Raw genomic sequence first — 140146 nt, 5'->3', positions numbered from 1 at the left:
TTCTTCGGTTTAGTGCAAAAAGTAGTAGTCCTTCATTGCATAATTTTGTTAGTCATGAAATGGGTGGAATGCAAACACATTACCACAATTGCAGCATTGCTGATTACTATCATATTTGTGGCTGGCACTGAGCTTACTGATGTCCTCTTGTGGAAAAATGATTTTTTATTTTCATTCCACCGTTGGTGGCCATGCATTCAGCTTCCCAGTGCTAAACTCTAGAATTTGCTTCCTTTAACCTCTCTTCCTCTCCATATTGTAGATGTTTCTTAAAAGCCTACCCCTGACCTAGCTTTTGATCACCACCCCTTCTGATATCTCCTTGGGTGATGGTGTCAAATTTTGCTTGATAATTCTCCTGTGAAGTGATTTGGGATGTTGAAGGTGCTGTACAAATGCAAGCCATTGGTTGCTATATCCAGATTTTTGCTGGACAGAGCCCAATTTTTCAGCTGTGAGCTGGCCTACTAAGCCCCCACTATGCAGGCAGGAGGCATATTTCAAGCAGGAACTGCATTTCCATTGTATTGCTGAAGGAGAAAACGGGCAACCCATGGCCTTGCTTGCATATAAGCAGTCTCATGGCTGTTGAGACTCCCACTACAAGATTTACTTGCCCCAAGGCAGTTGATGCCTTAACCAAAAATGGTATGTGAAGGCAGGGGGGTAGCAAACCATCTCCTGATTCCACATTTGAGCAATATGTTATTGCTTCCGGAGCCCAAGCTCTGATTCTTCCCCAACTCAACGCTCTTGCACATTTCTACTGGGACCTTCCAAGCCCAGATTTCCCAGAAATTAGCTTCACCCCTCTGGGAACATCGAAGCTCGATAGAGTCTGGGAAAGACGAGACATTACTTTTCTTTTTTATGGCACTAGCTGTCATATGGTGACTATGAATGTTACTGAATGGGTGAATGTTTGCTAGTGGGTGGGGAGGGAGGTGTGCTAAGAAATGTGGAGGAAGGGTCAGTTGCATTGTTACCCAAATGTTAGACTAAGTTTTAATCTGTCTAACAATCCATGGGTAACTATTCAAGTAAGTCAGAGCTGCCTAAGGTCTCCAACTCTAGCTCAGTGTTGGAAACATTCACAAAGGGTCTCAGTAAGTGGATGGAATTGCCTATTGGAAGTTCAATCTTCCCAGACAATTCCCACCTTGGTCTGGTCTTCGACAATCCGTGGACCGGAAGATTTGGGCCATTATCTTTAATGATCTTTGACATTTGTTATTCCAGGTAAGTAGGTTGTTTGCTGCTTGAGCATTATTATGATTATTTCAGACCAATTTATCTAATGTCATCTGTGGATTGGCTTCTTCTCATTCCCTTCATACAAATGCCATTGTCAGGAATGTCTATAAACCACAGATTCCTGCAACATCTTGAGTGAATTCATAATTTTGGTTTAAAATTTACACTTCACCTGTATATAAGCACTAAAATATTTACACAACTTAATGCTTAGTTAATTGAATAACTTGTACATTGACATCAGAAAATTAGAAGTTTACTGTTTAACTATCAAGGCTACCATTTTTCAACGTGGCCATTTTATATACTTTGCTGCAACAACTTTCTAAAATGAAGCAAGCAGTTAGCATGACCATGACTATGAAAAGTCATTCCTAAATCTCAGCTGTTTTTATGGCATTGCATGGCAGAGCCCAAGGCTTCCCACAGCTGGTGACATTTAAGACACTTTCATGTTACTGCTCAACAGATTTGCCTTTATCTTTGTGATATTTAACAAAAAGCTTAAGCTATAGGACATGTAGACAGACTCTCTTGTCAATGTTAAACCAAAATGAAATGCAAAGCTACAGGCATAAAGAGAGGATAGTGATGAGAACCCCCCTCCTTTTTAAAATTGAAAATTGTACAATGGGACTGATCAGTAGGCAAAATCCCTCCCCTGCCCCCGTCACAATGGGAGAGAAAGGTAAATTGGTCTATTGATAACCATTTTGTCATCTGTGGACAGTTAAATTTCATCAATTTGAGATAGAATTAGTAAGCATTTAGTCATTCTTATCTTACTGCAAGCTGGTAAGCATAAAGATGATGAACAGGAATAAAACCGAAAATGCTGGAAATAGCGAGTCTGGCAGCATCTGTGGAGAGTGAAACATTAGCCCGATCTTCCGGCCTCCAGATCGTTGGAGATTGGACATACTCCCCAAGATATGTGACAGGACCCCTCCAGCCCCAACACAATAACTCTGTGCGAATTGCCAAGGAAGTTTGAACTTCTGACCAGCAATTCCTCTGCTCCCCAGGACCCTCCAAACAGTCTCCAGTTTGGGGATAAAGTTGGAGACATTAGAGGATTCCAACATACTTACCTGGGCAGGAACTGTTGGACAGAAAATCCTAGTCTAACACCTAGGTAAGTATACAACGGACCCCCACTGACTCCCCCCTTGAACCCCCCCCCACCGCCACTCAGACCTGGCCTCACCACCCAACCACACCCCCGATGCCCTGACTCCCTGACCTTGTCACCCTACCTCTTACCCATTTATCTTACCCCACCCTAGCCCAGCTGTCACCCTACCCCCTTATACAGCCACCTTCTCTCTCTAGCTTTTCAAAGAAGCTTTGGGAGATTTATAAACTTACTATAATACAGCAGCTAGTGCTGTAAAAGGGGGATGCAGCTTGTCCCCTCCCCTGACGATCCAAAAGCAGTTTCATTTTGGGTAGGCTTTGTATTTCTGGAGAAACCAGGATTGGAAATCCTGGCCAGAAATTCTGAGGTCCAATGTGACGCAGGAAAGTAGGAGCTGAGTGGCCATCTAATGGTGACTGCTACTCATCGTAAGATTCAGGCCATTATGTTTCAGGTCTATGACCCTTCTTAACTTGATTTCTCTCTCCACAGATGCTGCCAGACCTGCGGAGTATTTCCAACATTTTTTTAATTTCAGACTTCCAGCATCTTCGGTATATTGCTTTTATAAGCAGATGCAGCATGTACCAGAATGAAGAGATAATGATGATTATATCCAAAACATTCAAGTCACTGTTAGAATACTATATGCAATTTTAAGTGCCTTATAGAATGAACATTGCCGGGGATGGAAAACGATAATTGGGAGATTTGAGATTCTCAGGATGAAACTCATGGACAGAAATGCAAAACAAGCAATGGGAAATCAAAGCCCGCGAAAGGAAATGGCGCTGCAGCTTCACTATTGCCCATATGGCACTGCCACTCGAGAATAATTTCAGTCTCCTTGTAGGACTATAACCATTGGAGCATAGAGAGCTCAGGACAAATTTAAGAGGTGTTCAAAATTTGACACCAATAATGAAAAGGGAATGACTATTTCCTGTGGTTGGATGTTTGTAATATTAAACTGAAACTTAGACAGTATGAGAGTGGGGACAGAGGTTAGAAGAAACATCTTTACAAAGTTGTTGGAGCATGGAATATGTTTCACAGGGATTAGCAGAGGCAAAGAAAATTGCTTCCTTTAATAGAAACTTAAAAAGGGAAACATATGATTGTTGGGAGAGAGCAGAACTGGGATTACTGCCTCTGGCAAGAAAAGCTGACAGTGGCCCAAAGGGCATCTCTCTGTTCTGTAATCATCTATAGTCTGTTTTCTGTGGAGATCCTTTGTGCAAAACGTAAGAGGGCAAATGCATGTCACAGTCCACTTTCAAAGATGTGACTTGCGCATGTGATATTAATCTTTGTTTGATCAGTTGATGGAATTAAAGCTGCTAAAAGAACTTAAATCAGTGTCTTTGTTTGTTTTTTAAGATCAAGGCAAAATACTGCAGATGCTGGAGATCTGAAACAAAAACAAAAATGCTGGAAAAACTCAGCAGATCTGACAATCTGTGGAGAGAAAGACAGAGTTAACATTTCAAACCCATATGACTTCTTCAGAGCTGAAGAGTCATACAGATTCAATGTTAACTCTGTCTTTCTCTCCACAGATGCTGTCAGGCCTGCAGAGTTTTTCCACTCATTTAAGATGGCTGCCTCAAGTCACCTGCCAACTGGTATTACAAGTTGGCCAGTTTTCTTGAAGGTTCCAATGTGGAATACAATTAAGACATGCTCAGATATCTTTCTATGGAGCTTCACACCTGCTAATGTCAAAAATTACTTCAAAAGACATACTGGACCTCACATTTTCATTTCTATAGAGCTACCTCAAGTGGAGACAAAGTCTACTAGACAATAGCTACATGGAATGTGTTCTTCCTATCTCATCAAGATAGATAATGGATCGTTCAGGAGTTAATGGATGGGACATTACAAAATCTAACCACCTTGGCCATAAAACAATAGCCACAGTGTGTCCAGACATGTAAACAAATCCCTTCTGAAATCATTATGAGGAGAGAGATCATGTGACTAAAATAACCATTTTTGAAATCTCTTTTACAATGCGCAAGCTGCTCAATATCTCCCTCTCAATGTAAAATCTAACACAGGAATTGTTCCAGATTTGCACTACTTGTGGTAGCGGGTGAGTTTAAAAAAAACCTTTATAACCGCTGGTCACAATGCCGCTTTTTGTGCCGTATCATCCCAATCCTGCTGCATTAAATTATGCATTCCTGAGAAATGTGCTGTTTCCATGGTGGGCAGGCTCTCGTTCACCTGCCATGTCATCACTTCGCTGCTTCAGCACACCAGGTGCCATATATAAAGTCCAGCTGTGCGCACACCTCTGTGCTTCCAGCCCACGACTGCTGCAAAGAAGACATGGTCCTGAAAGGCAAGAAGACTGCAGACCCCAGGATCAATGACGCATCCGTTGAGCACCTTTTGGACGCAGTGGAGGCCCACTGCTATGTCCTCTACTCCCACTCTGGCCACAGGACTAGAGGCGGTGGCAGTTCAGCGCCAATACCCTTCAAAAGAGGACAGCCACCCAGTGCCGCAAGAAGATGAATGATGATCTCCGTTCCACCAGGGTAAGTCACTCTTCTCATTACTCACCTCACACACTCTAAGCCCATCGCACATCCACAGGGCCCTCACTCATGACCAGTTCAAGGGACATCACCATTCACTCTCTCACACCTTCATTGACCTCAAGCCTGATCAGGGATCACTCACCACCCACACATGCCAGGTATACTTATCATCTGGCCTGGCAGGTGTCCTGCTTACACTTTCTCCATCTCTAGTCATGCAGGACAAGCTGGCACACAACAAGAGAGAGAGGTCGCAGACCGGTGGAGGAATGCCTGAAATCAAGCTCCTCACGGACTTTGAAAACAGAGCCATCCAGCTGGCTGGACGCGACCTGGACAGGTCCTGTGCTGACAGTGAGGTTGGCGCTGCTCTACTAAGTGAGGATTCAGCAGTGCAACATCCATCAGACAACCATGCTGTGAGTGATGTGCCCTCTTTCAGAGGCCACTGCCAGGCACTAATTATCTCCCCTTGCTTTTGCAGGCACATCTGGGAAAGAGCCGACAAAGTCCATGACCCAGGACCTCCAAGCCCTGAAGAAATGTTTGAAGGGGAAACTGGAGGCATCCTCCTTGAAGTCTCGTCAGTGTTCACCCTCACCCTCCACTAGCGCAGAGACACCCACCTCGGTGGGACCGAACTTTATAGTAACCTTGGGCTTACAATCTGGTGAGCAAATCGCACTCTCTGATCTGCAGCAGCAGGGACCCCCCAGGTCCCCGGCACTCTGAAGACTGCTGGGGGTCAGAAATTTGCTGAGTCCGAGTCAAATGATGAGCCTCTGGACTCGGTCATGTCACAGTTGCTGGAGCTGCAAAGGCAACCTTGGGAACATCAGGAAGTGATGTCCACTGCACTCGGATTGCAAGGCATGATGGAGTCTGTCCACCTTCAGGCTGAGAAGATACCGCCAGCATGCCAACGCGTTGAGGTCAACACTGGTAGGATGGTGGCTGCCGTGGAGACCTTCATTCAGGACATTGGTTCTGCACTGCTGTGTGAGCTCAACTCCATTGCTGATGCCATAGTTGGCCTCCAATACAGTGTATGCGAGATCTCACTCCAGCTACCCCTTCTCCTGGAAGAGTCAGCCAGGGGCCCTTGGTCACCCATAGGGAGTAGGATCAGCAGGTGTACCCCCAACTCCGGCCATCCATCTGGTAACTCTGGGAGTGTCTGGACCATCTGAATCCCCTCTTCCTATGACCTCAGCAGCTCCAGCTCCACAGGTCGAGGAGGGTGCCACTGCCACACAGCAGGACCCCAAAAGCAGGCTGTGGCCCTTCAGATCTTGGCTCCCCAGAGGGCGCCCGTCAGGATCATCACAGGGCGTAGCAGGCTGCCTCCACCTCTGCTGTAGATGACTGGGGAGCACCAAGATGTAGCGGCAGGATTAGGAAAAGTAAAATGTTTTGTTGTTAAAGATAGCATCTCCAATAATGCAGCACTGAGTATTGCACTGGAGTATCAGCCTTGATTTTTGTGCTCAAGCCCTGGTATGGACTTGAACTCAGAACCTTGTGATTTTGAGGCAAGTGTGCAACCAACTGAGCCACAGTTGACACCAAGATGATGTGGTTGCACAGCTTGGGCACTGGTGTTGATCACTTGTACATAATGTTCACTATTGTCAGTAAACTCCCAAGAATGTGTCTCTGCCTTTGACTCTTTGTTCCATTGAGCAGTGTTCATGTCACTCACATGTGAAACTTTTCTGCACAAGGCAGCTGTCTCAGTGCAGGTTCTCTTCCCTGTGCTTTGTGCAGCCTTCGGATCAAAGTGATGGTCTGGCCTCACACTCCCTGGATACATTACTGATGCCTGCACCTTGACGGTGCTTGTCATTCCTGCCAGAATATCATGGGCAGGTGTCAGAATACTGTCATCCTTTGTGTGTTCTCCGCACATTTAAGGTGGGGCTGGCACCCATTTCTTCAGTATCTGTGACCAGTGACGCTCCTGAAGGGGTCAGGTGCATTTAAACTTTCATGGCTGCGTTTCTATGATATGAACCTGGTCATAAAGTGCAAGCAAGCTGCCTTTGGCCAGACAGAGCCTTTGAGAATGTCTGACTCTATGGAGTGTCCTCACTGCATGTCATCATCGTCATCATCCTGCAATTGAGCGACTGTTAGGTCCTCCACTCCATCTGCATGACAGGAGCATTACCACAAGAGGGTATGTGCTCTGCTATAAGCCAGACTGGAGTCAAACGTTCACAGATGCAATGTGAGGCTGTATGGTGTCTCCTCACTGCATGTAACTCTGTTAGTACATTAATATGCCCAGCAACATTTATGACCTGAATTTTTCCCTCGGTGTGATTGGGCCCGGGACCGGTTGGGAAACAGGCCCCTGGCCCCTGACCGCAATCGGCCCACAACCATGATTTCACACTGGCAGGCGAATTGAGGCTCACCTAGCGTGAAACGCACCTTCCCAATGGTTGAAGGGCCGGGCAGTGGCCTGTCGAGCGCCAGGTCCAATAGCGACCCGGCTGCCGGTTTAAAAATGACACAGGCAGTTCCTGGAAGGCTGCCAGCAAGGAATCATATATTTTGTGTTCTGGAGAGTGAAGCTATGGTGGGAGGGCAGGTCAGGTGGGCACTTGGCCCCTCCCGTTTTTCGGATGAGTGCCTCGCGGTGCTCTTGGAGGAGGTGGCTGCTAAGAGGGACTCCCTCGTTTCCAAGGCTGGAAGGAGGAGGCCACTGCACTAGACCAAAAAAATAGCTTGGGAGGCGGTGGCAGCCGAGGTCAGCAGACACATAACGTGCGGTGCACATGGGTGCAGTGTCGCAAAAATTTCAATGACCTGCTGCGCTCGAAGGGGGAGTACCATGTTGGCGTGGAGAACTGTTAAGTGCTGACTGGGGTGTTAAAAGTCCGAGTGCCAACTGTCAATGACACTGGAGCTGGCCATTGGGGTGAACCCTGGCCACTTGGTCCGAGTGACTTGCGGCTCGAGGGCCATGACTCGGATATGCCCTGCAAGGTGTTCCTCAGATACCTTTGGCCAGACTGCAATGGCGCTGCAGGTAAAGAGTGGACTAATCGATGCTCCTCTTTCCTTTCAGGAGAAGACAAGCCATCACCATGTTGAGAGGCCCCCAAACCGCAAAGTATTGATCAGAATTGAGCAAGACGCTTTGGAGCTGGAGAGCACCTCATTCAGCCAGTCGTGGAGAAGCCGGGGTGTCAGATAAAGGCAAAAGTGCAGTGCACAGAGACGACAGTTTCGGATGGTGCAAACATTCTTGTGTAGTCTCTTTGTTGATGGGAGCCTCAAAACTGGAGTCGCCATTGAATGGCGATGGCACCAAGTTGCAGATCTCCATTGTCTCACCAGGGTGCCTGGCATGCACAATGACAGGGTGATGACTTAATGACATGTCGTTGTTCTCCCTTAGATTCACCAGCAGGCACTCATTCGCAGGACCCTGAAGAGCCACCCCTGATGCCAGAGGACCGCCAGGCTTCAGCTGCACCTGTGTCACATCTGCTGTCTGAACTGGGCAACAGCACAGATATCAGCTCCTCAGTGGACGTTAGATCTTTGGCTAGAATGTGAATGAACAGCAGTGAGGGCACTTCACACTCGCTTGAGGTGAAGGCGGAGACAGAGAGTGCCCAGGGTGACGGCACTCGGAGGACTGCTGGAGACCAGGACAATGCTGGGTTGAAGGCAGATGATGAGCCTCTGAAGTGGTCCATTAGGTGGCAGATGCTCGATGTCCAGTGGGATGTGAGAGATCTGGCGGAGATCCGTGAGGGTCTGTGTGCCATGGTCTCCGTTTTGGAGGAGTCCATGTACAGCATGACCACTGTGTTGACCCTCATGGCTGAGCACACTGCCTCCTCCATTTGAGAGAGTTGGTGACTCTCATGGAGGGGCAGCTCCAGGAACAGAATCAGGGATTCCTGGGGTTACACTTGGACCTGCAAGCCCTCACACAGGCACTGACCTCCAGGTGGTCAGTGCCGGTGTAAGAGATGGATGAGGCACCCAGTATCCAAGCTAGGTGCCTTTCCATCAATGGCAAGCAGGCAGGTCCCTGGAGAGACCTCAACATTGGCACATGAGCTGCCTGTAATCTTTGTGGTCTCCTCTCAGGATGCTCTGGAAGATGGCAGCAACTCCTCTGCCAGTGACCATGGTGTCTGATGAGGCAGCGATGACTGACTGGGGAGATGCCAGCCGTGGCACTGGCCACTCGCTCCCAGGCAGGGCCAACACAGGCTCCACTGACCAGACGACGACCACCAAGGTCAACTAGACTGCAGAGTCAGCAGGCTGTCTCCAATGCAACAGCCAGTGAGAGGGAGGTTGGGCGGGCACCAAGGCCTTGCTCTCATAGGTTTAAGGCCCCATGAGCACAAGGGACTGTTCATGAGTGACCTTCTGTTCAGTTATCTTTGGTTTATGTTTACTGTTGTGGAATTTAACACTGGAGATGGTAGTGTTAATTTGTTTTGAGTGTGAAAATTACATAAATTTTTTGTTATCATAATGGCCTGAGTATGCTTCACCTTTTTCCTTTTGGTGCATTAGTATGTAATGCTGGACGTGAGTGGCTCTATACTTCATTGCACAGGCACTGAGTGGACTCTGGGTTCAAATGAAAGGATCATTTCAGACACCCTGGACCATGAAGTGAAAGCAGATTCTTTGATAGCCTAGCTGAAGGAGCGTGGATCAAGGCGTCCCTGGTGTCCCTACCTCCCTGGAGGTTACCGAGGTCTGCCTCCATGCCCTCAGCATTCTCCTCACCGTGCTCCTCTTCTGATTCACTACTGGATTCATCCTCTGTGGCCTGTGGAGCTGCTGCAAAATCCTCTCCCTCCAGTGGGTCCCCCCTTTTCAGTTCCAGATTGTGGAGAGTGGAGCACGCAACCATGATAAATGACACCTGCTCTGGGGGGTATTGTAGTGCTCCCTCTGGTCCAGGCAATGGAAGCGCATCTTCAGAAGACCTATGGTCCTCTCTATCACCACCTTTGTCGAGGAATGACTCCTATTTTAATGCTGCTGTGTGTGTCTGTACTTGGGTGGGGGAGAGGTGTCATAAACCACCTTTTCAACAGCTAGCTCTTGTCATCCAGCAGCCAGCCATGCAGTCAAGCTGGAGCACTGAATAGTCTTGGTGCCTGGGAATATCTCAGGATGTAAGCATCATGGGCGCTGCCAGGGTACCTTGCACAGATTTGCAGAGTTTGAGTATTGTGGTCACACACTATCTGCACATTCGAGTGGAATCTGTTCCTGTTGTCGTAGGCACCAGGCTTACCAGCTGGCACCTTGATGGCCACGTGTGCAGTTGATTGCACCCTGAATATTGGGGAACCCAGCAATCACTGTAAACCTTCTAGATCACTCAGCCTAGCTGGCCTCTTCTGTACAGTTCAAATACCTGAACAGAGCTTCTGCCACCAGCTTGACGCAACTGTGGACAGCTGATTGGGATACTCCACACAGATCCCCCACTGACCCCTGGAACGTGCCGGAGGCATAGAAGTTGAGGGCCGCTGTGACCTTCGGAGCCACTGGCATTGAGTTTCCACCCGCACAGTTGGAGGTGATCTCGGGCCCAATCATCTCTCAAATTGAGGTCACAGTGTCCCTGGAGAGGCGGAGATCGTTTGGCATTGCACCTTGGACATATTGAGGTAGCTGCATCGCTGCCTGTAAACCCTGGCAGCAGGATAGTGGCGTCTTCTGTGGCCCCTTCTGCCTTGGACTACCTGCTGGCCCTGCACCCCTTGTGCCTGCGCCTCTCCTCCCACAGGTCCCTCCCCTGGAAGCTGCATTAGGACACCTGGCCTCCTCTTCCTTCTGCCCCACTCCCTCGGAGGAGGAGTCGCCTCCAGAGAGCACAATCCCCATTACCAGGGTAACAGAAGGCTGTCTGATACCGGGAAGGGAGGGGCCACACGGTCAAAATCCTGCAGGACCTTGGAGACACCAAAGAGTCCTGAAATGAAGTCTAGAAATGCTAAGAATAAAGCTTAGAACAGAGATGAAGCTGTCAAGTTCAACTAAGCAACCAGCAGCAAACTATCTCCTAAACTCCTCACTACTCTCACTGGCAATGCTGCTAACCCTTTTTATCCCACCCTTGGATGAGGTTTTGCAAAATGTGGGCTGCCTGTTTTGCCCGTGCGACGAGCGCAAAATCGCACAGGCAACGTAAAATCTGGATCAATTGGGTTTCTAATGGCCTTAAGTGACCTTTAAATTGATGGCGGGCATGGCTCCAACACCCGCACGCGCCCGCTGACCTGAAGATCCCGCAGGCACGCAATGACGGGACACTCACTTGACATCGTCTTGCACGATTTTACACCCAATCGGGTGAGGCGCGCGCCCGCCCACCAGGCATAAAATCCTGCCCTATGTCTACAAACAGAACTCGCAACATTGATTGTGTCCTACTTAAAGGGAATGGTTTAAAACAAATAAATTATATTTTAAAATCTTAAAATTCAGTTGATAAACATATTAAGGTGCCATGTTCCTTCTCTTCTGCTGAAAAGGTGATGGTAGAACATGCTAGAATTCAGGGTAATTAAAATTCCTGCTGAGCAGCTAATTTTTGCAGTTGATTAGGACTTGATTTTAGTACAGTGACATGTTATTTGACTGAAACATTTGGCCTATAATTTTCCCTTTTTATAGGAAGCAGGTTCTACATTAATTGGCTAAGCAAGGTAAAAATACTTAACTATATTTAAAAAGCCACCATTTTTCCAATACATTTAAGCTCAGCCAGCAACTGCTTTTGTTAAAGAATGATTATACATGCAGAGAGTGCTTACTTTTCATGATCTATCTGAACGTATGACAAAATGTGAATTTGAAAGAGGGATCTCAATCGCCCCATAGCAGATAGTCTTGGAATGGTCCATGAGACGGCTTCATTTTGGCGACTTTTGTGATTCTTCTGTAAAGTGATTTTCATTTCATAGTAGCATTAAAAATATTACCTCAGATATGCAATGACTCCACAACCTCTGGGTGGATGACCCCCTCAGGCAAGCTAGCTCACGCTCTTCAGTTTAACACTGGAGCGTTACTACAAGAATTCCAATATATGTTTTTTATTCTAAGCCATAGTCTTGAAAGCAAATACTGTCACTCTTGTGCAAAAGCATCAAACTGGAGGAGTTTTCATTTCGTCCTGACAGTTGTTTCTTTTTCAGAAATCATTGTTTGTGAGTTCTTTATGACAGAGCCTGTCTCTGCTGAAGTCTGTGATTTTAGTGACTCTACAGATGGTTCTATTCTAGTTTGAACTACTTTTAAGACCCACCAGAATCCCAAGCGCTAATAGCTTGCGATTTTCATGTCTAACCTTATTTACATAATGATTCACAATTCCAGCTGCAAACTTCACCAATTCTGCACTTTTTAGGAAGCAAAAGTTACAAGCAGAATTTAAAGAATGATGATAATTAAGGGGAATGTCATCAGGGAGGAACACAAATTTAGAAAGCTTCGAGTGAAAGTTTAAACAAAAGGAGCAAGAGTTGCAGGCCAGAATGAGGAGGAGACTTGTAGGTGCAAGCATAAGTCTGTGTCTGTGAACAAGTGATGCTAAAGTGTTTTTTACAACCAATGAACTGTTTAAGTCTAGTTAATGTGAGGAAACACAGAAGCCAATTTGCACACAAGATTCCATAGGCAGCGGTGACATAATGACCAGATAATCTGAATTTGATAGGGTTGGTTGAGGGATAAACATTGGCTAGGAAACCTGTAGAACTGGCAACTGAATGGTAAGATAAAAGCAAAATATTGTGGATGATGGAAATCAAACAAAAACAGAAAATGCTGGAAAAACTCAGCAGGTCTAGCAGCATCTGTGGAGAGAGAAACAGTTAATATTTTGAGTCCGTATGGCCCTTCTTTTTCCACAGATGCTACTAGACCTGCTGAGTTTTTCCAGCATCTGCAGTGTTTTGCTTTTATCTTTAGTGTTCAATTCACTGCCACTTCCAGGAATGCCTAACTTGAAGTACTGCTCTTCTCTCTGACAGGATTTCCATTCGTCTCTTTTGCCCTGTTCACCTTCATTGATTCCCATTTCCCTCCAGGTGTTTGTCAAAGTGTTTACCAAAACTCACTTTCATAGCCATATATCCTTCCTCAGTGGCTGTCTTCATCTCTGACTTACCCCATGTGGAAACTGAATGGTAACCTCTGATGTCACACAACATATGGCAGATCTCTACATTCTCCCCCTCATCTGACACAGATTCTTAAGATAGATTGCCAGAGTTGCTCTCAGGAAGGTTGGCCAGGACTGCAGAAATAGCTAGTGGCTTTCTTTTGGGCAATTTCATATAAACCATGCTGAGCTGTGAGTGGGATACGTCTGAAGGACCTTCTAGCATAAGAATTAGACAGACATTTAGATTCTCACTGTGATATCGCCAGGAGATCTGGTGCAGCTGTCATCAGGAAGATGGGTCTCTGCCAGCAATAGATGCCAAATTGAGAGCTAATTCCTCTCACTGCTGCAGATGTTCAAGTGCAGATGTAGGCAAGAAGGCCCAGAGCACCACGTGACCTGCCTACCATTCTTTTTGCTGGTTCCCTTTTCTCAGGAGTCTTGTTTGGCAAACCTGGTGCAAATTAAGGGAGTTTAGAATTAATAATGGTCATTAATAATCATCAAAGCCTAAGTCCCAGCTGGAAATCAAACAAAATATAAGTAGGTTGCCAACTCTCCAGGATTGGCCTGGAGTCTCTGGGAATTGACATGTTGGCCAACAAATTGCTGGAGCATAGGGAAAGTCATGTGATGAAACCTCCAGGAATGCATTTAATCACAGTTGGCAACTCTAAATACAAGAAGGGTTTAAAAGGTGTAATGGACTTTCCTTGAAAGTGGATAGGACTTTTAGAAACTCTCTGACCTGCAAATCAGCCTGAGACCTTGCCCTCTGCTGAGTTTCACTGGTATAATAGTGACTTGGCACTCGTGTTTCAGGAAACAAAAAAGGGTATGGAACCCTCTATGCCCACTTTTTGATACTTTAATGAGCCTCCCACCTGCTCTGGGCCTGACTGGAATATTGATAGGATTCACAACTTTGTTTCTTTTCCCTCTTGATACTATGCCAAGATCTGTCAAGGAGATAGTTAAAATTGGCCCCATTGTAAAAGGCTGCACTACATCAGATCCCAAATACTATAGCACAAACTATTGTGTGACCTTGTGTTAGATCTCGAGTTAGCCTGCTTGAAAACTTGCTGTTGGTGTTGCCGTTTTAGTTGAACTGGGATAAGAGGGACCATGGATGTTTATTAGGCACTTGAAATAAGTGCAACCTGTCAGTGATAGTAATGATGGGTGAAATTCTCAGTAATAATCCCTTGGTGAAAAACAAATAACAATAGGCATCAGCTCAAAGTGCTCTACTGCAACAGTTGAATAAATATATTGTCTCTTGGGGAAAATTGATAAGGAATATGGAAAGAACTGGCATCATAGTGTTCTACTGAGACTGTAACAATGTCTGTAGTTTCTTTTTCTTCCAAACATTGTCAAATTGTGATGCAGTCACTCATCTGAATGTTTTACTGTGATTATATTAGACAAAGAAGCTGTTGCATGACCATTTTCATGCACCATCACATTTGTGTGGAATGCCAGCTCACTGAAGTATGTCTTTTTATGATAGGCATAATGTTTAAGTAGTAATTCGTATTTTAAATCTGTATCTCCCAAAAGAATTAAAGCACCAGTAAAGTAATTAAAGTATAATTGTTTATGTACTAACTTATTCAGAAACATTTCCACTGAATCTCATCAATTTAAAAAATGTAACTGATTAATTTTGTCTGACCTCACATTTTGTGCATAAATGCATCCATAATTTCTATCATTGAATCTTCTGAGATTCTTGGCTTCAAAATTCTAATTACATAAGCATCAGACACTGCTCCATCATAAAGCAACCCTTGAACAGACAGAACCATTACTGAGTCAACTTCACAGATTTATGGTAAGATTTCATCATAAGAATTTAATGGTTCACTCTGGGAGTGTACCTCCAGTCAGCTGAGCTCAGGAGTCTTTGGTCGGCGGGTTCTCAGTAGGGTTGCTAACACTCCAGTTCTCCTGGAGTCTGAGAAACTCGGGAAAAATCATAGGGGCATAAGAATTCAACTGCAGTGGTTCTCCTACAGGTTCCGGTCCCATTTAACTCCTGAGCGTTCTGTGCCTGCCTGTGTGGCTCTCTGGAGCCACCCTGCCGCTGGCTCTCTGGCCACCTACCCCCTCCTCTGCACTCCCACGCTGTCACTAAATTCTTTAGCCCTGGCTATCCTGTCTATACTCAATCCATTGATCGCTAATACTGGGTTCCTATGGCAACCCCTCAGCCCTGTGACAAATATTTGTTGACTGGCAATGTCCTTTGCAAATGCTAACTTCTTAGCAAGTGCACGACTCTTAACTCTCCTGACAAATGACTCCCACCCCTGGCAAGTGTCCTGCGACAAATGCTAAACCTAGACAAGTGCAAAGACCTCAGAGGTGCACCCCTATTTTTATCACATTTTTGTAGGTAGGTTTGCAACATTTAGTCCAAGTGTGCGCATGATCAACACAACTAGCAACTTCTAACACAATAATTGCAACTCTTCACCAATGGAATGAGTGTTCCTCATGTGCCCAGAGCAACCTTATCTGAAGGAATTGGGAAAAAAAAACATTATTTATAGAAAATACAAATTGTCAGTAGTGAAGAGTAGATTGCCCTTGATGCCTTAAACTCAAGTTATACATAAATCAAAGACATCTAATTCCTTGGATTAAAATTATCATAGTCAAATGGTAAAAAATGAAGCATTCTTAATAATGACAATAAGTAATCTCAGCCTGTAGCTCTTACTGTAGAATACAAGATTCAATGTCAGACCCTATGTTATCTGAAAACAGTTCATGGGGATATCTGACACCCTGATCATTAACTCTTCTTAAATTCTGGTGTTCAAAGTCTTAAGGGAATGAACTAAACTCCAGTTATAGGCCCATAAACTAATATCCCACACTGCTACTCTAACTATGGTGCCCCACTGGTGACTGAAGTGTCTGACCATTGGGTATCTGGGGTTGGGCTTGTTGCATAATGCCACTTGACATGCAGGCTGGTAACACCACATCTTGGATGCCTGCTAGCTAAGGGGTTGAGGGAACAGCTAACCACTGGTCTGGCTGAACAACTTGAGAAAAGGTCAAACCATTCCCTTGAAGGCCAACTTATCTGGACCAGAAAATCTCTTGGCCATAAATCCACCCTGGGACTGTCATTCATTTCCAACTTCAAACTGGCAAACTTGTCTCTGCGCTGAAGAAATATACACCACTATACCATCTGCATACACAATCACCAGTCATCTTCACAAGGCATCCTATTGTCCATTTCTTCAGTGCAGTGTTACCAGGTCCTACTTCACTTTGTTTCCATTAATCCCCAGCCACGTTGATTGACCTAACAGTCCATCCTGGCTCTCAAGGAAATTCAAGACCAATAATTTTGAACATTGTCCCACCAGAAGACGCCACCTGAAATTTGAAAGGGGAAGGTCATGTTGACAGTGAAAACTTTCAACATGTGGGGCAGTGCAAAACTAGGAGTCATAAATAAATTGAGACATATAAGATCCTGGGGGGTCTTGACCGGGTTGATATGGAGAGGATGTTCCTTTTTGTGCTTGAATCTAGTACCATGGGCCACTGTTTAAAAATAAAGGGTCACCCATTAAGGACAGAGAAGAGAATTTTTTTCTCTGGGAGTCGAGAGTCTTTGAAATTCTCTTCCTCAAGTTTGTGGAAGCAGAGTCTTTGAATATTTTTTAAGGCAGATGTAGATAGATTCTTGATAAGCAAGGGGGTGAAAGGTTATCAGGAATAGGCAGGAATGTGGGGTTGAGGCTGCAATCAGATCAGCCATGATCTTATTGAATAGCAGAGCAGGCTCGAGGGGCCAAGTGGCTTACTCCTGCTCCTAACTCATATGTTTGTCTGTTCGTATGTAAGAATAAATTAAGTCGGGAATTCCGTAGAAACCTTGTTACCTAGTGAGTAGTTAGAATGTACAACTTACTATCAGAAAGCACTAAAAGCGCAACACAATAAACACCTGAGGGAGTAAGGGATAAAAGGATATGTTGTTAGGATTAGATGAAGCAAAATGGGAGGAGATTCATGTGGAATATGCACAGATATGCATATTTGGTCGAATGTTGTTTCTGTGCTGTAAATTGTTTTATCTATGCAGAGGATGGTGGCCTTGTAGAACAGACTGTGTGGAGAGGCAGTGAGGACAGAAATTATTGGAAGTATTTAAGGGAAATTTGGACAGATGTTTGAATGAGCGAGCAGTAGATGCACAAGGATTTTGAGACCTGCTAGATGAACTGCAGAATCTTTCTCAGCCTCAATCTTTTATGTTCCTCTATCCTTATATCTTAAGCACATTATCATGCTAGCCAATTTCTAGCATTGATTCTGTTGCTTGCTTGTGCCCATTTGCAGCAAGATTTATTAAGTCATATGCTTCGGGCCCGAACCATTAGATGTTTTGACAAAAACAGAATTACCTGGAAAAACTCAGCAGGTCTGGCAGCATCGGCGGAGAAGAACAGAGTTGACGTTTCGAGTCCTCATGACCCTTCAGCAGAACTGAGTGAAGTTAGGAGAGGGGTGAAATATAAGCTGGTTTAAGGTGGGGGGTGACTTAGTCTACTGCATTCATTGCTCCCAATGCGGTCTCCTCTACACTGGAGAGACCAAACGCAAACTGGGTGACCGCTTTGCAGAACACCTGCAGTCTGTCCACAAGAAAGACCCAAACCTCCCTGTCGCTTGCCATTTTAACACTCCACCCTGCTCTCTTGCCCACATGTCTGTCCTTGGCTTGCTGCATTGTTCCAGTGAAGCCCAATGCAAACTGGAGGAACAGCACCTCATCTTCCGACTAGGCACTTTACAGCCTTCTGGGCTGAATATTGAATTCAACAACTTTAGATCTTAAACTCACTCCCCCATCCCCACCTCTGTTTCTTCCCCTTCCCTTTTGTTTTTTCCAATAATTTATATAGATTTTTCTTTTCCCACCTATTTCCATTATTTTTAAATCTATAACTATAATACCCTGTCAGTCTTTCCACCCCACCCCCACTAAAGCTGTACTTTGAGTGTCCTGCCATCCATTCTTAATTAGCACATTCTCTTAGATAATATCACCACCTTTAACACCTCTCTGTTCCTCTGTAACATCTTTTGATTATCTGCTCCTATCACTGCTTGCTTGTCCCTACAACCACCTCCCCCCCACCCCCCCCAACTTCTCTCCCCCGCCCCCCGACCTTAAACCAGCTTATATTTCACCCCTCTCCTAACTTCACTCAGTTCTGCTGAAGGGTCATGAGGACTCGAAATGTCAACTCTTTTCTTCTCCGCCGATGCTGCCAGACCTGCTGAGTTTTTCCAGGTAATTCTGTTTTTTTGTTTTTGATTTCCAGCATCCGCAGTAGTTTTTTGTTTTTACCTCAGATGTTTTGACTTGCTGGGGGAATAAAATCAAACTTGGAGTGTCGTAATGTACGAAGCAAAGGCCTGACTGCAATAAAATCAGCTGGTGCCCCAGGGATCTGTACTCTTATCACATTCTCAGCACAGTTACATAACTGGGCGGTGATGCGGCCGGGGGCTGTCCATGGTAAGCGAGTTGGCCGTGGGACTGCGCGCATTCACACATTTTGGCAGAAGCATTCCCCATTCTGCTGTCACTCTGGGAGAGGGGCGTGACTGGTGTGGTCACACTGAAAGGACTGTGCTGGTCAGGTTATGAGCCAGCAACTTCGAAAATGCAGAAAAGCCAGACCGAGCATCTCTATAAAATCTTAGTCATCGGCGATCTGGGGGTAGGAAAGACCAGTATTATCAAACGTTACGTGCACCAAAACTTTTCCCAACATTACCGAGCTACGATTGGCGTGGATTTCGCTCTTAAAGTTCTCAATTGGGACTCGGAGACGGTGGTTCGACTGCAGTTATGGGATATAGCCGGTAAGATTTTGTTAGTTTTTCTCAACCCGCTGTTGTTTCAAGTAAAGAAACTAGAGAGAGCAACAGTTTGCTAAGAAGCAGCGTATTGCTCTGTATGCCTGCAGAATACTTTTGCAGCTGGACAAACATTATTTTGAATTTTAAGACGTGCAGATAAAGTAGCATCAGCCCATTCTACACTGTGTTGTCGCTTAACCGACATTTATGCATTGGCAGTAACCTCATCTGTATATTGTGACTTTATAAACTAACAGCAATTACATTGCAGTCATTATTTGATTAAAAGTGAATATATCAAGTGTTGGAGAGATATCCATAGTGACAATCATTCTTCCAGGGGAAAACACCAACTAGATAAGCCTGCCCCTCCAGCATATATTGTGGATAATAAGGGATGGACAGGAACAAGAATTTTATGGTGGATTTAAAATGAGGTAATAAAGCACTATGAGATCATCTGAACGCCTCACTAAAATTATTGGCAGGTATTCTGCACATCTGAAATTAGAGGAGGTGTATCATTTAGATTTGAAGATCTATACTTTTTTCCAATGTATGAAAGAGACTTGAGTTCCACCAACATGATGAAATGATGTTTCCGAGGCCTTTTTAGTTACATGTTCTATGATGTAAAGCGGGCGCAATCGATTCTACCATGTTAACAGTCTGTTCGTTGTCTCAAACTGCAGAAGGCAGCAGTTAGCCTGCCGGCGAGCAATGATCTGCATAAGTCATGTGTCGCTGTATCATATGATCCAAATCTGGAGTCCGACTTTCGAGTTACTTTGTTTGAATTACGTACGGCTCTAATTACAGATAAATTAGCTTGAAGAAATGTGACTTTGCTGTAAACATTCAGGAAAATGCAATCCTTTCTACATTTCCACAATTTAAGGACATGGTTTAAAGTTGTGTGAATTTCATCTCACGGTGTCACCCAATTATTTTCAGGGCGGTGAATTGTTTGAATGCTTTCCTTCCCAGGAAGCAGGAGATCTTTAACCATTTAACCATGAGGGGAATATATTAGTTTTTGTCTGCTTCTCAGGTACGATACTTGGGGAAAAGATTTGAAGCCTATGTCCCAGACCCCCAGAGTGCCTGAAATTCATCCAACAGCATATTTGTTCATGTGGTTTGTAAGTATTTCTGTGCTGCTGTAACACAGCATTAAGCCCCTTGCAGACACTAATGAGGGGGCTAAAACCAATTTAAACTTCCTGTATGAAATTGCACAGAAACTAGGTGAAGCAGGGACCAGGTATGCTCTGCTCAGTAGAAACATAGAAAATAGGAGCAGGAGTAGGCCATTCAGCCCTTCGAGCCTGCTCCGCCATTCATTATGATCATGGCTGATCATCCAACTCAATAGCCTGCTCCCGTGTTCTCCCCATACCCTTTGATCCCTTTCACCCCAAGAGATATATCTAACTCCCTCTTGAAAGCACACAATGTTTTGGTCTCAACTACTTTCTGTGGTAACGAATTCCACAGGCTCAACACTCTCTAGGTGAAGATATTTCTCCTCATCTCAGTCCTAAATGGTCTACCCCATATTCTCAGACTGTGACCCCTGGTCCTGGACTCCCCCACCATCGGGAACATCCTTCCTGCATCTACCCTGTCTAATCCTGTTAGAATTTTATAGGTTTCTATAAGATCCCCCCTCATTCTTCTGAACTCCAGCGAATATAATCCTAATTAACTCAATCTCTCCTCGTATGTCAGTCCCGCCATCCCAGGAATCAGTTGGGTAGACCTTTGCTGCACTCCTTCTATAGCAAGTACATCCTTCTTCAGATAAGGAGACCAAAACTGCACACAATATTCCAGGTGTGGTATAACCAAGGTCCTGTACAATTGCAGCAAGACATCCCTGTTCCTGTACTCGAATCCTCTGGCTATGAAGGCCAACATACCATTTGCCTACTTTACCGCCTGCTGCACCTGCATGCTTACCCTCAGTGACTGGTGTACAAGGACACCCAAGTCTCGTTGCACATTCCCCTCTCTCAATTTATTCAGATAATAATCTGCCTTCCTGTTTTTGCTACCAAAATGGATAACTTCACATTTATCCACATTATACTGCATCTGCCATGCATTTGCCCACTTGCTCATCAGCTTGTCCAAATCACACTGAAGCATCTCTGCATCCTCCTCACAGCTCACCCTCCCACCCAGCTTTGTGTCATCTGCAAATTTGGAGATATTACATTTAATTCCCTCATCTAAATCAATAATATATATTGTGTATAACTGGGGTCCCAGCACTGATCCCTGCAGTACCCCACTAGTCACTGCCTGCCATTTGGAAAAAGATCCGTTTATTCCTACTCTTTGTTTCCTGTCTACCAACCAGTTTTCTATCCATCTCAATACACTACCCCTAATCCCATGCGCTTTAATTTTACACGCCTGTCTCTTATGTGGGACTTTGTCGAAAGCCTTCTGAAAGTCCAAATAAACCACATCCACTGGCTCCCTCTCATCAACTCTACTAGTTACATCCTTGAAAAATTCCAGTAGACTTGTCAAGCATGATTTCCCTTTCATAAATCCATGCTGACTCTGTCCGATTCTGCCACTGTTTTCCGCGTGCTCAGCTATTAAATCTTTTATAATGGACTCTAGAATTTTCCCCACTATCGACGTCAGGCTGACTGGTCTATAATTCCCTGTTTTCTCTCTACCTCCCTTTTTAAATAGTGGGGTTACATTAGCCACCCTCCAATCTGTAGGAACTGTTCCAGAGTCCATTGAGCCTCAGAAGATGACCACCAATGCATCCACTATTTCTAGGGCCGCTTCCTTAAGTACTCTGGGATGTACCTGGGGACTTATCGGTCTTCAATCCCATCAATTTCCCTAACACCTTTTCTCTACTAATACTGATTTCTTTCAGTTCCTCCCTCTCACTAAACCCTGTGTTCCCCAACATCTCTAGTATGTTATTAGTGTCCTCCTTTGTGAAGACAGAACCAAAGTATGTATTTAGTTGATCAGCCATTTGTTCCCCATTATAAATTCCCCTGTTTCTGACTGTAAGGGACCTACATTTGTCTTCACCAATCTTTTTCCTCTTCACATATCTATAGGAACTTTTACAGTCAGTTTTTACGTTCCCTGCAAGCTTACTCATGTACTCTATTTTCCCCTTCTTAATCAATCCCTCGGTCCTCCTTTGCTGAATTCTAAATTGCTCCCAATCCTCAGGTCTATTGTTTTTTTCTGGCCAATTTGTATGCCTCTTCCTTGCATCTAATACTATCTCTAATTTCCTTTGTAAGCCATGGTTTGGCCACCTTTCCTGTTTTACTTTTGCGCCAGACAGGAATAAACAATTGTTGCAGTTCACCCATGCACTCTTTGAATGTTTGCCATTGCCAATCCACCGTCATCCCTTTAAGTAACGTTTCCCAATCCATCATAGCCAACTCGTGCCTCATACCATCGTAGTTTCCTTTACTAAGATTCAGGACCCAAGTCTCAGAATCAACTACTTCGCTTTCCATCTTGATGAAGAATTCTATCATATTATGGTTGCTCATCCCCAAGGGGCCTCGCACAACTGGATTGCCAATTATTCCTTTCTCATTACACAATACCCAGTCGAGGATGGCCTGTTCTCTCGTTGGTTCCTCAATGTATTGGTCCAGAAAAATATCCCGTATACACTCCAGGAATTCCTACTCTACGGTATTGTTACTAATTTGATTTGCCCAATCTATATGCACATTAAAGTCAACTATAATTACAGATGTTCCTTTATTAAATGCGTCTCTAATTTCCTGTTTAATGCCATTCCCAACATCACCAATACAGTTTGGGGGTCTATATACAACCCCCACTAACGTTTTTTGCCCCTTAATGTTTCTCAGCTCTACCCATACAAATTTCACATCATCGGAGCTAATATCTTTCCTCACTATTGTGTTAATTTCCTCTTTAACCAGCAATGCAACTCCACCGCCTTTTCCTTTTTGTCTGTCCTTCCTAAATTCTGAATACGCCTGGATTTTCAGTTCCCATCCCTGGTCACCCTGCAGCCATGTCTCCGTAATCCCAACTATATCATACCTGTTTACATCTAATTGTGCGGTTAATTCATCCACTTTATTGCGAGTGATCCTCGCATTAAGGCACAAAGCCTTAAGGCTTGTCTTTTTAACATTAATTGTCCCATTCCCACTATTTTTCACTGAGACCCTGTTTGATTCTTGCCCTTGATTTCTCTGACTATCACTTTTCTTATTCTGCTTTCTGTCTTTTGTTCTTGTCTTTGATTCCCCCTCCTCTGACTCCTTGCATAGGTTCCCATCCCCCTGCCATTTTAGTTTAAACCCTCCCCAACCACTCTAGCAAATGTTCCCCCTAGGACATCAGTCCTGGTCCTGCCCAGTAGTTACAGTTCCATCCACAGTTTAGTCAATAGCTGTTAAAGGTACTGCTGGAGGCCACATACATGAAGGTAAATTATTTCTTTTTAGCTTAACTCAGAGCCCAGAGAAGCAGGAGTTTTCCTTGATCTCCTTGAGCTCACTGCAAAACTTTTGCTGTGGCCATTCTATACTTACACCTGTCGCCTCCCCCCACTCCATCCTTCCCTCTCCCCCCTCACCACACCCACCTCCCCCCTCCCCACCCTCCCCTCTCCCCCATTCACCTCCCCCGTTCACCTCCCATTTACCTAAGACCTGCTGAGGGCCATTGCCACAGAATCACAGAATTGTTACGTTGCAGAAGGAGGCCATTCAGTCCATTGTGTCTGCACCGGCCCTCTGAGCATTTTAACTTAGTGCCAATCTCCTGCCTCTTTCCCATAACCCTGAACATTGTTTCTATTTAAATATTCATCTAATGCCCTCTTGAATGCCTCAATTGAACCTGCCTCCACCACACTTCCAGGCAGTGCATTCCAAACCCTAACTACTAGCTGTGTGAAAAAGTTTTTTCTTCCCTCACATTTGCTTCTTTTGCAAAACACTTTAAAACTGTACCCTCTGGTTCTCGATCTGTTCATGAGCGGGAACGGTTTCTTCCTATCTCTCTGCCCAGACTCCTCATGATTTTGAAAACTTCTATCAAATTTCCTCTTAGCCTTCTCCTCTCCGAGGAAATCAGTCCCAACTTCTCCAATCTTTCCTCATAACTGAAGTGTTTCATCCCTGGAACCATTCTTGTAAACCTCTTCTGCACTCTCTCCATGCGTTCACATCATTCCTATAGTGTGGCGCCCAGAACTGTACACAATCCTCCAGCTGAAGTCTAACTAGTGTCTTATATAAGTTCACCAAAACCTCCCTGCGCTTATACTTTATGCCCCTATTAATGAAGCCTAGAATACTGTACACTTTAGAAACAATTCTCTGTACCTGTCCTGCCACCTTTAATGACTCATGTACATATACACCCAGGTCTATCTGCTCCTGCATACCCTTTAGAACCACCCTTTATTTTATTACTGTCTCTTCATGTTCTTTGTACCAAAGTTTATCACCTCACACTTCTCCGCATTGAACTTCACCTGCCACCTATCTGCCCACTCCACCAATGTGTCAATGTCTTTTTGAAGTTCTACACTGTCTGCCTCATAGTTTATAATTCTCCCAAGTTTTGTGTCATCCGCAAACTTTGAAATTGTCCCCTACATACCAAGATCTAGATCATTTATTTATTCGCAACAGGCTCAGATTGGCCCCATGAAAACCAGCAAGTTTCCTCAGGGGTCACGACAGGGGCCTGCAATGCTCTCAAATTCAGATGAGCTCTCAGTTTCAGATGAACCTCATGCTTTTAGCTTCTGGCATACACTGTAAACTTGCTGCCCAACATGCTTGGCATAACAACAAATTTCCCTCAAAACTCATTCACAGTTTCTAAAGCACATTGACACGTACAACAGCCATTAACTGGCAACAAATGTTTTAGTTCTTGTAAATGGCCCACCCAAAACTTTGGCCAATTTTTTTGTCTTTCAGTTGTTGCTTGCCTTGCTATGTACTTTTAGCATTACCTATTTTTGTTTTAGACTTACAGCGGTTTTTATTTGTGGATTTTTTTAATGCTGAATATTGCAAAGCAGATGTGCAAAATATAAATCCATATTTGTAGTATTTTAGAAAATTTTTATATTCAGATTCGTTTGACAGGAAGTGCTTTAAATGTTACAGAATATTCCATCCTACGTCAATGTCTATTACTTCACTGCAAAACAGAATGGGGCTAGTTTTCACCCTTTTTTGGTGGTGCAAGAGAAATTGGAGCACAGAGCTTACCATGAGAGGCATGAACTAATTGAAAAATGTCAACATGGTTTTAGGAGTGGGATATCTTGCCTGATACATTTATTGGTTTGCATTGAGGGGATGACAAACTGCCTGTTGGTACTTGGCATTGAGTGGCTCTGGACTGCTTGCTCCTCAGTGGACAGGAAGTCCCACACTCGAGAGCTGCCGGCCGAGCTGATTAGCCAGCAGCTCTGGCAGTCCCGGCAGTAATGAGTGCTCCTAAGACTGCAGGGAGGAGCAGGAAAAAGACCGATGGCTGCTGGAGACAGGTAAGTCTTGGGCTTTTGGGGCAGGAGAGATCCGAGAGCCCAGAGAAAGGAGTGGGGAGGGGGGGAAGAGGGGGTATTGAGGGCAGGGTGGTGAGGTGGGGGTAGGAGGGGTGATGCATGCCCTCAATCCATACTTGACTTCCTCCTGAGTGAGGGATAGAAGCCCCAACTCCAGCCAATTAATGCTTGTTGGAGGGTTAAATGATTTCAGGGCAGGCAGTATTGGTGAGGATGTGTTCTCTGCCGACTCCTCGGACGATGGGAAGGGAAACACTGCCATCCTAAAACTCCTGGCCATAGAATCTTACAACACGGAAGGAGGCTAAAATATAGATCCATACTTGGAGTAAATTTCATGTGCTGCATTATTGAGAGAGATACTGCAGTTGCAATTGCCATTGCCCCTTGGTCAGTAGCAGACAACCATCCTTCCATCTCTTGTCCTGTGTGGACATACTTTTGTAACTCCATCTGTTGAAAAGCAAACACACTAAGATGAGTATCCCATTCACAAAAGACCTCCAGCATACTGGACCTTGCCCCAGGATTGCTCTATCTTCCATACCCAGTTCTTCTGATACCATCACCTCAAGTTCATCCCCTAGCTCTTCTTTCACTTTAGTAAACAAGTGAAGATGGCATTCAGTAGAGTGCATACCTCCGCCGCACTGTGTTAACTCAATGTTATTACAATTGTCAGTCGTCTTTGAGAATTTTCCATGCCTGGCTGATGACCTGTAATTACAAAGCTGAAAAAGGGAATTGTTTTATTAAGAGTTTCCATCTCACTGAGGTGCCTTCCAGCTAATCCATACCCAACAACCTGCTCTGAAAACTCTGCTCATATTGGGACAGCTGTGACAAATTCCACCACAGGAGCTGAGACAATCCACAGCATTGTTTTACTTAGAGCATTGCTGCTTGTTTTACAATCTACAACATTATAAAGAACTATAAAAGAAGCATAAAATTCTGATAGGGATGGACAAGACTGGATGCAGAGATGATGTTTCCTCTGGCTGGGGTGCTAGAGCAAGGTATCACCATCTCAGGATACGGGGTAAGCCATTTAGGACTGAGATGAGGAGAAACTTCTTCACTCAGAGGGCAGTGAACCTGTGGAATTCTCTACCACAGAAGGCTGAGGAGGCCAAGTCATTGAATATATTTAAGAAGGAAATAGATAGATTTCTGGACTCTAAAGGCATCAAGGGGTATGGGGAGAGTGCAAGGGTACCGTGTTGAGTTAGAGGATCAGCCATGATTATATTGAATGGTACAGTAGGCTTGAAAGGCCAAATGACCCACTCCTACTCCAATTTTCTATGTTTCTAAAAGTCAATTACCCCTATCTCCCAATGTTAACGGATGAATCCTTTAAAAAAAATTCCAGGATCCGGATCTGCACCTTTGCCAAAAATTATCCAGTTCATTCTTGGGCCATATCTTATCTGTCAAGTTTTGTTGAAATTGTCCATTAGTTTTTGAGATATATTCTTTATAAGCAAACCTTCAGTGGTGGAGGTAATCATTGATGTGAGGGGTCGGTTTGTGCGCTGCTTAATACTAGTGTAGGTGATGTCATCACTCTAGTTAGTTGTTACTTAGTTGTCTACAAACTGTGGAAAGAGTAAACAGGGCACTATTAGTTTATGGCACATTTATCTGATTGCCTGTTGGTATTTTTGTGTACAGATTGTGAAGTACTTACACCCAATTGAAGTATATGAACATGTTGATATAAGATGCAGTACATAGTTTGGAATATATCTGAAATCTGATACAAAGCAGGAAGTCTTTTACATCCCACTTCTGATGACGGTTGTCTTCTGGTAGATTTATGCCTATGAATTCAACATCCTTGTGCAACCTTAAGGCTTTTCACAGTGTTGTAAACTATCTGTTCATTCTTTCTCTGTTCTTCCACGTAAGTTTGTCCCTAAACTCCAAGGGTAGTGTGCATTAATAAGAAAAACTGATTTCACTATATTGGATCAATTTGCCGACCTCTTCTGAGTCTCCAGGGTCGTATATGCTGAGTTCAACATATCAGAAGTTTCCTGTCTGGTAACTGGCTCCTCGAGATATTTGCTAGATTATCTAAAGAGTGCTTCAAGGATTTAAATTATGCTGTCAATGAAGACATACAATTATTTTATCACTAAACTCAATTTGCAGAATCTCTACTCAGCTATTCCCTTGAATATTTATTCATTGAACAGTTGAATGAAAGTGCATAAAGGTGTTGAAGCTTACCAGCGAAGGCTGTGACTCTGGTGTGATGCTTGATTTACAAAGGTTTATAATGAAGCTTCCATACATTATCCCATGTCCTTCAGCATGAATATGGTGTGGAAGCACTGTGTAACCACAGGGGACATCAAGGGGTCAGACTTGTAATTTTCATTTTGTACAATTGACACTTTTTTTGTCAATACAAAAGGCATGCAGACCACAAGACAAAAACATATTGTTTTGTTGTTTCCATGTGATTGGTACATGTGGTCAGTGTATTTGCTTCTTTCTCAACACCATTATGATCTTATTACTCAGGTGTTTGCATTTATGCTGGCACTTGTTTCAAATGTGGATTGTGACAGTTGGTGATATGGTGCGATTTGCCTGTGTCATTTAGATCTCCTGGGTTCCTTAAGTTCTCTGAAGATAGCAAACATTATGATTACATAATGAATATTGTTATTACATACAATATTATCCACTTGCACACATATTGTTATGAGGTTATTATCCTTTATTTTTGAAAATATGATTTTTCAACTTTTAATTGACTGGAAATTTTGCAATTTGAGCTAAGACAGTGCAAGCTGCTTAAAAATGCAAGGCCACATTCCAGAGTGAAGGTGAGAATTCAACAAATCACCCTCATGGGAGTGTGAAGAGAGAGATATTTTCTACCATTGAGGCACCCATCGAAATTCAACTGTCTAAGGAAGAGACATTAAAATTGCAAAGTACTGAATATTGAAACAATGGCTGCCACAGACAGCCCCATCCAAAACCTCTTGAAATAAACAATGGATGAAGTATTTCAAGGCAAGGCTGCCAGCCACGAGAGAGCGATTGCAAGTGACACAGGTGGTGTCAAGAAAGTCTTCAGCAAAGGAAACAAATTGAGGGCTGCTCTCTCTCTCCCTTTTTCTTTTGGAATAAGAGTGTTGCCCAGTTCGAGAAGTCAATTCTATATGCTTGACGTTTTTATTATTTCTTTCTGATTTAATGGTTAAAAAATTTACTCTTTCGTTGACTCAAGAAAACCTAGTTTGATTGGCTCCTTATTGCTTGCAGCTTAAGTAGTTAATTACATTCTGATCTGGAAAGGGAATATCCTTGTAAAAAAAGAAACTGAAGCCTTTGCGACCAACTGAGGAGGTTGAATGGAGGGGAGCCAATTCACCCCTTCTCATCTGGTCAGAACAAAATTGATGTAAAAATCAAAGATGACCTGCTTCATTTAACAGACAGTTTTGAGACTTGGTATCCCCATAATGATCTGATTGTCACCTTTCTTCCTGATGAATACTGTGGCCACAAGAACAGGTCAGAGGCTGGATATTCAGTAGCGTGTCACAACATTCGCGGTTTGACACCATTGTTATGACCAGGTGAAGAGGGGTTAAATGGTTCCCCTCTTTACCCTCTCCTCATTTGACCACAACAGGTGTTTTGTTTAAAAAAATATACTTGCCAATTCAGTGATTACTTAACTGTTTACGCGCTATAATTATAAAAGAACCAGTCAAACAGGTTTTCTTGAGTTTAAGGGAAAGAGGTTAGATCAATTTAAGTATAATAAAGCTAAGTAAAATAATATGTGCTCTGACTTTTGCGCACACATACACTTGAAGTTCACACATTCACCTAAATATAGCTTGGTCAAATTAGGGTCCATAAAAAGTAAAAGGAATGTACAGTCTCTAATTTGGTGACTGAGCTGGGTTCAGGCTGAATTTGGTGGACTCGCAGCTTTCTTTTGGTGGTTCTGTGCTTCTGATTTTAAAATGTGGATGGCTGATTTGATTGGTCTTCTGGAGATGGTAGTGCTCAGTTAAATTCTTTTAAGAAGTCTCTGTCTGCAGCAAGGGTGTCCCTGGATGACCACAGTCAGCAAACAGTGTTCAAAACTTGCAAGGTGGATTGGTGAGAGAGGGAGGCAGGAGGGACCCCACTTGGGGCTCCTCTCTGTATCTCAGATGCTTATGCTCAGTTATGCAGAGATCCTCGTGCTTAAACATACAAAGGGTTGGCTTGTCACATGACTGCCTCTCACCAACTGCACCAGGGGATCCAAATAAGGTTAGTGCCAGTGTATTCCAAAGGTAACTTGATTAGATTATGTCTAGGAAGCTCTCCTAGCCAGGGTCCCATTGTCCAAGTGATTAAGCTTAATGATTTGTCTCCAATAGTTGAATACCTCAGGTATTACCTTAATTATACTTTAATGCCGTGGTAATGGGGCAGGAGATGTGGGTCCTTCACATTTCCCTAAGATAATTGTCTTTAATGGGTTTTTCAGATGTGCTGATTCCATTCCAATGGATTAGAATGTGGACAGTAATGCAAATTAGGGTAGCCATCTTGGCTGAGAGCTCAAGTCAGCTTTAGTCTGTGTTTAAAAAAAGTCTCTGTTTTTAAAAGTTCAATTCAGGTTTTCAGTCGGTGGATTAAAAATCATTATTTCATATAAAGCACATTTTCACGATGCCATCCATTACGAAGCAGTCCACTTGATTGGCAGCCCAATCATCACCTTAAACATTCTTGACATCCACTATCAGTGCAACATAGCAGCAGTATGTACTATGTATAAAATGCACAGTAGCATCCTGTCAAGACTTCTTGGACAACACCTCCTAAATCCGCAACTCTATCGCTTAGAAGGACAAGGATGCCAAGGGAACAGCACAACCTCCAAGCTCCCATCCAAGTCACACACCATCCTGACTTGGAAATATATCAGTGTACCTCTGTTGTTGGTCTGTCAACACCTTGGAATTCTTTACCTCACAGCACTGTGGGACTATGCTCACCATATGGGCTGCAGTGGTTCAAGGTGAGCCACCATCACCTCGAGGGAATTCAGGGAGGGCAATAAATACTGGTCTCACCAGTGATGCTCACGTCACATCAGAACCAATATATTTATTTTGAGAAATCAATGAGGGTTTGGTCGTTGTCAGCCTTGTGCATTGAATAGCTTTTTCTCTAGTCAGTGCCACAATGTATTGCTCCAAAGAACTGTCCCAAAAACATTCTACAAACTCACCTTTCAGACCACCCTTGCCAATTTGATTGTCCTAGTCTATATGAAGATTATAGTCCCCCACAATTATTACATTTCCTTTGTTCAACCTCCAAACATTTTTTGTTTAATGCTATGTCCAGTGGTATAACCATTGTTAGGATGCCTATAAACTATTCCCACCAGTGTTTTCCGACTCTTGCTATTACTAATCTGCACCCATACTGATTCTACTTCATGATCTTCTGAGGCCAGATCTTTTCTCATTAATGTCCTTATGCCATCATTTACTATTGGGGTTACCCCTCCTCCTTTGGCATCCTTTATGACTTTCTGAAATATTGCGTACCCTAGAATATTTATTTTCCAACCTTGGTCACCTTGTAACCATGTCTCCATGATGGCAATTAATTCTAAACAATTTACCTCTATTTGTGCCACTAATTTATTGTGGATATTTTGTACATTCAGATAAAGAACCTTTAATTTCAATTTTTTACTACTCTTCACTTCATGGACTTTACTCGATGATGCCAAATTACTGTTAATTCTCTGTCCCTTCCTGTTCCACTTTGCTTGCCTTTATCCACAGCACTACATTGTTCTGTGACTTCTTTTTGGATTTCTAAATCCCCCTTCACCCAAACCCTCTTCCCCTCTATCAGTTTAAAGTCCTATCCACCCCCACCATTAATTTAAAGCCCTTTCCACAGCACTAGTTATACAATTGACCAGGACACTGGTCCCAGCCTGGTTTAAATGGAACCTATTCCAACGGAATAGCTCCCTCGTCGCTGAGAACTGATGCTAGTGTCCCAGGAATAAAAATCTCTCCCTCCCATTGAGCCATGTGTTTACTTCTTACCCTGCTTGTCCCTATGCCAATTGGCACGTGGAGCAGGTAACAAGCCAGAGATGATTTACCTTTGATGTTCTTTGTTTTGATTTGGACTCTAACTCCTCAAACTCTCTCAGCAGACATCATTCCTGGTTCTGCCTATATTGCTGGTTCCCATGTGGACCATGACAACTGGATCTTCCCCCTACCACTCCAATTTCCTCTCCAGCCCTGAGGAGATGTCCTTAATCTTGGTACTGGGCAGGCAACACAACCTTCGGAGCTGCCAGTTGCAGCTGCAGAAAGCAGTATCTCCCCTGACTATACTGTCCCTATCACTACTATTTTCCTTTTTGCTTATCCACTTGAATCCTTCAGCATGGTCAATTCACTCATCCATTCTGCAGTTCTTTTCCTCATTCACACAGATAGCAAGCATCTCGTACCAGTTGGTCAAAGTAAGGGGCTGAGATTCCTCCATTACTATATTTTAGTTCCTCATACCTGTCTGATGCGCAGTCACACCCTCCTGTCCCTAACCACTGACATAAAGTTCTGCCTATCCTAAGGGGTTTGACTGCCTATTGGGGATGTGGAGATTCCCACATGTTGCAGTCCTGGCACACCCCCAGACCTGCCGTGTCTGTCTAACCTTATTTATTTTATTTAATTAGCCAATTAATATTCATTTACACAGCTAAGGTAATAGAAAGTTACAGTCTTCTGGCTTGGAGATGGAAGAAGACTCACCAGTTGCTGGAAGCTGAAAAAAGGTAGGAATAGGAGCAGAAACAAAAATAACTGGAAAAACTCAGCAGGTCTGACAGCATCTGCGGAGAGGAATACAGTTAACGTTTCGAGTCCGTATGACTCTTCATCAGAACTAAGAAACATAGCAATGAGAGCCCTCTATCCAGCTCTACCTGTCCCACTCCCCTCAACCTGCTTATATTTCACCTCATTTCTATATTTCTTAGTTCTGATGAAGAGTCATACGGACTTGAAACGTTAACTGTATTCCTCTCCGCAGATGCTGTCAGACTTGCTGAGTTTTTCCAGCTATTTTTGTTTCAGATTTCCAGCATCCACGGTATTTTGCTTTTATATGGGAATGGGAGCACCTCTTTCCTCCTCTGCACTGAATTCCCATGTGAACCAAATTCCTGACTTAGCACTCAGTCTACATCATAGTCCAGTGTCATCTCCACTTCGCGCAATTCCTTACTCCCTAAGCATAGGGATGACTCAGGCACAACTGATTAATACCCTTGAGAAAAAAAATAGAGGAACATTGCAGGAGAAAGTAATCAAATCATGTGCAGAAAGTGATGTATGGGCATGGAAGGAAAGATTGCATGAAGAGGGAGAAAAATTCAGAAGGGAAAAGTAAAAAAAACATTATTACTTTTAAAAACTTCGAGGAACAATTTACTACCTGCAGCAGGAGTGGGGAACTGGATCCGGTACATTGCTCAAATTCATCTAGCCCCCAGCAAGATTTCTAAAAATATAGAACTGACAGTAGCGCCTTCAAAATAGCATTTATCATCATCGTTATGAATTTGGCTTTGAGTAAAGCAAAAATTAAATTACTATAATAATATTTAACAAATAGTTGTTTGGTAGCACAGAACTTGAGTATTGCTGAAAAAAAAAGACGTCTAAGCTTTTCATCTTGCACTCATCAGGGCACTCGCAAGAATACCAATATAATGGGGAAGGCAACAATTTATACTGTATGTGAAGAGAATGCTGATTGGTTGGCAAGTGCTGTTGCCATGGAGAATGCACCACTGATGGTGACTGACAGTTAACTGCCAAGCATTGTTTAAAATTTAAACCAGCTGACTTCACACACAGTATAAATTGTTGTTTTCCCCCTTATATTGGTATTCCTGTGAGTGTCTTGATGAGTGCAAGACGAAAAGCTTAGACATGTCTCTTTTTCTCAGCAATATTTAACAACATAATATTCAAATTCAGCCATCACATTAAAACAGTGGGTGAGTTGAATGTTTCTGTTTTCTCGCTAATGAAAAACCAAACAAAGTTTATTTTTGTGTGTGTGGGGCCTGAGACTGATTTTTCCTGTGTGAATGGCCTGTGTAGTAACTGAGTGTATAGCCCCTCCTGCTATCAAGGATCACGTGATGTTTTGTTAAGTCTCCAACCAATGAGCCCTAAGCGGGGGCAATCTGGGGGGTAGGGCTTCCTGACGAGAGTCCTGATCGAGCATGTAGCACCTGAAAAGCTCTCTGTAATAAAGTTTAGTGGTTTCTCGTTGAAACCTGTCGGCTCTGTCGGGTCATTACATTTGATGATGAGTGTGAAATAGCTCCGACTCTGCACCTCGTCTTGTTACTGTGAGTACATCGAATCTTAAGGAAAAAAAGACTACTCGTGCCACTCTTTGGCAGACTTGATCCCTATGATGCAACTATGGAAGACTGGAGCCAGCATTTAGAGCGCCTCGGATTTTATTTCGTAGCGAGTGAGATTACCACGGAGGTAAAGCTTAAAGCTTATGTGGCAGTAAGTTGACAGAACACTGCGACTTCGGGGACACGTTAAATGAGATGCTGCGGGATCGATTAGTTTGTGGAGTTAAGGACAATGCCATGCAGCGCACTTACTCTCTGAGGTCGACATTGACTTTAAGCGAGCCTTAGAAATCTCCTTCGCCATGTAAAATGCTGCGAGAGACTCGCAGGCTTTGCAACACCTACAACCATGAGGTCGTTCTTCATGTTGGGTGGGAACCGATCGCCGAGCATGGTGCAAAAACCAGACCCACTGCATCAAAGTGAGATGCAATTTCCACTGTTAGAAACATGAAAAAGCCGAATGGAAATGCATCAGCAGCGATGAAATTGTTATAGATGTGGAGGTGACCATGGAGTGGACACCTGTAAATTCAAGGAGGCAGAATGTCATTACTGCCGTAAGAAAGGTAACGTGGTAACGCAATGCCGGGCAATGTCAAAGCAGCCCATAAAACAGCAAACTAACATGATCGAATTAAAGAATACAGCAGAGACTGAAGCTGCCAACAGCCATTTGACCTCTGTATAACGTAACCGCTGTAAAAACTGAACCTATCACTGTCACAATCCAAGTCAATGGTCAGAATATTACACTTGGGCGGGCGCGCGCCTGACCTGAACGAGTGTAAAATGATGTGTGATGATGTCGGGCGAGCGTCCCGAAGTCATCATGCACTCGCGCGATATTTCAGTCGGTGGAATGTGTGAGAGTCGGCAGTGCACCCACCAATGATTAAAAGGCCTATTAGGGCATTTAAAGTCCCAATTAAATGTTATTTTTTGTTGCCCATCCAACCTTATGGTTGCAGACTGTCTTTGCATTTTTTAGGAAATGTCATCCACAGGTTGGATGAGGTTTCCAACAGCAATTAAAGGTAAAATAAAAATTTTAACACTTCATTAGGAACGTGTCCCTGCTCATGTGACAGCACTTAGCCTCAGGGAGATGAGTGCTCTCTTTCGTGCACATGTGTGAAATAGCGCACTTTTGGCCGAGGGAATCCCCCCCCCCCCCCCCCCCCCCCCCCACCCGCCCGCACAGGGAGCACATAGCGCATCCTGGCGGACGTCATGCTGGGTGGGCCTTAATTGGCCCACCCATGTAAAATGGTGGCGCGCCACCAATTGGTGCCGATTGGAGGCACGCCCGCACATGCCCGCTCCTGAACTTCCCCCCTCCGCCGGGGGGCAAATTCTGCTCATGGTGTTATTACATAGAATGGAAAATTGATCAGCAGGGCCCGTTGGCTATGTCTCGAGAACCCTTTCCACAGCCGAGAAGGATTATTCGCAGCTAGAAAAGGAAGGTTTATCAGTGACTTTCGGAGTGAAGAGAAACCACCAGTACCTGTATGGACAGCATTTCACCATTGTATCGGACCATAAACCATTAATTCAGTGACGATAAGGCCATTCCACCAATAGCATCAGCAAGCATACAACATTGGTTTCTGATACTATCTGTGTATGAGTATACTTTTATGTAGCGCCCTGGCTTACACATTGCAAATGCAGATACACTCAGTTGTCTCCTGTTACCAACTAGGATTGTACATGCTCTTATTCCACAAGAAGTAGTGTTATTACTGAATTTTTTGGATTCTTCACTTGTGTATGCAAACCAAATTAGAAATTGGATGAACAGAGATCCAATATTGTCAAAAGTTAGAGACTTAGTTTTGCAGGGTTAATCAAATTTGCCTGTCTCTGAAGATTTGAGACCATTCCACTCCAGAAACAGAGTTAAGCTGTCAAAATGGAATTTTCTTGTGGGGATCAAGAGTTGTCCTCCCATCACAAGTCAGAGAGCCACTCTTGACAGAGCTTCACAGTGCACATCCAGGCATATCAAAGATGGAAATGCTTGCGTGAAGCTATGTCCGGTGGCCTGACATTAACAGTGACATTGAACGCATGGTCAAGCACTGTGTCCACTATCAGCAACAGCAGAAGCTTCCTGTTTGAGCTCTCTTACATCCGTGGGAGTGGCCTGGTCAACCCTGGGTTAGACTACGTATCGATTATGCAGGACCATTCTTAGGTACCACGTTTTTGTTGATTATAGATATACATCCATCCATTTAGAATGTACACAAAGTCAAATCGCCAACATCAAGCGCAACTATCGAGAAGCTGGGTCGTTGTTTTAGCATACATGGCCTACCTGAAATTGTCATTTCTGATAATGGTCCAGCCTTTACCAGCACAGAGTTTCAGAAATTCATGGATCTGAATGGAATCTGCCATATAAAGGCAGCCCCTTGGCATCCCTCATCGAATGGTTTAGCCGAGAGAGGTGTACAAACTTTCAAGCCTGGTATGAAACAGTTATCAGAAGGTACTCTAGAATCTCAACTTTCCTGCTTAAGTTTCAACTATCGTAAAACACCACATTCTACTATGGGTTCAACACTGAATTATTGATGAAACGCTGTCTACATACACGGTTAAAGTCTGGTGTTCCCAAATTTAGAGGGGAAGGTAGAGCAGAATCAGAGTAATCAAAAATTGAACCACGATACACACAGCAAAGCTCGCACATTCAGTGCAGGTGATACGGTATTCATGCAAAATTTCAGAAGTGGACCTTGTTGGGCTCCTGGAAACATTGTTTCAGAGACTGGTCCATTATCTTTCCAAGCACAAGTGGAAGATAGAATCATCTGTAAGCACGTAGATCATATTCATGCTAGAGACATTCCAATGACCAACTATTCCGCCTCTGATTAACATCGAACCGTGAATTCCTGAGGTGACTGGTTGACCTAGAATAGACATGCCCGATCTCTCTGTAGAGTTGCCAAACCCTGAATTGCTACTTTCTGATGACTTGTCTCATACTGCAGTTCCAGATCCTGTCGATGCTGCTGAGGACCCTCAAGTGGTAGAGCTACGCTGCTCTAGCCGTATAAGCAGAGCAACTCAGAGACTGATCTTTAATCACCTGAGTTGTATATGTATATGTTGTTGGATATTCAAATGTTTCCCTGTAAATAGAAATTGTAAAAAACTAAAGGGGGAGGAAATGTAGTAACTGAGGGTATGGCCCCTCCTGTTGTCTATCAAGGGTCACGTGATGTTTTGTTAAGGCTGTGCCCAGTGAGCCCTACGTGCAGGCAATCTTGGGGGTGGGGCTTCCTGATGAGAATGCTGATCGAGCATGTAGCACCTGAAATGCTCTCCGTAATAAAGTTTAGCTGTTTCTCTGTTCTCTTAGCTGTTTAGCCTGTCCTCTCCATCAAGTCATTGCAGCCCGTGATAAGGAAAAGGTTCTTTCTCCACCCCCACCTCAACGACCTACGGGGATGAGATTCAACAGATTCAACTGCTTCCTTTCTGGAGCAGAGAGGTTGTGTGGCATTGCAGAAACAAAAAAGATGCTTACACTGTTAAGTTACCAACCCTAACTTTCTGTGACAAGTTTAGTTGGCAGTTATGGTGCAAAGGCAGCAATTTCTTTAAACTGGAGGTGTTGAGGGTGAGCTGCCAATTACAATAGAGGTGCAGTGGTGCAAACTGTCCAAGTTGCTGCATGTTTGCAAGCTGATAGTAGTGTGCGCACTAAACTTGCCATTATTTTGGTAGCAAATTCTGGCCCCGAGTTTTCTCTCTGGAAATGGCTTATTTCAAAAAGCGCTACAGTTAAAGGAAACATTTTGTGTAACAGTTTAAGTGACACGTATCAACTATTGTACTCAGGAATTATTAACACAGCAAATTACTTGATTAAAATATATATTGAATTACTATTTAAATTCAATAACCCATAACTCGCTCCAAAATAATCTTGGCTTGTTTAGATATTTCATCAATATAGACAGGTCTGCTGCTTCATTTAAAACTGGTGTATCAATATAAATCAATGGAACTGACAAGTCACTGCATAGTGCTTAAAGAATAAATAATGTGATATTAATAACAAACATCCCTAGGGAGCAGGACATTACCAACCAAATAGTGAATAATAATTAGCGCCTGGGAATGTTCCAGTGGGAAGGTTCAATCAATGTTTCGACCATCCATAGTTCTGTGTCGGTGGCTTGAAATTGGCTTGGGACGTGCGCTGTGCAATGGCGGAAAATTAATGGAGCTGAGTTGCTGCAGTTACATATGGTAAAGTCCAGTCTTCTTGCTCTTTACCATTGTTCTAAATCAGATTAATCTAATCGGCCATTTCCATACTTTTTACAGGCAGGTTTCCAAAGTGGAATGCGCTGTTAAGGCTGATTTTTAGCTGTAAATTTGGAAGGGAGAAATGTAAATAAAATGCAACACAAGAAATGGTTATGAATTTAAGTGGAAGGTGTTGAATATTTCACAGGGCTACTGATAGTAATTAGTCCTAATCTTGATAGCCGGAAATGGAAACCTTGAATGGCCTGTTTTAGACATGAGTTTCAATAATGGAAGTCAGTGCATCCCAAACTGTGGACTTTAAGTCACTTAATTCGAAAATAGATTTCTTTACATTGTTAATACTTTGCATTTCAATACCAAAATATTCAAGATTTCTCCTCTTCCTGAGGTTATACGACACGTGCTGAACCCTCGGGCTCCATTCTGTAATGATCTGGGAGGCTATGTGGATCATAGTTATGAGAATTCAGCAAACAAACATCTATCTCAACATTGATTTTATTGCAGAAATGGGGCTATGATCATTAATTATTCAACATTTTCTGCAAGGGTCTTTATGGTGGAGAACAAAATTCCCAGCAAATTATGGAGCGATATATATAATGGCATAAGTCTCTCACCATTTGTTCTTGCACTGCACTGTAACAATGGTGTTCACCATAGCTGTCTCAATATTGTGATGCAAATTTTCAGCAAATTCAGGCCATGATGTGGCGTTGCAAAATTTTGATTTACAGATGATGATACTGTGATGTAAAATTATGTATCTCTATTGGCTTATTACCTTCCTAAAACAAAATTATAACTTTAAGAGGACTTGTTCTCTGTTTGTCTACTTCTGGAACCTACAAAGACTCAGGTTGTGTGGTCAGGGATTGCTGTATCTTGGAACATAATAGTTTAGTGTTAGTAAAAGGCTAAGCTCATGGATGATTAACAATTTGCTCTCGGCCAGATTGCTAGCATCTCTGAGCAGACACTGCTATAGATGAAGGATCAGCACATCACAAACATTATGGTGGATCTCAAAACAAGAACCTGAGCATCGTTGTCACTATGCTGCAGCAGCTCCACTTGAATGCTGAGGATGTTTACACCCATACATCTATGACACTGGTATTTGTTCAACAATGAAGAAGATTGCCCAGATATATCCATCCACAAAAACACATGATAAGTCTAACCGAATCAATACTTATCAGCTTCTTCCAAATCATCAGTTGAGTGACGGAAGTAGTCATCAGTAGTCTCATTAACCAGTATCTACTTAGCTTGCTTGCTAACGCTAAGCTAAGGGCCAGACAGAACTACTACAAGACTGCATCACAGCCTCGATCCAGACAAGAGCTGAATGCCACAGAAGTGCAAGGATTTGAAAGCACCTTAGCAAAATTTGGGTCAGTTGAGGTTGAAGGGAAAACCCTCCAGTTGCTGAAGTCATATCTAACACTAAGGAAAATGATTGTGATTGTTAGAGGATAATTATACTAGGATATCACTGCAGAAATTTCTCAGGGCAGTGTGCTTGGCCCAACTATCTCCTACTGCTTAAACAACGCTTCCACAATGTTCAACTCTGATAATGGAATAGCTTTTTCATGGAAATATCTTGGCTTGATTGACAAGTGTTGGGTAACATTCACTCCACATAACTGCCAGGTAACAACCACCTCAAAAAAGGAAGTTCCTCGCCAATTGCCCCTGACCTTCAACTGCAGTATCAGTACCAACTCCCTCCCATTAATATCTTGGCAGCATGAGTGACCAGAAACTTAACTGGACTAACTATTTCAACACTGACTTACAACAAAAGGCAGAGGCTGAGTACTCTGTGACAAGTGACTCACTGCATGACTCCTCAAAGTCCCTTCACCATCTGCAAGGCTTAGTTCTGGAGTGTGATTAGATTTTCACCACCCTGATTTGGACATATACTGTCATTCCTTCATCAGTCCTGGGTCAGTATACTGAAATTCCCTGCCTAATAACATTGAGGGAGCATATCAACAAAAGGACCATTGCAGTTCAAGAAGGCCTATCATCACCTTCTCAAGATGACTAGGGATGGACAATAAATGTGATCATAGCAACAATTTCCAAATCCTAAGATGAAACACAAAATGCTGGAAATACTCAGGTCAGGCAGCATCTGTGGACAACAGAGTTAACTGGGGGAATTTTAACTTACCTCATCCACTGGGAGCTGGAGGGCTGTGGGGGTGGGTGGGTGGGCCTGTGGCAGGGAGTGGGGTTGCTGCTATTAGAGGCCACACAATGTGGAAGTTGGGGCTCCCCCACAAATGGGAATTTTAACTCCACAGAGGCGAACCCATTTGACAGACTTGGCTACCAGTCGGGCGGGGAGTAGTCCAGAAGAGGTCACAAGACCAGGTAGGCCCATGCTTCAGGCTGGGGGTTCTGGTGCAGTGGGTCCAATTTTGGGGCAGGGGTCAGAGGCCTCGAGTGGGGCAGGAAGGGTCTGGGTCCGATTTGCAGGGGATTGGCCAGGTAGACATGATGGACCCGGCAGGTAAGTGGAAAGGCACTTGCCTCCTAATCCAGCAGCTCCTTGCCTGGGTTAGCTAGCGAGTTTCTGGAGGCTTGGGAAACCCAGCCATTCAGGATTAAATTCCCGATGGTGATCTATGCACATGGAACTCTAAGTCTCTTTGGACCTCCAATATTTCTAGCTTTTCCCCATTTAAGAAGTACTCTGATCTATTCTTTTTAAGGTACGAATGGATGATTTCTTACTTGCCTAGATTGAAATCCATTTGCCACAGGTTTTTCTGTTCACTTAATCTATTCATATCTGTAGATTTATGCTTCTATCTATGCCACATACAATGTCACCTATCTTTGTGTCATGGGTAAACGTGGGGCATTGTATTTGTAACCTTACAGAGCACATAAAGAACTGTATGTGCAACCTTGCAGACAGATGCAGTATTTGCCTTACAGGTGTCTCTGCATTTTACTGGGCACTGATACTGAATACCATTCACTTCATCTGGTAGTAAATTCAATCACAGATGATTGTGCAAAGACATGTTTGGTGCATGTGATATAAAACAGTTGACAAGATGATCAGGGGTCAGTTAATACCATTGAATTTAGTTAGGGTCCTGTGCATAGAATGTGCTCTGTATAGGGGATTTCAAAGTCAACACCAAGGGCAGAAGTTAATGCCCTCCCCCTGATGGGTTTGATTGGGGGTGGGGGGGGGGTTGTATTTAATTATTTGGGAGGGTGGCACTTGAGGACCCCATTGCCTTCCTGCTGCTGATGCGATTAAGTCTGTGGCAGGAAGGTCCGTGGATAGCCTACCTGTCCCGTCGCTAATTAATGCCCACTCAAGGGCCTCACCCTGCAACTGCTAGTGTTCACCCAATGACGGGGGCAGAGGAGTATCGCCAGGCAGGAAGCCAAAAAAGCAAACCCTGTTGGGATAGCTTGTGGGCTCCTGGGGTTGTGGGGGGTTGGGAGGGGTTGGTGGGGGTGGGGGGAGGGGAGGGGAGCGGAGCGTGGGTGGGAGTCCCTTATTCAAAGGGACTCAATGCCTGATTGAGGGACCCAGCATCAGGAAGGGGGGGCCCACTGAGCTCGACCCCCGGGTCCTTGCTGCTGAGCCCCCCCTCCCCCCACAAACCTCCCACCCACCATCACTCACCAGTGCCTGGTCCATCATTGATCCAATACCTCAGGTGGATGTAGTATCGGCAGCAGCCACCACCCCACCTCCCATGGCGCTTCTGAGCATTAAAGAGCAACTGGCCTCTGGCAGGCAGCTCTCAGTGGTGGGGCTTCTGTCCCCAGGGTCCTTGATTCCAGGAAAAGCTCACCACTGCCCAGTTCAGTGCCTGGGAACTTAGTTCAGCTGGCCTTGCTGAAAAGATGCGATGTGGGGCTCTCACCGGCTCTCCAGTCGGCGGGTGAGGCTCCTGTTGCCCCCAATAAATACCGCCCGATGTGTGCGCAGCCTTGGGGATAATGATCTCAAAGGAGCAAAAAAAAAATCAAATTTTCTCGGTGTCTGCAAATGTTTATTCAGCTATTTTTGAATAGTAATAACACTGCAAGTAGAAACAAACAGAGATAAATAATACTTTTTAGCTAATGAAGTCTTGCGTGCACAGCCCCGAGCATATGTGGAGTGTTGTGTGCAGCCTTGCAAAGTACTTGGTATGCTCTGTATTTAATCATACGGAGAACGCAAAGAATTGATTGTCTCTCCTCTTAATTACAGTCAGCTGGCATGACCATGACTTTAGAATGTCTAACAGTGATAACTTTGTTGTCTAATTTTCTGTCCTTGAAATGTAATAGTATTAAAACTTTACTTTTTAATAGTTGCCTGATATCAAATTAAGATTTTAGTCCCAGTTTTGGTTGGAAACAAAGGGATTATTGAATAGCATGTGATCAAGCCACTCAGCTGATAAATCCCAGTAAATCATGGGGCCTGAAGTAATACAAGGAACGACTGAGAGCCTAGGGATGTTAATTTTTCTTCTCAGTCAGAAAGATTCAAGGTAACTTCAGGGTTACATTGACGTTACGGTACGTTTATGAAAGTGGATTAATTCAGAAACGCAGCTGTTTGCTTTTAATTTTTGTGAAAGATAATAACCTTGTGAACTTTGGGATTTGGTGATTGAGGCAAACATTTCTGACCACAATTCTTTGCGAACAAGGTAGGAATTAGCTAAAAAGTATTATTTATCCCTGTTTGCTGCCACTTGGAGTGTTATTACTATTCAAAAATAGATAAATTAGCATTTGCAGAAAGTGAGAGAATTTATGATTTTTTTTTTGCTCCTTTGGGGTCATTATTAATGAATTCATGCAGCATTTTACAGCAGTGCAGTAAAACTGACTTGTAGAGTAATAGAATCATACAGCAGAGAAGGAAACCATGTGGCCTATCGTGCCTCTAACAACTCTTTGAAAGAGTTATGCAATTAATCCCAGTTGCCTGCTCTTTCCTGGTAGCCCTCCAATGTTTTCCTTTTTAAGTATACATCTACTTTCAATTTGAAGATTACTGTTCTGCCATCCTTTCCAAATCATAAATCACAAAGTGAAAAGAATTCTACTCATCTCCCAACCTGCTTTTTTGCCAAATTATCTTTCTGGTTACCAACCCTCTTGCTAGTGGAAACAGGTTTCTTCCCACTTACTCTTTCAAAATCTTCATAATTAAATCTACCCTTAATTGTATTTGCTTTAAGGAAAACAATCCGAACTTTTTTAGTCTTTCCACATAACTGAAGTGCCTCAACTGTGTTACCGTTTCAGTAAATTTCCTCTGCACCATGTGCAAGGCCTTTGACATCCTTCCTAAAGTCAATAATCAAAAGTTTACTTTAGGTCAGACCAGAGTTAGTGAGCTTAACAAAAGCAAAAATTTTGAAGTTTCATCACATCAATGACAGAGTGAACAGTACACAATAGTATTTTTTTGTCAGACCGTCGGTATAGGTGTCATTGGTAGGCACATAACTTGCAGAAGGAGAGAGAGAACAACTCAAGTACAGATGACATAAGTTTCGCAGTGGAGAAGCCTTTGGTAGTGGGTGTACCAAAGTAGAGTTTGTTACCCCAGTCATGGCAAAGCAGCAGTGCATGAAAAAGCTGAGGATCATCAGACAGGCTGTAGCTAGAGTGTGTCGGCTGTGATGATGTGCAGGGCCAGTTAACCATCTAGCATGCACCACTGATGCAGTGAAACATGATTTCTGCCCTTAGCTTTAATGTCACAGGGACCATCCTGGCATCTAAATGCGAGAACAAACCTTTGATATTTTTGTACACCTGTGCTTTCTTTCCTGTACACACAAGAATCAGACTGCAATATCATTTTTTATTCTTTCACGGGGTGTGGACATCGCTGGCTAGGGCAGTATTTATTGCCCATCCCTAATTGCCCTTGAAAAGATGGTGGTGGGTTGCCATCTTGAAGCCCAGTCCTTGTGGTGATGGCTTTCCCATGATAATGTCAAGTGAAGAATTCCAAGATTTTAATCTGGTGATGATGAAGTGATGGTAATATCTGTTCAGTTCAGCAGGGTGGGATCCCTGACAGATGGTATACCTCTTGCGCATCTTGGCAGTAGAAGTTGCAGGGCAGGGAGATGCTAGCAAAGTAAATTTGATGAGTTGCTGCAAAATATTCTGTCGATTGTACATATTACAACCAAAGCTGTCAGCAGTGGAGGGGTGGATATTGAGACCCCTGGAAGGGATGCTGATCAAAGGGATTGCTCTATCCTGGATGGTCTCGAACTTTATCAATGCTGTTGTGGCCTTAATCATCCGTGTAGGCATTCCATTATACTGATAGCTTGACTCTTCTGTATGCTGGAAGGGCTTTTTAAGAGACCACAACCAGATCAGCCATGATCTTATTAAATAGTGGAGCAGGTTTGAAGGGCCGAATGACCTACTCCTGCTCCTAAGCCCTGTGTCCCTAGTCCTAAATCCCAATGAGTCAGGAGATAAGCCAGTCATTGCAGAGTGGCCACCTGTGTTTGTGTTGGCTCCAATTGAAGTTGACTATGAGTTTATTTGGAGTACATTTCCCCAAACCTCCAGAGGAGGAGGGAAAGCATTGATATTGTATATGCGTCCTGCATAGGCAAGGAATCCAGTGTTGGCTGAGATGAAATAAAATAAAATTCTAAGTATCTATTTGTTACGGACAGGAGAGAGAGGCAAGACTGAACTACTTATTCTTTTACTGTCTGCCATAAGCAGAGGTGTTTTTGTTCTAAAAATAGGCTGTGGCACTTATTCCAAAAACTCTTTGTGTAGTCAATTTTTAAAGTGACTCGCAGTAAACTCTCTCAGGATTAAATCGGAAGCTTAGTTTGTTCGAATAATCAAACCTGGGGGCGGGGAGGGGGGTGGGGGTTGTTGCCAGCGGAGTGGGATGATTGCAATGTCTCTCTCATATGCGGGCGCGCGCGCACACAGGCACACACACACAGGCACACACACACACACACAGGTATACAGGTAAGGGGATAAAAAAGAGGGGTTTTACAACTATGTATAACTTAACAGTAAAAAGAACTACAGAAATGGATATGGTTCACGTGATTCCCAGAGTCCAGAAAGTCCAAATCCAGAGGTGGGGTTTTCCCTCATGGAGAAGTCCCAGTTCAGGCAGGCTCCTGACTAAAGGCAAAAGAGCAGAATTCCTCTAAAGACGATAGTGATGCAGTGAGATTAGGTTGATGTTCAAAGACTTGATCTGCTACACAGGCAATGACTGAAAACCAGCAGAGAATCAGGCTTCGAGGAGGCTCAGATTTGTAGCAGGCTGCTTTGCCAGCCTGGAGTCCTGCTTTCTGATATTTGCAGCTTGGAGTTAAATCAGCAGGCTGCACTGCTTCCGAGCTCTCAACTCTATAGAGATTTTAAAATGGTCACTCGAGCCATGTGATTTCCCCTCTCTGCAATGATGTTGTAAAGGGATGTTTATCTGGTGTCTGAATTTGGCTTTTGTTTTATGGCTTATAATGTCCCAGTCATTAACCTTTGAAAGTGTCATTATCCATTCCGATGACCCTGTTCCGGGTAGCTAATTCTTGGTTGACCCCCAGATTCCACTAGAGGGGTAAGCTTATAAAGATGTAAATGATGTCTATTTCCTTTCAATAATTCCTTTTTGAAATGGACATTGACAGTTCCAGGTGTGAGATTCCATGAGCAACATGTCAGGGCATGTCTCCAGTGCAATCCATATAATGCCTTAGTGGTCACTTTACAATTCCAGACATCAGGTGACATGTGGCAGCCATCATTTGGTTCAGCAAAGTTCATTCTTAAATAAGCAAAAAAGAATAAAGTTTGATTTATATAGTTTATGATTTTTTCCATGTCTTACTGACATGTCACTATTACAGATATTATACAATATAAATATAATTCGCTATATAAACAAACACATTCACAAAAGCCCATTCAATACATTTAAATCGCCTCAAGTACTTAATCCCTTATAAAAATAAACATTTGTATTCATAACCCCATGTCACAGACAACTAATTCTTTAATAACCTCTTTGAGCTGTCAATCAAACTGTGAACATATAGCACCCCCAACACCCCCCTGGAAAACAATCAAGCAATAATAATGCTATAGTGATAGCGCTTAAGAGTTATGTCAACAGTTATTGAAACTACAGGAACAGATTATTTCAACTCTCGCAGATACAGCAGGCAGTATTTCTTTTAAATTTTAAAAGACTGGCCATAAATAACTTGACTGCTTGACAATTCCACCGACCTTATCTGCCCTTCATGAAAATTTATGACTTCTGTAAAGATTCATAACTCCCACACTGCAGGATAAGGCCCTTGCTGCAGTGAAAATGGGGTCTGGTTGAACTCAGCAGTGAGTTCAAATGGTCCTGCTGAGGTCACATTTCCCACACATGGGAATCACGTCTGCCCCTGTTTCCCTCCAGCGAAAATGGCTTCTGCGGGATATGGGGAGAAATTCTGGATCTGGGGTCCATCTGCCATTTTGGATATGACATGGAGCCTCCACAAAAATCCAGGCCCCTATATCACTGTCATGTGCAAAGAAGAAAATGACTCCTTAATGAAGGACTGGTGTATTACCAGCTTCCATGTGAAAGCAGACCCACCAATTTTGAACCCAATTCAGGAGTGTGCTGTATGTTGTGTTTGGATATGTTCATGCAACTCATTGTGCAATTCATTGTAATTCGGACGAATAGCATAAATTCAAACTGGTTCTCATCCAGTCTCCATTCCAATGTAGGTATCCCTTAGAATTACAGTAGCTTGTGCATATGTCATTAGTTGATTATGTTTTGGGGGGGGTTCCACCATGGGTTCCTCACTGCCCCTTTAATCAAGAACAAGTGGGACTGAATCTTAAGGCTGCAAATTGGGCACTATTGCCCGCCTGCCCCCACCCCCCTCCCCTAACCACCCACCGCCCCCAACCACCCCCCACGTGAGTATGTAAAAGACGGCATGATGATGTCCGGTCAGTATTCCAACATCATCACACCAGCCCCCATATTAGGAACGCATAGAAATTGGGCGCATGTGTGCCATTTTGAAATAAGCAGTTAACAAGCTATTGAGTTTGTTAAAGACCTAATTGTAAGTGATGTGTTGTTGCCCTCTTCATTTTTCGGGCATTGGGCAGGAAAATGTTTGAGAGTGCTTTACGTCAGGTATGAGGAGGTGGCACAAGGGCAGAAGAAAAAGTCTGCCAACTAGACCATACTGCAAGTAGCAGCAGAGTCTGCTGGTGAATGTGGCAGCATCTGTATTATTTTTACTTTATTTATTCACTCTTTTGAGCCTGCCATAAAAAAAAGGATAGAATGAGAGGGCAGGGGGCTCTTTAACTGACTTCCTGTTCACAGCATAATCCCTTCCCTGCATGGCATCCCGGTCTAGGTGCCCAAACGGGCACAGAGCCCCTTTATATCACTAATTGACTGCCTTCCTGCCAGGCTGCTGCTAATTGGCCATATGACACTTGATTCCTTGTGCTAAGACAGCAGGGGCGGGAGCGAGTGGGTCACTCACTTTCCGTTCCACCTCCCTTCCCAAAATCAGAAAATCCAGCCTGTTTTGTTTACAAGTAAACAGTGGGCATTGAAACATTTGGCCCGTGGAAATTCCTTCCTCAGTCCAATATTTGTCTGTTATTCACAATGCGGTTTTGTAGTTAAGTGGAGTCTTATGCACCTTTAAGAGAATGTAGTTAATTGACCATGTGACTGTGTTGACCAATCGCTGCACAGCACGGGCAACTTGGGTAACTGGAAGTCTAGAGCTGGAGATGATTGAAGAAGCAAGCATACATGGTGTTAGAGCTCTGTTCTTAGTTCCAATAAACTGCCAATGTTTGTTCAGTTAATCAGTCCCTCGTTTCAAGCACCAGCTAATGTGTTAATATCAAAGGCGCAGCTAGCATTCGCCGGGCAAAGCAAACCTAATAACCAAAAGCATAAAATTGGCGATAAGGATAAACCAGATCCATTGACGGTAATCAAGAAAGCCACGGTAAGCCAGCTACGTTGCTTTGCCACTACCTTGAAAGCTGTTTGAAAGCGCAGTCTCCTTAGTCAACGAATATGCCACGGTTTGAGCATCTTGAACTATTCGACCCCGTTTCCGATGACTGATCTCATTACATCGAATGCCTAGCATTCTTCTTTACTGCTAACAACATTGTGGGGGAGGACCAGAAGAGGGCGATTCTGTTGTCCACATGCAGGAACAAAATGTACAGGCTTATCTGCAGCCTCATGTCACCGAGCACCCTGATACGAAGACTTTTGACGAGTTAGTAAATATTGTCAAAAACCACCTGAAGCCAAAGCCTTCAGTCACTATGCAGCGTTTTAAATTCAATTTGAGGAATAGGCTTCCAGGAGTGTCAATCGCTGGCTATGTAGCTGCTTTAAAGGAATTAACAGAATATTGAGAGTTCAGAACTTCATTTAATGATATATTGAGAGACCGATTGATATACGGAATCGGGGACGATGCTTTTCAAAAGCAATTGCTATTTGAAACTAATCTAGACTTCAGTAAGACATTAGAATTGGCAACAGCCATGGAGAGCACTGTTAGAGATTCGGGGGCAATAAAAGATACACAAAAATGGCGCCATCCATCTTGTAGGGTGGGAAGGGCCGGTAACAAAAGGCGCGAAAATGTCGGACTTCGCAGAAAGGCAGGGAACACCCTCTATGTACAGACCATTGAAGAACAACAATATTTCAATGAAAACCCACGACATTAATGAGAGAAATGCACCCAGGCAGCCGGCAGGCGATTGACAGTTCAGAAATATCGAATGCCTTTTCTGCCACTGCAATGGTCACATAATGCGGCACTGTCAAGATAGGCTGAGACAGCATTTTAAAAACAAAGGTAGAAATCGCGACATCTGTCTCATTGAAGAACCAGAGGAAACAGAATCTGACATCTATTCATTACACAACAATCCAGGTAGTCATTAGAGTCAGTGAACAACCCATCAAAATGGAGGTCGATACTGGGGCATCAGCATCTGTCATAGGAGAGAACACATTCAGACACTTGAATAAAGGAGTCCATCCTTTAAATTTGGAAGAATCAGACACTAAATTAAAAACATATATAGGGTGAAGAAATAAGTGTGAAAGGGATATTTCAAGTCCTGGTGCAGTATGGGGATCAGTCAGTGAATTTACCCCTTTATAGTAGTAGCTGGGGCAGGCCCCAGTTTAATTGGTTGCAACCGGTTTAAGATTAAATTGCAATGGGCCAAGATTTTTCAAATCAGAACAAGAAACTTACAGGAATTGTCCATTTTCAGTGACGAGCTAGGAAGGATTGTGGGCTACAAGCCAAAATCAGCGTTTACCCTAACACAACCCCCAGATTTATCAGGGCCAGGCCAGGCCAGTCGCTTATGCTCTACGGGAAAGGTTGAGACCGAGATAAACAGGCTGGAAAAGTTGGGTATCTTACAACCGGTGCAATTTTACGAGTCGGCGGCACCTATAGTACTCGTACTGAAGCCAGACCAAACTGTTAGCTAATGCAGTGGCCTATAAGTTAACTGTAAACAGAGTGGCCAAACTTGATAGACACCTGACACCGAAGATTGACAAATTATATTTGAAATTAGCAGGGGGCATCACATATTCAAAACTCGACATGAGCCATGCCTACAAGCAGGTAGAGTTGGAAGAAGGCTCTAGGGAACTCATGACTATTAATGCACATCGAGGATTGTATCAATATACTCGACTACCCTTTGGAGTCTCATCAGCGTGTGCTATTTTCCAGTGTACCATGGAAAACCTGCTTCAGGGACTGCCCCATGTCATTGTTTATCTGGATGATGACTAGGATATGCAAAGCCTAATGAGTGAAATATGACTTTAATTGCTAGTGGCTAGTTTCCACTAGAATTAACAGTTCCTTAGTCTGGGGGAAAACAGCAAGTATTTCATTCAATTTTGGAAAAAGAAGTGATGGTTGGTTCCGTTAAGCCATCTTTCTTTTTGACTTAAAAGTAGCTGAGTATTATAAGAGGCAACAAAATTGAAGCATATTTAAGTCATGGGTGGTTCTTCTGTTCAAAGAAGAACATTTTGTTTGACCCCCACCCAAAATTGGGCAACATCCTGATGGAAACAGCTGAAAAATGGACTCACCACTACCCTACAGGCCACTACACTGGATGAGAACACCACTATTGGTTGGGAAGGACCAGGGTTGGTCACAGGCAGATTTCCCTTCTTTCTACTCATGCAATGCCACTTCTTGTGGCCAGCATTTAGAGGGACAACAGGCTCAGGGAAACTGTGGTAATAGCCCTGAAGGTGCCCCCATGACAGAGAGGGCCTCATTGTATCCCTCCAGTTTTCCCCCAAACACTTACCTGATTAAAGGCTGTCAAAGGAACATCAATTTTTATCTTCAGGTTGCCTTTTCTCATTTAAGGTACCTTACCAGATCTGGTGCTTGCAGTGATGGGATTCCCTTCCTTTACTTTGGCAGGCTGTGCCTTGATGGTGTGGATCCTACTAGGAACCTGCCTTGTATATTTGATGAGTCCCTGACCAGGAGAATAGGTCAGAGCAGAAGTGGATATGAAGGGATTGATGACAGTCTCACCCTACTGGAACTCAAATATAGATATCAGAGTTTTTGCTCTTCCAAACCCTCTTTCCAGGTGTGTGAACCATAGAAACTATAGAAAAGTTACAGCACAGAAAGAGGCCATTCAGCCCATTGTCCCTGTGCTGGCTGAAAAAGAAAAACTAAAAGAAAACAAAACTAGCTGCCCATTTTAATCCCACCTTCCAGCACCTGGTCCATTGCTTTGCAGGTTACAGCACTTTAGGTGCAGATCCAGGTCCCTTTTAATGAGCTGAGGGTTTCTGCCTCCACCACCAAACCAGGCAGCGAATTCCAAACACCCACCCCCCTCTGGGTGAAGAAGTTTTTCCTCATGTCCCCTCTAATCCTTCTATCAATCATCATAAATCTGTGCCCTCTGGTGATTGACCCCTCTGCTAGGGGAAACAGAACATCCCTGTCTACTCTCTCTAGGCCTCTCATAATCCTGTAGACCTCAATCAGGTCACCCCTCAGCCTCCTCAGTTCCATGGAAAACAACCCCAGACTATTCAGTCTTTCCTCATAGCTACAATTTTCAAGCCCTGGCAACATTCTTGTAAATCTCCTCTGTACTCTCTCCAGAGCAATTATGTCCTTCCTGAAATGTGGCGACCGGAACTGTACACAAAATTCCAGCTGTGGCCTAACCAGCGTTTTATACAGTTTCAACATTACATCCCTACTTTTGTATTCTATACTTTGTCCAATAAAGGAAGGTATTCCATATGCCTTCTTTACCACCTGTCCTGCCACTTTCAGGGACATGTGGACATGCACACCAAGGTCTCTCACCTCCACTACCCCTTCCAATATCCTCCTATTTATTGCGTATTCCCTATTTTGTTTGCCTCCTCAAATGCATTACCTCACATTTCTCTAAATTGAGTATCGTCTGCCAGTTTTCCGCGCACACAACCAAGCCATTGATATCATTCTGGAGACAACAGCTACCCTCTTCACTATTAACTACACGGCCAATTTTTGTGTCATCTGCAAATTTCCCAATCATGCCACTCACATTTTAGTCCAAGTCATTAATATATACAACAAACTGCAAGGGATCCAACATCGAGCCCTGTGGATGGCCTCTAGGAACCATTTTCCATTCGCAAAAGCATCCATCAATCATTACCCTTTGTTTCCTGTCGCTGAGCCAATTTTGCCCACTAAAAGAAAACATTCTATCTGCTTTCTTTACCACCTGATCCACCTGTCCTGCTACCTTCAGGGACCTTATTACAGGAGATGGTGACAAAAGATTGCCTTTGATTCATACAAGAGACTGAGCAACTGTGTCCATTTGATGTATGTGTGAACCAACCAACTTCTATTGCATTATTCCTTAGAAGCATTTTGTGACACCTTGTTATTTACATTTTGTACTATTCAATGTGCTTAAGTTTGCCACATTTACAGATCATTAGGCTACAAGATGTAGCCATAGTTTACTAAGAGAAACATTTAGTTCCAACTATCACAAATCAAATTAGGGCAAACAACCCTGTCTTTCTTAAAGGTTGGTGATCCATTTACTATTGATGATAAAAATATAACCATTTGTGAAATTTAATATAATTGTGAAATGTGCAGTTGCCTAGTATCTTTGTGTTTCGCATTAATTCAAGTTTCTTTTACCAGAGGGAATTAGTTTCTCCTTTCCAGATAGAAGCAAAACTTTTTGTTTTAATGTTGTACCATCCAACAATCGAGCTGGAATACTTTACAAATTGGAACTATTGCACCTTAAATTCAATAAGATGAAAATCTTGGCTTCTGTTAAAGATGGCCAATCTGCTCTTGCAGATTACTGCCCAGCTGGTGTGGATGAAAATCTATTGCAATCTATGGGAACAAAGTGAGTCATTTGAACATTGAAATTATTCACTGGTTCATTGCTTTATATTGTTTACTGCTTGTTTGCCTGTCCTATTTAAATAAAAGCTTTTGTTAATTTAGAATTGAAGTCTTGTCCTGGTAAGGGTGTACGTTCATTCAAGAGTGGTAGGCTCCGACTACCCGTAACCCTGAATTGGATAAAGCGGTTCTGGAAAAGTGAGTGAGTGTTGGTCCATTGGGGGACTTTATTGGAATCTAAAATTCAGGATAGTCTGACTGAGCACTTAAGGGAAATTTGAGCTGATTAGAGAGAACTGGCAAGGATTTGTAAAGCGTAGATCATATCTAATTTTCTGAGGAAGTACCTAAAGTAGCAGACAGGAGAATGTCTGTCTATGCATGTAGTGTATATGGACTTCCAGAAGGCATTTAATAAGGTCCCAGACAGGTTAGCTGGTAGAAGACAGAATAGAGATGATGGGTATGTACTCAAATTGGAAGGAAGTGACAAGTGGTGCCCCACAAGGAACTATACTGGAGCCTCAATCATTTGCTATATTTATTAATAGCTTAGATTATCCATGACACAAAGATTGGTGGCATAGTGTGTGAACAGGGACTTTAAACTCCAAAGAGACATTTTAAGACTAAGAGAGTGGATGAAACTGTGGCAGCTGGATTTCAACACCAGTAAGTGTGAGGTCATCCATTTTGGGCCAAAAACATATACATCCAAGTATTATTTGAATGGTGAAAGGCTAGGAACAGTGGTAGTCCAAAGAGATTTAGGGTCTCTGTATACAGATTATTCAAATGCAGTAGTCACATGCAAAAATAAATTAAAAAGGATATTGGAATGTTAGCCTTTGCAACTAGAGGATCAGAATATAAAAAGGATGGTTTGCTACATTTGGGGTGCTGTATACAGTTCTGGGCGCCACACCTTAAACAGGATATATGGGCCTTGGAAGGAGTGCAGGGCAGATTCACCAGAATGTTACCAGGGCCCTAAGGATTGGATTATGAAGAGAGGCTACATAAACTATATATGTATTCCCTAAAATATAGATGGTTAAGAGTGATTTGTTTGAGATTTTTAAGATTTTAAAAAGAATTGACAGGATAGAGAGATGAAGGGGGAGAAATTTGTTTGTTTAGCACCACTTCTAGCAGTAGAATGCAGAGTTATGTAGATTCACCAGGGGCAGACAGCACCATCAGTAAGTAACTGCACAGCCCACACAGCATCCTTCAATTATTTTACTAGAGAGTCAAGGGATTAGCAAGAATGAGGAATGGAAAGAATTTAGTACTAGTAAAAAAGTAGTACTGGAAAAATTAATGGGACTGAATGTTGATAAATCCCCTGGGCCTGATGGTCTAGACCCCAGAGTGTTGAAAGAAGTATCTGTAGATTTATGGGATGCGTTGGTGATTATCTTCTAAAATTTTATAGGTTCTGGAATGGTTCTTGCAGATTGGAAGGTAGCAAATGTAATCCCACTATTTAAGAAAGGGGAGAGGGAGAAAATGGAGAACTAAGGACCTGTTAGCCTGACATCAGTGGTAGGGAAAATACTAGAATCTATTATAAGGGACGTGATAACTGGACACTTAGAAAATAATTGTAGGATTGGGCAGAGTCAACATGGATTTATGAACGGGAAATCATGTTTGACAAACCTGTTAGAGTTTTTTTGACGATATAAATAAGCTTTCGATAAGGTCCCACACAGGAGGTTAAATAAGCAAAATTAGGGCACACAGGATTGGGAGTGATATATTGCCATGGATTGAGAATTGGTTAATTGACAGAAAACAAAGTAGGAATAAATGGGTCATTCTCAGGTTGGCAGGCTGTGATTAGTGGGGTACAGCAAGAATCAGTGCTTATGCCCAGCTATTCACAATCTATATCTTATATATTATCTTTTCTATATCTTATATTCTTGGTCGGCAAGGGAATCAAAGGTTATCAGGGTTAGATGGGAATGTGGAAATCGAAACGCAAGAAGACCAGCCATGATCTTTTTGAATGGTGGAGCGGGCTTGAGGGGCTGAATGGTCTACTCTTGCTCCTATTTCTTATGTTCTTATGTTCAATATTTTGGATGTGTGGACCAAGGCCTGGATTTTCGTTAAGTCAGGTTTACTGAAGAGCCCTTGAAAAATGGCAGGCAGGTCCCAATTCCTGGATTCCCGACTCTATCCCGGACTGTCTGATTTTTGGGAGTGGCTTTAAAGGGTATGGTTTGGCTCCTGTCAAAAGCCCACTACTGGCAATCCCAACCTGGCCAGCTCCATTGTGGAGGTATGCATGTCCTACTCCTCCGCAATTTCCATGGAGATGGGCAGGTTTTTAAAGAATTGTGTTTCACTGCCCCTTGGAGGAGTCATAAACACAAGTGTGCATGAGGAGACATTTTAAAAACTCACCCCTATGTCCCTGATGCCCAGCTCTGCCCTTCCACCCACCCCCAATGTTCCCTCATGCCTCCTATGCCAAACTCTGTCTTTCCACCCACCCCCTCAGATCCCTCATGCCCCCTATGACAAGTTCTGCCCTTCTACCAACCCTCATGCACTCTATGTCCCTTTACCCACCCCTTTGCCCCTTCATACCCCCAGGTCAAGCTGTGCCCTTCCACCCAATCTGTATGGCACCTCATGCCCCCATGCCAAGCTCTGCCCTTCCACCCACCCCCTCATGCCCCCTATGCCAAGCTCTGTTGTTCCACCCACTCCCTCAGACCCCACATGCTGTGTATGTAGCCCTGCCCTTCCGCCCACTCCCTCAGGTGCCTCATGTACTCTATGCCGAGCTCTGCCCTTCCACCCACCCTCATGCCCCCTATGTTCCTCTGCACACCCCCTATGGCACTTCATGCCTTCATGCCAAGCTATTCCACTTCCATGCCCATTGGCCCACTATATACTTTCTAGAATGAGTGACCAGCATAGTGTATAAGTGGGATGTGTAAGGAAAAGCTTTGTAAAAAAAAGTAACCCATTGATAACTTTCTCCTATGCTTGCGGGGAGAAAAAAGTCTGCACTGCAAGTTAATAGAAGTGTCAATCACCCAGGCTCTTTGAAGTTTCAAAAACCACAAACCCTTGAAACCACTTAACTTGTGGCAACAAACATCGTGAACTTGACAGCAAGGATCAGACAACCTGAACTATCAATCAAGCAATGTTTCCTCTGGGGCACAGGTGTTCTCTAGCTGTCTGGGCTCTCAGCCAAGAAGACATAATGAGGCTTGGGAATTCTCTACCCAGTGGGCTCTGGAGTCTCAGTCATTGAGTATATTCAAGTCAGAGATCAATAGATTTCTAGAAACTAAAGATATCAAGGAATATGGGGCTAGTGCATGAAAATGGCTTTGAGATAGAAGACCAGTTATCTAGTTGAATGGCGGAACAAGCATGAGGGGCTGAATGGCCTAAGCCTGCTCTTATTTTCTATCTTCCATGCTCTAAGAAAAGTGTGCAGTCCTGCTTCTACTTACGTGAACACATTTCTGCTCTGAAACTTTTTCCATTGTTTGGGCAAGCCTAGGATAAAGGCTTTTAACCTTTAAATTAGGACCATTCAAAAGAGAATTTAGGAAACACCTCTTCATGCAAGTTGCAGTAGAAGTGTGGAACTCTCTCCCAACAAACAGTAGATGTTAACAAAATTAATAAGTTTAATTATGAGCTGGTTAGATTTTTCTAGACAAAGGTACAGAAGGATGTGGAGCCAAAGCAGATGGATGGAGTTATAATACAGAATAGCCACAACCTTTCTGTATGGCGGGACAGGCTCAAGGTGTTGAATGACCTAATCCTATTACAATGTTTCATTCAACTTTTCAGAGTGGAGAAGCACATGGTGACACAAGGCACTCCAATAATTGGTGTATAGTGTAAAGGTCCTGTACTATACTGTCTGTGTCTTGCTATTGTTAACTGTGACATTACATTGATAAAACCTTGTAATAAATTATTGCTACTCTCTTATTCAAATAGTTGATTCATTTTATGTAATGCCTATAGATTATACATCATTTATTCAGTAATTTAGTGTTCAGACTATGAACTGACCTTTAATTTGTTGGTGTCTGTTACAAAGTATACAACACCGTGCTTTGTGTAGTTATTAATTTGCAAATATAAAATTAGTAAAGTTTTTTTCTGACTGTTTACGGGAGGGTCATATGTCAGAAATTTGGATACACATTGGCCATGATTTACACTTAATTAAATGAAGAGGCTATGGAGCTGAATATTCATGACCTACCAGAATTGCTCTAAAGTTTCATCATTACAATAATATAATAACATAGTATCATTATGACATACTTTGATTATCCTTTATATACTGAGTTAAAATGATCTTGTGTAATCGTGATTTTCAAACCTTCCTGTGGTGAATTCTTTGCAGCCATTGGCCAACTCCTGTACACTTCTTGTTCTAACTTCCGAAAGACAAATATCCACAGGAACTGGTGTATAAAATATTGTTTTAGTATGATACAGCAACAGAAATAATGTACGAGTAAGATACTTTGTAATATATATTTAGTATGTACAGTGACATGTAAATGCATATGATAAAGATAATATCAGAAGCACAACATTGTTTAGTATGGAATAATAGTAATCATTTGAAAGAAATTGCAAAGCAAGTTTCAGAGGGTATTATGCATTAATTTTATAAATCTTTGCACCTGGTCAAATAATTTTTGCTCTTATGTTCTCTTTGCTCCAACCAAAAAAAGTGTCATGAAGAGTGTACACTGCAAATCTGACAAACGTGGGTGTTGTTTTATATGCATTGTAGATATTTTCTATGTAGCATTGCATAGTGATGTCTCTTATCTGTATTACAAGGCTCATCAGAAAGTGCAGGAAAAGGAGCAGAAACAATGCTCGTATGCAAATCTGGGATATCTCTGAATGTAAAAGCAAAAAAATGCGGATGCTGGAAATCCAAAACAAAAATAAAAATACCTGGAAAAACTCAGCAGGTCTGGCAGCATCTGCGGAGAGGAACACAGTTAACGTTTCGAGTCCGTATGACTCTTCAACAGAACTAAGTAAAAATAGAAAAGAGGTGAAATATAAGCTGGTTTAAGGAGGGGGGTGGGGTGGGACAGGTAGAGCTGGATAGAGGGCCAGTTATAGGTGGAGATAGCCAAAAGATGTCATAGACAAAGGGACAAAGAGGTGTTGAGGGTGGTGATATTATCTAAGGAATGTGCTAGTTAAGGGTAGAAAGCAGGACAAGCAAGGTACAGATAGCCCTAGTAGGGGTGGGGTGGGGTGAAGGGAAGGGATCGAAATAGGCTATAAGGTAGAGATTTTAAAAAACGGGTGCGCGGGAGATGGGTCGGACACAGTTGACACAGTTTTCCACCCACGGTGGTTGACAGGGCCCTCAACCGTGTCCGGCCCATCTCCCGCGCATCCGCCCTCACACCTTCCTCTCCCTCCCGGAACCATGATAGAGTCCCCCTTGTCCTCACTTATCACCCCACCAGCCTCCACGTTCAAAGGATCATCCTCCGCCATTTCCGCCAACTCCAGCATGATGCCACCACCAAACACATCTTTCCTTCACCCCCCCGGCGGCATTCCGCAGGGATCGTTCCCTCCGGGACACCCTGGTCCACTCCTCCATCACCCCCTACACGTCAACCCCCTCCCACGGCACCTTCCCATGCAACCGCAGAAGGTGCAACACCTGCCCCTTTACTTCCCTTCTCCTCACTGTCCCAGGGCCCAAACACTCCTTTCAAGTAAAGCAGCATTTCACTTGCACTTCCCTCAATTTAGTCTATTGCATTCGTTGCTCCCAATGCGGTTTCCTCTATATTGGACAGACCAAATGCAGACTGGGTGACCGCTTTGCAGAACAAGAACTGCAAGCATGACTCAGACCTCCCTGTCGCTTGCCATTTCAACACTCCACCCTGCTGTCATGCCCACATGTCCATCCTTGGTCTGCTGCATTGTTCCAGTGAAGCTCAACGCAAACTGGAGGAACAGCACCTCATCTTCCGACTAGGCACTTTACAGCCTTCTGGACTGAATATTGAGTTCAACAATTTTAGATCATGAACTCTCTCCTCCATCCCCACCCCCTTTCCAATCCCCCCTTTTTTTTCCAATAATTTATATAGATTTTTCTTTTAAAAATAATGGAGATAGGTGGGAAATGTGCTCCCCTGTTAAGATCCATTGTTTTATCTCTACCTTTTAGCCTATTTCATTCTCTTCCCTTCACCCCACCCACCCCCACTAGAGCTATCTGTACCTTGCTTGTCCTGCTTTCTACCCTTAATTATCACATTCCTTAGATAATATCACCACCTTCAACACGTCTTTGTTCTTATGTCTATGACATCTTTTGGCTATCTCCACCTATCACTGGCCCTCTATTCTGCTTTACCTGTCTCTCTCCCCCCCCCCCCACCCTCTTAAACCAACTTATATTTCACCTCTTTTCTATTTTTCCTTAGTTCTGTTGAAGAGTCATACGGACTCGAAACGTTAACTGTGTTCCTCTCCGCAGATGCTGTCAGACCTGCTGAGTTTTTCCAAGTATTTTTATTTTTATCTCTGAATGTAGTCTGATCTTAACAGGGGAGCATATTGAAAGACCTGTCAAAGGTTTCTTTTCTTCTCCTCCCCCCCCCCCACCCCCCCCCCCTCCCATCCTGCTCATATAAATCCTGGTATCCTTTATTTCTCTAGGTCAAGAACGGTTTGGGAACATGACAAGAGTATACTACAGAGAGGCCTTTGGAGCATTTATTGTCTTCGATGTTACACGAGTCGCAACATTTGAAGCGGTGTCCAAATGGAAAGATGACTTAGACTCAAAACTGACTCTACCTAATGGCAAACCTGTCTCAGTTGTCCTACTGGCAAACAAATGTGATCAAGGGAGCGAGTTCTTAGCTGCCAATCCTGGAATAATGGAACAGTTCTGCAAGGATCATGGATTTATTAGCTGCTTTGAAACTTCAGCAAAGGTAAAATTCACTCTCAGCCTGCCAGATGGCAATTGCAACAAATGAAGAAAATGGTAATTCTAACAAAGTACATGGAAATGCAAAGCCTCAGTCATCAGGATAACTTTATTATTCATTAAACTTTACAATTCTCCTTTGAGCACTGTTATTACCCAGATTGTTTCATAATTCTAAATGATATTGATGGTGAAGAAGGGAATCTGGTTTACTCCCCTTGATGTGAGTCTCAGTTGGGAAGAGACCTCATGAAAGACTAGAGCTGAATGGTGGGACAGGATAGGGGAGGACTAGAATGAAGTTATGACTATAGAAGTACAGATATGGTAGAGAGGAGTTCACATTATAAAGCTAGACCTAGAGCCAACCTGATCCTATTGGCAAACCTTAGATTAATGGGGCCGGTGGGCTGACAAAGTACCCCCCATTGATTTCACTGGAGCAAAGTTTTGTCATGTCAGAACAAAGGGAATTTTGGCACAAGATTGGCACAATCAAATCGTTTCTCAGCCATAGTGGGACGCATGAAACACTGTGACAAGGGTCAGCTAAGAAGCCCCGATAAATGTGCAGAATGTTTCTACCCATGCGACAACATTATATCATAATTCGGTAGAGTGGTTCCCAATTAATTCTGCATTCAGCAGTCCATTTTGACAGAAATGATTCGTAAACAGTTGAAAAACACACGAGCAAAGCAGAATTACAAATGATTGAGTTAAAAATTGAGGATAACCCTTATGTTTAACAGTGAAACACTGTATTTAAACTAACAGCAGAACAGCAGGGTGTAACCATTGTGTGAGATTCCACAGTAAGGATGCCACAGTACTATTTGTTAAAGTAATAATGGCAAAGAGGTTCAAAACCAAACAACACTGGATGGCAAGCAGATGCATCAGGCTGTAGCCCATATTTGTAGATTTTTGCAAACACGCTTGTGTAAATTTCATTCCCAACAATGATGGAGTCAGACACATTCCTGCACATCTACTGATGTATACAATAGGCTTGCTTCTAAGTGTCTTTTTATGCCAACATAATGTTAGTGGGTTGAATGTCACTGGGAATAGTTATCCCCCAAGCTTTTGCTTAAATTCAAACCAGGCAAGTCGATTTTAACTGGTCAAGGTGTTGTCATGGGGAATGCACCAGAGAACAGTTGTTCCCCCAAGCTTTTGTTTAGTTGAAAAAGATGCAATGTCTAGACAGGTTCTTTCTGTTGCAGAGGGCACAGTGTTGCGCATGAATATATGTAGCTTCTAGCAAGCATAATAGAGTCACATTGCGAGCCTGACTTAGTATTAAATTGGTTGTTATTCTTAGCACAAGCAGGATTGTTTATATGTGTCCAACATTAGATGTGATTCCACACCATGTTCTTAGTTTTACAAGCTCAGGCTGGTTGAGTGCAGTCAATACTCTGCCTGTTGTAAACAGCTGAAGGACGTTCTATTTGATATGATCCACCAGTCATTGGGAGGTACAGCCTACGTACCTGGCATCACCCGAGCACTGAAATTCATACAGCATACCACTCATTTGTCTGGTAGGCAGAACGTCTTTTTGGCTTGTTGGTAGCATCCTGTTAGTGGAGAATATCACTTGTGTTGCTACTGCATAGTAGCAGCAGAAAACAGTTGCTCAAATTTTTGAGACACCTTACTCCGCCAGGGTAATCACAGAATTTTAACGGCACAGAAGGAGGCCATTCGGCCTATCACGTCTGCACCAGCTCTCCAAATGAGCATTATGACCTAGTGCCATTGCCCTGACTTTTCCCCGTACCCTTGCACATTGTTTCTATTCAAATGATCATCTAATGCCCTCTTGAATGCATTGATTGAACCTGCCTCCACCACACTTGCAGGCAGTACATTCCAGACCCGAACCATTCATTCGTGAAAAAGTTTGTTCTCACATCACATTTGCTTATTTTGCAAATCATTTTAAATCTGTGCCCTCTCATTTGTTTTTTTTTAAATGCATTCATGTGACGTGGGCTTCGCTGGCTGAGCCAGCATTTATTGCCCATCCCTAATTGCCCTTGAGAAGGTGGTGGTGAGCTGTCTTCTTGAACTGCTGCAGTCCATATGGTGCAGGTACATCCACAGTGCTGTTAGGAAGGGAGTTCCAGGATTTTGACCCAGCGACAGTGAAGGAATGGCGATATATTTCCAAGTCAGGATGGTGAGTGACTCGGAGGGGAACTTCCAGATGGTGATGTTCCCATCTATCTGCTGCCCTTGTCCTTCTAGATGGTATTGGTCGTGGGTTTGGAGGTGCTGTCTAAGGAGCCTTGGTGAATTCCTGAAGTGCGTCTTGTAGTGCGCTACTGTGCGTCAGTGGTGGAGGGAGTGAATGGCACCACATCCACAAACAATCAAGTGGGTTGCTTTGTTCTGGACGGTGTCAAGCTTCTTGAGTGTTGTGGGAGCTGCATTCATCCAGGCAAGTGGGGAGTATTCCATCACACTCCCAACTTGTACCTTGTAGATGGTGGACAGATTTTGGGGAGTCAGGTAACCCCCAGGATGTTGATAGTGGGGGATTGAGTGATGGTAATGCCATTGAACGTCAAGAGGTGATGGTTGGATTTTCTCTTGTTGGAGGTGGTCATTGCCTGACACTTGTGTGGCATGAATGTTACTTGCCACTTGTCAGCCCAAGCCTGGATGTTGTCCAGGTCTTGCTGCATTTGGACATGGACTGCTTCAGTATCTGAAGAGTCGTGAATGGTGCTGAACATTGTGCAATCATCAGCGAACATCCTCACTTCTGACCTTATGATGGGAGGAAGATCATTGATGAAGCAGCAGAAGATGATTGAGCCAAGGACACTACCCTGAGGAATTCCTGCAGTGATGTCCTGGAGCTGAGATGACTGACCTTGAACAACTACAACCATCTTCCTTTGTGCTAGGTATAACTCCAACCAGCAGAGAGTTTTCCCCCTGATTTCCATTGACTCAAGTTTTGCTAGGGCTCCTTGATGCCACACTCTGTCAAATGCGTCCTTGATGTCAAGGGCAGTCACTCTCAGCTCACCTCGGGAGTTCAGCTCTTTTGTCCATGTTTGAACCAAGGCTGTAATGAGGTCAGGAGCTGAGTGGCCCAGGCAGAACCCAAACTAGGCGTCAGCGAGCAGGTTATTACTAAGCAAGTGCCACTTGATAGCACTGTTGATGACCACTTCCATCACTTTACTGATGATTGAGAGTAGACTGATGGGTTAGTAATTGGCCAGGTTGAATTTGCCCTGCTTTTTGTGTACAGGACATAACTGGGCAATTTTCCACATAGCCGGGTAGATGCCAGTGTTGTGGCTGTACTGGAACAGCTTGGCTAGGGACGCGGCAAGTTCTGGAACACAAGTCTTTGTACTATTGCCGAAATATTGTCAGGGCCCTTATCGCTTGTATCCAGTGCCTTCAACCGTTTCTTGATATCACATGGAGTGAATCGAATTGGCTGAAGACTGGCATCTGTGATGCTGAGGACCTCTGGAGTAGGCCGAGATGGATCATTCACTCGGCACTTCTGGCTGAAGATTGTAGCAAATGCTTCAGCCTTATCTTTTGCACTGATATACTGGGCTCCTCCATCATTGAGGATGGGGATATTTGTGGAGCCTCCTCCTCCAGTAATGATCCACTACCATTCATGACTGGATGTAGCAGAACTGCAGCACTTAGATCTGATATGTTGGTTGTGGGATTGCTTAGCTCTGTCTATCACTTGCTGCTTATGCTGTTTGGCACGCAAGTAGTCCTGTGTTATAGCTTCATCAAGTTGACACCTCATTTGTAGGTTATTCCTGGTGCTGCTCCTGGCATGCCCTCCTGCACTGTTCACTAAACCAGGGTTGATCCCCTAGCTTGATGGTAATGGTAGAGTGGGGGATATGCTGGGCCATGAGGTTACAGATTGTCTTTGAGTACAATTCTGCCGCTGATGGCCCACAGCCCCTCATGGATGCCCAGTCTTGATCTTGCTTGATCAGTCTTGCTAGATCTGTTCAAAATCTTTCCCATTTAGCATCGTGGTGGTGCCACACAACACAATGGAGGGTATCCTCAATGTGAAGACAGGACTTCAACTCCACAACGACTATCGGTAGAAGTGACCACCGCACACTGTCATGGACAGATGCATCTGCAGCAGGCAGATTGGTGAGGATGAGCTTCCCTCACCACCTGCCGCAGACCCAGTCTAGCAGCTATGTCATCTAGGACTTGGCCAGCTCGGTCAGTAGTGATACTACTGAGCCAGTCTTGGTGATGGACATTGAAGTCCCCCGCCCAGAGTACGTTCTGCGCTCTTGGCACCTTCAGTGCTTCCTCCATATGGTATTCAACATGGAGGAGCACTGATTCATCAGCTGAGAGAGGATGGTAAGTGAGGGTGTGTGGTAAGTGGTAATCAGCAGGAGGTTTCCTTGCCCATGTTTGACCTGATGCCATGAGACTTCATGGGATCCGGAGTCGATGTTGAGGACTCCCAGGGCAACTCCCTTCCAACTGTATACCACTGTGCCGCCACTTCTGCTGAGCCTGTCCTGTCGGTGGGACAGGACATACCCAGGGATGGTGATGGTGGTATCTGGGATATTATCTGTAAGGTATGATTCCGTGAGAATAACTATGTCAGGCTGTTGCTTGACTAGTCTGTGAGACAGCTCTCCTAAATTTGGCACTCTCCCCCAGATGTTAATAAGGAGGACTTTGCAGGGTCGACAGGGCCGAGATTGCTGTTGTCGTTTCCGGTGCCTGGGTCGATGCCAAGTGCTCCATCCGGTTTGATTCCTTTTTTGTGACTTTATAGAGGTTTGTTACAACTGAGTGCCTTGCTAGGCCATTTCAGAGGGCATTTTAAGAGTCAACCACATTGCTGTGGGTCTGGAGTCACTTGGAGGCAAAACCAGGTAAGGACAACTGATTTCCTTCCCTAAAGGACATTAGTGAACCAGATGGGTTTTTACAACAATCGACAATGGTTTCATGGTCATCATCCGACTTTTAATTCCAGATTTTTATTGAATTCAAACTCCACCATCTGCCGTGGTGGGATTTGAATCGGGGTCCCCGGAGCATTACCCTGGGCCTCTGGATTACTAGGCCTTGACCTTTTTATAAGCAGGAACAGGTTCTCTCTATCTTCTCTGTCCAGTTTCTTCATGATTTTGAACATCTCTATCAAATCTCCTCTTAGCCTTCTCCTCTCCAAGGAAAACAGTCCCAACCTCTCCAATCTATCCTCATAACTGAAGTTTCTCACCCCAGAACCATTCTCGTAAACCTTTTCTGCACTTTCTCCAATGTGTTCACATCCTTCCTATAATGTGGTGCTCAGAGCTGTACACAATATTCCAACTGAGGTCTAACGAGTGTCTTATATAAATTCAGCATAACCTCCATGCTCTTGTATTCTATGCCCCTATTAATAAAGCCTGGGATACTATACACTTTGGAGATTAACTGCTCTCTCCAATTGTCCTGCCACCTTCAATGATCTATGCACATATACACCCAAGCCTTTCTGCTCCTGCGCACCCATCAAAATTTCAACCCTTACTTTATATTGTCTGTCCATGTTCTTCCGACCAAAATGCATCATCTCACACTTCTCCACATTGAATTTCATCTGCCACCCATCTGCCCACTCCACCAACTTGTCTTGAAGTTCCACATCATCCTCCTCGCAGCTCATGACACTCTCAAGCTTTGTATCATCCGCAAACTTTGAAATTGTCTCCTGCACACCAAGATCTAGATCATTAATATATATCAGGAAAAGCAAGGGTCCCAATACCAACCCCTGGGGAACTCCACTACAAACCTTCCTCCAGCCTGAAAAATATCCATTGACCATTACTCTCTGCTTCCTATTTTTCAGCTAGTTTTGCATCCATGTTGCTACTGTCCCTTTTATTCCATGAGCAATAACTTTTCTCACAAGTCAGTTGTGTGGCACTGTATCAAATGCCTTTTGGAATTCCATCAACAGTATTACCTTCATTAACCTTTTCTGTTGCCTCTTCAAAAAACTTCAGCAAGTTAGTTAAACACACTTTCTCCTTTGGAAACCCACTCTGGCTCTTCCTGAATAACACACATTTTTCCATGTGACTACTAATTCTATCCCATATAATTGTTTCTAGAATCTTGCCCACCACTGAAGTTAAATCAGAGGTAGACTGGGCAATTTCCAGGGCAGGTCAGTGGAACTATTGATGCATGCATCTTATTTTCAGCCTTTTTTGGTTTGGACACCCAGGCCCAGATTTTCACTACCAAGGTGGGTAGTATGAGTTTGGAAGTTCCCGCGATCACTGGACCGGCTCGGGAGAAGCTCCCCAGAGTGGTGGGATCTTCATTTCGGAGGCGCTGGTGCACGATGGAGTTGGGCCTGCCGCCCCTAGACGCAGATTGTAGGTGGCCACAGGAATGACCAAGTTTCACTGTGCGTTTGTTTAAAAGGCCTGTCTCAGTTTTTTGATCCTTAGTCCCAGTTGTTAATATTTTAGGCCATTTAGCCCTCACCCCTTGCACGGTCTCAACTGCCCACCCATTCTCCATGCCCTAACCATGCCAAATCATGCCAACTCTGTCCCCCAGACACTGCCAATGGGCCCTCATACCCTACATGTGAACTCGTTACCCCCCCCAGCCACACCTATGGCTTCCACGTCAACCCCCCACCCACCCCATGGCCACGAATAGCCCCCCATTGCCAACTCATGCCAATCCACCCAATACCATTTGCCCTTACATCCTCCATGCCAACTCACTCTGGGAAGACCTCAGGAGGCATGTTGTGATCAAATCAAATGAAGTTATAAATATCTATTGCAGCCTTCACTATATTTAAAAACACTCTCATTGATGAAAGCCCATTCAAAATTTTGAAATCCCCTCAAGTAAAACTGAAATGTGTCTGTAGATCAATCTAGGCATCCGAAACATATCTTCAGTGCTTCAATGGCTTGTTCAATGACAGACCTGGTGGTCATGTGGCTCTCCATTGTGGTGCTCCTGCTGCTCAGTGGTGGATTCCTCACAGGTATCCTGCATTTGTGGGAAGCCAGCCAGTGAGTTATTCTGGGTATTGACTGCTTTCTCTTTACTTTCCTCTGAGGGTGGCACTTCCTCACAAGCTTCCCACATGTCCCTCCTGCTTCATGCTTCATTATTCACCTGGTGCCAGATCCTCACAAACATAATCCAAACCAGCGGATGTAATTCTCTCCGTTGGTGCTTGTAAGAAAGGAAGGAAGTACCATATGTGCTAACTTAAAGGGAATTGTGCAGACAAAGTCAGGGCAGGCTGAAACATCTGTACTTGGTCAGTGTGCTGGACCTCATCCCCTCTTTGGCATTACAATTGCTATATATGATGGGATAGAGAAAATGTACCCAGTTCCTGTTTCTCTTGGTCCTTCTGATCATCCATCATCTTCATTCTCCTGTACTGACCGCCCCTTCCCCCCTCCACCCCCACCCCAGCCCCGTGCTTCCATTCCACATCTCATTGCTTTGGTAGAGATGCACGAAAGGAAGGTAGAATGGATGAACATCACTCCTTTGAAATAAAAGGGACGGAACTGGAGGTGGAAACTCTTGAATGTGTGATACTTGACAGGGATGACTGGACAATAGTGCAAATGCTCAGTTATTAAACTTAGTGCTAGCAAGATGCCACCAATTTCACCCTTGCCTATGCCAAGAACTGCATGGGTTCCTACAAGGTGCATGACCTGTTCCTTGAAAGGGGTGAATGGTTTTAAAGTGGGGTGCCCCTTTGGCAAGCATTATGTGTTGGTTGAGTGAATGAAGGTCCAGTGGCCTGTTCAAGTGGCATGGGCAAGATGAAGTGAGGGATTTGGAGAAAGAGGCTGTTAAAGTTGAGGAAGGGATTTTAAGGTTGTGCATAATTGTATAGCAGTAAGGGGCATGCAAGGAGACAGGCGACTTCGCTGGAGTAGTGAATTAGACTCACATGGTAAGTTCTGGTAAGTCCTTTTCAGGTTTAACTATAGATTAATAATCAAGATCTGACATAAGTAAGTAAGATTAGCTTATAAAGTAGAGAATTGCCTGGAGTGGCAGTTATCTGCCGATCACCTGAAAGCAGTTGGTTCAAATGGTGTTAATTACTGTAGCAGGAAGCTAAACTAGCTGGTGACCTATCTGAGGGTCTATAAGAGACGGGCTTTTCAAACTGCATGGTCAGTAAGAGGCACCCAAGGAGACAGGCAACTACGTGTGAGTGAGATGGAGACCGAGTGAGTAGCGAATTAGGCTCACATGGGAATTCGGGGGAAAGGGGTGTGGTATGCATATAAATTATTCTATGTTGGGAACAGGAGCAGCTGAGCAGAAACAGACCTGGGTGTAAACCTCACCTTTGGAGCAGAGTTTGAAAAAAAAATCAAATAATGATGTCACAGGAAAACCCTAAGTTCATTGGTTGCTAAGAAACTGCTATTAGGGAGTGTCTTTAAATAGCTGTAAACTAGAAAAGTATTATTTTAAAAGAAGCAGCTACTTGGATTTAAGTTATAAACACTGGGAATTAGGGGAAGTCAGGGCCAGTAACATAAAATAATATAAGTAAACCAAAGTAAAATAAAGTCAATGTAAGGGATGCAAAGTTAAGACATGGCAAGGGAGCTTGGTCATGTGGAATGTGTGTCCTATAATATGTGGGAAGTCATGGGCACTGCCAGTGACCTAGATGACCACATGTGCAGGAAGTGCTGCCAGCTGCAGAAAGTTGAGCTCTAGGTTTCGGAGCTCGAGCGGTGGCTGGACTCACTATGGTATATCCGCAAGGCTGAGAGCTATGTGGTTAACACATTCAGAGAGGTGATCACACTGCAGCTTTGGAGCATGGAGGCAGAAAGGGAATGGACAAGTGCCAGGCAGTCCAAGCAGGTAGTGCAGAAGTCCCCTGGGGTTACTAATTGGTTTTCCTTTTTGGATACAGTGAAGGCATTGGTTCCTCAGAGGAGTGCAGTCAGAGCCAAGTTTGTGGCACCACGAGTGGCTCGGCCGTACAGGAGTGGAGGAAGAAGAAGGGAAGAGCAATACTGATAGTGGGTTTGTTAGGGGAACAGACAGGTGTTTCTGCGGCCGTAGATGTGGCTCCAGAGTGGTATGTTGCCTTCCCAGGGTCAAGGATGTCACTGAGTGGCTGCAAGACATTCTTCTGTGGGAGGGTGAACAGCCAGAGGTCATGGTCCATGTTGGTATCAATGGCTTAGGTAGGAAGGGAGATGTGGTCCTGCAGACAGAATTTAGGGAGCTAGATAAGAAAATTAGCAAGCAGGACCAGGATCACTCGCAGTGTCACGTTCAAACGAGTACAGAAATAGGAGGACGAGGCAGATGACTGTGTGGCTGGAAAGATGGTGCAGGAGGGAGGGCTTTAGCTTCCTGGGACACTGTGAGTGGCTCTAGGGGAAATGGCATCTGTACAAGCTGGGCGGGTTGCACTTAACAGAGCTGGGACTGAGTTCCTTGCGGGGCGTTTTGCTAGCACTGTTGGCTGGGGGGTGCTTTAAATTAACTTAGCAGGGGTGTGGAAACCAGGAGAGAATATTAGAGAATAATACCAAGATACACAAAATGTTGGGAGAGACAAATGACACTAGAATAGAGATTAGCAAGTTAATAGGCGGGGGTCAGAGTAAGGGAGGAAGTAGTGAAGTCTAAATCAGGTTTATACTGCATGTATGTGGATGTACCGGGTACAGTAAATATGATTGGTGAGTCACAGGCGCAGATTGCCATGTGGAATTATGATGTTGTGGCGATAAGAGAGACCTGGCTCAAGGAAGGGTAGGATGTTAAATATTCCTGGGTACAAGGTGTTCAGGAAAGATAGGGTAGGAAGAAAAGGGGGAGGGGTGGCTGTATTGGTTAAGGAGAGCATTGCAATGCTGGAGGAAGAGGATGTCCCAGAGGGTTCAAGGACAGAATCAATTTGGCTCGAGCTGAGGAACAAAAAGGGTGCAATTACCTTGCTCAGTGTAACCTATAGACCACCAATTAGTGGGAAAGATGTAGAGGAACAAATCTGCAGGGAAATTACAGAGAGGTGCAAATATTATAGAGTACTTATAATGGGGGACTTTAATTACCTGAATATAGACTGGGATAGTAGTAGTGTAAAGGGCAGAGAGAAGCAATAATTCCTAGAGTTTGTTCAAGAAAATTTTCAACAACAGTATGTGTCCAGTCCAACAAGAAAGGAGGCACTGCTAGACCTGGTTCATGGGAATGAGGTGGGCCAAGTAGATGAAGTGCAGTGGGAGAACATTCAGGAGACAGTGACCATTTATCATAAGATTTAGGATGACGGTAGAAAAGGGCAAAATGGGCAACCCAGAGTAAGAATAATTAACTGGGGGAGAGCCGACTTCAATGGGGCAAGAATGGAGCTCAGCCGAATTGACTGGAACCAAAGGCTGGTGGGAAAAACTGTAGCTGAACAATGGGCTACCTTCAAAGAAGAAATGGTTTGGGCACAATCAAGGTATATTCTCTCAAAAGGGAAAGGTAGGGCAAACAAATCCAGAGCTGCCTGGATGAAAAAGGAGACAGAAATTAAGATTAAGAAGAAAAAATGTGTTTAAGACAGGTGTCAGGTAGAAAATACAACTGAGAAACAAGTGGAATACGGAAGATACAGAGGAGAAGTGAAGAAGCAAATAAGAGAAGCAAAGAGGGATTATGAGAAAAGTCTGGCAACCAACATAAAGGAGAATTCCAAAGTCTTCTATAGGCACATAAATAGTAAAAAGGTGGTGAAAAGAGGAGTAGAGCCGATTAGGGACCAAAGAGGGGATTTACACATGGAAGCAGGGGGCATGGTTGAGGTGTTAAATAAATACTTTGCATCTGTCTTTACCAAGGAAGCAGATGCCACCCAGGCCATGGTGACAGAGGAGGAAACTCTGTCACTAGAAATTAATATGGAGGACATATTTAATAAACTGTCAGTATTTAAAGTTGACAAGGTATCCGGACCGGATGAGATGCATCCAAGTATACTGAAGGAAGTGAGAGTGGAAATTACAGGGGCACTGGCCATAATCTCTGTCTTCCCTAGACACAGGGGAGGTGCCAGAGGACTGGAGAATTGCAAACATTACGCCCTTGTTCAAAAAAGGGTGCAAGGATAAGCCCAGCAATTACAGACCAGTCAGTTTAACTTTGGTAATGGGGAAGCTTCTAGAAACATTTATTTGGGGTAGAATTAATATCACATAGAAAAATTTGGGTTGATTAGGAAGACCCAGCATGGATTTCTAATGGGGGAATAGTGTTTGTTGAAGAGGTAACAGAGAGGGTTGATGAGGGTAATGCTGTTGATGTGGTATACATGGTCTTTCAAAAGGCACAACAGACTTGTGAAAAAAGTTATAGCTCATGGAATAAAAGGGACAGTAGCTACGTGGATACAAATTTGGTGGAGTAATAGAAAACATTGAATAATGGTTAATGGATATTTTTTGGGCTGGAGGAAGGTTTGTAGTGGAGTTCTGCAGTGGTTGGTATTGGGACCCTTGCTTTTCCTGATATATATTAATGATCTAGATCTTGGTGTGCAGGGGACAATTTCAAAGTTTGTGGTTGAAACGAAACTTGGAAGCATTGTAAACTGTGAGGAGGACAGTGTAGAACTTCAAAAAGACATAGACAAGTTGGTGGAGTGGACAGATGGGTGTCGATGAAGTTCAATGCAGAGAAGTGTGAGATGATTCATTTGGTAGGAAGAACATGGAGAAACAATATAAAATATGTGGTACAACTCTAAAGGATGTGCGAAAGCAGAGGGATCTGGGTGTATATGTGCATAGTTATTAAAAGTGAGAGGACAGGTGGAGAGAGCAGTTAATAAAGCATACACTATCCTAGGTTTTATTAATAGAGGCATGGAGTATAAGAGCAAGGAGGTTAAGCTGAACTTGTATTGACGCTAGTTAGACCTCAGCTGGAGTATTGAGTACAGCTTTGGACACCACACTTTAGGAAGGATGTCAGCGCATTGGAGAGAGTGCAGAAGAGGTTTACGTGAATGATTCCAGGGAGAGAAACTTCAGTTATGAAGAGAGATTGGAGAAGTTGGGACTGTTCTCCTTGGAGAGAAGAAGGATAAGGGGAGATTTGATAGCGGTGTTCATAATCATGAGGGGGCTGGACAGAGTAGATAGGGAGAAACTGTTCCCACTTGTAAAAGGATCGAGAACGAGAGGGCACAGATTTAAAGTTATTTTGAAAAAGAAACAAATGTGATGTAAGAAAAACTTTTTCACACAGCGAGTGGTTCAAGTCTGGAATGCACTGCCTGGAAGTGCGGTGGAGGCAGGTTCAAGCAAGGCATTCAAGAGCACATTAAATGATTACTTAAATAGAAACAATGTGCAGGGTTACAGGGAAAAGGCAGAAGAATGGCACTGAGTCGTAATGCTCATTCGGAGGGCTGGTGCAGACACGACGGGCTGAATGGCCACCTTCTGCACCGTAACAATTCTGTGATTCTGTGAATTGCTGTGAGGCGAGCTGGATAGCAAAGTGCAAGATACGGAGTTAAATGCTGCCTTTAACCAGAATACATTGTAAAGGGTTAGTGTGGATGTGTCAGTTTAAAAGGGTGAAGGTTGTGTGAGTGCCCAGGTGGTTAAGAAAGAATAGGAGAGACTGTCCAGTGTGTTAACTTGGCAGCTCAGCCTGCCTTGGGTGAAGGAATTGGCACTCCATGCCAGTACCAGAAGTTTCCAGAGAGTTAGATCTGTTTTCCATGGGTTTAAACCAGGGACTGCATCAATGGGGATGCAAATGAACAGATCTGGGAAAGCTGCATGTAGCTACCTCTCCAGGCAAAGGGTAAAAGTGGTATTACTCAACCCAAGAAAATTCTAGGCCTTACAGTCAATGAGGAAAGGGAGATTCCCAGGTTCGAGGATACCTACTTTTCAGCTCCCTCTCATTAGGAGAGCAGATATTGAACAATGTGTGGTGGAGGCCCATCGTTTTTAATCAAGTGAAGCATGAATTTCTATGTGGTTTGCGTCTCTTGTTCATGAGGTCAGGTTTGTGAAGCATACACTCTGCCCAGCCTGCACTGACCTCTTCACTGCTCCTCCATTGTCTTCAATGTTAAAGATAGAAACGCTAAGTATTACACTCAAAAACTGAGTATGAGAATAGGGTAAGCTGTACAGTCAGAATGCACAGGACATCTGTCTCGCAACTGAAAATTAATGTAGAATTAGATGAGATTTTTGTATTAATTTTTGAACACCTCAATACTGTCATTTAACATGTTTGATGTGACGGTTTATGAAGTTAATTAATAATTGGAATTGAAGGGTTGTTGGAGATTACATTTGTAATATTGCACTGAAACCCCCATCCCTGCTTTTCTTACCTATAGACTTGACTATTCCAAAGCATTCCAGGCCAGCATTCCATGTTCTACCCCCTGCAAACTTAAGGTCATCCAAAACTCTGCCCCGTGTTTTAAATCACACCAACTCCTGTTCATCTAACCCCATTGTACTCACTGACCTACATTGGCTCCTGGTTAATTGCTCCACCAATGGTGCCTTCAGCTGCCTGGGTCCTAAGCTCTGGAATTCCCTCTCTGAACCTCTCCTCTCTTCCTTGCTTTCCTCCTTTAAGACTCCCATTAAAACCTAGCTCTTTGACCAAGCTTTTGACCATCTGCCCTAATATCACCTCATGTGGCTCAGTGTCACAGCTTTTTTTTTAATATAATGGCCCCATGAAGTGCCTTGGGACGTTTTATTATGTTAAAAGTGCTATACAAATTGTTATTGTTGTATTTCTGCTACCATGGTTTCACACCACTAGAATTTTTTTTGAGTGGCAGTAAGGTGATACATGTGGAAAAACCCAAGTTTGCATTCCTTCATTCTTCAGATGTGATTGATATCTTTTAACACTTTCATTAAAAACAGGAAAACTTTAGAAATGAGTACAGCACTAATGATGATATTTGCATTTCAAATTGATCAGTAGCTTTTTTTCATCAGTTAATTACATATAACAATTCATCTTTTGCAATCAAAATCTTCAGCACAATTCTTAAGGTACCTTTTACTTTGGAGGAGTCAGCCACTGTGTGGAATTCTGATGGTGGTATTAATATTGAGTATCGACATTTGCTACCATCAGTTCTGGGGAAATGAATATTAGGCAAAAACATAATTAATTTTGCTCCCTATTCTTCATCTATCACTTTCAGTACCATGTCTTATGAGATCTCACAGGCATCCTAGTTAAATGACATTTTGTTCTGTTGGGTTCCCATTGGTTTATTTCAAACACCTATTAAACTGTTATAGTGTCCTGTATAATCTTTGATAGGGTATCCAACACACCTGAAGGAAGAAATTCTTTGGCTAATTCAGATTATGTACCATTAGTTCAAATCAAAGAGTTACCGTTTGTCTTAGCTAACAGTGATCTTGTACTTTTCCATTATAGAACAGACTGCAAGCACTAGTAACAACAAAAGATCAATGGTGTCTTATTTAGTACTCTGATATCCAGTATTGACAAAACACAGTTTATAGTTGCTTTTAAAAGTGATGTATACCCTGATGTACAGGGAGAAACAGTACCCCATGTTTGCAGGGGCACTAACATATGTCCAAAGTCAAAGGTGCTGCCAATACTAGTGCTGTAATGTAAATGCAGCATTCCAATGCTACCCTGCTTCTGCTGCTATTTTAATTACATTTTAAAGTAACTTCAAAATGACTTCACAAGTGCATGCAGAATTTCTCAGGAGCACAAAAACAAATCATGTGATGTGGAAACCTAAAGGTCACCATTACTTTCGACTGATGAATGGTTCTACTCTGCTTGCTTTCCTGCATACTGTGGTTCTTTATTTATTTGCTGTTTCATGCCCATGTTGTTTCCATTAAGATGACAATAATCCATTGATCTCTTGTAAATAGATTGAGGTTATTCAATCTCACATACCTCATGTCCTCCACAGTTTCAGAGATGTATGGTCATCTTTAACACTCTGATTGTATGACAGCCTATTCCACCTTTGGCTGTTTCATATTAGAGCCTGTTCTACCTTTCTGGTGCTGCTATTGCTTTAGAATCCATCCCATTTGTATTACGGGATAGACATTTTAGAAAACAGATGGATTTTAGGGCACTAGTGGGAGTGTGAGAAACAACAGTACCTGCAGAACTTAGTGGCATCATTGTTGAAAAGTCATGATTGTGGCTTAAATTTTCTGGCCACAAACATTACATGGCATCAAGGATCCTCAGAGACTAGCAATATAAAACCCACAATGAAACTCAATGCAGTTAGTGTCTCCAAAAGCATTAACACAGCATTCATCCTGTAGCTTTAGTGAAAAGTTCCAGTGTGATTTAGTCTACAGGATCCCTGCCAGTTTACAAAATGGTCTGCTGTGTTTAGATTGCAGCAGGTTTTTGTTAATTTGAAGTCTAATCCCATAGGCTGAGATTGAGTGGGGCTTTGCAGTGACAGTTTCTGTTACTGGTAGACACGCAAGGATAATGTAAGATGCATCTTGGAACAATATAATAAATTTCTTTTTGAGAGAAAGGAGTTTAAAAAGCTAAGTAAAAGGTCAGACAAAATAATGTGATTACTCCACAATGAGCAACAGAGTGGATTTTGCTCAAATATATTGATATTTTATAATTCTACAACAGCACAAACAAGAGAATGATCATATCCAAGGGTGGCATCCACATTAGTCAATGGGGAGATGTCATCTCCCATATTAGATCAGATAAGGACTTTGTCCATTACAACAAAAAATGCCTTAAAGAAACCAAAACTTTATTTTACAAAACTACTACTGCTTTTTGAAGCAGTCTCTAAAGCATCTTGAAAATAGGGATAAGCAGATGGGAGGCAGTGACTCTAATCTAGTCCTGATTGCAGAGTATTGAATGGCTGATGGCACTGATTCCTTATGTCAGGTCAGTGCTATTTAGTATACTTTGATGTTGGTTTAAGGTACCAATTTTACCAGTGCCATTAGTGGAAAAATTATGCAAAATACCCATCGGGAACATGCACTCTTTTATAACTTTCCATCCATGTGGTTGAAAGAGACTGTGGGCGGAATTTTCCGAGCCCGCTGGTGGTGGGCATGATAGGTGGGGTGCGTGGAAAATATGGCGGGACCCACTTCACAATGGCGTGAAGGCAGGTTGCGATCTTCCACTCAGCCTGCCGATGGCAGGCCATTTTTCCCGCCATCAGTCGATGGGGAGCTATTAGTAATACATTAGCATATTATTAAAAGGCCATCCTGCCAGGCCCTTGGAACCCCACTGTATCGGCCATCCAAGTTGGCGGGAAAGCACAGCGACGTGTTTCACAACAACACGCAGGTGACATGCATTTGGTGGCCTTCACTTTGGGGGAACTGAGGTGAGTGAGCAGCAGCGTTCTCCACAGCTCACCTGTTGTTTACAGGCCTCAGGGGTGCCGGGGGTATGGGGCAAACTGATGCCTGGCCCCACAGGTCCATCAATGGTGAGCAAGGAAGTCCAGAGCGACTTCACATTGGTGCACAAGCTGTTTGTCGTCTCTGCGGGCTCCTCAGGGCGCTCTAGATGATGGCAGCAGCTCCTCCGCCCCTCTACGTGACTATGGCATCTGATGAGGCTACGATGACTGGGGAGGTGCCAGCCGTGGCGCTGGCCCCTCCCTCCCAGTTGGGACCAGCACAGGCTCCACTGGCCAGAGGATGACCGCTAAGGTCATCAAGGCCAACAGGACAGCAGAGTCAGCAGGCTGCCTCCAATGCCACTGCCAGCGATGTGGGGGTGATGCGGGGGCCACCAAGATGTATCACTCAGTAACGTATGTTAAAGGCATCATGAGCACAAGAGGGATGGTTCATGGGTGATTTTCTGTTCATTTATGTTTGGTTTATATGTCTGCTGATGTGGACATCAACACCAGTAATGGTAATGTCATTATGCATTCAATGTGACAATAACATTAAATTTGCTTTGGTTCTGATGGCATGAGTATGCTTCACCTTTTATCTTTCTGGTGCAGGATACGTTAGTATGTGTGTGAGTTGCTCAATACTTTATTGCACAGGCATTGAGTGGACTTTGGGTGCAAATGAAAGGGTCATTTGAGACGTCTGGGATGGAGGCAGCATCACTGGCATGAGGTGGAAGCAGACCTTTAGCAGCCTGGCTGAAGGAGCATTGTCTCCCTAGAGGTTACCGAGGTCTGGCTCCACACCCTCACCGCTCCTCTTACTGTGCCCATCTTCTGACTCACTGCTGATTCTCATCTGTTGCCTGTGCAGCTGCATCAAGATCTTCTTCCTCCACTGGGTCCCCCCCTTTCCAGCGCCAGATTGTGGAGAGTGCAGCATGCAACCACTATCAGTGACACCTGTTCTGGGGGGTATTGTAGTGCACCTCCTAAACGGTCCAGGCATCGGAAGTGCATCTTGAGAAGACCTATGGTCCTCTCTTTCACTGCCTTTGTGGAGACATGACTCGTATTGTAATGCTGCTCTGCCTCTGTTCTTGGGTGGTGGAGAGGCGTGATAACCCACCTTTTCAACGGATAGCCCTTGTCACCCAGCAGCCATCCATCCATTCGGGCTGGAGCACTGAAGAGCCCCGGCACCTGGGAGTGTCTGAGGATGTAAATGTCATGGGATCTGCCAGGGTACCTTGCACAGACTTGCAGAATATGTATCCTGTGGTCACACAGTATCTGCATGTTCATGGAATGAAATCCCTTCCTGTTGACGAAGGCACTGGGTTCACCCGCTGGCGCCTTGATGGCCACAGGTGCAGTCGATGGCACCCTGGACACGGGAACCCAGCAATCACTGCAAAGCTCAGTCTGGCTGACCTCGACCGTACAGTCAGTACCCGCCTGAACAGAGCTTCTGTCAGCATCTTAACGTAACTGTGAACAGCTGATTGGGAGATGCCACACTGATCCCTATGCCAGAGGCATAGAAGTTGAGGGCTACTGTCACCTTCAGAGCCGCTGGCATGGGGTGTCCACCCACACAGTCGGAGCTGATCACAGGCCCAATCATCTGACAAATGGAGGTCATGGTCTCACTTGAGAGGCGGAGCCTCCTTTGGCATTGCACCTCAGATATATTGAGGTAGCTGCATCACTGCCTGTAAACCCTGGCAGCAGGACAGTGGCATCTTCTGTGGCCCCTTCCACCTTGGACTACCTGCTGGCCCTGCACCCCTTGTGCCTGCGCCTCTCCTCCTACGGGTCACTCCCCTGGAAGCTGCACTGGGACATCTGGCTTTCTCTTCCTTCTGGCCCTCCCCTTCCTCCTCAGAGGCGGTGCCACCAGTAGAGATCACAATCCCCATTACCAGGGTAATGGAAGGCTGTCTGATACCAAGAAGGGCCCACACGGTCTGAATCCTCCAGGGGCCTTGGAGACACCTATAAGTCCTGAAATGAAGCCTGGAAATGCTAACAATGAAGCCCTGAACAGAGATGAAACTGCCAAGTACCAATAAGCAACCAGCAGCAAACTAGCTGCTGACCCTTTTTATCCTGCCCTTAGATGAGGTTTAGCAAATTGTCGGCTGCCCGTTTTGCCCGAGCAACGAGCACGAATCACAGGGCAATGTAAAATCTAGCTTGATTGCCTTTTTAATGGCCTTAAATGGCCTTGTAATTCATGGCAGGTGCGGCTCAGATAGTGTGCCGACCGAAATGAAGTCTGGACGCTCGCCCAATGCCATCACGCGCTATTTTACACAAGTGGGTTGGGGACGCACCCGCCCACTCAGCGAAAACTTCTGCCCCTTGTATTTAAAAAGCACGTTTAATGTAGTAAAACAGGATCATTAACAAACATTGAGCCTCATAAGATAGATATTATGGCAGGTGATCAAAAGCTTGGTCACAGAGTTTGGTTTGATGGCATATCACAAAAGAACGAGAGAGATAGATGATGAGATTTAAGGGGGAAATTCCAGAGCTTAAAATCTAGTCATCTGAAGGCACGACTGCCAATGATGGAGGTTTGAAAATAAAGGACGTGCAAAAGACCAGAATTAGAGGAGCATAGAGTTCCCAGAGGTTGTAGGGTTGGAGGAGGTTACAGCGATGGGGAGGAGAAAAGCCATGGAGAACTTGGAAACCAAATGTGAATTTTACAATCAGGGCCACTACAGTATTTCATTGAGAGATTTGACATTGAAACACATTGAATGTGTGAAGTTGCGTACTTTCCCACTAGGCACCCATTAATGTGCCATAAAATGTTTAAGACTTGTCCATTTGATCTTAGGTGAATTCTTAATGTTGTGATAAGCCTCAATTACTGGCAAACTTGCTGGCATTGAAAATGAACTTTTACAAATTTGGAGTCTCATTCCTTCAGATTTAACTTTTTGGAGATTTAACTTTTTTTTATAATTTGATGTTTCTTTTAGCTATCTCTGTTAATTTTATTTTTCTTTTCCTCTATTTTGTTTGCTTTACATGCTGTAGCAGTGATTGAAGTATTATAACTTACACTTTGTAGCTTAGAATCACTTCTAAGAAGTGGTAGGTTTGGATCAGCTGAGAAATTAAACTTTAAAAAATGTCAAACCTGACTTTCAAGCCTAGAACCCACCATTTCCAGTTCTAATGGGCAGGTGACCAGTCTGTTCCCAGGAGGTGAGTCAGTGGGTAAAAGCTTTGAAGCTTTTAATTCATTTTTAATTCTAGTTGACCAGGTTTCCTTGGCCTCAGGAATCTTGGTAGGTAAAGGGGAGTGAGCAGGCCTGGATCTGTGAGATAACTACATTTAAAGCACTGCTTTGTGGAACAGAGGAGCCAGGAGTGTTTCTCCTGGTCCAAATCTGTAAAAACCCCCTGTGATTGTCCACATCTGGGCTATTGTGTACAGTATTGGTCTCCTTATTTAAGGAAGGATGTAAATGCATTGGAAGCAGATCAGAAAAAGTTTACTAGACTAATACCTGGAATGGGCAGGTTGTCTTATGAGGAAAGGTTAGACAGGTTAGGCTTGTCTGCTGGAGTTTAGAAGAGTAAGAGGCGACTTCGTTGAAACATATAAGATCCTGAGGGGTCTTGACAGGGTGGATTTGAAAAGGTTGCTTCCTCTTGTAGGAGAATCTGGAACGAGGAGTCACTGTTTAAAAATAAGGGATCACCGATTTAGGACACAGATGAGGAGAATTTTTTTTCTCCTGACGGTGGTGAGTCTTTGGAACTCTCTTCCTCAAAAGGCGGTGGAAGCAGGGTCTTTGAACATTTTTAAGGCAGAGCTAGATGGATTTTTGATAAGCAAAAGGGTGAAAGGTTATCGGGGGTAGGCGGGAATGTGGAGTTGAGGTTACAATCAGATCAGCCACAGTCTTATTAATTGGTGGAGCAGGCTCGAGGGGCCGAGTGCCGACTCCTGCTCCTAATCCATATGTTCATATGCATCTTTGATTGTCTGCCCAGCTCCATGATGATTGGACACTCACCCGACCACCATCTCTAGCCCCCCTCGATTGGACAACCACCCTTCCAACCACTATCTCCAGCCCTCCTGTGATTGGACAAGCCACCCGACCATCATCCCCAGCATACCAAAAATGATCTCCGGCAACCATTTCCACTCTTCCACGATCTCTCCTTACCTGCTCCTCCACTGCAAACTTCTGCTGTAGTCTGTTCCACTTGATAGACTGCCAGCTTATCAATCAGATTGGCTGTTAGGCAGGAAACCTGGAAAAAAAATGTAAATGGCACAAATCTTCAGGATGTTCGAAATACCTGTACTTCCAGGATTCCCATTCATAATTTCCTTTCCAACTCTGAACGCACAACCTTGTAAGTATCAGAGCCTGCATGCTTCAGTACGAATTCTTTCACCTGATTGCTTGTTTGTCCCATTTAGGAGGGTGCTGGGCTGTTTTGCCCCTCCAAACCTGCATGTACCAGTGCAGAAGCCCACAGAACATCTGTGGGCATCTGTCATTGTGATGAAAGGCCAGCATCATTCATTCGCTGCTGACTGCAAAATCCAAACCTTTATTCAGCATTCCTTAGGCATGATGAAACAGTGCTTCAAATGTCATGTTAAATCAGCAAGGCATTTTTCAGTATAGCCCAGGAAATGTTTCAAAATAATTATAGACTGCTACATTCCCCACAATCTTGCTATTCATAGTATCCAGGATATTGCAGCATAAACTCCTTTGCAAATAGCTGGAGCCATTTGCAGGCTTTGATATAGGCTCATTTCTTACACCATACACCCTGTCCAATAGCAGTTCTCATTACATACTCTTCATGAGCTGGAATATATCACAATCCAGCAGCAAAGAGGCCTGAGAGGGAAAGCAGCAGAAAGCAGGCCTTTGCAACAATGGCAGAGGCAGACATCCCAGGTGGCCCCACTGTTCAGTGAAGCCTCCCTCCAGGTTCTCCTTGCTCAGGCAAGTTTGGAGATCCCTTTCTCCCAGGACCTGCCCGTTAGACCAAGCCAGCCTAGATGGAGATCACAGAGATCAGCAGCCAAGCAGCCGTCCCTAGAACCTGGCTGCAGTGCCTGAAACAAGTTAATGACCGCATACAATCCACCAAGTTAGATGCACCACTCTTTGTTCTCTTTAAGGTTGCATGTGGCAAGGCATAAGGCTGAGTTAGTTAAGAAAAGAAATGCCAACCTCGGCACTGGCGATGGAGCCAGGCAGCAGCATTGCCTGTCATAGGCACTTGGGCCTCTCTGTGAAGGGTCCTGATCCATCACAGTTGGCTCCAGCACAGCCACATCCGAGTAAGCACATACTGGTGACATTTCTGTAACACCATCATGAAGAGTCAGGCTGCCACCATTGCGGAAGTCTTTGTTGGATGATTAACAATGGTCATCCATGTGCTTGCAGGAAAAGACAACCCATAATGCAAAAGGGAAAGGACAAGATTAACAGTGGCATCCCACACTTGTTAATCCTGACCCCCAATGACGAGGTGGCACTGGAACTTGGAGGTCAGCATGGAGGGCATTCCATTGCAGATGGCAAAGTGGGATTGGCAATACGACAGAATGAGTGGCCAAATTGAAAGGCACAAGGGATCCCCTGGCAAACTCATAGCACTCATGTGTCCACACTAGTCGCATGGAGCTCCACACTAGGAGTGGACTGAAGGATATGGTGGATCCTCCAATTAATCTTCTGTCTCTCGCAGGTCAAAGGCAAGAGCAGCTAGCTGCAGTGACCGGTGAACAGTGGTCTATCTCTGAGGAAGGGGAGAGGACCTCAAGGAAATATTGTCACATTGTTCCACCGCACCCTCCACCAGCACAGATACTCTCACTTTGGTGGGATATTTGCCCATGACTATATCTGGTATTACAACCTGAGCACAGCAGAGCCCTGGCTGAGTACCTGACAGCCGGGGCCACCAACACTTGGAGGACTGTGGGAGGGCTCACAATGCTGAGCCTCAGGCAGATGATGTGTCCCTGGAGTTGTCAACAAATGGAAGATGATGGATCTGCACTAAGAGGTGAGTAAACATCTGGCAGAGGTTCCAGAGGCTTGGTACATCCTGGCACAGACGATGGAGGAATCCATCCAGGTCATGAGTGCCACGAGCTCTCAGGTGTGTATGCACTTGTCATTCTCCATCAAGAAATTGATCACTCTTATGGAGGAACATACCCTCAGACCACTCCGTGGATTCCTGAGATGCATGCAGACCTGCTCAGACAGTCTGAGGTTAAGCCAGTGTGTTCATAACCTTGGTGTTATTTTTGATTCTGAGATGAGCTTTGACCTTATATTGGTGCCATCATTAAGATTGCCTTTTTCCACCTCCGTAGTTTCACTCGACTTTACTCGTTTTATCTGCTGCTGAAACCCTCATCCAAGTCTCATTATCTCTAGACTTGACTAATTTAAAGCACTACTGGCTGGTCTTTCACATTCTACCCTCCGTCAACTTGAGGTTATCCAAAACTCTGCTCCCCATGTCTTAACTCGCAGTAAGTCCAATTCCCCTATCACCCCAGTGCTCACTGACCCACGTTAGCTCCTGGTCAAGCAACACGTTGATTTTAAAATTCACATCCTTGGTTTCAAATCCCTCAATGGTCTCACCCGTCCCTATCTCTGTAATCTCCTCCAGACCCACAATAACCAAGATATTGGTGCTCCTCTAATTCTAGCCCCTTGTGCATCCCTGATTTTAATTGCACCACCAGTGATGGCTACGCCTTCAGTTCCCTAGACCCCAAGCACTGGAATTCTCTCTCTAGACCGCTTTGCTTTTCCACATTGCTTTCCTCCTTTAAGACACTCCTTACAATCTAACTTTTCAACCAAGCTTTTGGTCATCTGATCTAATATCCCCTTTTGTGGCTCGGTGTCATATTTTGTTTTATAACACTCCTGTGAAGCGCCTTACATTAAGGCACTATATAAATAAAAGTTGTTTTTGTATGCCATCTCCAGCGACATGAGCTCTGTGCAGCAATGGCTGGGTGAGAGGGGGGCATCGGGGATTGATTGGGAGGCACCTGGACTCACTGCCAGGTCCTCGCACTCCTCAGCTGAGCAGTGAGGTAGCTGTGTGCCGTGAAACAGCAGAGGAACGGCCGCCTGATGCGCACACACTCTGGTGTGGACAGCGGCTCTGTCAGTGACCCAGCTTCTCACTTATCCGTGACACTTGAGGAGACCTTCAATGGGCTGGGGTCCTCCAGGTCTCAGGCAGCCAGAGGATGACGGCCAATATAATCCCAAGCCAAGGGGCAGCAAGGTAAGCAACTGCCTCCGTCTCAGCTGAAAGTGTGGGATGGGTGAACCATGTAGGCACAAAGAAGAGATTAAAGGAGAGCAGCTAGCTACATTTCTTTTGGAGTTATGAAGCCTTGAAATCATTTGTACTGCCATTAAATGTCTGAGGTGGCAAGGCTTGAGATCATGCATTTCTTGGGGGCTGCTCGGACTACATGAGTACCCTGGCTCCATCAATCTGTTTGATAGGTGGAAGCACACCATGTGAGGTTGAGGCATTTTCGATGCCACAGCATTCTCTCTTAATGAGATCAGGTAAATGGTAAGGTAAAAGAAGGAGACCGAACCAGGGTTGCAGAGTGCTGAGTATTGGATTCTATAGATCTGTTAGTAAGCATCATGTGACCCAAGCCCATATTCGCATGTTCTGAACATTCCTTGCGTGTGTAGCATGGCACCTTGCCTGTGGTCCCTGGGGCTACTCAGCATCCTGCACCTGGCCATCACCTGCCTCCATTTCCTCATCATCAGAGGAGACATCATGCTCAACAGTATCCTCATACAATCATTCTCCCCTCGAGTGCCAGGTTGTACAAGGCAAAGCACACCACAAAGCACCCCCTTGTTGAGGCATACAGAAAGGGCTCCACCCTCTTTCTGCGTCTCCCTTGCCGGAGGGGACACTCCTGTTGTCCCCCTGGTTGCTGCTGACATGCTGTCCATGGCCGGAAATTGAAACCTGAAACAAGGCCCATGACGTGTGGGTTCACGCAGTTTCCAGGCCTCTTTCCATCCCTCCTTCACGCATAAGTGCCAGCTCCAAGGTGACATGCTGCCAGTTTAGTCCAGTTTTGGCACCTTTTCTCGTTCTCCTGACTGACTATGCCAGTGCCCGCATTGTTCCACCCTTGGTGAATCAGGGCCTTCTAAGCCTCTTTAAGATCCAGATATTTGTGATGCCGTTTATTTATTAGGTAACAGCAGATAGCCACTTCGTTCTTGTGATTTTTCCCTTATGTTCCTGGAATTTAACAGTCTTTCATCATTATTATCCTCTTCCTCAAAGTAACACAAGTCATGGGAACATGAAAAGTGACATCAATTGTTGTACGGGAATGCTGGTTTCTGGGACATAGGCTTTCCAGAACAGTCTTTAAAATCTTCATGCCCCAAACAGCACAACCCAACTTTCACTGGATCAGTTTGTCAGCTGCCTAGCATGTACAGAAATAGGTACAACAAAACAGATAGTAGCTGATTGTCCATTTAAACATTCTGGTAGAAATTCATTTTGGACAATAGTGCCAAATGTATGATATTGCATCATTGCTCATTGAAATCAATGGAATTGAATATCAAGTGCTGCGTATAATAGGCAGCCAATGGAATATTGCCTATTTTGCTCTACCATTTAAGACACATTTCTACTCCCTTTAGTTGTTAGTCAGCCTAGTGTTATGATATGGCAGGTGGTATTTGCCAGGCTGATCAAATCCGCAAGGGAAACTTGGCCACACGATCACAATGATTTGCAATTTGTATTTATTACGAGAAGGCTTGTGCACTGAAGGCAGAAGTAATGAGTCCACTACCACCTTTAGGATTTAAATGATTAAATTAAACCATTTATTACAAAAGAAGAAAAACCTTAAACACGCAAGATTACAGTTACACAGTTATAACAGTTCCCAAAATGTCTACTTAACCAGACTCCCAACTATATACCCCCTTTAAGGCAGCAGTCCAAATGGATTCCAAATGTATAAAATCATCCAGAAATAATACCACAAGCGCCCACTGGACAATGGAATTCCTAAGGCTTTTAGCACAATTTTGGTTACTGGAACAGCAAACTTCTCCAGTGAGGCTACAGGCTTTTTCCCCAAGTCTGTTTCACACAGTCACCTTTCAAGATCTCACATGGCCACACCTCACACAGCCGTCCATTCTTCTTTAAATATATTTCTCCCTTTTAGATCTGTAAATCCCATTGTTTCAACTTGTCTTTAGAAGTTACTTTTCCCAGAATGTAACGATTTTTCATGTAATCATTATGGCCAGCACTTTTGGGAAAAATCAATCTAATAACCTCGTCTTATTTATCTTGCCAGTTGTAAACCTTTTCCATGTCCCTTTGAAAATCAAACACTTCTCCACTTATCTAAAAATGCAAATTTCATTCACACCATCTCCGCTGAGACCTAACCCCAGTTTACTCATCTCCAGTTCAAATGCCTGTCTTACACCTAACTCCTTTAATAATTTAAATCTTGCAGTTTAATCGTCTCTAGTTTAATTAAATTAGCCACACACACAGATCCATACACACACACAGGGGTTTCAAAAACTTACCACTAATGGAGCAAAATGGCCCAGAAGGTCATTATTGTAAATTATTGTATAATTTCTCATGTTATTTAACTCCCACCATCGGTTTTGCCTAAGTCGATATCTTGGTTCCTCTAGGCCTTTACCTCTCCCAATACCCGACATACTAACATACACACAGGGCATTGAGGCAAAGGAAAATGAGACCTGTTAACAGCAGCATGAATAATGAGATAATGCTGCTGAGATAACTCCACATTGCAGGCAGGGTTAAAAAGGCAGGTACGCTTCAATGGGATGGGTTAGTGAAATTAATCCTAGCTATAATCAAAGTATTTCATGGATATGAGCTACCGTACAAGTGCAATGATGCCATTTATTTCATGTTCCAGGACCTGTACTTGAATGTATTTTTCCTTATGTGAACAGATGGCTGTTTAACTTTTTTTCTTATTCACAGGAAAATGTCAACATTGATGAAGCGGCTCGATGTTTGGTGAAACACATCATCGCAAGTGAGAATGACCTTGCACAGTCTGTTGAGTCTGACATTGTCACCCCGACACTCAATTCCTTCAGAAGCAATGGCAACTGCTCATCTTGTTTTAAGTCTTAGGTTGGGATCTTGCTGTAACAAGTCCTGTTACAGCTTCCATACTGATGTTTGTATTTACAGCTGGAACATTATTAACTGGAACCTGGAGGGAGGTGGGATTTTGAGAAATGTGAATGAATTAAACGTCCCTTTCAATTACAAGTTGCATTAATGTAGCACGTTTAACATAGAAAAACATCCCACGGTGCTTCACAGGAGTAAGAAACAAAAGGAAGGTTTATGACCTGAAAAAAGTGTCAACAAAATGACTAACTTTAAAGAAAACACTGTCTTTATGTTTTGGATACAAATAAAAGGGTAAAATTCAACTTTGACAGGGGCATGCAGTGGGTGATAGCAAATTGGCTATTCCAATGGGCAAGAATGTTGGGAGGGTTTATAGGGGGTGGCTGATCTGCCCCTGCTCATTCTGTACACCTGTTAAAGTTGAATTTCACCTTCCAGATGTCAGTTTCATCTGCCAGCAGTAAGGGCAGTCATCTTTTCACAATACAGTCACATGTTTTGACAGCACTTCATGATTCATGAGGGTTTGCCAAACTATTTGTGGTAACACTGCCCTTTTACTTGCCATTCTGGTTCTTGAAAAACAATTTCATTTAAACGATGAACACTAATGCCATCTGTGGAGGAAGGACAGGAAGGTGATATTGAGCAGAATGCTTTGAGGAAGGTAAATTGACTGTGTGCATGATTGATACAGTTACTAAAACTCTAGGTTAATGACTGTCCTAATTATGCTAACAACTCCCTCTTGCTGTCTGATTCATTAACTCTTTCAAGCTGATTCTCATTGTTGATTTCATTGTCAGTTTGATTCCCTCCTCGCCCTCTCCTCCTCGCCCTCTCCTCGTTTAAAAGTGTCAACTCTACAGTCAGTTGTGGGTCAGTTGGTAACACTTTTTCCTCTGGGTCAGAAGGCTTGAGTTCAAATCCCACTCCAGGTGCATATCCAGTAATGTTTGCCAAACAATCAGTCTGACAATCAGTGGAGATATTGAGAGCAGAGATGTGAGGAGTCAACTAAGTCATTGATATAAATTGTAAATGGCTGAGGCCCAAGCTCTAGTCCTCCACTAGTTATGCCCTGCCATCCTGAAAATGATCAATTTATTCCTACCCCTGCTTTCTGCCCATTAATTAATCCTCAATCAATGCTAATATGTTACCCCAATCCCATAAATCTTAATCTTTTGTAACAACCTCTTGTGTGGCACCTTATCAATTGCCTTCTGAAAATCCAAACAAACCACATCCTGGTTCTCTCTTACCTTCCCTGCTAATTATACTCTCAAATAAAAACTCTAACAGACTTTGTAAAATGTGATTTCCATTTCATAAAACTTTATTGATTTTGCCTGATCATATTGTGATTTTTCAAGTGGCATGTTACTAATAGTATTTAGCATTTCCCTACTATCAGGCCAGGGAGCCTATCAAAATTATTGAAATATTTTTGAACCCACAAAATTAACCTAAATCAACACCTCTCCCCGCCTTTCCTCCAATGGGGTGAGCACTTCCAGTTGCTGCTGCCAACTGGTAGATCAAGATCCATAATTTAGTTCCTAACCTCTCAAACACCACAATGATCAATTTTTAACTATTCATCAAAATAACAATGAATAGAATTTTGACTAAAACCCACAGTTATTTTTCATTGATGGTTTCCATCGTTGTAGAGTTCACTATTATTCCCTGGGGATATATTTCCTTGGAGCTTCCCAGCTTTGTCACGGTAACTTTGTTGGAAGTGCTATGGAAACCCTGTTTACATGTGTAAATGACATTCTCTTCTGCTGAAGTAACAAATTGAAGTTACAGATTGCCTTGAAACACAGAGGGTATTCCTTAGCTTTCATTTCACCTCCCAGTCTAACTCTGGGGGACTGATGCTGCTGTGAGACAAACAGGATGGTTCAAAGAGAGAAGTGTTAATATCTGTTACCTCGTGATACTATTGAATGCTATGATTCATCCCTTTGAGAAGAAGGTGGAAATACCTGGCTCTAATGTTTGAGTCATATTCTTCCTTAAGTGTGATATATTGATTTAGATAGAGGAAAGCTTGCTGCTTTTCTCAATGGCAATTTGGAGTAGAAAATTATGTTACAGAAAATCCCAAATATTACAAACATAGATATTTTTGTTAATTGTTAAGTTTAGGGAAAGAATCTCATCGGATACCATTCTGAGTGCTGCTCCATCTCATTGCTGTTTGTGCTATGACACTGAATTACTGTTTACCACGGTGTACAACTTAAATTTTTATACTATTGAATATGAAGATTTTTGTTTGGTTTTGTTTTCCTGAGGTGGAGGCAAGAAACAATTAGGGCATGGAAATGTCTGCCTGTAATGGAATAATTCAAAAGCTGCATTACTTTACCAGAGATTAAATAGAAAAACAATAAATGTTCCAAGTTAAACTTGAGGCTCAAATCTCAACAGTTCAGACTTTGACTCAGAGCTCCAATATCTCTTTTGCCCAGAAAGGTTTCAATCCCGAATTGTTAGTGAAGTATATAAATGAGAAACCTGGGCCTGAAGCACAATAATGTTCATTAACTAACCTGGTCAGTTCCTGTAGGAAAGTGATCTAAACAGGTGAATCCAAATAATTTTAGTTGCTTATAAGCTTGCAAGGTTAATCAGAGGTGTTATAAATCTCAGGCTATGTGTTAATTTCTCTTTTTCTCTGCTGATCATTTTGTAACAATGACTTCTGGAGCACACACTGGGCACAAAACTTATTTATATATAATAAGGAAAATATTTAGTGTTACACAATTTTAGGAAGCACACAAAATAATCACAACTAATGTAGGTACACTTTAAACACATTTTGATTAGCTGTTATGTGAAGCTTATTTAGACTTAAAAGTTTCCCATGTCCATTGACACATAGGCAAACAAAGCTAATGCTTATATCTGTTTCCATAGCTAGTTTTCCTGGAACAGGTCACCAGAGGCTACAGCTTGTGGGTTGCCACTCCACAACTAGCATGGCTGACCAGGAGACTCTCCTGCTCTCACTGCCTGCCATAAATGTATCGGAAGGATTTACAGGTCAACAATCAACCTGTTTGGTCACTTTATGAACGCACCTTCCATTGCCATTAAGTCCTGGAGTGGGACTCAAATCCAGAGCTTCTGGCATGGAGGCAGGGACGCTACCTGCTGCGCCACAAGACCTCTCTTGGAGCCCATTCCTGAAAGGTTAAAACTTCTATTTTCTCTGCATTCCCTAGTAACCCCAAACCAGTGAAAGCATTCCAAATTTAGGAATAAGGGGAGGTGGGAACAACCTGATCCCAAGAACTACCAGTGACCAACAGGAACTGTTTGGAAGTGTACCAGGAATGATGCTGGTTTTACATGGTAAGCACCTGTACTATAATGCAGCTGATATTGTTTGCTGAGAGGCGAGGGGAGCTGACCTTACCAAATACTGAGGCTGCAATCCCATCATCTCTCGCAGATGGAAGGATGCTAATCAATCAGGAGCAATTATGAATGTAGCCCTGAGCTGCATTATATTGTGCCTTTATGCATTGACAGATGGTATACTGCCCCACACCATTAAGAAGGTTTTTAAATGTAACAATATTAGCAATGTTAAAAAGATGATTTTTAGACTAAGACTGTGACAGATTAGGTGACTCCATTTAATAATGGGCTTGTGTGTTGATTTGGAGCTAAATTCTTCTCCGGTTCTTGGCCTAATAGTGGAGCAGGACTAATACCCATTCACGTAATTTCTCTACTAACTCACTGCAGTTTTCTCCAGGGGCCTCATTTTATGTGCAGAGTGGTTTTGGGACAGTAATGTTGCCTCTGAAAGTTTTGTAGCTGGTGGGATGTAGGGAAATTTGGAATGGCAACAGTTAAAATCCTTCCGTGATTTAAAGGGGTGTGGGACTTTTTACAGAGCAGTAGACAGCTGTGGCCAAAATGCCTGGACGAGCTGGAAGAACTTGCAAATTCTCTGACACATTCCCTGGATGGGGATGGAGGGTGGGTTAGGCAGAAATTAGAGTTAGGAGAGCAAGGCTGTTGGCCACTGAGGGGAGGAAATCCCATAGTTAGGTAGAGAAGTGACAGAGGCAACCTTGTGAGGGAAGAACAACTTTATTTGGTGAGTAACCATTTATTGAAAACACTCAATTGTGTGGTATCCTCTCCATTCTTGGCTCCTGGATGTCTTGCCAATGTCTTGTCCTTCCTGTGACCTCTCCTCGTGTTGTCAGGTGGGGGGTGGGGGGAGGGTTTCCTTTCACTCTCTTTTTCATCATCACTTTCAGCTTCTGGCAACACCAAGCCTTTATTCATTTCAGTGTTGCGCAGCAGACAACTTGATTCAACGATTCTTGAGGCATTAGCTGGGCTGTATTGCATGGCTCCTCTAAATTTAACCTGACTTGAAAAATATCTCATTGGAAGTGTAAGCCATGACTGCAGGGATAGCTTTGATCTTTAATTAACCACCCTGACACATGACTCTGCGAATTTGGGGTAATATGATGGAATGGGCAGCTTCCTGGGTATCTGACATTGATGTGCAGGAAACGGTGATTGACATCACACACTAACTGTACATTAATAGAATGAAAGTCTTACCCTTTCAATTTTATGGACAGGATATTATACAAGACAGTGCTACTTGTGTCCCACCTGTTAGAATGCAGACTGCTTGTAAAACTGGATAGCTCTTTCTCTTTTTGTTTTTCTCATTTCATTGGGAAGGAAATTAGTTGCTTTACCTTTGTGAATAGGGCATCAGTGTTTTTTCTTGACAAGGTGCTGAGTTTCTGCCTGACTAATGTGGCAAAGGTTGCCTCACACTGCCTGGAAGGTTCCAATTGCAAAGAAACTCAAGAGAGTGCTGCCTTGACAGACAGTGCTGTTTTCCTGATGTAGCAGGGTCTGCTATGCCACCTTGGCTCAATTTGCATGCGGTAGATCGGTGGGCCTTAGAAATCAGCCTTTAAGAACCTAATTTACTCAATTTTACATTGCAAATCCGGCCCACAACGAGCCATAGTTTAGAGCAGTGTCCAGCCCAGGGTGTTATGAGTTTCCACCTTGGCTGGTCATTGGATGGAAGTGCTAAGTTTAGACCTGATACCTGTCCAGAGGGAGGGAAGGAAAGAACATTGACACCCAAGTTAAACTGGCTCATGCTGACGCATCTCTTGGTTGTTGACTTTAATGTAACATTGACAAAAACCCTAAAAGGAGGACGAGGACATTGGGACACGCTATGGATATTTTAACTTCCAGGTAACCAGATACTGGAGTACATGGCCTGGCCACCTAATCCCTATGGGAAGAGGCCTGGTACATTGGGAGGTCTGGGCCTATATGTATACATCTGGCAAGGGTGTTCCAGGAGCCATCCCAACTGGAAGAATTCAGTCTGGACAAATTGCGACCATTGGAGACAGAGAGAGGGTTCTTGTGGAGCCCAGAGATGGGTATTCCTGCTCAACCTGGACCCACAACAATCATTTTAACAATTAAGTTTCAAACTTTTTCCTCTTACAAGTTTTATTGAGAAGAACATCCACAGCACATGCCCAGTCCAGGACATTAAATTTGCATTGGGGTCCTAACATAGGATAAAAATTTGAATGGATTCAAGAAACTCCTGCCGAAAGCCAATGCCTTGGCAGCTCATAAAATTCCTGGTGATAATATGGCAGTGAGTGGGAAGTATGCAAACGCAGGGGGAATGGTGCACTGTAGTTTTAACACTGCTACTAACACACTTTCATTGGGCAGAGGAAATTAAAATCACCCCTGGTTAATCTAGAACTCTAATCTTGTGTAACATCACTAACATCTCAAATTGTTGCAGTTGTTGGTTTATTAATTAAACCTATAGCTCTTCCCAAATGCGGAGAGAATTTTATGGGAAAATATGGAGGCTTTGTGACAAACATTTAAAAAGGAAGAATACAGTGGCCTATCGCAGCTGTAATGTGTTTGTTTATGATTTGCAAAGTTGAAAGAAGCACACAGGTGCTGGCAGCACCATGCAGCAAAAGGGCAAACTGGTTTGCTGATTTGAAGTCTGGGTGTATATCCATGCATTAGAACTGAATTGTCCATTACTTCCAACTAGTGTCGGAGAGTGCTGGCCCGCAGGAATTAGAAGTAAATACATATTTACCTGCCCTTGAAAATTACGCTGACATTTCCATTTGCCAGAGCTGCTTGGGGCCTGCATTATAAGACTCCTCGCAGGCCCCAGTGAAGTGCCACTCTGGCGGATTCATGGAGGCCACGCGCCCCTTTTTATGGCACTTAGCTGCTGTAAAGCAGGTAAGGACCAGTGAAATTGACAGGCCAGGGAGAAGGTAAGTGAGGAGTGGGGAGACGGTCAGAGGTCAGGGAGAGAGTTGGAGGTTGGGGTGGGGGTTGGAGGTCAGGGGTCAGAGGTCGGAGGTGTGGGGCGGGTCCCATTGGGGTCGTTCTAGGTTTGTACAATAGTCACCCAGAAGTTAGAAAACGTTTTAGTTCTTCTAACTTTTTCTGGGTAACTATTGGTATAACCCTGGCAGAACCATCCAAAGTTTAGGTTTTAAATTGCATTTTCGGATGGTTCCCAGAGCAGGACAATTGTCCAGAGGAAGCGTGCAGTTCTGGGCAATTACCGTGCAAACCCTTACCTGGGAACCTCTGAGAGGGACTCCCCAGCGCATCTTTGTGGTACCCCCCAGATCCGACGCAGCGGAGCTCGGAAATTACAGCCCAATGTTTTGTCAATGATGGTACTGTATGTCCTTTCACTGACTAAAAGTAACTGAAGTAGGCGTTGAAATAAAACTTCAAATGCATACAATATAGTTAACAGATCTGGCAAATGTTTTCAAGACAATACCTCACAAACCATATTTCCCCACAAGTGAACTGGATGATGCAGTTTCTTTCCTCTGGTGATGAGCTGTGCATGCTGATCCAGTATTTAGCCAGTGTCTATTGTTTGACTGCTGTTATTTATCTGACTCAATACTGATAATATATCATTAACATTCAGAAATGCTGATCCTTCCTTTTGGGCTGTGTGCATGCAGTGATGCCTAAAAGTTTAATACAATGTATAATGCAGGTTTAAAGTTGAAGTTTTAATTTTTATTATCTGTGTCATAAAATATCGAGTTTATTCTTTTCAATGTAAACAAATGGAACAATTCAAATAGTAGAGTTGGTTATGCACACTCACAATCTTAGCATTAATTGTTGTAAAGGAAAACTCAAACATTTATCTTGAGGATATTTCATCTTTATTCTGAAACCTCAACGAGGGCAAATTTCAGTACGCTGTAGCTTTCATTGACAAATAACTTTGAATAGAATGTTACAATTTAAGTTGTGGAGTGAAAGTGCATGTAAACTATGAACTTGGCAAATGTGTATTCACTGCTGTAGTGGATCCTACTAAAGACTACCTGCTGTTTAAGAAAACTTTAATCTTTTGTAGTTTCTTGATATGTTAAAAAGAATAAAGGACGTACTGGCTCAGAAATGACTTTGTGCTATTAACTATTACTTGTTCTCTTTATGGATTCCTTCTCAATCCAATCAGACTGTTAATTTCAGCTATTGAACATCTTGAACATTTCTAACTGGCTATTGGCAAATCCATAGCTAACACTGAGTTAAAATGAAAAAAAAAATTACAGTGATCTTTACAAAATACTGGATAATCCATAGTTTATATTGTGTAGTTAATCATTTATTTGGGTGAATTAACACAGATACTGCTTGGGCAGAATTTTACGGCCCTGTCGCAGGAGGATGGGACCGTAAAATGTGACAAGCTGTTCAAAAGTCCATTAACTTTGGCGAGACCATAAAATCCCACCGGCATAAAATTCCACCATTTGTTTTAGTAATGCCTCAAATCAAAAAGAGGCAAAGTGCAGCATAGCAGACAAACCCAGATCAGATGGTTTCCCAAACTCATCTGGGCCATTTAAGCTCAGTGCTGAGTTCAAACAGACCCCATTTCAGCTGTAGCAACGGTCTTATTGCACAGGCATGTTACGAACTTTTAACATAGACGTAAATGCTCTTGAAGGTGAAGAAGATCTGTAGAACTGTCAAGCTGTGAAGTTATTTAAATCACCATCCTGTTAAAAATTAAGCTGTCAATGCCAGTGAGAGGTTAAAAAAAAAAGCCTCCCAGTTCTAGCAATGGTTGTTTGTTGACATTACTTTAAGGGCTATCATGTTGTCAAGGTTAATGCTTGGCTGATTTTCACAACCTATAATTATCAGTGGGGGGTCCTAAACTCCTGGTTCGATTGGCAGCTCAAAGAGGTTATAAAAGTATTAGCTTCGATGTGGGGTTATGAAAAGAAGACTTTTTATAAGCGATTAAGTACACGAGGGGATTTAAAATGTTTGAATGAACTTTCATGGATGGGAGCTTTTTTAATATAGTGAAGGCTCTAATAGATATCTAGAACTTTATTTAATCTCAATATGCCTCCTGAGGTCTGCCCATGGTGGATACTGGGTGAGTTGGCATTGAGATTATAAGGGCAAAAGGTGGTGGGTGGGTTGGTATGAGGTTCTTGGAAGGTATGATAGCTCATGAAGATGTGTGGGGAGCATGAATTGTCATAGCTGGGGTATGGGGAGTTGGTGAGGGCTAAAGGGCCTAAAATATGAACAAACAGCTGAAGTTCCAGAGAAATGAGGTGAGCCTTTTAAACGGCTCACCTCAGCACTCGGTAGTCCCTGTGCCACCCCCGATCTGTGTCTAGGTTTGGCAGGCCTGATTCTATCCTACACCTGCCCTCCCCGGAATGAAGATCCCACCATCTGGAGAAGTTTCTCTTGAGGTGGGCGTGGTGAGGTGGGAAGTCTCCTGACTCGCGCTACCTGCCTCAGGAGTGAAAACCTGAGCCTAAGGCCAGAATCATCCCAGATTTACACTAAGTGTGGCAGCAGGCAAGCAAAAAGTCATTTTACCTGTCGGCTGCAATGATGGGCGGAATTTTCCTTGCCCGCTAGCAGCGGGTGTGATAGGTGGCATGTGTGGACAATGTGGCGCAATCGGTTTCATGACGGTGGGAAGGCTGGAGGGTTTCCCACCAACATTCGTCGGGGAGCTCATTGTAACGCATCAGCAGATCATTAAAAGGCCATCCCGCCAGGGTCTTGGACCCCCGCCGTACTGCCTGTCCATGTCAGCGGGAAAGCACGTCCACGTGTTTCACAACAGCACACAGGCAACGTGCACTTGGTGGACTTCATTTTGGCGGAATTGAGGTGAGTGAACAGCATCGCTTTCCACAGCTCGCTAGGGTCGCCTGTTGCTTTGCTGACAGGGCAGCCATGCAGCGCACTCATCTGAGGCTGAGAGGTGGTCAGCACTCTCCAGGAAGCGTTAAAGGGTGGTCACACAGGGCCAGGAAAGGTGCTAAGTTCACCCATGCTAACCACGTCTCTCTCTCTCTTACATGCCACAGGAGGAGCACATCAGGAGCAAGGAGCCTGGTGACCTGGCTGTAGCCTGGTGACCTACAGAGAGTCAAGAAGACTGAGGAAAGAGCGACTGAGGTGCCTGGCTGCGCAAAGGCATTAATTAAGTGGCCAGTTAAGGCCCTCGAGACACTAATTATTTACGTTGCCTGTGCAGTTTTTAGGCCATCGCATGGGCAAAACGGGCAGGCGGGCAGGCCACAATTTGCAAAACCTCATGCATGGGCAGGATAAGAGGGGTCAGTGGCCTTGCCAATGTGATTAGTGAGGAGTGCAGGATATCACTTGCTGCTGGTTGCTTCTGTGAACAGGACAGCTTCACCTCGCTTCAGAGTTGCATTCAGAGAATTTCGAGTCTTCAGTTCAGGACTCTGTTGTTGTCCAGACCCCCAGAGGATTCACCCCATGAGGGGCCTTCCAGGTATCAGACAGCCTTCCCTTACCGTGGTAATGGGGATTGTGGTCTCCGCTGGAGGCACCTCCCCTGAGGAGGAAAAGAGGGCCAGAAGGGAGAGGAGGCCAGGTGTCCCTATTCAGCTTCCAGGAAGGAGAGGCGCAGGCACAAGGGTTGCAGGGTCAGCAGGGAGCCCAAGGCAGAAGGTGCAGCAGAAGACACCTCTATCCTGCTGCCAGGGTTTACAGGCAGTGATGTAGCTACCTCAATATGGCTGAGGTGCAATGCCGAAGGAGGTTCCGTCTCTCAAGGGAGACCGTGACCTCCATTTGCCCGAGGATCGGCCCTGAGATCATCTCCGACTGTGTGGGTGAACACCCCATGTTAGTGGCGCTGACGGTCACAGTGGCTTTCAACTTCTATGCCTCTGGCTCTTTCTAGGGCTCAGCGGGGTATCTGTGTGGAGTCTCCCAATCAGCTGTGCACAGTTGTGTCAAGCTGGTGACAGATGCTCAGAAGTTCAGGCGGGTACTGACTTTCATTCACTACCGTACAGACGAGGCCAGCCAGAGGCTTCACGGCCATTGCTGGCTTCCCCCGTGTTCTGGGTGCAATAGACTGTGCTCATGTGGCCATCGAGGCACCAGCAGGTGAGCCCAGTGCCTTCGTCAACAGGAAGGGCTTCCACTCCATGAACGTGCAGATATTGTGTGATCACAGGATACTGATTCTACAAGTCCGTGCAAGGTACCCAGGCAGCTCCCACGATGCCTACATCCTCAGACACTCCCAGGTGCTGGGGCTCTTCAGTGCTCCAGCCCGACTGGATGGATGGCTGCTGGATGACAAGGGCTATCCATTGAAGAGGTGGCTTATGACGCCTCTCCGCCATCCAAGAACAGAGGCTGAGCAGCGTTATAACAGGAGCCACAAGGACTGTGGTAGACAGAACCATAGGTCTTCTCAAGATGCACTTCCGATGCCTGAGCCGTTCAGGGGGCACACTCCACTACCTCCGTGAGCGGCTGTCACTGATGGTGGTTGCATGCTGCACTCTCCACAATCTGGCGCTGGCAAGGGGGGGTCCCACTGGAGGAAGAGGATCTTGCCACAGCTGCACAGACAACAGATGATGAATCCAGTCATGATTGTGAGGATGAGCATGGTCAGGAGAACGCTAACGGCATGGACGCTGACCTGGGCAACCTCCAGGGAGTTGGGGACACCCAGGATGCTTTGATCCAACGCTCCTTCAGCTAGCCTACCAAATAAGAACCACCACCGCATGCGAGGGCTCCATACTCGGTCCCAGAGAGGACCATTTCCTTGGCCAACAATGTACACTCTGACCGTGCAATAAAGTTTCAGGAGACACACGTCCATCATAACATCATGGTCTACCCTGCGCCTGCAGAACAAATGACACATTACAAAGGCCAATTGCACAAAATAACATCTCGTTTATTTGTGAATGTGAAACATTGCTGAAATTAACATTAACTGGTGTTTTTAATCACACCATGAAAAGATGTAAAGAAAAATGGGGGAACAAAATATCATCTGTGATCAGGTCGTGTTGTGCTTATGGTGCTTTACGTTTTCCTTTGCAGTTGCTACGTCTATGTGCTCCCCCCTCATTGGCACCGACATCTGAGACAGCCTGCTGACTCTGCTGTCCTGTTGGCTTTGATGACCTTGGCGGGCGTCCTCTGGCCAGTGGAGCCTGTGCTGGCCCCGCCTGGGAGGGAGTGGCCAGTGCCACGGCTGGCATCTCCCCAGTCGCCGCAGCCTCGTCAGATGCCACAGTCACTGGCGGAGGGGCGGAGGAGCTGCTGCCGTCATCCGGAGCGCCCTGAGATGAGCCCACAGAGACAACAGGCAGCTTGTGTGCCAATGTGAGGTCGCTCTGGACCTCCCTGCTCACCATTGATGGCCGGGCACCTAGCTGGGATACTGAGTGCCCAATCCATCTCCCACACTAACACTGACCACCTGAGGTCAGTGCCTGTGTGAGGGCTTGCAGGTCCGGGTGCAGCCCCAGGGACCCCTGATTGAGTCCCCAAAGGAGCCTCTCCATGAGAGTCACCACTCTCTCCATGGAGGAAGCATTGCGCTCAGCCATGAGGGCCAACGTATTGCTCACGCTCCGCAGGGACTACTCCAGAACGGACACCATGGCATGAATGCCCTCGTGTATATCTGCCAAATCCTCCCACACACCCTGCTGGACATCCAGCATCTGCTGTCTCATGGATGAGAGGCTCATCAGCCATCGACTGAGCATTGTCTTGGTTTCCATCAGTCTTCCGACTGTCGGCGCCCTGCGCACTCTCTGCCTCCCCCTGCACCTCAAGCGAGTGCGAAGTGCCCTCACTAATGTGTACCGAGATTCTAGACAGCGATCTTATGCCAACCAAGGTGTTGGTGCCTGCTTGACAGGGAGGGTATGATGCAGGTGCGTGGTGAGCATGGTGGCCCTCATGGGTTAGGGGTGGTCAGGGTCCTCATTGCGACTGCCTGCTGGTGAGCCTAAAAGGGAGAAGAAGGACATGTCATTAGTTTAAGTCATGACACTGTCACTGTGCATGCCAGGCACCCGGATGAGACAGAGATATGCATCATGGTGCCCTCATCTTTCGATTATCAATAGGGGCTCCAGGTTCGAGGCTCACATCAATATAGAAACTACACTAGAATGGTTGCAATAGCCGACATTCTCACCTCAGTGCACTGCACTCTTACCTTCCTCTGGCACCCCAACCTCACCGCGGCCGCTTAACCGGGGTGCATGGTGCCTCTCCAGCTCCAGGGCCTCCTGCTTGTATCATGTGAGGATGACGAGGTGTAGGGGTCCTCCGCCAGTCCATGACCTCTCAATATTGTTATGGGATGTCTTCTCCTGAAAGGATGGAGGAGCATTGATTAGTCCACCCTCTACCTGCAGCGCCATTGCAGCCTGGGCAACTCCTCACAGGGCTCAGCTGATTCGTGACCCTGGAGCCACAAGGCACTCAGTCCAATCAGCCAGGGCTCAGATCCTCCCTCATTAACATTTGCCACTCACACTCTAACACCTCTGAGGTCCACGGGGGGATGGCCAGCTTTTAATTGTTTGCAAAGTGACCCATGCCAACACGGTACTCACCCTTCCTGATCGCAGCAGATTGTTGAAGCGCTTCTGGCACTGCACCCATGTGTGCCTCACCATGTCGTGGCTACTCACCGTGGACGCCAACTCCTCCCAGGCCTTTTTGGTGAGATGAGGGGGCCTCCTCCTCTGGGGACAAGGGTTTTCCTCCTGGCTGCAACCTCCTCCAGGAGGGCTGCGAGGCACTCATTGGAAAAACGTGGGGCCAACGGCCCTGCCGACCTGCCCTCCCGCCTGCCGTGTCCAACTGCAACGGATTCCGTTGTGCAGACTTCAGTGTCCTTCCCTGGCAGCCTTCCTGGGGCTGCTGAGGCTGCTTTTGAATTGGCTGCTGGGTCGCCATTGGACCTGGCGGACATCATGCTCCCACCTCCGCACCCCCCCCACCACACCCCCCCCAACTTCTCGCTCATTCACAAGCCACATATCACGCTGGGTGGGCCTTAATTGGTGGTGCGCTGCCAATCGCGGGCAGAAGTTGGTTTCCCGACCGCCCCCGCCAATCCCGCATGCCAAGGGCAAAATTCTGCCCCAGGGACTGTGCTTGACGCCTACATCCTCAGTCAGTCACAGATCCCTGGAGTCTTCCAGGGTCCACAGAAGCTGCAGGGTTGGCTCCTCAGAGACAAGGGCTACCCGCAGAGGACGTGGCTGATGATACCCATGCGGCGGCCTCTGACTGCAGCAGAGCGACGCTATAATGAGGCTCATGCTGCAGCTCGAAACTTGGTGAACTCGGGATGCTGAAGATGTGGTTCCGGTGCCTGGACTGGACTGGTCTAGTGGAACCCTGCAATATAGTCCACAGACATCATCGTTGTTTGCTGTGCCCTCTACAACCTGGCGCTGCAATGGGGAGAGGAGCTGGCTGAGGAGATGGAGGAGCTGGAGGTCTCTGCGATGAGGAGGATGTCGATGGTGATGAGGCTGAGGAGGTCCTCTGAGGCAACTATGATAAGGATGAGGCGCTCGCACTGGCTAGACAAGGCAGGCATGCTCGGGAGTCCCTCATAGCCAAATTTGTGGAGGATGATGATGACATGCAGTGAGGTGTCCTCATAGATCCTCACATCGCAGTTGTGAACGTTTGATTCCAGTCTGGCTTATGGCAGCGCCAACACCCTCTGTGAGAATGCTCCTGTCATAGAGATGCAGTGGAGGCCCTAAAAATCGCTCAATTGCAGGAGGATGATGATGACATGCAGTGAGGACACTCCATAAATCTTCACACAGCCTCTGAGAATGTCTGACTCGTCTGGTCGAGGGCAGCTCGCTTGCACTCCATGATCAGGGTCACATCATACAGACGCAGCAAAGAAACTTTAGAAGCATCTGATCCTATGTCAGCCTTTAGCCCCTGAGCCCTTCAGGAGCACAGCATCGCTGGTCACAGATGCTGAAGAGATGGGGGTGGGGGCAGCCCCACCTCAAAGATGCTGAGGGCACACAGAGAGAATGAGAAAACTCCATGGCACCTGCCCACTACATTCTGGCAGCAATGACCAGCACCACCGAAGTTCAGGCAACAGTAATGTTTCTAGGGAGTGTGAGGCCAGACCACCACTTTGGTTTGAAGGCTGCACAGGGAAGAGGCCCTGGACTGAGACACCTACCTTTTATTTTGTGCAGAAAGGTTTCACATCTGAGTGACAAGAACAAGGAGCCATAGGCAGGGAGACATTCTTGGGAGTTTATTGACAATAGTGAACATTATGTACAAGTGATTAACACCCGCGCCCAGGCTGTGCAACTCATTCTCAGTTCATAGCACCCTCGCCTTTGAATCAGAGGGTTGTGGGTTCATGTCCCACTCCCGGAAAACCAAGAACTGTGAATGTAATCGAAAGAGTTACAATCTGTGACTGTTGTTAACTTGAAAGATTATCATTCTCCCCAATTGCTCTCAGCTGTAGCTTGTTTGCTGCTGCTGCTGCAGTTGCTGGGAGAGTTGGGTGTTGGCTGCTACTGTTCCTGCTCTGCTGCTATTATTGTGGGATTTCCAGTGGCGTTTTCCATATTCATTTGGCTGTTCCTGCTCCAGTGTTGCTGCCTTCCCCATCATCTGTTGCTGGAGACCTGCAACCTGCAAGGCCTGAGGAGAGAGGGAGGGAAAGAGAGAGAGAGAGGGAGGGAGAGAGAGAGAGAGAGGGGGAGAGAGGGAGAGGGAGAGGGAAAACAACTGCTGCTGCAGGACAGGGAGGCCAGGATGCAAAAGATTGTGATTTTAACATCCTAGGTGGGTGCCTGGACTTTTTTGTTCGATGGGGATGACGAGAACTGTGTGTTTTGTAGTGGGAGGGCAGAAGACTGCTGCTGAGACTTGGGGGAGAAAGGGTGTGTGTGTGTGTTTAAAATCTTGCCACCACCCCTTCCCCCCACCCCACCTCACTCCGGCCAAGCCTAAGTCCAGGTAATTGGTGCTGTGTGGTGAAGAGGAACTGGGTTGACTCCTGTGTGCCAGGCAGAACCGGCTGCCTGGTGAAGACGTCGCCCTCCCTCTACCGGAAGATCATCAAGGCTTCCACCAACACTCCATTTTCCATCAAAAGACACCCACCTACACCTAACCCTTTCCCTCCTGTGTCTCCCTGTCCTTTACCCCTCCCTCCTCTCCTGTCCACTATTAACATCCTGGAGGAGGATGTTATTCCATCTTTTTCCCCCTCTCCCCAGGGAGGGACATTAATACCGGTATTTCTCTGGGTGGGTGTGGCTCAGCCTCTATGGCTGCAGCCAGGCCTTCCCGGGTGAATGTGGAGGTGGTGCTGACACCAGTGGCGGGGCCTACTAAGAAAACCTATGCGGGACCAGCTGCTTCTGTGGCCCCTGCTGCTCCCGCGGTCCCGTCACCTTTCTGCCTCCTTACTCGGGCCCTATGGGTTAAGAGCTACACCCACCCCGACCTGACCATTGGGGCTTCTGTCAGGGCGATGACTAGAGTTGTCAGCCCCTTGGCCATCGTCGCAGCCTCGAAAATGTACGGCAAAGCCGTAATTTTCTTGAGGACCGAGCGGGCGGTGCACCTGGCCCTGGAAATGGGGCTCACTGTGGGCGGGACCTTTCTGGTGATGGACCTTTTGGAGGCCACCACCCAGAGGCTCATTATTTCCAATGTCCCGCCCTTTATCCCCAGTGAGCTCCTCCTCCCCCACCTCCATCAACTGGGGGAGGTCAGGTCAGGGGTTGCGCCGATCCCACTCGGCCTAAAGGATGCGGCCCTCCGCCACATCTACTCCTTCCGGCGCCAGGTTTTCGTCTGCCTGGCCCGGGAGGAGTGTGAGGAGGGGGCCTTCAACCTGGAATTCGAGGGAGCTGCCTAAAAAGTCTTCTGGACTGTAAGGAGGTGGGGCACTCACCGAAAGAGCTGCCCCGCCTCCAAGGCCGCCAGCACCATCCAGGCGACCGCAGCTGGCACCGCCGCTCCTCCCCCCGCCACCGCTCCACCTCCCTCCCAGCAAGGGGAGGCGTCGCCGGCAGCCACCGCCATCTTGGCTGTTGGTGAGGTGAGGGAGAGCCCCCACACTGCAAGAAGGTGCGGAGGAAGACCCGCCACCTGGGGGAAGTCCACGAGACTCCCCAGACTCCTCAGAACACCCAGAGAACCAGACCCCTGAAGACACCAGCTCGGGAGGGACAAAAATATCCGGCCCCGGTGTCGTATTTGTGTGTGCTCCTGGGCCCGTGTGCGCCTCGACGCTTTGTGCTGGGCCCGGCGCCATCCCCGCGCGGGTTCCCGGGCCCAGCGGGGGTGGGGTGCGAGATCCTGAGCCAATTGTCCTTATAAAAATGGTGGACCTGCCCAAACCCCAGAGGGCGGAGCACCTGGGAGGGCTGGACGCAGCGTAGGAGCCTTGCAGATGGAGGTCTCCCCAACCCCCAGCCTACCCCGGAAGAGGCATCACCCCTCGGAGGAGGAGGAGGACATTTTGACTGAAGAGGTTGGATGTGTCCCCTCCCCCGGTGAAGAGGTGGTGGCGTCTCCACCCCGCAAGTCCTCGCTCTGTCCTTTGGGGGGAGCCCAAACCCCAATTACTCCCGTTTCCCATATTACCTTGCTGCAGTCCCCTGAGCAGGGCCCCTCGGAGGTCGCTGAGGGTATCACGCTTGTGGAGGTGCCCCACCCAGACCCACCTTATATCCCCAAGATATTATCTGGCCCACCAGGAGACTGCAGCACCCCCTTTTTAGCCCCGACAATTGGGTCATTGGGTGGTGGTGGCGAAGAAGTTCTCCCTGCTGCTTCCCAACCTTCAGCGCCGGGCGTCACCGTATTAGGCCCAGAGTTCTTTCCGGACTCGCCGGATGACCCGGTGCCTGGGGGGGCGCAGGGCTCTGAGCTGCTGCCGCCCTCTGACCCCAATCCCCAAGCGGAGACCAGAGAGGACCCCTCTGGCCTTGATCCTGGGGGTGGGATCGAGGTGGAGATGGAGCCGACTGGCAGCTCCGAACCAGCCCCCGTACTCAACACGGGGGAGGGGTTAGAAGCTGGAGGCGACGACCTGGAGGAGGGTGGAGTTTCGGTGGTGAGCACCAGGGGACGACTTAGAGTCGTTGTCAGATGAGGTGGTGGATTCCCTGATGCCCCCCACTGACTCTCCCCTCATCCCTTTAAGGGAACTCCAGGGCTTTTAAACGAGTAATTGCTGTCGCCGAGGCAGGGTCCAGTTGGCCATGGACCGGTGGCATTTGTTTCCGCTGGTGTTCTGGTCCACTCACGAGGCACTAAAGGCCCCCGAGTTGGACAGGAAGGCCTGGCGGAGGGTCCATACGTTTCTCGCAGGGCTTCTGAAGGAGAGGAAGGCTTAAAAACAAAGTCCTCTCCTTTATTTCAGGTGACGGTAGCACATATTTCTGACAATGAAGACTACTATAGCCAGCCTCAACATCCACGGCAGCAGGGACGCACAGCGCAGGTTCCAGACTTCTCGGTCCTCCGGGAAGGGAAGTACGCGCTGTGCTTCCTGCAGGAAACCCAGACCGTTCCAGGAGACGAAGCTACTTGGCTCCTGGAGTGGTGAGGGGGGGGTCTACATGAGTCACCTAGCCTCCAGTTCTGGCAGGGTGACTATCTTGTTGGCCCCACATTTTCAGCCCTGGCGTGCCTTGTTGCTGTCCGGCGGCAGAGGTCCCCGTTGGGGGGCCCTCTCTGGAGGTGTCCTCCCGCTTTCCATTGGGTCCTGGGGTGGAGGGTGTTGCACACAGCAGTCCTGTACAATCATAGGATGTGTTGGTTCATAGACTCCCAAGATACCTGCCCCTTTTGCGGCCTTGTAGAGTCCGTGGACCATGTGTATATTGGGTGTTGTAGGCTGCACTCCCTTTTCAGTTATTTGAAAAGCCTTTTATTGATGTTATGTTTGCACTTCAGTCCCATGCTCCTGATCTATGGGCACTCGGTGTGGAGGGGAGCTGGGAGGGAGGAGGACCTCCTCGTGAACATGCTCCTGGGCCTGGCCAAGTTAGTCATTAACAGGTCCAGGCAGCGGGCAATCAAGGGGGTTGTCTGACCCGACTCTGTGCCCCTCTTCCATGGCTACGTTCGTGGCTAGGTGTCCCTGGAGAGGGAGCACGCGGTGTCTGCTGGCACCGTCGAGGCCTTCCGTACTCGGTGGGCACCACGGGGACTGGGGTGTTTTATTGACCCCTTTAATCACATTTTGGTTTAATGTTTATAAGTTTCCTTTAAACTTTGTTCTTGATTTTTTAGTCTCCCTAAATTAGGGACTGCATTTATTTTGTTCCTTATTTTGTTATTTTGTTTATTTGGTTGGACTCAAAAGAATTAATTCTCCTTAACTGTCCTAACCTTGCCACTACATCTTGTTGCTCCCCGGACATCCACAGCGGAGATGGAGGTAGCCTGCTGACTGCGACATCCTGTCTGTGATGACGTTGGCGGGCGTCCTCTGGAGGGTGCGTGTTGGAGGGACCCGGCCTGCTTTCAGGGTCCTGCTGTGTGGCAATGGCACCCTCCTCGGCCTGTGAAGCTGGAGCTACTGATGTCACAGGAAGAGAGGAGTCAGATGGGCCAGACACTCCCAGAGTCACCTGGGGGATGGGCCCAGAGTGTGCACCTGCTGATCCTCCTCCCTATGGGTGCCCGAGGGGCCCTGGCTGACTCCGTGAGGGGAAGAGGTAGCTGGAGTAAGATCGAGCTCCCCCCCCCACCCCTCTTACGTATACACTGTTGTCGGCCAACTATGGCATCAGCGATGGAGTTGAACCCATGCAGCAGTGCAGGAGTGACATCCTGGACCAAGGTCTCCATGGCAGTTGCCATCCTACCAGTGTTGACCTCGGTGCGTTGGCATGCTGACACTATTGCCTCAGCCTGAAGGCAGACCGACTCCTCCATCGTGCCTTGCAATCTGAGGAGTGCAGTGGACATCCCTTCCTGATGTTCCTGAACTTGTCTTTGCAGTTCCAACAACTGAGGTATGACCGAGTCCAGAGGCTCCTCATCTGGCTCGGACTCAGCAAATTTCTGGCCCCCAACAGTCCTCCGAATGCCAGGGACCTGGGAAGTCCCCGCTGCCGCCTGCTGTGGATCAGACAATGTGATGTGTTCACCAGATTGTGGTCCCATGTCTATTCTAGAGCTAGGTCTCACCGAGGTGTCTGTCTCTGCGATGATGGAGGGTGTGGGTGAGCGCTGTGATGGAACTTCAAGGAGAGTGCCTTCAGATTCCCCTTTGGAGGTTTCTTTGGGGCTTGATTGGAGGCCCTGGGTCTTGGACTCTGTTGACTGTCTGGCAGGTGTGCCTGCAAAAGCAAGGAGAGATAATTAGTGCATGGCAGTGGCCTGTGAAAGAGGGCACATCACTCACAGCATGGTTGTCTGATGGATATTACACTGCTGGATCCTCACTTGGTAGAGCACAATGGACCTCACTGTCAGCGCAGGATTGGTGCAGATCCTCGCTGGCCAGCTGGATGGCTCTTTTTACAAAGTCCGTGAGGACCTTGATTTCAGGCAATCCGCCATCAGTCTGTGACCTCTCTCTGTCTCTCTTGTTGTGTGGCAGCTTGTTTTGCATGGATAGAGATGGAGAAAGTGTAAGCAGGATGCCTGCCAGGCCAGATGATACATGTGCCTGGCCTGTGCTGGTGGTGAGTGGTCCCAGGGAGGGATGAAGACAATGACGGTGAATGTGAGAGAGTGAATGGTGGTGTACCTTGAACCAGCAGTGAGTGAGGGCTCTGTGGATGTGTGATGGGTTTGAGAGTGTGTGAGTTGGGAGTGATGAAAAGAGTGACGTACCCTGGCCGAACAGAGGAGATCATTCATCCTCTTGTGGCACTGGGTGGCTGTCTTCTTCTGAAGGGCATTGGCGCTGACCACCGCTGCCACCACCTCCCAAGCCGGGTTGGTCATTTTGCTGCTCATCCTGTGACCAGAGTGGGGGTACAGAACATCCCGACGGGCGTCCACAGCATCCAGGGTAGGCATTTTAGGATCTAACAAGTGTGAAAAGCCTTCAGCATCTGAGCCTTAAGCTGCTGTCCATGAAGAACTGAAGTTAAGGAAGCTCACTTTGAATTAGATTGTTCAGGGTATCATGTTTCTTTGCCAGGGTCTTTTAAAATCATTGTGCCTTAATGATAGTATAACTGGGAGTTAGATTAATTAGGGGATTTAGAGGTTATCATAGTAGTAATTTGTAGATCTATGTATGTATTTAAAATAATTTATTCTATTAATAAATGTTTAATTTAGTTTGGTAAGAAACCTATAAGACTTGGTGGTCTTATTACTATTCAATTCAAGGCACGCATCTTGGAATTTATACAAATTGCAAAACAAGTTGTGGCAGTAGTTTCAAGTTTCCCTTTGGCATTTGAGCAGCTCAGCATTTACCATCAGCTGTGCCATAACATAGCTGAGGGCTCTTTACGGAATATATTTGAAATTCCTTGATTTGGTTGGAGTTGGTGAATCTGAAGGTTACGAGTATGAGAGGCACTTTGAATTCAGGAGGCGGTGTGTGAGGTTTTTATTTGAAGTGGTGAGGCTGCAATATGGCTTTGGCTGTTGCTCAGACTTGTCTGGAAGTTGAAGTTATAACTTTGGCTGGTTTACAAAAGGTAACTAAAGTTAAGTTAACAGAATTGGCAGATAGATTACAATTGGGGTTATCTGAAGGCACAAAGAAAGCAGATATAATTAAAAGTCTTGCACAGCATTTAAAGTTGGAAGTGATACCTAACACTAGTGAGTCACAGCTGGAGGTAGTGAGACTTCAGTTAGAAATGAAGAAGCTTGTATTTGAACAAGCAAAGGAACTGATAAAACTTGAGCTAGAGGCAGCAGAAAAGGAAAGGGCAGAAAAGAAAAGGCATATCAAAGAGAGCAAGCGGTAAGGCAGGAGAAAGAAAGGAAGCTGGAACTGGAATTCCAGGCAAGAGTGAAGGATAAAGAAAGAGAGTCAAGGGAAAGAGAGAAGGAAAGAGAAAGCACAAAGCAGCTTAAAAGGCTGGAAGTTAAAAAAGAGATCTCAGATTCGGAGGAATGTTCTGCTGATGAAAAAGCCTTTAACCTAAAACCCAGTGGGGAGATGTTTAAATTTGTACAAGCTCTTCCAAAGTTTGAGGAAAGAGATGTGGAAGCATTTGCTATTTCATTTGAGAATGTAGCTAAACAGATGAAATGGCCACAGGAAAACTGGACTTTGTTGTTACAATCCAGGTTGGCGGGTAGAGCACATGAGGTTTATATTTCACTGTCAGAAAAAATGTCGGTGAATTATGGTGTTGTAAAAAAGGCTATTTTGAATGCATGAGTTGCTTCCTGAGGCATATCGGCAGAAATTTAGGAATATGAGAAAACAACCTGGGCAAACTTATATTGAGTTTGAAAGAGTAAAACAAAGTCATTTTGACTAGTAGATACAGGCACTAAAGATAGAGACAACATATGCAGCTCTTAGAAAGGGAATTCTTTTGGAAGAATTTAAAGATTCAATTCCTTCAGTAGTGAGGACTCATGTGGAGAAACAAAGGGTTTAAATGGTAAGACAAGCAGCAGAGATAGCTGATGATTATGAGTTAGTTCATAGAGCTATTTTTTTTTTCATCGTCCTTTTAAATCAGGGAAGGATAGAAAGTGGGAACTTGAAAGGAAGGTAGGTAGTCAGGGAAGAGTAGGTGGAAATTCCCAGCAAGTTTTTTCTCAGAATAAAAAGGAAGGTGCTGAAGGTAGAAGTGACATTTGAAAATTGAGATGTTTTCATTGTAATGAAGTCGGACACACAAAGTCAGTGTGTTGGAAATTACAGGGAAAATCTGTTGGAATTATAGGGTGCAGAAAAGTACTGCAAGTAAAAGTACCGTGGGTTCTGAGGTTCAGGCACAGGAAAAAACAGTGGTTTGTGTACAGGTAAAACGGGGAGAATCAGTGATAGGTAAAGAAGTGGGAATGTGTTCACAGTTTACCCAAGAGAATTCTGAGGGGCAGGTTACAGAAATGTTTGAAGGTTTTGTGTGTAAAGGGAAAGTCTTTCTACGTGTACAGGATGGAGTAGGTAAAGATGTTAAAACTTTAAGAGGCACAGGGACTAGTCAATCCTTAATTATGGGATAGTGACATTTGCTGTTCAAAGGGAGTATTGCAGGAACAAATGATAACAAGTGGAGATGCTAAACTTATTCCATTGTGGAAGGTAAATTTGAGGAGTAAGTGGAAAACAGGTGAGGTTATTGTTGGAGTTGTGGAAAAATTGCCTATTGCAGGGGTTCAATTTATTCTGGGTAATGATATAGCTGGATCACAAATGTGGGTGATGCCTATGGTAGTTGAGCAGCCTATAGAAGTGTTTTCAACAGAAGCGTTGCAGAAGGAGCATCCTGGATTGTTTCCAGATTGTGTGATAATGAGCTCACAGTCTTATAGGTTGAAACAAGAAGGACAGGCCGTTCAAAGGCAGGGAAGAGGTGTGGAAATCCAATAGCTGATGCTGTGTTTGATAAAATTGTTCAGGAAGAAAGACTGGAAGAGAATTCAGCTGAAGTGTTTAACTCAAGGAGGTTAGTGGAGTTATAGAAAAAGGATTTGCAAATAAAATTACCTTAAGTGCAATGGTTTAATGAGAAAATTGAGGCCTTATCATGCTTCAACAAATGAAAACTGAAGAGAGGTGCATCAGGTTGTACTACCATTTGGATATAGAAATGAGATTCTGAGGATAGCTCATGAAATTCCAATGGGGGACATTTAGTAATTAGAAAAACACAGGCGAAGATACAAAAACATTTTTATTGGCCTAGATTGCATAGGGATGTAGTCAAATTCTGTAGAACATGTCAGGTGTTAAGGAAACCACAAGCAGTGATTAAACAAGCACCTTTAATTCCCATTCCAGCATTTGAACTTTTACTAGGGTCATGATTCATTGTGTAGGACCCCTCCCTAAGACTAAAAGTGGAAATCAGTACTTACTGACAATAATGGACATGTCTACCAGGTTTCTTGATGTAATACCTTTGAGAAATACTACAACAAAGAGAATTGCGGAAGAGTTAACTAAAGTTGTTTTGCAAGATATGGTTTACCTAAGGAAATGCAATCAGATCAGGGTTCAAATTTCATGTCACCGCTGTTAAAGGAAGTAATGAACAGTTTGGGAATAAAACAGTTGAAGTCAACAGATTTTCATCCTGAGTCACGAGGGGCTTTGGAAAGATGGCATCAAACTCTTAAAAACTATGATGAGGGTGTATAGTCAGAATTATTTACAGTTTAAAGTCATGCTGTATGGTATGAAAAATGCACCTACAACATTTCAAAGATTGACAAAGTAATCGCAGGTCTAAGCAATTGTGATGTTTATATTGACAATTTGATAGTTTTCAGTCAGATGTGGAAGGAGCATTTACAACATCTGGAAGAATTATTTACTCAATTACAAAAAGCTAATTTGGTGATGAACTTGGCTAAATGTGACTTTGCAAAACACAAGCTACGTATCTAGGCCACACTATTGGACATGGTAAGGTGGTTCTGAGAGATGTGAAAGTCAAGGCTATTGTGGATTTCCCAGTGCCTACAACAGAATGAGAAAATTTGAGATTTCTGGGTTAAGTGGGTTTTATCGGAAATTTGTACCAAATTTTAGCAGTGTGGTTGCTCCATGACTGAACTATTTTTAAAAAGCAAGAAGTTTCAATGGACACAGGATTGTCAGAAGGCACTTGTCAATTTGAAAACTGTATTAACTATGACATCAGTTTTGGCAGTACCCAATTACACCAATCAATTTAAGTTGGCCATTGACGCAAGTGATAAAGGCATTGGGGATGTACTGTTACAAGAAGATGACATTGGAATTGAAAAACCGACAGGGTATTTTTCATGGAAGTTGAATGTACAAAAGAGAAGAAATTCAACGATTGAAAAGGAGACTTTGGGTTTGGTATTAGCATTACAGCATTTGAGATTTATGTTGCAAACATTTCATCAGAGACAATTGTTTATACAGACCACAATCATTAAGTGTAAAGCTATTCAGACGGAGTTTATTACTGCAACCATTTAATCTACAGATCATACATGTAGTGGGGTGAGAAAATCTGATTGCAGATGCATTATCAAGAGTTGAAGCTTAAAGGGAAAATTGGACATTTTAAACTTGGACACTGAATTGAAATGATTTCTGTTGATACGAAGGATTTGTATGTATGTATATATATATTAATATATATACAATGTTAATACATACATCTGGTAATGTAATTGTGTAAGTGTATAGATAAGTATAGGAGATAGTATAAGATGGGTTAATAAAAATGAAGCTGCTTTTTAAAATTATGACGGTTTATTTTTTAATGAGGGTGATGTCAGGTGTGCTGCTCTGTGTGTGTGCGTGGGTGTGTTTATTGTTCCCAAAGATTACTGGTAAACTTAGTACTGAAAGATTTTTATTATCAGAAAGGTAAAGTCCAAAGACATAGTGAAACAATGGGAATTTGCATTCAAAGGGGAAAATATGTATAAAGGAGCGAAGGGCTGTGTGTAAGGGCAGGCATTTTGGTATTTAATAAGTGTAAAAAGCCTTCAGCATCTACACCTCAAGCTGCTGTCTGCAAAGAACTGAAGTTAAGGAAACTCACTTTGAATTGTATTGTTCAGGGTATCGTGTTTCTTTGCCTGGGTCTTTTAAAATCATTGTGTCTTACTGTTGCCTAATGAAAGTGTAACTGGGAGTCAAATTAAATAGGGGATTTAGAAGTTATCATAGTAATTTTTAGATCTATATATGTATTTAAAATCATTTCTTCTATTAATAAAGGTTTAATTTAGTTTGGTAAGAAATTTATAAGACTTGGTGGTCTTATTACTACTGAATTCAAGGCACGCATTTTGACATTTATACAAATTGCAAAACAAGTTGTGGCAGTTGTTTCGAATTTCCCTTTGAGATTTGAGCAGCTCAGCATTTACCATCAGCTGTGCCATAACAGGTGGTGAGCTGACTTCTTGAACCGCTGCAGCCCATGCAGCGTAGGTACACCCACAGTGCTGTTAGGAAGGGAGTTCCAGGATTTTGACCCAGTGAAGGAACGGCAATATCTTTTCAAGCCAGGATGGTGAGTGACTTGGAGGGCAACTTCCAGGTGGTGGTATTCCCATCTATCTGCTGCCCTTGTCCTTCTAGATGGTAGTGGTCATGGGTTTGGAAGGTGCTGTCTAAGGAGCCTTGGTGAATTCCTGCAGTGCATCTTGTAAATGGTACACACTGCTGCAACTGTGCGTCAGTGGTGGAGGGAGTGAATGGCACCACATCCACAAACAATCAAGTGGGTTGCTTTGTTCTGGACGGTGTCAAGCTTCTTGAGTGTTGTGGGAGCTCCACTCATCCAGGCAAGTGGGGAGTATTCCATCACAGCCACACACAGGCTCTGGGGAGTCAGGAGGTGAGTTACCCGCCTCAGGATTCCTAGCCTCTGATCTTCTCTTGTAGCCACCGTATTTATATGGCTAGTCCAGTTCAATTTTTGGTCAGTAGTAACCCCCAGGATGTTGATGATGGGGGAATTCAGTGATGGCGATGCCATTGATCATCAAGGGGCAATGGTTGGATTTTCTCTTGTTGGAGACGGTCATTGCCTGGCACTTGTATGGCACAAATGTTACTTGCAACTTGTCAGCCCAAGCCTGGATATTGTCCAGGCCTTGCTGCATTTGGATATGCACTGCTTTAGTATCTGAGGAGTCACGAATGGTGCTGAACATTGTGCAATCATCAGCGAACATCCACACTCCTGACCTTATGATGGAAGGAAGGTCATTGATGAAGCAGCTGAAGATGGTTGGGCCTAGGACACTACCCTGAGGAACTCCTGCAGTGATGTCCTGGAGCTGAGATGACAGACCTCCAACAACCACAACCATCTTCCTTTGTGCTAGATATGACTCCAACCAGTGGAAAGGTTTCCCCCTGATTTCCATTGACTCCAGTTTTGCTAGGGCTCCTTGATGCCACACTCAATCAAATGCGGCCTTGATGTCAAGGGCAGTCACTCTCACCTCACCTGCCCCCCCAAAGAAAAGGGGCGGTACTGCCAAATCTAGAGTCCCCTTGTTATCCAGCAGCATACATATGACAATTACAAAAGACTTAATACTGTAGAAAGCCTAAAGGAATATAGAAACTACAGGGGTCAAGTAAAAAAGGTAATTAGGAAAGCAAACAGAGGATATGTGAAAACATTGGTAGGTAAAATCAAAGAAAACCCAAAGACGTTTTACCAGTGCATTAAGAGCAAGAGAATAACTAAGGAAAGAGTAGGGCCAATCAGAGATGTACGTGGTGACGTGTGCTCTGCAGCTGAAGATGTGAGCAGGGTTCTCAATGGGTACTTAGTCGCTGTCTTCACTAAGGAGAGGGATGAAGCAGATATTCTAGTTAAAGAGGAGGAGTGTGAAATATTATATACAATAAGCATAGTGTGAGGGGATGTACTGGAGGGACTGACATCCTTGAAAGTGGATAAGTCACCAGAGTCGGATGGATTGTATCCCAGGCTGTTAAAAGAAGGAAATAGCGGATTCTCTGAGCATCATTTTCCAATCCACACTAGATACATGTGAGGTACCAGAGGATTGGAGGCCTGCAAACATTGTACCATTTTTTAGAAAGGGTGCGAGAGACAGACCAAATAATTATAGGCCGGCCAGTCTGACTTCTGAGGTGGGCAAATTATTAGGATCAATTCTGAGAGACAGGATGAAATGTCACTTAGATAGGAACGGATTAATTAGGGATAGTTAGCATGGTTTTGTTATGAGAAGGTCACATCTTACTAATTTAATCAAATATTTGAGGAAGTAACAAGAGGATTGATGAGGGTAGTGTAGTGGATGTTGTCTCCATGGATTTTAGTAAGGCGTTTGACAAGGTCCCACATAGAAAACTGGTCAGAAATTGGTTCAGTGACAGGAAACAAAGAGCAATGGTTGATGGATGTTTCTGCGAATGGTAAACGGTTTCCAGAGGTGTTCCACAGGGCTCAGTGTTCGTTCCCTTGCAGTTTGTCATATATATTAATGATTTGGACTTAAATGTGGGTGACGTGATTGGGAAATTTGCAGATGACACAAAAATTGGCCATGTAGTTGATAGTGAAGAGGATAGCTGTTGTCTCCAGGATGATATCAATGGTTTGTTTGAATGGGCAGAAAAGTGGTAGCTGGAATTCAATCCAGAGAAATGAAGTTATGTATTTAGCAGGGCAAAGAAAGGGAATACACAATAAGTGGGAGGATATTGGGAGGGGTAGAGAAAGTGAGAGACCTTGTTGTACATGTCCTTAGGTATCTGAATGTGGCAGGGCAGGTGGATAAAGTGGGAAAGAAAGATTATGAACTGCTTTCCATTATTGCACAAGGTATTGAATACAAAAGCAGTAATGATGGAACTGTATAAAACGCTGGTTAGGCCACAGCTGGAATTTTGTGTACAGTTCCGGTCACCACATTACAGGAAGGACATAATTGCTCTGGAGAGAGTACAGAGGAGATTTACAAGAATGTTGCCAGGACTTGAAAATTGCAGCTATGAGGAAAGATTGGACATGCTGGGGTTGTTTTCCTTGGAACTGAGGAGACTGAGGGGTGACCTGATTGAGGTCTACAAGATTATGAGAGGCCTGGATAGAGTGGACAGGGATGTCCTGTTTCCCCTGGTGGAGAGCTCAATTACCAGGGGGCATAGATATAAGGTGACTGGTAGAAGGATTAGAGGGGACATGAGGAAAACCTTCTTCACCCAGAGGGTGGTGGGTGTTTGGAATTCACTGCCTGGTTTGGTGGTGGAGGCAGAAACCCTCAACATATTTAAAAGGGACCTGGATTGGCATCTAAAGTGCTGTAACCTGCATAACTACGGACTAGGTGCTGGAAGGTGAGTTAAAATGGACAGCTAGTTTTTTTTTAAAATTCTTTCTATTCAGCCCGTGCAGACACCTTGGGCTGAATGGCCTCTTTCTGTGCTGTAACTTTTCTGTGGTTTTATCTGGGAAGCAGCCAAGGGGGTCCACGAGCCAGGGTCCTCCACTCAAACCCCAAAGACACTTTGGAAGAAGAACCTGATGACACCCTAACTGAAGACCCTTCACAGCACTCACCCACACCCTCCACCAGCGCAGAGACACACACCTCGGTAGGACCTAGTTCTAGAGTAGGCTCGGGGTCACAATCTGGTGAGCACTTCACGCTGTCTGATCCAATGCAGGCGGATGCAGGGACTTCCCAAGTTTCCGGCACTTGGAGGACTGCTGGAGGCCAGAAATCCGCTGAGTCCGAGTCAGATGAGGAGCCTCTGGACTTGGTTATGTCACAGGTGCTGGAACTGCAAAGGCAAGTTCAGGACATCAGGAAGGGATGTCTGCTGTACTCCTCAGATTGCAACGCACGATAGAGGAGTCCGTTCACCTTCAGTCGGAGGTGATAGCGCCAGCATGCTAACGCACCAAGGTCAACACTGGTAGATGACGGCCGCCATGGAGACCTTGGTCTAGGAATCAACCCAATACTGCTGCACAACCTGAACTCCAAGACTGATGCCACAGTTGGCCTCCAACAATGTGTATGTGAGAGGGGTGTGGGGCAGCTCGATATCTCTCCAGCTACTCCTTCTCCTCAAGGAGGCAACCAGGGGCCCTCAGGCACCCATTGGGAGGAGAATCAGCAGGTGCACACCTCAGAGCCATCCACCCAGGTGACTCCGGGAGTGTCCAGCCCACCCATAGAGGATAGAGTGGACTTGGGGAAGATGTTTCCATTAGTAGGAGAGACTAGGACCCAAGGGCACAGCCTCAGAGTAAAGGGAAGACCTTTTAGAACAGAGATGAGGAGAAACTTCTTTAGCCAGAGAGTGGTGAATCTATGGAATTCATTGCCACAGAAGGCTGTGGAGGCCAGGTCATTGAGTGTATTTAAAACCGAGATAGATAGGTTCTTGATTGGTAAGGGGATCAAAGGTTACGGGGAGAAGGCGGGAGAATGGGGTTGAGAAACTTTATCAGCCATGATTGAATGGCGGAGCAGACTTGATGGGCCGAATGACCTAATTTTTGCTCCTATGTCTTATGGTCTTATGGTCTCAAATCCCCTCTTCCTGTGACCCCAGCAGTTGCAGCTCCACAGGCCGAGGAGGGTGCCACTGCCACACAGCAGGACCCTGAAAGGAGGCTGGGGCCCTCCAGGTCTCAGCCCTCTAGAGGATATGCCTGCCAAGGTCATCACAGATCGGGCGTAGCAGTCAGCAGGCTGCCTCCACCTCCAAGGTGGATGTCGGGGGAGCAGCAAGACAGGGTTAGGAAGGTTAAGAAGATATAACTCTTTAGAGTCAAATCAAATCAACTAAATTAACAAATTGAGGGGCAAATTAAAAGGCAGCACCTTAGAGGGAAACTGCTAAAGGAAAAGGCAAAATGCAAAGGAAACTTACCCACATTAAATCAAAATGTGATTTAATCAAAATCAAAAAGGGGTCAATAAAACACCCCAGTCCCCACGGTGCCCGCTGGGCACAGAAGGCCTCGATGGTGCCAGCAGACACCGCGTGCTCCCTCTCCAGGGACACCTGGCCGCAAACATAGCCGTGGAAGAGGGGCAGACAGTCGGGTCGGCGACCCCCTTGATCGCCCGCTGCCTGGACCTGTTAATGGCCAACTTGGCCAGGCCCAGGAGCAGGTTCACGAGGAGGTCCTCCTCCCTCTCAGCCACCCTCCACACCTGGTGCCTGTAGATCAGGAGAGTGGGACTGAAGTGCAAACAAAAGAACAATAAAAGGTTTCTCAAGTAACTAAAAAGGGAGTGCAGTCTACAACAACCAATATAAGCGTGGTCCATGGGCTCCACAAGGCCCCAAAAAGCCCAGGCATCTTGGGAGTCCATGAACTGACAACTCCTACGGTTGTATGGGACTCTGTCTGATCAATGGTACGCTCAGACGGAAAACCACCGCACATCTGCACCACCTCCAGGCCCAGTATGACATCGGGGGCGAGCACGACCGTCCTAAGGTCTTAAATGGCATCGGCCACGAGCCGGATGTCCACGGGCGTGCAATGCGCCAACACCTGTGGAAGCATCCAGCCCACTCCTCCGCCACCCAGCACGTCCCCAATCCTGGTCACCCCGCCAGCCACAGCCCTCCTCTCCACCAGCCACTGAAACGGACGGAGGGGCAGATTCCTGAGCAGTGGCTCTCTGACGATTGTTGCTACTCCTGACAGCGGAGAGCTGCGTCACGAGGCGACCACGTTCCAGACTTTGATCAGGTCCTGGTAATAGTCGGGCAATGCCTGCAAGGAGCCACGAAGGCCCCTCAGGTCTACAAACAGGAACTGCACGTCACAATTCAGGCAATGCACCTGGCAGAAGAAATATGTCGCCAGGGCACACCATCTTGGAGGAAGCTCAACGTAAAGGTATCGCTGCAGGGCCTGAAGGTGGAAGGTCACCACCTGGGTGCATAGGCACATTAGCGCCTGACTGCGCTCCCTAAGCGGGAGACTCAGAACATCAGCAGTGACCCGGTGCAACCTTTTATCTCAGAAGAAATTGATGAGCATTCTCTGGATTTTTGTGACTAAGTCCGGGGGAGGGGTCAAAGTGACCAGCCGGTACCACAACATGGCGGCAAAATGCTGGTTTATGACCAGAACTCAACCCCGGTACGACAGCACTTGGAGCAGTCCTGTCCAGCGCCGCAGGCGAGAGATGACTTTGGTCTCCAGCTCCTGCCAATTCACCAGCCAGGATCCCTCAGCAGGACAGAGATGGAACCCCAAGTAGAGGAGGCTGGTTCTGCTCCAGTTGAGAGGCCTGAGCTCCTCGGGTAGGGGATCCATCTGCCACGGACCAACCAGGAGTCCAGAACATTTACCCCAGCTGATTCTGGTAGAGGACGCGGCAGAGTAGACCTCCTGGCACTCACGCATCCTCCGCAGGTCACCCGGGTCACTAAACATGAGGAGCATGTCATCAGCGTAAGCCGAGAGGATCACCCCAATACCCAGCCCACGCAGAACCAATCCTGACAACCTCCTCCGCAAGATAGAATACAATTGGCCAGACAGGGGGCAGCCCTGACGCATTCCCCTCCCAAAGCGAAGGGGCACCGTCAGGGACCCGTTAACCTTAACTAGACTCTCTGCGGCAGCGTACAGAAGTCAGATCCGGGCGACAAAATGTGTCCCTGAGTCTTGAATAAATATTCGTGATCCACCCTGTCGAACGCCTTCTCCTGGTGAAGAGACAGGAAGGTGCTCGACAGACCCAGCCCTCTGGGAAAAGTGGATGATGTCCTGGATCAGATGGATATTATTGAAGATGGTGTGGCCCGGGACCATGTAGGACTGGTCAGGGTGGATCATGTGGTCCAGCAATGTCAAGGTGTCAAGGCGAGAAGACATGGCCCTGGTGAAGATTTTATAATCTGTGCTGAGGAGGGAGACCGGGCGCCAGTTTTTAAGGAGGCGGAGATCCCCCTTCTTCGGCAGCAGGGTAATCACGACCCTGCGCCACGAAAGGGGCATCTCCCCAATTGTGATTCTCTACCCCAGGACCCCCGTGTAGTTGTGCCCCAGGACGTCCCAGACGCCCTGAAGAACTCCACGGTCAGCCCGTCCAGCCCTGGGGATTTGCCCCTGGAGAGGCTGTCGAGGGCGCCGGTCAGCTCCCCCAGACTTAAGGGGAGTCAAGCTTTCCGGCGCCCTCCGGGCCGACCTGCGGCAGGTCCTCCCACAAAACTCTGTAAGCATCTTCGCTGGACAGATCCGGAGAGAACAGGGCAGTGTAATAGTCTCGGGCGATGGCCCTGATGCCCTCCGGATCCGAGACGAGGGACCTGTCGTCGGCCAGCAGCGTAAGGAGCTGCTGACGGACCCTGTGCCTTTTTTCCAGCGAGTAGAAGAAGGGGGAACCACGGTCCAGGTCCTTGAGGAACCGGATCCGTGATCTCACGAACGCGCCACGGGACCCGATGAGTTGCAGGTCCCGCAGCGCGCCCTTCTTCTCCTCGTACACCGACCACAAGGCCGGGTCTGCGTCGGGCTGACGGAGACGTGCCTCCAGGTCGAGCACCTCCTTCTCCAACTCCTCGACCCTGAATTTCCGCCTCTTTGTCGACACCCTCGCGTACTCCTGACAGAAGACGCTGATGTGAGTCTTGCCTACATCCCACCATAGCCTCAAGGAGGGGAAGCCTCCCCGCTTCCTTCTCCAGCCGGCCCAGAAACAACAGAACAAGTCCAGGAACCACTCGTCCTCCAGCAGCAGGTTGTTAAAGTGCCAGTACGCGGACCCCGTCCACACCAGACGGTGGTCCGTGCACGTCACCTGCTGCACAGAAGCCAACAGAATGCAGGACACGTACGCCATCGAAATGTAAAGGTGGTCAAGTCTGGACACTCCGAATCCAGGTGACACGAAAGTGAAAATGCTGGAGTCGGGATGGAGATTTCACCAGACGTCCACCAAGTCGAAGGACCCAACCAGGTCTCGCAACTTACTCACACCGAGCGTGTGGTGCTGGGCACTGTGACGGTCCCGGGCCTCGAGGGTACAGTTGAAATCCCCCCCAAGGACGATGCACTCGCCCACGTAGATGGAGCCCAGGTGAGAGGATACTTCCTCAAAGAAGCTCGCTTGCTGCTGCGAGCCCAGGGGAGCGTACACATTCACAAAGTGAAACGCCGCGCTCCCAGGCGCACAGTAAGATGCAGCAACCGGCCTGGCACCGGCTCCTTGTAGACCCCCCCTCGCCACTCCAGGAGCCACGTAGCTTTGTTTCCCGGAACGGTCTGGGTTTCCTGCAGGAAGCACACCGTATACTTCCCATCCCAGAGGACTGAGAAGTTCTGGAACCTGCGCTGTGCGTCCCTGCTGCCGTGGATGTTGAGGCTGGCTATGGTAGTCTTCATTGTCAGGAGTATTGCTACCCAACACCAACACCTCAAGCAGTGCAAGGAGGAGAGAAGTACTAATCCTTCCTCTCCTTCAGGAGTCCAGCGAGAAACGTGTGGACCCACCACTTGGTTTTCCAGTCCAGCCCGGGGGCCTTAATGACCTCGCAGGTGGACTGGAACACAAGAGGAAAAGAATGGCGTCCAAGGCCGGCTGGACCCTGTCTCGGCAACCGTGATTACTCGCTAAAAAATCCTGGAGCTCCTGTAAAGGGATGAGGGGAGAGTCAGTGGGGGGGCATCAGGGGATCCACCACCTTACCCGACAACAACTCTAAGTCGTCACCGGTGTTTGCCACCGAAACCCTGTCCTCCTCTAGGTCGTTGCCTCCAGCTTCCAACCCCTCCCCCATATTATGTATGGGGGCTGGTTTGCAGCTGCCAGTCGGCTCCACCTCCCCCTCGATCCTGCCCCCGGGATCAAGGGCAGAGGAGTCCTCTTTGGTCTCCTCTTGGAGATATGGGCCAAAGGGTGGCGGCGGCTCAGAGCCCCGCTCCCCCCCAGGCACTGGGTCGCCCGGTGAGTCCGGAAAAAAGCTCCGGACCTAGGACTGAGGCACCCAGCGCTGAAGGTTGGGAGGGAGTTGACCCAGGGGTCAGGGCCATGAAGAGACTTCTTCAGTCCCCTGACGGGCCAGATGGCATCTCGGGGGTACAAGGTGGGTTGGGGTGGGCACCACCACAAGGTCAATACCCACACTAACTCCCGAGGGTCCCTGCTCATGGGACTGCAGCAAGGGAACGGGGATTTGGTCTCCCCCCAGAGGGCAGAGCAGGGACTTATGGGGTGGAGCTGCGACCACATTTTCGTTGGGGGAGGGGACACATCCGACCTCACGAGTCGTGAGGTCCCCCCTTTCCGAGTGGTGGTGCCTCTTGCGGGGTAGGCTGGGGGCTGGGAAACATCGTCCATCCTGCCCAGACGTTCCAACCTCTGGGGTTTGGGCAGGTCCACATTCTTTAGTAAGGCCACCAGCTCGAGGTCATATGTTCCATCGCCACTGGACCCAGGAACCCACGTAGGGACGACACCAGGCCCAGCACTTGGTGCTAAGGAACTCATGGGCCCGGGAGCTCGTGTTTTTTTCCCCAAGCTGGTGCCTTTAGGGGTCGGGGGATCAAAGTGGGTTCAAGGGGTTTAGGGGGCCTGGGAGGCTGCCTCCGTATGGCAAGTCTTCCGTCCTGCCTTCTTCCTGTGCAAGGTCTCTCTCCCCACCTCATCGGCAGCCAAGATGGCGGTGGCTGCTTGTGTCACCTCCCCTTGCGGAGGGAGATGGAGTGGTGGGGGGTGGAATGGCGGTGGCTGCTGGTGGCACCTCCCCTTACGGGGGGAGATGGGGTGGTGGGTGGGGGGGGGGAATGGCGGTGGCTGCTGGTGGCACCTCCCCTTACGGGGGGAGATGGGGTGGTGGGTGGGGGGGGGGAATGGCGGTGGCTGCTGGTGGCACGTCCCCTTGCAGAGGGAGATGGAGTGGTGGTGGGGGGGAATGGCGGTGGCAGCTGCGGCCACCTTGATGGTGCTGGCAGCCTTGGAGGCGGGGCAGCTCTTCCTCACATGCCCCATCCCCTTGCAGGCATGGCATCGCACACCAACCAGAAGATATGGTATGCGGCCTCCTCAAGGGTGATATCAAAGCCCCACTCTGTGCACTCCTCCCGGGCCAGGTGAACGAAAACTTGGCGCCGGAAGGAGCACACATGCCGAAGTCTAGTGTCCTTCAGGCAGAGCGGGTTTGGTTTGAACCCCCGACCTTACCTCCCCCAGATGACAAAAGTTGGGGAGGAGGAGCTCGTCCGGGAAAAAGGGCCCAGACACAGTTCAGGAATGATGTTGAATATCCTTGGACGCAGTTGGCTCTGGGCAGTGCTTGCTAACTCAGGCAGGGCAAGGGAGGGCAGTGTGAGATGCAGGTCTTCTTCCCCTCTAATCTCAGTCTCTCACAGCCCTCCCTACTCAGATGTTCTATTCCTCCCCCTACAGATAAACAGACAGTCAAAAGGCAGTCCTTAACCTCCCCCAGGCACCCACTTACGGCAGAGGAGCAGTCCTCCCTCTCTAGATGTGATGAGTCCTCTCCCCTTGGCTCTCCTGAAACTCCCACTCCCATGCTCTTCAGGCCTTGCTAGGCCCCACCCTGCAGCAGCAGCAGGATGTAAACGCAGTGGGATGTTTCAGTCCTCAAAAGAAAACAAGAAATCCAACTCCTGAACTCCTTTCTCCTTCTTCCGAGCAGCTGTCGTCTTCTCCTATTTGAAGACCAGAAGAAAGTTCCACAGCAGCTGTTACAGCCGTAGGAATACAGTAGCAAGAACCACAGGGACAGCCACAGCAAGCACCAGCTCACAGCAAAAGCTCCCACTCAGGCACCAACAAGCTGCACTTGAGCCCAATCTGGACGAACTCTTCTGAGTTAACCAAGTAAACTAAATTAACAAAATTAGGGACAAAGTAAAAGGCAGCCTCTTAAAGGGAAGCTGCAAAAACAAAGACAAAATTTAAAGGATACTTGCAAACATTAAGCCAAAATGTGATTAACAGGGTTAATAAAACACCCCAGTCCCCGTGGTGCCCACCGGGCACGGAAGGCCTCGACAGTGCTGATGGACACCGCATGCTCCCTCTCCAGGGACACCCGGCCGCGAATGTAGTTGTGGAAGAGGGGCAGACAGTCGGGTCGGATGGCCCCCTCGATCGCCCACTGCCTGGACCTGTTAATGGCCAATTTGGCCAGGCCCAGGAGCAGGTTCATGAGGAGGTCCATTGCACAGCCTGGGCATAGGTGTTAATCACTTGTACATACTGTTCACTATTCTCAATAAACTCCCAAAAATGTCTCCCTGCGTGTGCTCCTTGTTCTGATGAGCAATGTTCTTGTCACTCAGATGTGAAACCTTTCTGCACAAGATAAAGGCAGGTGTCTCAGTCCAGGGCCTCTTCCCTGTGCTCTGTGCAGCCTTCAGACCAAAGTGATGGTCTGGCCTCACACTCCCTGGACACCCTGGATGCCTGCACCTCGGCGGTGCTTGTCATTGCTGCCAGAATGTCGTGGGCAGGCATCACAGAGTTCAGTCACTCTCCCTGTGTGCTCTCAGCAGCTTTGAGGTGGGGTTGGCCCCCCATCTCTTAGGCGTCTGTGACCGGTGACGGTGTGCTCCTGAAAGGCTCAGGTGCTGAGGTCTGACAAAACATCAGGTCCATTTAAAGTTTCACGGCTGTGTCTCCAGGATATGACTCTGATCACAGAGCGCAAGCGAGCTGCCCTCAGCCAGACATTCGCTGAGCCAGACATTCACAGAGGCAATATTAAGATCTACGGAGTGCCCTCACTTTCATGTCATTGTCATCATCCTCCTGGAATCTAGCAGCTATTAGATGCTCCGCTGCATCTTCATGACATGAGCCTGAGCTCTAAGGGTATGTGCGCTGCCATCAGCCACACACGAGACAAATGTTCACAGATGCAAGGCGAGGATGTCAGGACTGTCCTCACTGAATCTTGTCATCATCCTCCACGAATCTTGTGGCTAAGAGGGCCTCCCTAGCTCACCTGCCTCATCTGGCCAGTGTGATGGCCTCATCGCCGGCATCCTCACCATCATCCCATTCGAAGTCTACCTCATCAGAAGAGATGTGCAGCTCCTCCATCTCCTCCTCAGCCAGGTCCTCCCCCCTTTACAGCACCAGGTTGTGTAGCACGCAGCAAGCGACGATATTGTATGGCACCCTTGGTGGACTGTATTGCAGTGCTCAACTGGACCTGACAAGGCACCGGAACCTCATTTTCAATATGCCTACCGTTTGGTCTGCCAAAGTCCAGGTCGCGGCATGAGCCTTGCTCTACCGTCACTTTGTTGCAGCCTGAGGCTGCTGCATGGGCGATCAGCCATGCCCTCTGTGGGTAGCCCTTGTCGCCGAGGAGCCAACCCTGTAGCCTCTCTGGACCCTGGAGAATGTCAAGAATCTGAGACCAGCTAAGGATGTAGGAGTCGTGGATGCTCTCTGGGAATCATGCGCAGACCTGTAGGATCCATTTGTGGTGATCGTACACCAGCTGAACATACAGCGAGTGGAAGCCCTTGTGGTTGACATAGTGACTGCTTGTTGCCGTGGAGACCTAAGTGCCACGTGAGTGCAGTCAATGGCGCCCTGCATCTGTGGAAAAACTGAGATCTGAGCAAATCCCAGCGCTCTTACTTCCTGGCTTTCCTGATCCCGGGTGAAATGCACAAAGTTCTGTGCCTTTGTGAAGATGGCATCTGTGACCTCCTGGATACACTTGTGGGTGGAGGCTTGTGAGATCCTGCACAGGTCACCTGTGGAGCCCTGAAAGGAGCCACTGGCATAAAAATTGAGTGCCACGGCCACTGGCAGTGAATGTCCTCTATGTCTGCGTGGTGCCAAATCCTGCAGCAGGTGGCATATGTGACTGACCAATTCCCTAGACATGCACAGTCATCGGCAACATTAGTTCTCAGTCATCTGCAGGAATGACAGGTGCTGTCTATAGAACCTAGGACTAGGGAGGCACCTACGAGTCATAGCTCACTGTGGATCTTCAGCTGCGTGCGCAGCAGGCTCTGCCGCCCCTTCAACTTGAGGGAGGTGCTCCTCCCTTTGCCAAGCCAGTGCCTCTGCCGCTCTCTTCTTTTTTTCTGCTTCCTGCAAGCTATGAGGCATTCTGCTAAATCACCAGGCTCCATGATCCTGAGTTCTCCTCCTGTAGGATCAGAGAGATGTGTAGGTTAGCATATGTGTCCTAAGAACCTCTCTTGGTTAAGTCTGAAGGCCTTTTCACGCACGCAAGAGAATGCTGGCCACCACTTGGATTGCCAGTGTGTAGTGCACTCATTGGCTGTCTGAAACCCCACCCACCTCCGCCCCACTCCACTTGACCGATTGGCTGCAGCTTTGCCCCTTGGACTGCATGCTGTGCTGTCAGCTCAGGTGCAGGCATTCTCCTAACTCACACTGCAAGGCAGCGCTGTTGGCTTGAACCATGATGGATGCTGGCCCAAACCTGAATAAAGACATTGCAAGCAGCTGTGTGCACCTCCACCAGTGACTGCACCATGGCCACCTCTCACAAGGGAATTTTACAACATGCCCAGTCATCCTATTGTTCTGCTGCCCCATAAACTACAAAATAATTTGCAGCCTGCGTTTGAGGGGTGAAAGGTTCTGGAGCATTTGGTGGCACTTTCGTGCTTTTGCGTTGCTTGAGTGGGCAGAAAAGCTTCAGAGGCCCGACTTTAAGCATGTCAACAGCATGCAGCTGAACAGTCTCGGCTGTGGTAGAGTGCTCACTTTTGACAAGCTTTTCCAAGCACGTGGCTGCTTCCCTCACCCCCACTCCCCTGGCATGTGCTTGTGTTCTTCCTTCCGTCTGCGCTGCCTAGACCCCCCACCCCCGCTGGCCTAACCAGCATTGTAGCCCTTGCCCTGGCACTGCACTGAAAGCCAATCAGGAAAAAGCAACTTGCCTGTGCTCCCCACCCACCCCTCTGCGAATTTTTTTTTTTTTTTTGTAAAAATATACTTTATTCATAAAATATCTTCAATCACATTCCAAACCATTTCAAAAACAACATTACAAGGGTACAATCCAGGTTAAACTTTTACAAAATGTATCACCAGGTGCATCAGTACAAACAGTATTACAATCATTTACAGCCTTTCATTTTGATCTGTACAGCCCGAGGGGCTCTAAACAGTTCCCAGTCTCTCGGTGCGCTGTGGTAGAAAGGTCTTAGACAGCGACCCTTCCCCATTGCGCCTTTGCGGCAGCTGCCCCAAGCTTTAGTGCGTCCCTCAGCACGTAGTCCTGGACTTTGGATTGTGCCAGTCCGCAACAATCGGTCGGGGACAACTCTTTGTGCTGGAAGACCAACAAGTTTCGGGCAGACCAAAGCGCGTCTTTCACCGAGTTGATGATCCTCCAGCTGCAGTCGATGTTTGTCTCGGTGTGTGTCCCTGGGAACAGCCCGTAGAGCACAGAGTCCTGTGTCACAGAACTGCTCGGGATGAACCTCGACAGCAACCACTGCATCTCTCTCCAGACTTTCTTTGCAAAGGCACAATCCACAAGGAGGTGAACAACGGTCTCTTCCCCACCACAGCCACCTCGAGGGCAACGTGCAGAGGGGGTGAGCCTCCTGGCGTGTAGGAAGGATCTGACGGGGAGGGCCTTTCTCACCACCAGCCAAGCTACGTCTTGGTGCTTGTTGGAAAGTTCTGGCGATGAGGCATTCTGCCAAATGACTTTGACAGTCTGCTCGGGGAACCATCCCACAGGGTCCACCCTCTCCTTTTCCCTCAGGGCCTCTAGGACGTTACGTGCTGACCACTGCCTGATGGACTTGTGGTCAAAGGTGTTTTTCTGCATAAATTTTTCCACCAGGGACAGGTGGTACGGCACGGTCCAACTACTTGGAGCGTTCCGCGGCAGCGTGGCCAGACCCATCCTTCGCAACACCGGGGACAGGTAGAACCTCAGCACGTAGTGACACTTGGTGTTTGCGTACTGAGGGTCTACGCACCGCTTGATGCAGCCACACACAAAGGTGGCCATCAGTATGAGGGCGATGTTGGGCACGTTTTTTCCCCCTTTATCTAGAGGCTTGTACATCGCGTCCCTGCGGACACGATCCATTTTCGACCTCCAGACAAAGCGGAAGATGGCTCGAGTGATCGCCATCGCGCAGGAGTCTGGAATGGGCCAGACCTGCGCCACGTACAGCAACAGCGAGAGTACCTCACACCTGATGACCAGGTTCTTTCCCGCAATGGAGAGGGGGCGTCGCTCCCACATGCCCAGTTTCCTTTTCACCATAGCCACTCGCTCCTTCCAGTTTCTAACGCATGCCCCGGTCCCTCCGAACCATATCCCCAGCACCTTCAGGCCGTCAGCCCTGACAGTGAAGGGGACAAAGGATCGGTCAGCCCAGTTCCCAAAGAACATGGCCTCGCTCTTCCCACGATTTACCTTGGCTCCCGAGGCCAGTTCGAACTGGTCGCAGATGTGCATCAGTCTGCGCACCGACAGCGGATCCGAGCAGAAGACGGCGACGTCGTCCATGTACAGGGAGGCTTTTACCTGAGTGCCTCCACTGCCTGGGATCGTCACTCCTCTTATGCCCGGATCCTTCCTGATGGACTCGGCAAAGGGTTCTATGCAACACACGAAAAGGACAGGCGAGAGAGGACAGCCCTGCCTGACTCCAGATTTAATCGGAAAGCTATCTGTTTCCCACCCATTGATTGAGACTGCGCTACTGATGTTAGTGTAGAGCAGTTGGATCCAATTTCGAATTCCCTCCCCAAACCCCATTTTGGAGAGCACATCCCCCATGTAGGTGTGCGATATTCTGTCAAAGGCCTTCTCCTGATCCAAGCTGATGAGGCAGGTATCCACACCCCTGTCCTGTACATAGGCAATCGTATCCCTGAGCAGCGCCAGGCTGTCAGAGGTCTTCCTGCCTGGCACAGAGCAGGTCTGGTCAGGGTGAATCACCAATTCCAGAGCGGATTTGACCCGATTGGCGATGACCTTGGACAGAATCTTATAGTCCACATTCAACAGTGAAATGGGTCGCCAATTTCTAATTTCCTCCCTTTCCCCCTTGTGCTTGTAGATGAGGGTGATGATGCCTTTCCTCATGGATTCTGACATACTACCGGCCAGGAGCGTACTCTCGTACACTCCTAGCAGGTCTGGGCCGATCAAGTCCCACAGAGCCGAATACAACTCCGCCGGCAAGCCGTCACTTCCGGGAGTTTTACTCTTCTCGAAGGACTCAAGGGCCTTAGTCAGTTCATCAGGAGTTAGCGGTTTGTCCAGGCTCTCCCGCGTACTGTGGTCTAAGACCTCCGTGATAGAGGACAGGAAGGACTGGGAGGCCGTGCTGTCCGTGGGCTTCACGTCATACAATCCGGCATAAAAGGATTTGCTGATCCTCAGAATGTCGGACCGTGATGACTTTACTGAGCCGTCTTCTTCCTTCAGGCTGCTGATCACAGAGCGCTCTCTGTGTACCTTTTGGAAGAAGAAACGTGAGCACGTCTCATCCTGCTCCACGGAGCGGACTCTGGAACGGAAGATGATCTTGGAGGCTTCCGAGGCAAAGTGCGAGGCTTGCTGGCCCTTCACCTCTTGGAGCTCCTCCTTGACGTCGACCCCCATCGACTGCAGCCGGAGCAGATTCTGCATCTTTTTCTGGAGTCGGGACATTTCCCTCTGTTCCTTTCTAGCTTTCTGGGTGCCTTTGAGGATGAAAAACCTCTTGATGCTTCCCTTGATCGCTTCCCACCAGTGTGTCAGGGACTCAAAGAGGGGTTTCACGGTTCTCCAACCTTTGTAATCCCTCTTGAGCTCCTCAATGTTCTCTGGGGTCAGCAGTTGCACATTTAGCTTCCATGCCCCCCTGCCCACCCTCAGGTCCTTCTCCAAGTGGCAGTCCGCCAGTAGGAGGCAGTGGTCAGAGAAGAACACCGGCTTGACCTCGGTGGATCTGACTGTGAATGCACGGGACACAAACAGGAAGTCTATCCTGGAACGAATGGACCCGTCTGGCCGCGACCAGGTGTATCTACGCTGCGCTCCGTCTGCAGGGTTGCTGAAGACGTCGTGCAGCTTGGCATCCTTAACTGTTTCCATCAGGGATCTGGACGTAGCGTCCAATCTGCTGCCGGCTCTGCCGGATCGTCCAGCCGCATCGATGATGCAGTTGAAGTCACCGCCCAGAATGACCGGCCTGGAGGTCGCCAGCAGCAGTGGGAGCTGCTGAAAAACCTCCAGCCGCTCAGCCCCTTGTGCCGGGCCATACACGTTAATTAACCGGAGTGGAGCGGTCTTGTACATTACGTCTGCTACGAGGAGTCGCCCGCCCACCACCTCCTTAACCTCGGAGACGGTGAAGTTGCCTCCCCGCAGCAGAATACCCAGGCCGGAGGAACGAGAGTCGTTTCCGCCCGACCAGATCGATGGCCCATGGGACCACCATCGTGACCATTGCCTGTAGGAGCTGAGGTGCGGTATCGCACACTCCTGCAGAAACAACAGGTCAGCTTTGACCTTGGCTAGGTAGTCCAAGGTCGCAACACATCGCGTAGTAGATTTAATGCTACGCACATTTATGGATACAATCTTTAAACCCATTTTAAAGCATTTATTCTCCTACCAAACCCACTGTCTCTGAGAGTCCCAGACCTTTAGTCTGCTCCTTCATACCCGTAGTGAGCTCAAATTCCTTCACTTTGGATGGGCTGAGGTAGATCTCCTTGGCCGTGTTCTGCTCCGGTGGCATCTGGAGGTTCACGTAGAGAGCGGGTTTTGAGATGACCTTTGCTGGAGAAGCTTCTCCAAAACTCACCCCCTCTGGGGTGTTGCTGTTCCCGGCTTCCTGGAGCTGGGGTGCGATGATTGCCTCACTGCTCCCAGATTCCAGGGGCTGTGGTGCACTGGCCTCCTCAGGTTGCAGGCAAAGTTGGGGTGCGCTGGTCTCCTTGTTGTCTCCAATTTTCTGGAGCTCGGGTGTCTCGTCCTCCAACGCCCTGGAGCTTTGCCGCCTCTTCTGTCGGTGCCGCCCTGGCACTTCATCATCCGAAGAGCTGCTGCCCTTGTCATCCATGTCGGATGGGAGACGCCTCTTGCCGCTTCTCTGGGAAATGCCTTTGCTTCTTCTTCGCTCCTTCTTACTTTTCTTGTTCTTCACCGTCCGCCACTCCCCCTGCTGCTTTTCCACTGCTGCCTCCTCCTCCATTGATTCGCTGTCCTGAGGACTGGGAGGTACAGGGGGTAGTGCTGCTGATTGGCTCTCTGTTGCCTCAATCTCTTTCTCCACCTTGTCTCTCTCTGTGTCCTCCTTTGTCCCGTTGAGCTCCCTGGGGGCCTTGGTGGCTGGAGTGACACGAAACATTTCTTCTGCTTCCCCCTGGTCGGCTTTGGCTGCCTGTGCATAAGTACGGCAGCGTTTGGGGCAGGTCCTGTAGAGGTGACCTGCCTCGCCACACAGGTTGCAGCACTTGGCCTGTTTGCAGTCTTTTGTCTGGTGCCCTTCCTGTTTGCAGATCTTGCAGAGGGAGGCGCTGCAGTTGGCCACCACATGACCAGCCTTGCCGCATGAGCGACAATGCTTGGGTTGCCCAGCGTAGACCAGGTAGCCACGGTTTCCCCCGATAGCGAAACTGGAAGGAGGGTGGAAAATGGCTCCCTTACCATCGGTCTTTAGCGTGACCTTAAACAGGCGTTTGCCTGTCCAGATCCCCAAGTCGTCTCGAATCTCGGTGCCGCTCCCCACCTTATCGAAGTACCTGGTGAGGAAGGTGACCACGTCGGCGACAGGGACGAAGGGGTTGTACACATGCACCATCACCACACGTTCCCGTTGCAACGGCAGAGAAAAGTGCGGCTCCGCCGTCAGGATCTTCATCTCCGGCAGGTCTCTCTTCTCCTCGAACACCCTCAGGAGCTGGACGCAGTCTGCCACCCGCTTGAACGTCACGTCAAAATAACCACCTTTGCGGGAGTCATGCAGGGTGAAGATCTCCGGAGCTTCGAAGCCGCACGCCTTCAACAGGATCCTCCTGGTGAAGAAGCCCCGATCCATAGGTGATCCTCCTTCGCTGTGGTTCACCGTGACTCGGACGGTGATAGGTAACCCACGGTATGGATTTCGATTGCGATTGGTTATAGCCCTTCCATCCCGACCTTGCCTTGGCAGGACCATGGTGTCGCCCCTGCAACACTTGATCTTAGCCAAAAGGCCGAGAAGCGATCCCTCTGCGAATGCATGGCGCCTCTTCCTTAATGTCCTGCGGGTGATGCTCACGAGCACTGTGCAAGGTTGTGTGCATTCACCCCCAAGCTCCCCTCAAAGTTCAGGTTGCCGGGCACATGCCTTTTAAAGGCAGTCCTGAAGCACGCCATTCTGAAGTCACGCCGACGTGAGTGGTAAATTTGATGTTGCAGGGCAATTCTGGTGAGCAGGTTTTATAATGAGATGCTAAAGTATTGAAATGAGGTTCCTGACTTGCGGCAGTAGGAAATGCAGTCCACCATTGACATGCGGAACGGACGATCGCAAATGATTTCACGGCGGCGTGACACAGATTTTTGGCCTTCTCACCTTACTGTCTCCCGCACCTTGCCCACCATGATGTTTGCACCGATGGGACTGGATTATTCCACCTTAAATGTTTAATCTTTTCCTATTGCTTTTATGTATTCAGTCTGGACATCTGTTGAGATAGCAGTTCTGAAGTGTATTTGTTTTATTGTGTGTGCACTGGCTCATGGTAGTTTTTCCAGTATCCTGTGCCAGTTTTTTCATTTGCCAATAATTTTCTTCAATTTTCAAGCCATCCAGTATTAATATTCTCTTCCTCCCCCTCCTCTTTTTCTTGAAATATTCCCTCCATAATATCTCTTACAAGTTAATTTCCTCTTAAGATGTGTCCTAACCAGACTCTCTGTTCCTAATTAGTTTCAACAAATTTCTTTGTTTGTTCACTCTCCACAGCACTTCATCATTTGTTATTTTTTCTGTCCAACCGACCCTTTCCATTCTCATCCAAACTCACAATTCAAAGCTATTTAGCAAGTTGGTTTCCCCTTTCCATTGGTGGTTGATTGCAACTCTGTTGTATACTCAGGAGTTTTATGGGCCCATGGTTGCAATGCAACTGCCTCATCATTTTACAAATGTTTGATATTGTTTATGCGGCTTTGAAGAGTCTGTTTACTCAGGGAGATTTATGGGCTATTTAATAGCTTTGAACTCATAATAGGACTTGTGAAGTAGATGATGGATGAGAGTAGTGATGGGGTAGGGCCTAGGGGGATTTAAAGTGCTGAGATGGTTCAACTGTATATAGGTGAGCCGTTGATTGCCTTGGAAGCACCAGGCCGAGGCTTTTTGGGAATAGTGGGGTGCCTTTTAACCTGCCCGCTCTGGACTCAGCATCGCCTCATCATGCATTTGTAGCTGAGAGCCCAGAAATACATTAATCTGTTGCAATAGCTGAGCCCCAGAGAAACATTGTTTGATTGACAGCTCTGGCTCTCTGATCTCTATTGTCAATTTCACAATATTCATTTACACAAGGTTAAGAGGTTTTGAGTGCTTCCAGTTTCTACTATTGATACCTTAAATATGAATGATTGACCCTTTTATTGCTCTGTAGCAAAAGGACCTCTTCTTAACATAGTGGAAAGTAATGAATGAATGACTTTTTAAAAGCTTTTTTTTACACATCCTACTGTCACTATCGGGTTCATTGGTTCTACACAGTGTATAGGGGGTCAATGGGCATGGAAGTGCCATAGCTTGACATGGGGACATGAAGGGCCATGATAGGGGAGGATGGGTGGGGAGCATAGCCTGGCATAGGAGAATGAGTTGGCATGGATGGGGCATGGAGAGTGTGTGCAGGGTGAGGGCTAGAGGGCCTTTTTTCATTATAACTGGGATGACATCCCAAGGCACTGAGGTGGGCTTTTAAACAGTCCCTTCTGCACCCAGCAGCCCCTGTGGCTCCGTCTTTCCCGGGTCGACTGGCCTGACTCCAGCCCACACACCCCCACCTCCCTCAACAATAAAAATCTCATTCTCATGACCACTTTCTCTGAAGATGGGTGCGCAAAGCCAGGAAATGTCCTAACTCCTGCTACCCACCTCAGTGATGAAAATCCGGGCCAGTATCTCCTTCTTTGGTTCTTCACGCCTTGATGAAACACCTTGGAGAATTTTTTTGTTGCTACCCTCACAACTGCCCCCCATCGCCCCCACCCCCCCAAAACACTCACTGTCATGCCTGAAAAATGGCAAGTCACCAAAAGGTTGCTGTATCCATACCTCAGCACAAAGGTACTAGGAGCATTTGAGAAAATGTGGCATTTTCCCCACATAATGGTGTTTGAAAAGGTGTATCCACAGGTAACAATGGGCATGCTTGGAGACTACCTGGAATGGGGTGTTATTTTAAAGGGAAAGGTTGGACAAGTTGTGCCTGTACCCATTGGAGTTTGGAAGAATGAGAGGTGATCTTATTGAAACATGCAAGATCCTGAGGGGACTTGACAGAGTGGATGCTGAAAGGGTGTTTACCCTTGTGGGAGACTAGAATGAGGAGACATAGATTAAAGACAGAGATGAGAAGAATTTTTTTCTCTGAGGGCCGTGAGTCTTTGGAATCCTCTTCCCCAGAGAGCAACGGAGGCAGGGTCATTGAATATTTTAAAGGCAGAGGTAGATAGATTCTTGACTAACAAGAGTCAAAGATTATCAGGGATAGGCGGAATGTGGAGTTGGGGCCACAATCAGCACAGCATTGATCTTATTGAATGGCGGAGCAGGCTCAAAGGACTGAATGCCCTTCTCCTGCTCTTAATTCATACGTTTGTATGTGTGCACTAAAGTCACATGAGCTGGCAAAAAAAATTCTGTTGTGGGAAATCCTGCCCATTGAATGTCATTTTTTTCTGGTACTCTGACCTTCAGAAGTGGGAGGGAGAAAATACTTCTTAAAAGCAACCAGAATTTGGAAAAGTAAACCTAATGCTAATTTTACATGAAATTCTCAGATTGCGATACTGCTGTGATATGGAATCCAACATCCTACAAGAAAATTTGGTATTCAAATTATTAATGGACAATAGAGAAGCTGCAATGTTGAAAATTAGCTGTTGTTTACTGTTACATTTTAAAATAAATACATAGACAGTATGCAAGAGTACCTTATGTATGTTAAAGTTTGCTATCATTAAAACCTGATTAATTTTTGTCAAAAATATAAGACCTTTCATGTATAAATGAAGCTTTATGAATGTGTCAATTACATTTCATTAGGATTACATAAGAATCCATTCGAAATTAATTTCCGGCCTTTTCTGACTACTCATAAAATCATTCAGAGCTAATCATATATGTTTATGCAGGATTTCCTTTACCTCCCCAGAGCCTGTGTTTTTTCAGACTTTGAAATGCAGATTCAATCTTTCATTTTACTTTATCTTAATAACTATTCAATCAAACATAAAAATGTATAGTGTTAAAAGGTAAAGAGATTAACAACCATCTTACATAGTATACAAAATTTCAAAGTGTTTTGTATCTTATTACCATTTTCTGTGATTATATTCACAAATCATAACCAATCACTGAATTGAGATTAAAAGGATTTATGATAAAGGCCCTGTTCACCTGCTGGTACAGAAAAATGGCAAATGTTTCCACGTTTAGCATTTGCATGTCAGATTTTAGTGTAGGTCATTTGAAATGGATTTCACTTCAAATTTTTCCAATACTTCACCTCCTACTATTCTTAGCATCTTTACAAAAAAAAAATACTGTGGATGCTAGAAATCTGAAATAAAAACAGAAAGGTCTGGCAGCATCTGTGGAGAAAGAATCAGAGTTAATGATTTAGGCTGATGAAATATTAACCTTATGAAATGGTACCTGTGAATATAGCTCTTAAAACAACATTATTGAGAGGGAAAATGCCTATATCTGCTCTAATGCTCTTAGTACCTTTGAGCTGAGGTATGTTTTTATGAACGCTGGAAACTCATGGTTACTTGTCACTCTTCAGGTATGACAGAGAGTGTGGGGGATGGGGGGCCGAGGTTGTCAAAGTAGCAACAAAATAAAACCCCCAAGGCATTTCATTAAGGCTTGAAGAAAAGAACAGACTTCAAATGTTAACTTGGTTTCTCTCTCCACAGATGCTGCCTGATTTGCTGAGTATTTCCAGCATTTTTTATCTTCCTTATGCTTAGCAGCTTTTTGTATTTCTCCACTCAAACTTTGTGGTCTCAGAATGCAATTTCAAAATCACAGTGGAACTATTACATGGATTAGGATGCAAAAGTTCATTTCTCTCAACAATTATTATGAAGAAAAATGAGTATAAGTTCTCTAAAGTGTGGTTGTCTTGTTCAGATTCAAGACCTTTAGTCCAATTACTATGTGCTAAAACAATTTTTTAATGTACAGTTCCATGTTCAAATTATCCCTCATAATTTGACCCAAAATGTTAAACTGAGAGTTTTCCTTAAAATGTATCATAAGAAAAACAAAACAATATGCTTTTTCAATATGCAAGTCTTTTCCAATTTTTTTAAATGATTTTTCTGAAAGAAGTTCGGGTAGCAAAAGCTTCTACAAGTATATAAAAGGAAAGGGAGTAACTGAAGAGAATGTTGGTCCGTTGGAGGATGAGACTGGGGAGTTAATAGTGGGGAATGCAGAAATGGCAGAGACGCTTAATCAATATTTTGCTACAGTTTTCACGATGGAGGACACTAGTACCACCCCAATAGTAACAGGTAGTGCAGAGGGTATAGAGAAGGAGGAAATTAGAACAATCACCATCACTAGAGAAAAAGTACTGAGCAAACTATTGGGATTAAAGGGTGACAAGTCCCCAGGACCTGATGGTCTTAAAGGAAGTGGCAGCGGAGATAGTGGATGCATTGGCTATAATATTCCAAAATTCCCTGGATTCTGGAAAGGTTCTAGTGGATTGGAAAAATGCTAATATAATGCCCTTATTCAAAAAGGGGGGAAGGCAGAAAGCAGGAAACAATAGATTAGTTCGTTTAACATCTGTCGTTGGGAAATTGTTGGAATCCATTATTAAGGAAATGATAATGGGGCATTTGGAAAGTCAAAATGCAATCATTAGAGTCAGCATGGTTTTATAAAGAGTGAATCGTGTTTGTCTAATTTGCTAGAGTTCTTTGAAGATGTGACAAGCAAAGTGGATAATGGGGATCCTGTAGATGTAGTACATCTGGGCTTCCAGAAGACCTTTGATAAGGTGCCACACAAAAGATTAATACACAAGATAAGATCACACGGAGTTAGGGGTAATATATTAGCTTGGATAGAGGATTGGCTAACCAACAAAAAGCAGAGAGTTGGGATAAATGGGTCTTTTTCTGGATGGCAAGCTGTAACCAATGGGGTGCCACAGGGTTCGGTCCTTGGGCCCCAACTATTTCCAATCTATATTAATGACTTGGATTCAGGGATAGAAGATACTATAGCTAAATTTGCAGATGATACCAATATAGGTGGGAAAGCAAGTTGCAATGAAGAAATAAGAAATTTACAAATGGATATGGACAGGTTAAGTGAATGGGCCAAAATTTGGCAGATGGAATTTAATGTAGATAAGTGTGAGGTTATCCATTTTGGTCAGAAGAATAAAAAGGCAACTTATTATTTAAATGGAGAGAAACTTCAGAATGCTTCAGTGCAGAGGGATCTGGGTGTCCTTGTGCATGAATCGCTGAAAGCTAGTATGCAGGTACAGCAAGTAATAAGGAAGGCAAATGGAATTTTGGCATTTATTGCTAAAGGAATAGAGTATAAAAATAGGGAAGGGTTGTTGCAACTGTACAAGGCGTTGGTGAGACTGCACCTGGAGTACTGTGCCAGTTTTGGTCCCCTTACTTGAGGAAGGATGTAGTTGCATTGGAGTCGGTTCAGAGGAGGTTCACTAGATTGATTCCAGAGATGTGGGGCTTCTCTTATGAGGAGAGATTTAGCAGTTTAGGGCTATACTCGCTAGAGTTTAGAAGGATGAGAGGAGATCTAATTGAGGTATATAAGATGCTAAAGGGGATAGACAAAGTAGACGTGGAGCGGATGTTCCCCCTTGTGGGACATTCTAGAACGAGAGGCCATAATTTTAGACTAAGGGGTGGTAAATTTAAATCAGAGATGAGGAGGAATTACTTTTCTCAAAGGAATTCTGTGGAATTCACTGCCTCAGAGTGCAGTAGATGCCGGGACGCTGAATACATTTAAGGAGGAGATAGACAGATTTTTAATTAGTAACAGGTTGAAAGGTTATGGGGAGAAGGCGGGAAATTGGAGTTGAGGCCGAAATGAGATCAGCCATGATTGTATTGAATGGCGGGGCAGGCTCGAGCGGCTGAATTGCCTACTCCTGCTCCTAGTTCTTATGTTCTTATGTTAAGTTCAGCAAAATATACATTCATTTGCCATTATTCTTCAGAATGCCATCAGTACAATATTTAACCATTGAAAACTGCGTTGGTATTTTATGGCTAGAATTTTACGCCGCAGTATTTTTCCTCCCGGTGGATGCGGCGAGCCATTTAAACCTCCATTCAGTTCACCAGGACCGTAAAATCCCGCCAGGCCAGAGGGCCTGTAAAATCGTGGCCTATAAGAAGAGGGATTTATTTGCTTGAACGGATGGGCTGGGCATTCTTATATACAATAGGTCAGTGAGTTTTTGAAGGAAATCTTTACTCAGCATCGAGAAATCACAATAGGTACTCCTGTGCTGAAGTACATTAGCTACATTAGTATAAGTATGCAATAGATATATTTGGCGGTTCCTTTGCGGAATCAAAGGAGAGTATTTTCTTAACACCAATATTACTCTTTGAAGAAAATTACAGTGCATGTCACCTAAGGATGGAAATTTCTGTGGGCACTACTTTAACAAGTAGTTGGACTAAAAATTTGGACCTTGACGGGGAATTTTGTACCCGTACCTGTCACACATCCACAGGAAGCTTGTGCATTCCGACAGCATGAACTTCAGGTTGCTTGCCTCTCTGGCAGCCAATTCTCCTGATGTCCTGACTAACATTCATCCCTCTACCAAAAGAGATTAATTAGTTATTTGCAGATTTTTGCAGTTTGTAGGACCTTGCTGTGAGCAAGCCGATTTCAACCTTTGCCAACAAAAAAAACAAGCCTTTTCCTGAGAAGATGGTAATGGGCCTACTTTCTAGCAGTTTGCTTGAACTCAGTGTCTTGCAAGGTCAATTCAGAGGACAATTAAGAGTCAACCACACTGGTGCAATGCTGGGCTCACATATGGGCGAGAGTAGGTAAGAATAGCAGAGATTCCTCCCTAAGGAACATTAATGAACCAGTTAGTGTTTGTTATGGCAACCTGACAGCTTCATGGTCACCAATGCCAGCTTTTTATTTCCAGTTTCTCTGGACTGAATTCAAGTATTCAAGGTGTCATATTGAATACCTCCCGTAATGGAAAGGCAGATTATGAATCCCCTATGTAGAGAATTGCACGAGTAACCCTATGCTTTGCACAGAACATATTGTGTTGGACATGTGCTATCTCAGTCCCAAAGATCATAGAGTCAGTGTAAGGATATCTTCTTGAGAGAGAGGGGCAGAGAAGCACTCCCCTCAGTGTACAGATATCTATTCTGGGAGCGGGAATGAGTGACACCAGTCAATTGAAAGATACCTCCCTGAGAGAGACGGACTGAGTAGGGGCTAGGATCTTTCCACAGTAAGTGGTAGCAGTCGGGATTGCTGCTTGGGGTGTTGGGGGCAAGGAGAAGCAGAGTGTAATGCATTCCAGTCTGTTCTTGAGTTCTCCTAGTGATTATTTGTACACTGATGCTGACAATGAATTGGGCTAGGTTATTAGCCAAACTTCTTGGCTAAGTATGATGACCAAAGAAGGAATTAAAAGCAAATATTAAATCAATTAATGAAATGACAAATGTTTTCTCATAAGCTAGCTGTTACATATACACCCACTTGAGTTACACTGTTGTATATTTGTATTTTTATGAAGGAGGAGACACTGCATGTTTTAAATATTTTTCAACCTTTAGCACAAGCTAAATTTTCAGGAGTTAAATGATGATATTTAGTTTGCAAACTAGCTAAATGCAACGTTGACTGAAATCAAAGCAGAGTTTTCAAATTGCTGACTGTTTATATTTCTAGTGGGTAAAAATGTGTTGGCACTTACAGCATTTTGTTCTTGACTACTAATCACCATGGTGATGAAAGGCTGTATGCCTGAAAAATGAAGATCCTCGTGATAGGGAAACAAGCAAATTAGCATCTTGAGAAATGGAGTCGCTGAACTAAATTTGAAAGCATAATTTAAAAATTTAATAACTTTCTGATCTCTAGTCTCACTTCTATTTTTGCTGCAAGAGGTGATGTTAACATGTTTTCAGGACTGAAATGCTTGTAACAAAGCTCTGTTTTTTAATTTGCACTCAAATGTTACTGAATAATTGCATTTTTTTGTACTGCTATCATCTTACAGAAATATAAGTGAAGAAAGTACAAAGAAAATCTATTCAGCAGATGTTTACTGCATTGGTTGTGCTCTTCTGCATATACATTTCTGTGAAAATGTTGTTGAGTAAAGCACAATGTGTCCTTAGAGATTGTGATAACAGGAATTGAGGTTTGAGAGGTACGGGCATAGAAAAGAACAGCAGACAGTAATTGTCTGTATCATTAATCTGTTAGCATCAACAGTCCCTATCAATTATAGTCTTTCGCACCCCTCAACCATAAGATACGTAATGCAGCCTTGCTGATCTGATACTGCGAGTTGCTTTTAACACTAGTTGCAAACAGGTAATTCTGAGCGCAGGTGATGTTGGCAACTATAATAAGATTGCAAACCCTCATGCAGCGGTTTCTATAAAACCTAAAGTTAAAAATAGCCTAAACTGTCACTTTGCATCATTTACTTCTTTTCACTGACTAAAAAAAGACTGTTTTATTGTCCCTTTTCAATCTTCAAAAATCTCACTGAGATTTGGAGCAAAGTTCTTTGTAAATGTTTATGGAACTCTTACTTCTCCCCAGTAAGTGTGAACTATCTGTGTGTCATCACTGTGGTTTTCTTCTATCATTTTCAAGATCCACCCAGCACTGCATAGTTTGCCACACAGCTTTCAGAGATATGAAGGAACAGTCAACCAGCAAGCCAAACTTTGTGGCTTAATTGCCTGAAAGATCTTTCCTCAATATACAGCTACACATGTTCTTACTATTTTCCCTCATTTAAAAAAATCTCCTTTTCCTGGGGCAGATAGAGACTCCATCTCAAACAAAGGCCTGCTGAACCTGCCAATGTATCCAAGCCCCAGTCTAATTCACAGCCATTCTGTCCCAGCAGACTTATAGCAGGACAAATCCAAATTAATTATGGATTTTCAGG

At 45.5% G+C, this 140146-nt stretch overlaps 1 protein-coding gene across 1 annotated transcript; it reads left to right on the top strand.

Moving 5' to 3' along the window:
* Positions 1–18765: 18765 nt before the first annotated feature.
* On the top strand, positions 18766–87712 carry LOC144682481 (ras-related protein Rab-38-like). The gene is made up of 3 exons (XM_078544879.1): positions 18766–19027; positions 59619–59899; positions 86492–87712. Exons 1-3 carry the CDS (start codon positions 18826–18828, stop codon positions 86645–86647), a joined length of 639 nt encoding a protein of 212 aa, XP_078401005.1. The 5' UTR covers positions 18766–18825; the 3' UTR covers positions 86648–87712.
* The last annotated feature ends 52434 nt before the right edge of the window (positions 87713–140146 follow it).

Source organism: Cetorhinus maximus, chromosome 7 (assembly GCF_964194155.1).
Source record: "Cetorhinus maximus chromosome 7, sCetMax3.hap1.1, whole genome shotgun sequence".
Lineage (NCBI taxonomy): Eukaryota > Metazoa > Chordata > Chondrichthyes > Lamniformes > Cetorhinidae > Cetorhinus > Cetorhinus maximus.
Note: the sequence above shows the minus strand (reverse complement) of the source record. Positions and strands in the feature narration are given on the sequence as shown.

What these genes read in the sequence shown, in the direction of transcription:
- LOC144682481 (XM_078544879.1), top strand. Translation starts at nt 18,826, where the DNA reads ATGCAGAAAAGCCAGACCGAGCATCTCTATAAAATCTTAGTCATCGGC. An exon ending in GCAGTTATGGGATATAGCCG is followed by an intron (nt 19,028 to 59,618) that starts GTAAGATTTTGT and finishes TTATTTCTCTAG; the next exon opens with GTCAAGAACGGTTTGGGAAC. An exon ending in GCTTTGAAACTTCAGCAAAG is followed by an intron (nt 59,900 to 86,491) that starts GTAAAATTCACT and finishes TCTTATTCACAG; the next exon opens with GAAAATGTCAACATTGATGA.